This window comes from Poecilia mexicana, unplaced genomic scaffold (genome assembly GCF_051168715.1).
Source record: "Poecilia mexicana isolate PSO_F unplaced genomic scaffold, ASM5116871v1 scaffold_4, whole genome shotgun sequence".
Classification (NCBI taxonomy): domain Eukaryota; kingdom Metazoa; phylum Chordata; class Actinopteri; order Cyprinodontiformes; family Poeciliidae; genus Poecilia; species Poecilia mexicana.
Genome location: NW_028263373.1, coordinates 13,211,246 through 13,355,424, shown reverse-complemented (window position 1 = coordinate 13,355,424; position 144,179 = coordinate 13,211,246). Strand labels below are relative to the sequence as shown.

Below are 144,179 nucleotides of genomic sequence, written 5' to 3'. Positions count from 1 at the left end.
ATTTCTGATCTATATGATATTCAGTCACATATGTCACAAAAATCCTTTCCTTACTGCCATATCCTCACACAACAGTCACTGAGAAAGGAAACAATAGCTGTGGACATGTCCTGTGGCCTGCTATGAACAAATGTCCCTTTGAGGAAAGCATCAGACACTAAGCCTCCCAAAAGAGAAAGTCACAGCTCACATCCAGAGAGAGACTACAAAAATAGAGCCATGATGTTTCTCTGTAACGGTCAGAACAGAAATAAACTCCACTTCCTGCTTGGTTTTCCTGCTGAATCACCACAATGAGCCGCACACCGGCTGCAGGGCTTGTGTCTGTATTTGTGCAGAAGAGTGTCCAGGCAGAGCAGGGGGCCTTTGTAGTAGAAATAAACAAACGAAAACTCCGCTGAGAGGAAACTTGTTGGCCATCCTGATCGACTCCAAGCTTATTCCAACTCTCAGGACTGTAAAATTTGTTTTTAAAGATAAACGACTAAATCATGTGTCATGGCTTCTCTATGGTTTTAGCAAACTAAATATGGCAGTAATAAATAGAAAATATGAGGGGAAGCATGGTTTCTGTAGCCTAAAAATAATAATTACAACCCTCCCAAAAAATATAGAAAACAACAAAGTTGAAAATGATAAAACTGAGAAATTATACAACCAACCCTGACATATTTGTTCTTCTCTTTTGTTATTATTGTCGCGCAGGTGATTCAAAAAGAAAGCACAAAGCTAACAGCAGCTGGAGATGCTTGAAATTGTTTAACATGTTGTTAAGGTACACTAGTGTTTACCTGGTGGGCTCCAGCGGGGGGCAGGCGGGGGGCCAGGGGTCACCAGGATACTCCAGACTGTCTATGATCATGTGGCGGAGTTCTCGAACATCACGGGAAAAACCTGAAATCGACAACCCGTGAAGGTTTTCTGCATGCGCTCCAGCTGGATTATAATTCACAGAGACACAGAGGAGACTAACAAACGACTCTCCTGTTAGGCGATTACGTCATGAATACTGCACACGATATAGAAACATGTAAAGGCTAATCTGTTTTATCTAAATACGGTGCTTGTAGAATATTTAGTCCTGCATCCAGATGGACGATTCAATGTTAAAAGTAGATTCAAACAAATGCTCCTTTATTTGTTTCAGTGTGAGTAGAAGTACCTCTGTAGGGCATCCCTAATGAGTTTGCGGATGAGTTGGCATGGAAGAACTGTAAAGTTGAGGGAAAAAAAAGGTTAGAGCAGATTAGACGACCCTTGCATGTGACCACAAGAGTTCCCAGCTGAAGTTTTACAAAGGAGGAGGGGCTTCTCCCACTGCCCGCCTTGACCCCCAAATCCCTCCTGCTTAAAATGAGTCGCAGATGTTAAAGCTGCACCGTGAGCTCAAACAGAAGGACCTCTTTGTTTCATTGGTTTTCACTGGACAACGCAGAGCAGAGGCTGTAAAACACACAGCTGCAGACAAACTCAAGACGCCGCGAAGGCAGACGCCTGAGGTGGGATTGTTTCTGTTTCAAATCACCACTGGTCTGTAAAACCCTGCATAAACAATCTGATCACAAAACCATCTCTCATTTCTCAAGAACGAATGTAAAGTTACTCAACAGAGCACTGTCTGTCCAAGAGATATGATAATAAATATCTCGCAAAAAAAAATCCTAAAAATACAGAAAAATAAAACTACACACTTCCTGTATTTTGACATAAACATATTTTATAAAATGACGTGGATTGCAGATTATTTGCAGAAAATATCTGGAAAATTCAAGACATGAATGTTTCAAAAGGGTAGCTCACAAGAAAGTTTAAAGTAAATGTGGAAATTAATGATTTTATGACTGCTTTGGAAAAAAAAAAGGCACTGAGGTGTTTTAAATACTTTGGTAGCAAAATAATGCATCTTAATATATCACAGTAAGACACACAAATGTAGAACATGCCAGGAAGCTGGTTTTTCGATTAACTACTTCTCTTGTAGATATGCTTTATTCATTTTAAAATAATATTAAAAATGTTCCTTAAATTTTGAACGTAGCTTTAACTTAATTCTGCAGTTGTTTTTTGTGGGTATTTTTTATTTATTTTTTTTGGAGCTCTGATGAATTTTAAATCTGGTTGGTTGACATTTTTAATTTTCTCTAATCCTTCATGCATCCGACGTTCTGCCCTTGACGCCTTTAGATACAATAGTTTTATGGCGTTTTGTGATTCTTAGATGAATACATAAATAAAACCAAAATTTATTGACTTTTCGAGTGGGCTCTGTATACCTCTGCAACCCAGACATAACTGTAGTTTTACTAAAAAACAAAAAATAAACCAAATAAAGAAACACTTTGTGTGGCTGTTTAAATACCTTTATGGTGGGGTATCCTCTGATTTTGTACTCCGTGCAAATTTTTACATTTTCGTCAGCAGCACAGTCTATAGCAGCCATGTTCACTGCTGGTTTCCACTCTGAACAAGAGACAGAAAATGAGAGAGGAACAGCAAACATTTAGTGCGGAGTCACCGTGTTGACTCTGTACATTTGCACAGGAGCTGATAAGTCATGCTGAGAAATGATACAATCAATGACTGCAATGGCCTTTCCACACTTCCTACATTTAAAAAAAAGTACTGAATGCATAAAAAAAAACACAGCATACACTATAAAACTTCTGATAAAATTTCAGAAGTAAAATAACTCAGAATCGTCAGAAATCCTGGCTTAGCCAGCACGAATTCAAGGCTGTTGTTGCTGCTGCACCTCAAAGTTAAATGGAAAATTTCATCACATTTTATAACCACAAAACATAAGCAGATCACAATCAGGTTTTCTATTCTTTTTCAGGCCAAATTACCATAAAGTGTACTTTTCTTACATAAGAATAGGCACTGGAGCCACATCTCTCTAAAAAGGAAAACCCCATTATCATATATTGGTGATGATGTGTCGTCTGGAACAGCATTTGCAAGTTGTTTTTTTCTTTCCCTGATTAAAAAAAAATGACTTTTCCAGGGGGCAAATAAGTCAAACGTATGCGAGGCTGCTTTTTGGCAATGCAGACAACAGATGGATGAGTGAGCAATCCTATTTTCACCCAGGTTTCTGCATAACACTGGACAGAAAGTAAATCTCTTGGTGTTAGGTAAAGCATCAGCCCAAAGTTGGAGGCATGAGGAGAAAACACAGATGGAGTCAGGACCTAAAGCTGACTGGAGGGCTTTGTCAGCATAAAGCTTTTCCTAAAATGTGTTTAACCATTTCCATTTTAGTTTTAGTCTATCTTCTTTGACTAAAAAATGTCAGATGATGTAGTAACTTGTTTTTTTTGTGTGTGTGTCTGAGCCAAATGAACGAAAGACTGAATCAATAACCACCACATTGGCAAAATTAGCCTGAACATTAGCTTATTAATATTTTTTTCTACTTTCCGCATTGACATAAATGTAACCAAAAAATAAAACAATGTAATAATATTCAGATATTTAATAATACCTACATGTCAATAAATTATTCTCATGTTTTGTATTCATTCCTGTAAACCAAGCTGTCAGTGACAACACACCAACTCCAGCCTCATCAGATTCTTTACCCCTTACTGTTTTTCTATTATTATTTGCTCTCACTCTTCTGTAAATGAGCTACAGAAACAGCCTCAACAGGATGTTATTTAGAGTCACAATAGAGCCCAGAATAAAAAACTATTTAATTAGATCACATGCTCTATTTAACAGACAGACAACAACAGCTTGCTGCACCAGCAGATGCCATGCTGGTAGAACAAAATCCAGTCCAAAGAAAGACTGAAAGAATGAATTATGCCTTTTTAGCGCTAAATATTTCACATAAACTTTCCAATGGCTTGTCTGACTAGAAAATACACTGGAAAGAAGCTTTTCAATAAGAAATCTGAAGCAAAAGAGAAGGTTGTTATCCAAATGGTAAAGTTTGGGAGCTGAAAGAAACATTGTCAACTTTCTGTTTCAACGTCTTGGGAGTCGTTGCTTAGGTACAATATGACCAACAGTAGAGTTGGTACATGAAATAAGAAAACTTTGCTGCTGCTACTTAGGGCAAAGATAAACTACATTCTCCCTGGACTTGCTGACAAAAGTTGTACACATATCTTCACATATGATAGAGACATATGTACACTGCTCAAAAAAATAAAGGGAACACTCAAATAACACATCCTAGATCTGAATGAATGAAATATTCTCATTGAATACTTTGTTCTGTACAAAGTTGAATGTGCTGACAACAAAATCACACAAAAATCATCAATGGAAATCAAATTTATTAACCAATGGAGGCCTCGCTCAACAGCCAACATAACACCATCTTTATATCACCTGTGCTGAATCACTTTTTTTTTAAATCTAAGAATCAAAGCAAGATTGTTGATCTATTTATTGTATTTTTTTTTCAATAGTGTTTTTCTTTTTTGACTTGTGCATGGAGAAGTTAAGAAATGACTGCAAAATAAATCAACACTTAATCTCAAACCCCAGTTCTCAAGAACCAGGGCCTGCATTGTTTTGTTTTTTTCTTTTACATGGGGTTCTATGGTGAAGGTGTGAGCAGTTAATAGCTTACTCCTGGTACATAGACCTAACTTTCTTTCTGCTTCCATTTTGTATGAACCAAGCAGAAGCTAGTGAGTAATCAAAGTTGTGCCAGGAGCAAAATGGACATTTACCATCTTTAAAAAAAAATAAAATAAAATAAAAAGCCTGCCATCTCTAATTTTGTATTGATTTGTCAGAATCCTATTATATAAACCGGCTGCTATCTCTGCACTGCCGCTTTCAAATGTGCAAATTTTTCAACATGCTGTGTGGAAACATTTCTAACTATTTAATATTTCATAGTACGTCTGGTTAAAACTATTTAAGAAAAAGTTACATGAAAGCTCATCAGGCAGCGTATTACACCAGGCAGTCAGAATAATATTACTGTGTAAACAAGAATATTCTGTGCATCCGGGTGAAACAAGCAGCAGGTCCATACCAACCTTTGATGTCTCTGGCCAGCTTTTTATAAAAGGGAGAAAACGAGATGCAGTGTCCGCACCACGAAGCATAAAACTCCACGACCATAGCGGCGGAGGAGTTCACCAGAACCGAGCCCACATTCTGCTCTGACAGCAGCACGATCTGGTCCGAAGCCGTGTACAGTCCGGCCTCGGCGGCAGGAGGAAAGGCGAGACACAAGCAGACGACAAAGGCTGCAGTCGCTGTCATGCCGACAGAAATCTCGTGTTCTTCACTAAACCGAGACGTGGCACGGCCGCAGCGCCGCGCCATCTTCCCCATCCGAGCAACAGCTGCACCGCTAGCCGCGACGCGCTCTGAACCGCTGTCACAAACTTCTCTCAACTTGTTCTGCCCACTGTTTGCTTAAGGTCAGCACCCTGAGTGGGCCCTCCCACTGCCGAGCGGAGTGCCAAATCCCACAGAGCAGCAGAGACAAGCTCTCCCCTTCCACTCGACTCTGATAAAACAGAGATAAACCAGGAGATGAAGGCGCTGAGAAACCGACGTAGAGGGAAACACGGTGCATCTCGCACACAGGAAGCAAGACTGATGTCGCAGTAGATATTTTTTAATGGTTAGAAATCACATGTTTTACCCCAAGGAAGAGGGAACGTGTGTTTTAGATGCTCAGTGACTATTAGTGGGAAACCGATAGCATAAAATCCCTGCATTTATTGTTGAAATAAAAGGTTTGAACACTTTTCTTGACACTGTTACAAACTGACTCCGGCCCCCCACCAGAGAAAGGAAAAGTTATGTGGACATCACAGGAAAAAGTTTGGGGACCCCTGCAATAAATGATCAAAAATACCTGGAAAACATTTGCAATGCATTCAACAAAGCGACAGAAAACCTGTTCAAACACCTAACATATATTTATTCTTTTTTAAAATCTTGGTCTCTTTCCACCCTGTGCCACTTGTGCCAAACCCACGATGAAAACATGGAAAACACGCAATGTAAAGATGAATAACATTGTGGAAAACCGAAATAGTTTGGCGAAATCTCCGTGGATAAAGACCAAGAACTGCTGTTGAACACATGGGACTCTTGGACCCCCCTGGTTGATTTGCATGAGTATCATGTCACAGAGATCAATATCACCACAACTACTCAGTCTACGCAACACAAATGATGCAAAGCATTGCACAAGGAGAAAGTCATAGCACCACAAGTACATCTTAAATAACCAAGTCCCCCTAGGGCTCTCGTTTCAGAAATATAAACATGAAACTACGTACCAGACAAGAAAAGCAACATGCAGTTCAAAATGAGCCAGAACCAGTGAAATCTCAAACCCCTGTGGAGGCAGAGAGGTGTAAGGCGAACCTCAGGCATGTTGATTTACATATTTGGAGAAGTTCAAATTAATGAACAGGCTCGATTATTACTGGTTCTTGCCAGCGTCTCCTTCTATGCCTGAGAAACTGGAAAGAGAGATTAGATGATTTCAATAACTTTTCTCCACAGGTTTTAAAAACCCAAAGAAAGTTTTGAAAAATCCATGGTTCAGACAGAAAAACTCAGCCCGGGTTTGACCTTTGGATATGTTGATGTTTTCATGCTAGCTTCTGCCTGAGGTTGTGTAAGATGCCAAAATGTAGCTTTTGCTGGTTTTCATTTTAAAAAAATGATAGTTTTCATTATTCTAAAGTTCGTTTCAATGTATTTACAGCTGTGCAGTTTGATCAGCTGATTGAGTTCAGTCTGCTTAGACATGTACACAACACAGCAGGGTTCATTTTAAAATCTTATTTTTTCTTTATACAGACCCAATTAACTCAAGCTTAGAGTAAACTCCTGCAGCAAATCTCCTTGAAGTATTCACACTTGACCATAAAAAGACTCTTGATGTTTGTCAGTGAATTGTCTCGCACAAAAAAAAAAAAAAGGGGAAACTTACTTAAAATCCGTTTACAACGCTTAACTAAACTAATTGATGCTCCGTTTCCACATGAGACGATATGCGCCTTTAAAACGACTTGGTACAATGCCACACAATGACAACATGTAATTCTCGGTTTTTACAGAAACCAGCAGACAAACCGCAACATCCGAGCTCAGTTGCGAAAGTAAACATGGGGGGGAAAAGCCCTCCGCTGGCTGTCAGCGCTGGAAGAACTCGAGGTAATTACTTTTGCACACATTGCACCCAGCAGAAAAACATGACGGCACAACTTGTTCATGTAGAAACCAGTGGAAGCTTTATTTACAGTTTCAAATTGCATTTAGTTAACAAATATATACTATGTACATATTTGCAAAGTAAACAGTATTTATTTTACAACACTCGTTCAGGTTACAGTAACAGTGGGTCAAACTGGATCGACAGAGTATTTACACCCATCAGCGTCTCGCAGGACATTATAAATATTCACAAACATTTCCAAAGGTAGGGCGGGGGAGGGGAGGATCTATGCTAAGTTACTGCCATAAATATGTGGAATCCATGTAATTGTTTTTATTTTCACTGTTATGAAGCCAATTTGTTTTTCTAAGGGTTAAAGCTACGCTACATTGTCATGAAGGAAACTGACCTCAGACCAAAACAGACGCTACGACTTCATCAGCTGCTTGGTTTGTACATCAAAACTACTGAAGACGACCAAATACTGCATAGATACAGACGGGAAATTAACTTCATCCCAAACACAATCAATTAAAAGGGGCGACTCCAGAACATCCTGCAGGTGTCAAAACTAAACAGCATATGCCTTTAGAGCAGACATAAAGACTTTTACAGCATGGTGATTCTGGTATCAAATGGTTTTGGTCTTTTTTATACATTAACTATACACCAATTGAACAAAAAAAAAAAAAAAAAAAGAAAAGAAAGAAAAACTCAGTTTAAGGTCACTTTCACTCTAAACAGTCAATGAGAATTAGAGAGCTCTGCCACACAGCCTGTACAGAGTTTTGTTTGATCAAAGCCGGAGAATACAAATAAGCCCTTGGATGTGCTCAGAGGCATCAGCGCAGTGACTCGCGCTGTAGGTTGGAGTCACTCACGAGTGGACTGTCGGCTCGTTTCTGAGTGAGTCGACAAAAAGACGGCGACTTTTGGACTTCCTCAGACAGCGTTTTGGCTCGTGCTGAGGCGCTGGGGAATGACAGGGATGTGAAAAATGTTCTCGATAAGGCAGAAAGTTGAGGACAGGAAGCTAGGAAGAGCAGCCGTTTGTTTGGAGGTTTCTTTTGCAAAAGTGGTGGAATACAGACGAGAAACGGCACATTCAAAGAAAACAGGTCCAGAGCATGTCGAGAGATCGACACACAGAGTACTAAACGCAAAGAGGCACTTGAATGGAAAACGGAGAATTTTCTCTGAGTGAACAAACAGGGTTACTTCGTAAGGCTTGTCTGGAGATGCAGTAACTTTGCAGGAAAACACATGATGCTACAAAATCACACGTCATTTGGGGCGGCAGAGGTTTCTCTGCGTTTGGAGAAAACAAATCGGCTGAAGGAAGGAGAAAGGTTCACATATCCAGCAATTTCAGTACTCCTCCATAATTGATCAATTGTCAAGTCAAGCCTGCTGCCAGTCGTCTGTGTCCCACTTGCATATTTTGCAATTTTATTAGCTTGCACAAAAACCTACTATAGTAAAGCAAAAAAGACTCCATGGAGAGGCATTTTCATTCAAGGTCGAAATCCACACCAAATATTTACATCCAGTATGAAGGTGGGGCACAGTGATTGCACTAAGTAACTGGACAGAAGTCGGTCAGACAGCCTTAGTTAATTAGTAACATTACAGCTTCAAGGATTAAAACAGTTTCTCTCCATTCTTCTTCTGGTTCCTCTTACATAATGTATTGCTATATTCACATTCACATTTTCAATTGTGCTTCAACGACAACTTTAGATTCTCTTTATACAATGTTAAAAATATGTCCTCTCTGCATGTTGACGACCATTTACATTTCAGATTTTGTTTTCTCCACCAGTCAAGCATTTCCTTAAAATAAATAATTAAGAAGGCAAAAAAACAACTTAATAGATCAGATTTTTTTTTTTTTTTTAATGTGCCAATATATTGCAGTCTGATCGGAGACATTTAAGGGTTTTCACGTCCATGGTGTGTTGCACTGTTTTATTTTTTACCGTAACTCTAAAAACATCCCAACCATTTTCTGCTGACTTCAGTGCAACTGAGCGTGTGCTGAATTTGCCCAAGTCCAGGCATGAAGTAATTATCGTCTACAGCGGGAACAGTGCAGGTCAAAACTTCCCACAATATTCAGACAAATACCTTCATATGGACCTGAAAAACCAAAGCTTACCATCAAATAACAGACTGCGCTGTGCAATTTTATTAATTCAATTATTAATCTATTGCTTTTTTTTTTTTTTTAAACATTCCACTTAAGTTCAATTAATACATAGTTCTTCTGCGTGGAGAGTACATTTAGATCCACGGTGGAACAACCAGTTTAGCAGCACTCATGGACTTTCTCATGGCACAGTCCACCCCAATTAGTCTCAACTGGGAGGAATGAAAATGACCAGTCAATGAGGTGAGAACTGAGACTGGGTGGCTCTGTGGTTTGGGAAGGCAGGGGTTGCTGAAGAGGCATTCTGTGTGTGAAACAAATTAAACCGAAAACTACAGTGGAGGAAAATTCAGCAAGTAAAAGCTACAGTCGCAGTCTGCTCAGCTGTTAAGAAAACAGTGGAACTGAAGGCAATCAAGAGAGTTCCTACTGGAAGATGACCAGATGAAGTCTTAGAGTTAGGTTTGAATTTCACAGTGGCGAGGAGACACCAGGACTGAGCAAGAAGTTGTGTTTTGAAATCCAGGCGGTCAGGAGAGAGCTCCTCTTTTGGCTCTCTTGTCAGAAATTAGTGTGAAAGTGTTTACAGTGTCCTTCAGCAAAGCCTCAAAGATGCTGTCTGCCAGCTGAATCTTGACAAACAGTTCGTCCTCGTCGTAGTTAACCCACTGGGCCTCCTCCTCGTGGAGCTCCTGGACCTGACAGACAAAAACAGGCTCAACTTGAAAGACTGAGAGAGAAAACCGGATCATAACCTTCCTGTTTTGGTGTAAAATTTACATATTGCGTCCTGCTGTAGTAACTTAATCGTCATGTCTGGTTTCATGATAAACCACAACGACAGGGTTGTTGTGGTTTGTTGTGAAATTAAAAATTTCATTTTTAATTCAATTGCTGAGCTTACAAAATGCTGTCAATAAATAAAAAAAATTAGCCACTTTTCCCCTTTAGAGCAGAGTATGAACATATTTAAACAAAAGCTTTGGCCTGATGGAAGCATAACTATTTCACTAATTTGCATAACAGCAGCACAACTATTTCAAACAACGAAGAAGAAGTTTGTGACCAAATTATGTTCCACAATTTAATTTAATCAATAAGGTTTAAAGACTCTACTTTTAAATTTAGAAATATTTTGATATCAAAATTAAATTTGTATGAAATAGCAAAAAAAAAAGTAATCCTTTTTAGAGACACTATTAAGAAGTTAATTAACAAAACATGAGAGACAAACTGGTTTCTACCCAGAGCAGAATATTAAAAGGTTTTTTTTTATTTAATCAGGTGTAATATTTTATGTATTTACACCCACAATTTCAAACAACACAGAAATATAAAATATTTAGGTCCTACCAGTATGTGATCCACTCTGTCCCGCTTCTTCCTGCCAAATTTGAGCATCTTCTGCCAGTCGGTCTTTTGATTCTCATCTTGTGTCAGACCGTACAGTTTCAACACTTCTTCTGTGACAAATTCCTGTACAGCATAAAAAAAAAATCATCTTAGGTTATCTCATGTTTTAAAGTCTTAAAATGCAACATAAGCAAAAATATATCAAAATAAGTGCCACTCAAAATATATGAAAACTGAGACTGGGTGGTGCTGTGGTTTGGTGCTGTGCAAAGGGCTGCATAAACAATACAGTAGTATAGCTCACCTCTGACAGAGCACTCATTATTAAAAAAGGAAAAAAAAAAAAAAATTTACAACAGATCAGAGTTAATGCATGATAAAGTGTGTTATTACGCGTAAACACTAATATGCTTTCTAAAGTGGTCTAATTAAACAATCCTGTATGGAAAAGTCACACTGGATATTTGGTATCTGCTGCAGAACTTTACCTGAATTTTGCTGATGTCTCCAGACGTCTTGACTCTGTGAATGGAGGAGGACTTGACTTGCCGTGGTTTGACCCACTGAGGCTGATCAGTGTTTGGGTCTTCAGCAAAAATCTCCTTCAGTATCTCCCATGTCAGGTCATACACAGCCTAAGGAAAAGAAACGACCAGATAAAGACGCTTAAATGTGTCACTAAACCTATTCTTTCTGGTCAAAAGACACATTATTAAATTGGTAAACATCTGCTATGAACAGGAATGATTCTGAGCTGTACGAAGCAGGAGACCTTTTAAAATAAACTCAGTGTTAGGCTGGCACTCGTTATTAGCATCTTAAGCGACTTGGTTTGGTATTGGAGCCAAGAAATAAATACTGCTCATAAAATCCCTGGGTAAGTCAGTGCTCTCAATGTTTCTAGTTAAAAACTGCCAATATATTTTGGACTTATGACACAAACTCTTAATCCTTTTAGTTACTTAAAAAAACAAAAACTCAGACACTCAGACCTTTGGTATTAGGCTGGTTTTGTCAATTTTTTCTTCTTGGTTTGTCCCCTCTTAATTTTACCTTTTTGTAGCTGCTGATGGAGAGGACTTCCTGGTCCTGGCTGCTGGACTCTTTACCTAAATACTCCGGGGAAGGCGTCGGCTTTGGAAGATGTTCAAGGATAAGAGACCCCTTCCTTCCCAGGTCAAAGGTCTCCCAGATCTCCTGTGTGGCAGAATGGACCATTTTCTCCACCTCTGTGGCCGAGTGGGGCACAACCATGGCGGGCTGCTCGGGTAGTTTGGGAGGTAAGGGGAGGGGTAGCTCAGGTCTCGGTGGGGTCTTCACCTGTGATTCCCCACCTAACGATGAAACCATCCCCCCCATGTGCCCTGATGATGAGGCTGACCTCCCGAGTTCGCCGCCCAGCTCTTCTTTCTGTTTGAGTCTCTGCTGCTGTCTCCGTGAGCTGAGCCCAAAGTCCTCATCGAACCAGTCCTGATCATCACCGAGATCCTCCAGCAGCTCACGACTCAGCTCCAGCTCAGCCAGACGCTTAGCAAGCTTCTCTTGACCACTGGGGCCAAACACTGGACTCTCCTGGGGGGAAAGAAAGTACTTTTTTTCAGTCTCAAATTAGAGAATACAAAGGATTTTTTGCAAGTACAAGTAAGAGGTCAGCAGTGGTCCAATCATATCCATGTATTTGATACTTTTACACTTTAATCATTATCGTGCTTTCTGCTGGGAAAGATAAAACAACTTTCAGTTTTGCCAGCACATCAATAGTCCGTCAACACAAGGCTGGACTTTGACTGTACACATTAAAAAACCTCCAGCTCAAATAAACAACTTCTGTTTGCCAGAACTAGAAGTCATATCCCAGCTGGTGTTTTCTCACTGATTAGCCGAAGGTCATTTTCCAAAACTTGCATCATCACAGGTTATTTGAGATTTACTTCAGGTGTTTTAAAATTCCTCTTAAACAAGAATCAGAAACACACTCACTGATCTGTTGCACAGTTCAGGAGAAGACAGCTCCTCCTTCTCAGCCGGCAGAAAGAAGGGCAGGTTATCTTTTTGCTCCACTGAAGAGATCCACTTTTCGTCGTTATTTTCAACAAACGAACATCCATCGGACTGGTTGGCATTTCTGATCTTTTCTTCTTTCGCCCTTTTTATTTCAGCGCATTGCTTAAAGGAATCTTTGATAAAGTTGTTGATGAGCTCCTCTGCGAATGTCTCCACCAGATCCCTGCTCTTCTGTTCTCTCTCATCAGCTTTGATTTCATCCGTAGGAATCAAGTCCTTCTCGATATCAACATCGTTTCTCTCAATAATGGCGGTCGTCTTCTCATTCTTCTCCTCCATTCTATCTTCGTCCGGGATGAGGAATGTGCGGGATTCGTCAGTAAAGTCCAAAATGATGTCCTTCATGTTGCCATTACAAATCTGATGCTCAGGTTCTTTCTGGTGCTGTGAATTGAGGTGGGCTTTGTTCTTGAGTGGAATCTGATCGTTCTCATCCAAAACCATTTCGTCTTTGGATTTAGTTTCCTTTTCAGATGTTTGTTCATTTTGCATTTCTGGATCTTCCCGTTTTTGAGAGCCGTCTTTAACCTTTTTGTGTTTTTTCTGGCCTTTGTCAGATAAGTCATCGCAGAACGAGTCCTCATCTTCTGTGGTGTCTGCATAGAGCTCAAACTTGTCAGGGAGGTGGGAGACTTTGTCTGGAGGAGCAAAGATGCCATGCGACTCCTCACACTCAAAGTAAACAACTCCATCATAAGTGCCATTGTTGCTCCCCTCAGACTTGTCCAACTCCACGCCAGCCCAGAAGCCATTGGCAAAGCTGGTCGGACCTTTAAATCTCAGTGTGCCCGGCTGAACACCTCCGACAAGAACCCGGTCTCCAAGGTGGAACCCTGGCATTTCATCTTCGACGGGAGGGGGAGACGCAGGTGCTTGGCTGGAAAACTCTGTCTTATTGTCTAATTTTATATCTTCTTCCTTCGGCTGGAGTTCCAGTAACTTTTCTGAATGGTGGCTTTGTTCATTGATGCCAGAATGCTGACTCATCTCCTCAGGTATTTCTTCTTCTTCATCATCTTGATGGTCAAATGGAGGGGTTGTCCTGGATGACTCCTTAGTTGAATGCTTAGGTTCTGTGTGGGGAATGGAGGTTTGAGACTCATGTTTAGAAATATGTTCGTCCCTGGGGGACGAATTAGCTGATTCAAAGTCCTCCTGATAACCGTCGGTTCCAGCAGAAGTCTCAACATCCTTTATGAGTGGATCTTTATTGAGCGAGAAGCCCACCGAGTGTGGGGAGAGAGGGTGCTCAGTGGGTGAAGGGCTGCGGCTTGAACGTGGTGAAGCTTCCAGGTTGACAACAGCTGAAAAAGGAGCTCCGGGCGTAATATTATTTGATGTCACAGCTTCCTCCGCCTCGGGTATTTTGTTGCGTTTCTTCGGCTCTTCCTGATCTAAACTGCCAGACAGAGACTGCTCGTGTTCCTCCTTAGTGAAAGGTAGAACGCGTTCAGATGCAGTTAGCTTCTCCTGAGAGTCGAGTCTGAGAAGGTGGTGAGACTGTTCGTCCTCAGACCTGGAGTTCACTTCCACATCCAACTCTTCCTCAATGTCAGATCTGTGATCAGACAAAGCCTTCTCCTCCTCAGACTCTGGCTTGAAAACAGATCTCGAGAGAGGCTCTGACAGATGATCGCTTTCTGGTCTGCTGTACATGACGACGCTGGGAGAATCTTTGGGCAAATCTCTGGATGCGGTTCTGCTGTCGTTCGGCTGAGGAATGGCATCTGCCACAACAGGAGAGCAGCATTAATTGTAGGATATTTTTAAAATGATGCTACTTTTTAAATAGATTTCATGTGGAAGCTTCTCATCGATAATAAACTACTCACTGTGATCTATTGATGCATCAATAAGCGTCCGGTCAGAGGTGGCGCTTTTGATCGCGTCAGACCTGAAAAAGAGTTTGCATTAAAATGATTCCCATGTTTTTAAAAATACGATGCACATAGGGTTCCTTTCAAAGGCATTTGAGTTTCATTCTAATGTGAAGTAGGAAATTAGACATGGTTCTTTACAAATACAAAGCTGAAAATTATGATGTAAGTTTGCTTTCAGTCTGCCTTCATTCAGACATTCCTGAATAAACTTCAGTGCATCTAGTTGTGGTCGGAATTCACCTGATTACATGAAAAACAGCATCAAGACCAAGTATAAATATTTATGCAGGGTTCTGTATGTTGTTGCATTTTATATGAAACTATACTGACGGCAGCTCCTACAGTTTGTTCCTGTACCTGTGTGAAGAGGGTTTAACAGACGACTGCTCCAAAATGTAGCTGGAATCATTTATGTGTGACGTCGTCTCAGGAGTCGAGTCTGGCTCTTTGTTCAGTTCCGCCTTCGTTTTCTCAATAAAGTTGTTGTAGTTCTTAAACAAATAAAATAAAAAATAAAATAAAAGACACAAATAAATTAGGTGTAATTATTAAGAATTTGCCAAAACAATTAAAGGAGTTAGATATTATTTCAAATGCATATATGACTATCCAAACATATTTACCTCCAGTTTCTTCAACAGAGTTGCCTCCTGTGCCTTCAGGCGCTCCTTCTGCCGCTTCTTCTGCTCTTTTTTCAGCTGGTGGGCCATGATCTTACGTTTCTTCAGCTCTTCTCTCAGTGCCTTGATACGACTCTCGATGTCACTCTGGTCTGAAATGTTTTCTACAAGAAAATTCAGATGTGAAAAAAAAAAAAAAATCACAGCTAGGAGGTGAACCCAGTATTAATCCAATGTTTTGTAGAGGATAATCCACATTTCGCCCAGAGAAACTAGAACAGATTTTTGGGGGTATTACTGTACATTTTCTTTACTGAGAGAGAGTAAAGTTCATTTTCATAAACACAATGAACAGAGAGAATTATGCAGCTTAAAGGTTTATGCCTGAGGCCTGACGGTGAATTAAATGAATAAAACATTTAACTGCAAAACTGAGCCAGCAAAACTTCAGTTGTACATTAAGCAAAATGCAGTTTTTGCCTCTCCTATCCCAGAGCGAAGCAGTTAGGCATCAGTAAAGTGCTCGCATAATGTACTTCTGGCAGCATCACGTCGCATTTAACCACATGGTGCCAGCAATAGGCTGCATTATGTCCACTCTGTTGCTTTATCTCTCTCATATTCATCTAAAAACAAGTTTTAAAAAAACAACAAGCCTCTAAAATGTGTGCATTTCTGAAGAGTAACTTACCAGACGGCATAGCTGTGGCGGCTCCAAGGACCTCAGGGAAAACCTCGCTGTGTGTCCGGGAGGTGGAGCGGTGTTGCATCTTGGTCTTACTGCTGCTGTCTAATGGAGAGGCAGCAGGGCTGCGGCTGCCCTCGACTAAAGAGGACTGCAAAGAACAGACAGGAAGAGGAAGAATGGAAAGAGGGACATTTACTACAGATAAACTGACAAGTGGAATATGTGCATCAATTATAGATGTGTGTGCAAACAAAACATCCTCAACATTTTTAAACTTGCAAGTGTGACCACAAAACATTTCTTTTACCTTTGCTGCAGGTAACTGCGACTCGGTGGAAAAGTCCTGTGTGTAGGTAGCATGGCTGCCCTGAATGGAGGCCAGAGGTGTTTCAACGACTGAAGCCGGATGTGCTGAAGACGGGCTGAGTGGGTGCTGAGAAGCCAGCGCCTCTGTGTGTACACTGGACTCGGTCGTAATTGAGGAGTAATTGTCCTCGCTTACAAGCTCTGAAAAGTAAACAAATTAAACAAATTTAAATTTTAAAAGATAATTATATGAATTGTAGAAAAAAAAAATTAATGGGTTCTAAATTCACACCTGAAACTGTTAAGCAAAAAGCTGCAGAATTTATCGTTTCAGAATCAAAGATAAGCTTGTTTTATGGTAATTACTAGGGGAAATAAACTAACTGATTTAGGGTGGAAAAGTTGTGAAAAATGAATTAAATCGTTCGATCTGGTTGAATTTAAGTCCTGAACTCCTCCAATAAGAACCAGGAAGTAAACTGTTTTGAAAGCACAGCCTCACCCTTCTCACTGTCAGATCTGGCCTCTAAGCTCTGGTGGTGAGATGCCTGCGACCCAGTTTCACTGATTTCTTTTCCAACGTTGTCAGGTGTTTTATGGTCCTTGTCCAGAGGTCTTCTCTGGTCCCAGGCGGCCAAGGCCTCTTTCTCCATCCTTCGTACCTCCGCCTCCTCCTTGTCCAGTTGCTGTTTCCACTGGAGCAGCTCCTCTGCATGGTGTCGCCTTTGCATCAGCTGCTGCTCGCGCTTGGTCAGAAACCTGCAGAGGCGCATGGTTGAAACACGAAGCAAAAGAACCGAAGGATGAAGAGGAAGTGGATCAATAGATTTAGAAAGACGGTGGAAATGTAAGGAGAAAAGATAAAATGAAGATGGGAGTAGAGTGAAAGAAGAAAGTGGAAAATGAAGTAAAGAGTAGCAGCATAAAATGAGGGAAGAAGAAGAAACAAGACAAAGAATAAATGTTAAACAGGACCTCTAAAGAATCAAAAACACCCAAATCACCAAGACATCCCAGTTATTACTGCAAACTCACCTCAAACCTTTGTGCAACACACACAGGGAAAAAAACACACACATTCAATACATGCCTGAAATATTACTCCAAATAAAAATAATATACCCAGAAAATAAAAAAGTGATGAAATGTTGCTCAGTTTGAAAGAGGAGTAGAAAAATATGGGTGTAGATTTCAAATTCATGCATCAGACTCAAAGCTAGGGGTTGGTTGCTGATCTCTCACACACATCAGATATATTTAGCAATTACTGAAAGATGAAATGAAAATATAAGGAACTCACTGACAGCTTTGTCTTTTTAAAAAACGCCTATATTCTAGTATTTTTTTATCTGTTCTAAAAACGTTTGCAATGTTTTGCATGTTCTACATGCAAAACATTGTAACTGTAGATTAAAAACAGAAGTCAAGTATAGATGTGTTTGCAGTGTTATCTACCACAGCTGTGGGTGCTATTACAATGCAGTATTATTTAGCCGTGATCTAATTAGGAAGCTTTTCTCTTGACCTAATGCATACTGATGACAACTCGGACACTAAACTCCATTACAGCCAGGCACCATCTGTACTTATTATCCATTCGATGCAACAGTTGGATAGTAAAGGAGCAGGATAAGATTTACAGAGCTCATTACAGAGATGGAGGACACCATCTTGGATCTGTTTTCTACAAGATCTTTCACTTGTGAGCCAAAGTGTTTCATTGCAAAATGTGTCTGTCATCGATAACTGGGCCGCCGGTTGAACAACCCATTGATGTTCGGCAATTAGAAAGGGCCTCAGATTTTTTTTCTAAACATAATTCATATAAAGAGAGGAAAAAAAGGGGGAAAATACTTAAATTGAAGAAAAGAAATAAGTGAAGTTCCCATCCAACAAGGAAGACTCCTATTAAATAAACATAGCCGTAGACCATCAAAAGCAGCAAATAATTTGTACTTTCATGAATATCAGACATATAAAATAAAATTTATGGATTCCCTTCTCAATAAATGCGGAAATACTCAAAATAAAAATAAATAATTTTATATTCAAAGTTGAAACTGTCAGAAGATTAGCTTATTTTATTATATCAGCTTTCCACTGGGGCCTTTGTAGCTTTCATTTCAACTCTTCTCCCAAAGACCCTCCTCAGACCCCACAAAAAAGAAAAACACACACACACACACACACACACACACTCAATCAGGCATTAACCACCAGCCCACCCTCCACAAAGTCCCAGTGGGTCACACAAGCATGTTCCCTGGAGGGGGGGCGGTGGGAGAGGGAGTGGAGCCAAGCAGAGCTAGGTAGAGAAAGAGAGCACTGTACAGTACCTGACCAACTGGTTGTAGATAAAGAGCTGGAATTTAGGGTGGAGGTTGGGAAGACAGACACTGAGGGAGGCCCAGTGGTGGGCCGTGAACACAGAGAAGAAGTAGTGGACAGGGGAACAGTGTCTACAACACACAAGCACGCAACAGACAAAGTCAAAAGAGCCACGTAAGGGCACAGAAACACACACAAACACGCACGCACGCAGATTGTTAAAGACACAAATAGGGAAAGAACATGTAGAGAGAAAAGGAGAGAGTAATATGAGTAAATGTGGTTCTATTGCACAGAAAGTGTTGAGGAAATGGTTATGTGTCATTACAGCTAAGTGTAAAGAGATTAATTAATATTCCTTTGGTAAAAAAAAAATATATATATTCAGCTAGCATCAGTTTCAGTCACTATTGTTTATTATTATTATTGGGAAAAATTTTATTGTGGTAGGAATTGAGAGTTAGTGTTATAACAATCTGATAAAACTCTTAACTGATGTGAGCAAACACCAAAAAAACTACCAGTATGGTTGGAATCGTTACTTTTACCATTTTCTTCTCCGCTGTTGACTCCATGACATCATTTATAAATATACATATATTTGAAAATATAATTAAATGCAGGTATTTTGTTTGAAATGTTAGAAATTGTTTTGCTTTGGCACAAACTGGCAACAAGGTCTTTAGCGTTTATAGCTGAGGTCTAAATGCAAAAACTTAAAAAAATGCTATACTTCAGACTGCAAGATCTTAAATAAGACTAAACCCTAAAGCAGGGCCATAAAACCTTTAGATGTGTCCCTGATCCAAAACGGTTCAATTAAAAACCGTAGCTTCCTCATAAGCAAGCATTTATGTTCGTTAGCGACTTGAACACAAAGTGATTAAGTCACACACCTTCAATTCGTCCCACCTTGAATTCAGAAGTATATGTAAGAGTTTGACCCCTGTGCCCAGAAGAAACTATGGGATCCGTTTTGATCTTTATCTGCTTTTACTGAAAATGAATGTTAATATTAATTGCTCATATTTTAAGACATAATCATAATCTCTCACAAAGTTTTTTTTTATATATATATGAAAAACTGTAAAAGCTAAAGTTAACTGCAGCAGTCTAAGTGCAAGAATAGAGCAATATCAGCACACTGACAGTAAAGCACAAATGAAATGTTATAATAAGATGGAAAAAAATTATATGAAGAACAAAAAGTATAGGTGGTGAACTAATCCATAATATATAAATGAAATCTCGATGAATGGTACCAATAAATGTATAGAAATGAAAACAAAATCTTTACTTCTCATCCATGTGAGATCGCATTTTCTTAAGCTTCTGCATGATGCTGCTGGTCTCACTTCCAGAAATGGAGAGCGAAGGAGAGGGGGTGCGGTTTTCACCAGGAAGTCTCTCAGACCCTGAAGGCTCCGACACCGGCATCTCCTGCAGATGTTACAAGAGACAGACACACAGGGAGTTCCTTTATTGCTTTAGGCTCTACTTCTGTAGAGCAAATAATCCGTCCTTCCTTCCCTCTGCTGAGGGTAAGCGAGTACTTACAGGGGGAGCATCTCCCTCTGCATACTTGAGACGCTCCTTCAGCCTAAGTGTTGAGTTTCTCATCCGTTCAATCTCTTCCTGCTGTTTCAGCAGCAACTGCCTTTCTTTTCTAGCTGCTCTGTTGGCTTCCTGGAGTCTCCTGATCTCAGCCTGAGAAAACATTGTGGTGCATAATAAGATAAAGCACTGTCCCCTTATAAGAGAAAGACAGAATTTTTATCCCAGCATACCTGCTCCTGTTGGAGTTTAAGCAGAAGCCCCCTCTGCTTCTTCCTGATTGGTGGCATTTTGTCATCCTCTCCTTTGTCTCTCAGCTTTTTCTTTTGGTGCTCAAGCCAGGCTACTTCTGTCCTCGTCTTTTCCTTAAGAGCTTTCTGCCGTAGATGGAGCAGAGAGCTCTGGTGCTGCAGTCTTACCTCTTCATCCCTCATGTACTGACGCACCATTTCCATTGTGAACTGAGAAAAGCTGTCCTGCCCACCAGAAAAGGCTATGTGTGCATCGTGAGACTGCAGGAGGGCCAAGAATAGGAAGAAATGTTATTGTTTGTGGTTAAAAAAAAAACATTAAGACATGTTCAAAAACACCATTTAGGTTGGAAAAAAACAGAATGGTAATCATTTGCAGTAATTTTTATTGATAACAGAAGAGCAAGAGTTTATATGGATGTCTGCAGCATCTTCTCACCTTGAAGGAACTGCATGACCCCGTCTCTGGGACCAACGTTTCATTGAGGCAGACTGCGCCCTCCTCCTTCTGATGGTGCGACTTCTTCTCCATAGTTCCCCGACGATGAGCTTCGGACGGCAGCAGAGAACGGAAAGAGCGCTCCTCTATCTCATCCTCCGTCATGGACTCATCGAACTTTAGAGAGTACTCGGTGGCCACAGATGTAGTGTCTCCTGGCGGACCAGACAAGATTTGTATGTTGTACCTTTACATTCAATGCCAGGACAATTAATGGCAAGAGTGCTTTTCCATTGGGGATTTTATGCTGGTGGTAGAGATCCATTAGCTTCTGATTACTAAATGGATGCGTGAACCTGCAGAGTGTGCCTGCTGTTCAGTACCTTTCTCGTCCCCTGCAGAGGCGATACTTTCGCTGTAGAGCGAGTCATTTGCTGCTGTTATAACGTCCTCCTCAACAGAGCTGCTGGCTGCTTCCGCCTTCATCCTCTCCTCAACTCTCTCAGTCTTCTGTTTTCTCTCACCAGACTGTGTGTTCGGCCTTTCTGTTTGGTCTGATGGAGCATGTGATGGGCTGGTTTGGCTGCTTCCATATGGAGACCCGCTGAGGATGGAGAATTAAGCGGGTTCAGTGTCTTTTGTTGCTTTTTGATGGAGAGCTACGGAAGGAAGGTTATTGGTACCTGATGTTTGGTCTTCTGAAAGATGGAGAGTCAGACTGACTGAGGCTGTTTTGTGACGCTGAGGGCTCTCCAGACCTGATCCTGTGGTCTGAAATCTCACTTTTAAATCTAAAATAATACCCAGAAAGGAAAATTTGTTAGACAAAACCCATTTACTGCATCAAAGTTAAGTTGGGGGGAGGTTTGGAACAATTTTGCAAAAAAAATTGTACAACTTTTTGAACAATTCTTAGAATTATTAACTCAATTTAGACTTTAGTTTAACCAAGATGCAAGTATGTAGAAGCCGCATGACTTTAAAGGTGCAGTATTTTGTAGGGGTGCACTGATTTATTAAGCAATACAAATGTGAAAACATGTCAAGATAAATATTTTCAGTTAAGAATGGGTTGTGCATAAACACCAAAGAATGTTGTGGTTTACCTGCTAGAGTCTGCCTTGTCTTGTTGCTTTGTGTAGGGACTATTTAGTTCTTCCTGCTGGACCAACATCGCAGAATCAGTGGCAACAGGAGGGATTATCAAATGCCCCGCAATCTGGGATCGTGCCAGGTCTGTCATCTGACGAGCCAGAAACAAAACGAGAAACCAGTCATTAAGTAAACATTCAACCGTTTACATAGTATTCTTCTGTCTCTCCTCTGACTTTTTTCTCTAACTGAACAATCATCTTTTGATGAAAAACTGGAACATAAGATGTTTTTGGGCAAAGAGGAAGGAAGTTACTGCTAACCTCCTTAATGTGTCGGGCAGCATCTGCTGTGTATCGTGCTGCTTCAGCCTGTTGGCTCATCATCTTAGAAGTTGACTCTTGGAGACCTTCCAAAGTTTGCTTTTGTGATGTTGCCAAGTTTTCCTGTAGCTCTAAATGAGCCTAGACAAAAATCACGCATGAACATTGCACACACATCTACATTTTGGGATTGAAAACATGAAAAACAAGAGTGAGTCTTCAAAGAAAATATGTATAATGGAAAAGGGGAGTATTACTCTGGCAACTCTCTGTCTGTTTTCTTCTAGTTGGAGTTTTGTCTCGAGAGCTTCTCTTTCGGTCTTGATCTTCAGCTCATAGAGTTCCTGCTCATGGCGGTGCTGCTTGGCCTAAAGGTTAAAGTTCAAGGAACGGGTCAATAGAGTAGATTTGTAATGGTATGAAATAGTATGAGACGGGTAAGGTTAATTAGTAAAAAGTTTCCAGTGAAAACGTTAATTTTAGTGCAAGTACAGTGATATTAAAACAAAATGTCTTCAAGGGCCAACAGCTTTTTTGTAGCTTTTGTGAGACTTTGATTATTTTACTAAACAAAATAGCTAAATAAAGAGCCAAAAAATCCATTTGATCAAAAATGTTATATTAATGTGTGCAAAATCAAAATAGCAAAAAATGCTTTGTTGGGATTTTTTTCAGCTATTATACTTAAATCTACATACTAGAACACTGAATACAGCATAGCTGAGTTGAGACAACAAATTGCCACTATTTTTATTGATGAAACTATCGTAACGACTATTATCTATACATTAATGATGCAAGTAATTACACAACAGAGATTCCCCTCCTTATCATCTCCCAACTAGCAAATGTTCTTCGTTACCTTGAGCATTTGGGTCAATGATGTGCTCTCCTGTTGTGCCATGGACACGCCCATCAGCTTCTCCACGTCTCCCAGCTGCTTGATTGACTCTTCAATGGTCTCCAAGTACTGCAGTTCTGCTGCCATGCGCTGCTGCAAGACAGCAGGTGAATATTGTAGCTCACCTAGATGGAGGACAAAGAAACGCAAGGTGAGAAACATCTGGCATATTTATCTGTCATTTGGTTGAACATAAAAATCAATAAAACATTTATGTGCTTTTCATGTACCTGTGGACCATGACTCTGCTCTGCTGGATGTTTTTGGATTATGAGAGCTCCTTCTCACATGCTCACTGAGAGAGTCTGCCGTTAGAGAAGAGCTGAGGTCTGGAGAGCAGGACGAGGAAACCAGTTTGGGTCTGTGAAAACGGCAAATCAAAAATCTATTATGGCTCATCTGAGGAAACCGTATCAGTAACTTACAGGTGTTGCAATTCCTCAACACGAGGTGAATCAATTTTACATTTTTTAATCCACTGAGATCTTCTAAGAAATAATATAGGAAACAAAAAAAAAAAGAGTTATATATTTAAAAAATGGTTTCAGTGGTTACACAGCAGATTAAATCAATCTTTTTTAAATCATAGATTTGGATTAAGTTTAAAGGACTGCTGCATACTTTCTAAATTTGACAGCCAGACTTTGCAGAAATGATCTGTTTGGCTAAGGCAGCTCTGAGGTGAACAGAATGACAGGAATGCCATAAATACATCCAGGCACACAGCAGGGCAAAAGGAGACAAGATAATGTTCCAATGAAAGAATATAACTACAGAAGGATAATTTAATGTTCAAATTGTGATCAAATATAAATAAGTTGAACAGATAATGTTTATTTACGCCCAGAAAAATTTGTTTTTCAATGGCCGAGGCGCCAAACCACCTGGGACTGGCTTTTACCAGGATAGTGTTCTTCAAATTTAGATGTAATTTATCATTAGCAAATGAAGCCATTTGTAAAAGCAAACGTTAGATATTATGTCTGTGAACATACAACTTATATGCAAAACCTTTTAATCGGAGGCAAATTTAACAGCCAATTGTCATGATGTCAGAATCTTGCCAGAATGTAAAGCCTTCACATCACAGGAAACACAGACATGCCCCAGAATTCAAAGAATCTGCCACCTGGGTTTCATGGTACCAGTACAGGTTCAAATGTCTCTACTTCATGAAGAGAGATTAAGAGGGGAAAAAAAACTCCTTCCCTTTGGCATACCGCCCAACCTGCAAAACAAAGTGGCCACTGTTTGCTACACTTGTGTTGAACTGCTGCTTGCTCGTGTTGCTTGGCGCTAGCTGCTAAACAAACAGGACGACAGCAGAACACTCACACATCCCTGGTTAAGTGCATTTTAGTAATTAGCCATGCCTTTGTGAATTTCACTTTGGTGGCAAATAATCTTTACCAAGAAGAGATTGTGGAACAACTTTAAAATCAATTTAACGTTAGTGCACAGAGAAGCCTATTTTAGCTTAAGAAAGTAGAAAAGGAAGTTAGAATTTTATTTACAACAGATTGATTTACATATCAAGTTCAAATCTCTAGCAACAGGAATATAGCAGGTTTCCTGGCTGATCAGCTGTTACATGTTGAAGCAAACAGTCAAATATTTGTTGTACTTTTGGCTCTTCCCAAACACTGTAAATACTTTAGGAAAGTCCAAACATAAGGGAAATTATGACACCAGTCTGTTAACTATCAAAAATAGTTAAGTCTATAGTTGCAGATCTGAATGCAGTTCTTCGATTCTAACCGATTCTAACCCTGAACCCCGATTCGATTCTAACCCTGAACCCTTTTTCTTTGTCACACACACACACAAATACAAGCATAAATTCAAGAACAAATACACATACACACAGCTGCGTTAAATTGGACTCTACCCTCTTTAGCACAAGGGATCAATACACAACCTATGTTATTAGATTACACTGTCGCAACAGATCTGGTAGCGTTCACAAATTTTTAGACTTTTTCCACATAAAATAAATATTTTAATTTACCTGTACATAAAATTAAAATTACAACTTATTGGTGTGCAATCATTAAATTTTATTGTGTAGCAGCTTCTCACTCTACAGAGCAGCAAAGAATTTTGTATACTGTAGCGGGGTATTTTAATAAAAACAGATTTAAGACACAGCACTTGCATCTGGACTACATCAATGGTAAAAAGAAAAATCAAGTCATTTTAAACAACACAGTTCACTCTAATCTATATATATATATATATATATGTGCACGTGTGTGTGTGTGTGTGTACATATGGCAATAAGCGGAACTCTATGAGGAAACTTTATGCGTTTAAACATAGGAATAAAGCAGGAAAGCATTTCAAAATAAATGTTTTCTTTAAACTCAAACTGAACTTTAGATTTGTGTATAGTGGTTGAGTTGCTCTAATTCAGCTGAAAAAGCATAATTGTTTCTTCCGATGAGCAACAGTATCCATTTTTGAGTATACTATTTAGTTATTTGAGTTACAAAGTAAATTTGAGTAATTTCAGGAATGTCGGCTAATTAGATGACTCCTGCTTTTCAGACGCTGCTGCTACTAGAAGCACTGAGGTCTTATTATACTCTATGGTGGCATAGAGTTTTGCTTGTAGCTCAGGTTTCAGGTTTACGGTGAAGTCAAACTGGTTTTTCCAGCAAATGTTTTCTCAAATGAAATACCAGAGAGTCCACTGTTTCCTAAAACGTCTCTTTAAGAACTTTGAATGATTCTCTCTAATAAAAATACGTAAATTTGGCGCAATACTTTTAAAAATTGTTAAAAGCCTAGAAGGCTAAATACAACAAAAGCAAACTCATGTTAACACTCAATTTTCATGAATGGCCCACTCCCAAGCCTCTGTACGACTCACTGATGAGTCACACAATGTGTTTCACAGTCATCCATTTTGAAAGTTAGCTAGTGATTATGTGTTAAGCAAGAGGAAGCTGCGTGTTCATCAGTCTGGATGGAGGTAGCAAGTCTACTACAACACAAGAAGGATGAGTTTTCAAGAACAAAAGGTATTTTCGAAGAAGAATGTGAATGATATAAGGCTTAGGTTGTACAATAACAAATTAAACAAACCAATTTCTTAATTGTAATCTGCGTGGGACTTTACCTTTGTGGAGAATAGGCTGAAGGTTCTCCTAATGTGTCAGAATCTGCACTTTTGGCCTGAGCTTGACTCAAACTTCTGTCTGAAGCTCTCTTTTTGTGGTCAGAGGAGAGAGTTTCTGAAAGCGGTGAACTCCTCTGTTCTTCTACAAGAGTTGCGTCACTCTGGTCTGAAATAGTTGCTGTAGACACATCAAACAGTTTTTTTTATACCATAGAAACTAATACATTTAAAAATGGGCACAGTGATTAAACACAGCAAAATGTAATTTTTATGCTTTGCTATTACTGCTAAGACAATATTCTAAAATATTAATCCACATCACTTGTTGTTTCAACCCAATTTTCCAAACCCATCTTTTGTGAACCCTCGTTATGGATGACTTTGTACCAAACTTTACAACTAAAAAATAAAACTAAGCTTAAAAAAAAATTCAGCTCAGTTTAATGTGCTGTTTAAAAAGATGATTAAACTATCGACTGATTTCCAATTTGCTCAAAGCAGAAAAAAAGCCAAAACACAATTATACCTCTTTTACTGGTGGAGTGCCTGGAAAGAGGTGAGGAGCCAGGTGTTGAGCCTGGGGAAATGCGCTGTGAGCGACTGGATGAATAAAAAGATTAATGTTAGCAATAAATCATTTCTGCACTAATATGACTTCTGATCAGTTTTTTTAAAGTGACCATGCTAACATGACGCAGGTAAAACAAAGGACAATATTTGCCACAACAATTAGGATAGATATCTATATAAATGATCAAATTAAATTATATTTTAAATAAGATGTTTATTAATGAATACAATTTATGTCATTACCCAAACTCAAACCTGTATGTGGCCACATGGACTCATCATTTGCAACATAATAAGCAACCCGCTATAACAACCAGCCAACACTTTGAAACATGTGCAAACACCAAAATACAGAAACAATATGTAATAATAACACTTTTTAGTCTTTTAGCTAAAACTCAAGGAAATATTTATATGTGCAAAGTTTTCATTCTTTCCAGCTGTGTGACATGAATGCCACCCAGTGGTCATGCTACAGACGCCTCGGTTTTTCTGTTACCTTGGTGACCTGGGGCCTCTCTTTAGATGGCTGCTGGTTTTGCTGCTATGTGATGAAACAAAGTCATCCTCATAGACTGCTGCTTCATCTTGGTTGTTTTCAGAGTGTGAAGAATGAGGAAGTGGAGAATTATTCCCTGAAGCTCTCTCACTCACTAAAATATAAAGCAGAGGAAAGAAGATATCGTGTTACTTCCAACTGTGTATGTCTCATAAATAAGACTAGATTTTACAGTAGAATCATCCTACAACAGAAACCACTGATGGATGAATTTACCTTTTATAGGGCCTTGCACATTTTTCGTGAAAATATTGATTACGCTCAGAGGACTTCCTTCGTTCAGCTCTTCCCATGGTGCTTTGCTGCCATTAAGTTGTGTAAAGGGCGGGCTGAGGGCTGCATACTCCGCTGCCTCCCTCTGGAACTCAAGCAGTCGCTTGTTGTGACTTCTTTTACCTGCGCTGCAGTCCGCTGCCTCCAAGTAATCCGAGTTACACCCATGGTTGCTGGTGTAGTGAGGAGGACTTCCGTATTCCTCAGAAAAACTTCCCTCGCTAAGAAGAGGACCCTCACTAATGGAACCAGCACTTGAATCGTAGAGATCAGTCTGATATGGATACACCAGATTCTCCGGTTTTTTAGTTTTTATTCTTTGTACTAGTTTTTCTGTTCTCTCTTCCATGCCCAAGTTACCAATAATCCTCCTGTCTTCTTGGGTGTAAGTGTTTAAAGTTAACCCATTTACACCAGGAGAACCAGCATGTGGATTTGTCAAACCGGTGTGTGTCTTTCCATTTAAGTCGTGCAGATTCCCGGCTCCTGGAAGAACTATGCCAGTATATGAAGTATTAGCTGCATTTGTGAACGCTTTCTGCGCCCTAAAGGAGAAGTCGTTATTTTCTGTAGCATGAGCAACGGCTCCTGTCCAGTGATCAACATCAAGGCTAGAGGTTCTGGGGTGCAAAACGGTGTCAACGTCCATGGAAGTCGCTGCACCGTAGTTGATCCCTTGTCCAGCGAACCTTCGCGCCTCTGTTTCGATACGGTTTGAGAGGGATGTGGCCTTTGCCTTCAGGGCTTCAATACGAGACATTCTGGTCGGGGACTGGAGGTGAGGCGCTGTGACCGGCTGTTCAGTGTACTTTCTGCTACTAGAGGCTAATGCTGCCTCCAGTCTTAAAAGCTGAGAGAGAAGATGTTCATTAGAAGCTACTTGTACGCCGCTGCTGGGTTGAAAAGCTGGATGATCAGGCTGAAGCAGAGAGGTAAACTCAAGATCATTCCTGCGAGAGATTAGAAAAGAAAAATGGCTCACAAATAATCAGAACAAAATTAAGTTAATCAAACATAAAGCAAGAAAACCAGTTGAAACAAATACATTTTACATAAATCAGTCTACTCAATATGAAAATATATGAAAGTGGAACAAAAAATATATACTGTTTTATTAGAGCTTTCTTTTATCAGTGTATCTTTCTCTATATCCATCCATGTGATATTATTATTTAGGGAAAATAAAATGACTAATAATTGTTTTAAAATTAGATGACAGAAAGAAGTCAGTTATTTGTGTTCTTTCATGCACCGATTACAGGAGACTGCACATGTTTTCTGTTTCCTTTGATATTAAAAATAATTGTTTATTAGCCTAAGTCATTAACCGAAAGTTCAAGTCAATGGTTGGTTTTATTGGGTAGAACCAGCATCACCAGATAAGATACAGCAACTTCGACCTTTGAGAGTATCATTTGTGGCTAATTTTCTGTCTGTGGAGTTTCTCACTCTACAAAGAAGCTCATACTCAGATTAGCAAACATTTTGCAGCAAGTCAGTACCTGGATAATGGCAGTGGTGGCTGCTCATTCAAAGACTTGTCACTGCTTGAGGGGCTTTGTGAAACCCCGATTCTTTTGTTTTCTTTGTCCGACTCTCCTGAAGGCTGGTACATGGGTCTCTGGAAAGTAATCATCGTTAGTCACACTTCCACAATGTTTTGTCCTCAATTTAGCTCTTAAATATAAAAAAGAGAAACTTTCTTATCTGAAAGCCTAATACCATCTGAATGAAAGGTGCAGAATGTGGCTCAGGTGTTCCCTCGCTGAGTCGGGCGTCCTCCAGAAGCAGTCTGGTGTAGGTCTCCTGCAGTCGCTTTTGAACAGGGGCCACAACTGCCTCAGAGGAAAGGGTCGCAGTTCTAGCTACTTCTCTTTGTTTCTTGTACAGCTCCTGCAGTCTCTGATTTCTTTTTGCTGCCTCCTCTTTTACTGCTCTCCTCTCTTCTGCCTGTCGCCTCTTTCTCTCCTCTTGTTGTTGTACAATGTATTGGCGAACTGTATCTGCGTCATAGTGCCGCTTCTTGACACTTTTGCTTGTTCTGCCAGAATTGTCAGGCTGACGTGTGGTGGGGCTAGCACTCCGGCAGACCCTGGAGCTGGTGTTTGCCACTCCTGTAGATCCCCAAGCAGAGACTGGCGCCCTCGTCCGAGAACCTGACCCTCCTCTTCCTCTTCTACTACCACTGACACCCCGGGATCTTTTACGAGCACGCTCTTCCATTTCAGCTGATTTGCAATCCAGCTGAAGGTCATTAAGAATCCCCTGGATGTCTACTGACAAAACATCTGTCTTCACTCCCCGTAGCGTCTTGTCCTGAGCTGAGGAAGAGGGACTGTATGAGGCCGTAGGGCGGCTGGCCGTTTGCTCCTGAAAAGCACTGCGAGACCTCTCTGTGCTGCTTGGCCGAGTGTGTCTCCTCTGTTCTGAATGTGGGTCCGAGTGGTGATGGGAAGCTGGTGAAAAATATAAGGAAAAAAATTAAGAGGTGAGATGTGTAAGTGAACAGTGCACAAACTTTAATGTCAGTACATCTCAGAATGATAAACCCACGACAAAAACAGACAGAACACTGTTTAAATCAGTTTAGTTCTGAGTTTGAATTCAGATATGGGATTAAAAAGTTAGAAGAAAACTTTATTTACTGTTTAGAAATTGAAAATGATTGAAATTTAAACAGTGTTTGCTGAAGTCTGCATGGCCTCTAAACCTGAGGTCTGAGTACACATCCTATTAGTTTGGCTCGGTCTCCTTTATAACTCATTCAAAGCAATGATGTTACTTAGTCACACATTTCTGTCCTGCTTTTAAATATGTCAGTAGTTTAGTTCCTAGTAATAATGGTATTTTTGTTCACTTTTTACATATTCATCTTTTGATAACAGAAATTCAATATAAATAATAAGTAAAATGTAGATAATAAGTACATAAAAACAGATCATTTCAAAAGTAGATAATTATTAAATCCTATTGAATGCTCAATGTTCAAATGGCTACATTCTAAAAAAAACAATATCTGAACAGTAGCACAGATCCAGAAAGGATCAACATAATGAATGAGGCATGGCCAGAGGGTTAACAGCGACGACTTTAATCTAGGCCAAATTGAACAATCCCATGGACCATCTAATCCAGATAGATTTTTTTAGAGCATGTCTGTGAAGAGCTTTACTGGACTTCACACACACTAGATGGCGCATGCACTTGGGCAGTCAATAAATACCAATCTGTGTATTATTGTGCATTCAACTTGACAAGCCAGTCAATCTGTATTTGTTCCGGTCAGTGGCACGCACTGCAGACATATTCAAAATAAAATGGAAGGCACAGACTCAGAGTGTGTGAGTGCAACACCAACACTGAGTCAGAGACCTGAAACAGCTCTGGATTTTTTACTCATGTCATTTTGGCTTATTCAGGTGAAAACCAACGCAAAACCTACATAATTTAGTGCAACTTAAATTCAAAATTTATGTTTAACATAATGTTATAAATAATAATATAAAAAGCAAGTTCCCAATTTAATAAACAATCGTCAACAGTTAAAGCCTTCTCAACCTAAATAAGTTGCAACCAAGAAAAAGGAAAAGTAACACTAAAAAACAAGAACAAAAAATATAGAGGAAGTAAATTAACTGGCTGGAATCAGCTCATGTACAGCTTGATCAACCCTGTCTGGGTCTATATAGATTAGTGAAAGCGCTACAGCTGGTGGATATTGTTACAGAGTGAAAAAGATTCTTAATTATCTACTTTCATTATTACTGAGGTGCTCACAGACATAAGAGGTAACAGTAAGGCTAAAGGAAGCACTGCAAAGTTGGTGTGTTTTAACCTGTAGAGATCTGCTATGGAATAAACTGGAATATGAGAAACTTCTGAACTAAGATGAGAAAGCAATACTGTTAATATGAGATATTACTGCAATGACGCCAAAAATGATTAGCTTAATTTACGTATCTTATCTTGCTTTAACATTACATGATGTCCCTATCATATTCGGTGCCATCCTGCATCTCAGCCACTAAAAATAAATATTGGCTGTGTGTATTAAGGGCAGTTAGCCTGTCCAGAGGGTCAAATCAATTGGCAGGGCATGAATGGGTGACACCAAAAATATAGCATCCTTATAAATATGGTATCCAAGTAGTCAGTTGTCATTGCAACGACGACTTCAATTTGATGTATCATGCAGTCCTGGTAGGGAGCAATGCCAAATGCCGACTTCTACGGTTTAAAATGGCAAACCCTGTTTTACAGCATGTCTTCTCCCATATACACTTCTGTTCTTAAAATAGGAAATAATGATTGGAAAAAAATTTATACATTTTTATATTCACAAAAAAAAAACATGAGTCGTTTTTTATAGTAGGCCTCAAAGAGAAATCTAAGCTGACTTAAAGTATTAAGAGGTCAATGCTCTACCAAGAACAGGGAAAGTTCTGCTTTAAAATACTTGAGAGCATCTGTACTAAAAGGAGGAATAAACTGAGGGCTAACCCAGGGCTCAACAGGGAAAAATGTGACAGCATTTATGACATAAGCACTCATGCCCAATGCACTCCAAAGTATCTGCATCTGTACTGCAGTGTTTTAATTATCTCAGCCAGTGTGATGCACAATTTTTGACAAGATTGAACTTAATAAAATTGAATTTTACTGATATCCAGATGCAATATGCATGGGGACAATTTTAAAAACAATTACAGCTAGCTAGTTTATTCACAAGGTTTATGAAATACTTAGGCAATAAACCTTCTACCTTTTAGTATAATTAACACAGACATTATTGCAAAGGCCAACAGGAGTTGGATTGAGAAAGCCATTCTGAATTGTTGAAACCACGTATACTGTCTGATGTTTGCCTGTAACCACTTCAAACAGCATCTCATGACAGAACATTATGTGCTGGTATGTATGGCGGGTCAACAGTTCATGTTCCTGAGCCCCACCTGTTCGGGTCAGTCTGCCACCTGGATGGGAACTGTGCTCTTCACTGGTTAGCTTTGGAGCAGGACCTAGTACCATCTTTACCAGTTTTTGGCCCTCACGCCATGATGCAGGACTAATCACTGCAAAAGGAACAACATACACAGTTCAGATAGGAGTGCTGAAAATGGCATTACGATAAAGCAGAATGACATAGGTAAAGGGAAACATGAGTGTATGGTTCTATGAAGATCTTTAGTGATTAGAGTAAAGTGGCTAGAAAAAAAATTTATAAAATGAAGTTTTCTGTAGAAATTAGATTTGTTAGGTTGCCTTTCTGACAACCTAACACCTTTGTCCTGTCTAAAAGGACTTCCTTTGACACGGTTCACCTGCTCTGACAGATAACTCAATGCACTGCAATGTCTTGTGCACAAAATATTCAGAACAGTTCCAAGTATTCTACATCAAATAGCCAAGCAGCTGTTTGAGCCGAGTTGATGAGCCAAGTGAACCTGGCCGCAGATCGCAGACGTCTATTTATAGAAGCGTTCCAACATGAAGCACAGACCAGTCAGACTTGAGGGACTGCACACATATTTCTGAGCAATCTGTTGGATTTCTTCAAAAGATAACTGTCAGTTTCGTACTAACATATGTTTAAAATTACTAACACAGCGAAGTAACTTTGGTTATAATTTGACTTACTTGAACTTTATGCGGTTAGATTTAACTTGGACCTGATTATTTTTGCTTTAGAACTCTCTTACATGATGTGCTCTGTGTGGCTGCTAAACAAATAGTGAAACTGGGGTGAACAGAAAGACAAGGAATCACCAAACACGGAGAGATTGTTCACAGCAACTTTTTACAAACATGACAGCACACTATGCACCCTAACCGCCTGGTCTAACAACACACGAGAAAAAGAAAAATCAGATTTCTTCCTGTTCAGTGAATCACAAATAATCCACTTTTGTCAAACACACACACTAAACAACAACAGAAGCTGAAATAAGGAGCCAGAATATTGTATGCAATCTATTTCCAACAACTGTCTGTGTTGTTTCCAGCCATGCAGAAGCAGCTGGTGTTTAACCAACAAAGATTTAAAGATTTTCTTTTTTTTAATCCTTTAAGTATGAAGCTGTATTCTGAAATGTCCATGTCAATTTGCAAAATGCTCCAGTCTGACAAAAGCTGCTCAAGGGAAGCACTTTGCTCGTGGATTCCAAAACTTTAAAATTGTTAACACCAGGAGAAACAAAATTAATAAAAGCAGCACAAAGAAGCACAAAAACCGATGAAGATGGTAAATAATCACATGTACCCAGAAAAAAGTAGTACATGGCTGAAGCCTGGTTGTGTCTATGTGTCTCTTGTTGGTTTTAAAGCACATTTAATTTATAGTAGAAAACAAATCTATGGGGATTAGGGTCATAACTCTGGATCAGTAGAGCAGTATCCCTGGTTAAAATAATGTAGTGCTTGGAAAACTGTGCATGTAAGACAAATCTAGGTCAGCAGCGTAGACCTCAGAGCCCATCGTTTAATCTATGAACTCATCTGATGTGAGCACAGACTTTTCACATTCATGTCCTCGGGTTGCTGGTTCAAAAGGGTGAAGTGCAGAGCAGACCGAGGGATAGCTTTTACCCTGACACAACCGGGATAGTTGAAGACTAAAATAAGACATTATCAAGTCGAATCAAAAATACTTTTTTGATCCCAAAGGAAAATTAAATGTTGTAGCTCATTAATTCACAGAGTTGTATTAAAAGATGGATGAGTAACTATAAACAGCTACACTAACCCTGTGAGTGTGGTAGGACTCATTTTATAGACATTAATGGAAGTCTGTTTTGGATTCAGCGACCTAAAGTGTTTCTAACAAGAAATTAATGGCAGAATAGAAGAGAAGCATGAAGCAGAAGTCTGGTGGTTTTTCCATTTTTCATCCTAATTAAATGCAGATTCAATACTGTGTTACCCTACATACAGTATCGTAAAGAGAACTATACCTGGTTTAAAATTCTGCTCTACCGGGGGAACTTTTTGGACCTTCCTGACTGGTTTGGATGGCCTCTTCTCCTTGGATCTTTCTGTTCTCTGATGCTGATGCCTGAATTTGCTGCTCTCTGTACAGAAAAGGACAAATAAAGAAAATACCCAACAGACTGAATAAAACAGAATTTCTTATTTTGGATACCATATGTGTACAAAAAAACAGCACAGCATTTCCAGTTAGACATAATCAGATAACTTGTAGGTATAGTAAGGTTAAAAAAAAAGACAAAGACATTTTCAAAGTCACAAACATTTCTAGTCACACTGATCCTATGATTTAAAGGCCGTTAACTGGATGAGATGTTAGTGAAACCACTAAGGAGGGAAGAGTTTTCTTTTCCTGTATAGTGCACAGAATAACCTGTTGTGCTGTTCTGCATGTAAGCAAGCTAAGAAATACATTTGGCTAGTAAGAATGTGAAAACAAAAGGAGATTGTGTAAACACCAGGATGACACAGTAAAATAATGGTATTTCGACATAAGATTCAGATTCTCATCTCATCCTGTGCCGACACTTATATTTTTTCTTTTATAAAACTCTAACATTCAGAGGTGTTTCAAAATTAAGAAAATCCTATGCAATCATTGATTTAAAAGACGTATTAATCTCAAATACATAAAAAAACAACAACAGAATCTTAATCAAAACACAAGAACAACAAAGTTGCAAACCTGTCCAATTAATCAAGACAAAGTGTTTAGGGTCTTGACCGTTAGAGTAAGGTAAACAAAAACACTGAGTGGCCTTGTAAATATATTTACCAGGAAATTGGTATGATATGTCTCTGTAAACTTTTCTGTTGAAGTTATGGAATTCGTCCTCTTTCCAAACTTTACCATCAGGAATCTGGACCTTTGTCTCTGCACTGTTGAAACCTGTGAATAAAAAAAAAGAAATACATTGCAAAACTTTACTTCTTACTGAAAAGTACGAACATCATTCTAATGTAGGCAGTCAAGACATAAAAGCTTAACGAATGAGAAAAATACATTTATTAAAATACCTTTGTATATAGGCGCTGGCGGTGCTGCTGTGACTTTCCGTATCTTTGCTGCTGGCATGCTGCTTGAACCAACATTGTCACCCTCAACAAATGCAACAATGGGCTTTTCAAGACAACTCTTAGACTTTTCCTTGTCTGCCATCTCCTCCAAATGTTGCCTCTGTCTTCGAATGCGCTCTTTCAGTTTTTCTAATTTATCATCCGGCTGATGTCGCCTCAGGTTTTCCAAGCGTTGGGAAACTGAGCCAGGACTTGAGGAAGGAGTGCTCTCCCCTTGGCGTGAAGAGCTGGGTGTCCGAGCAAAACTCTTTGATTCGTGACTATCCATAACAAGTTGTGCTTTGTGAGTGTTCTGCTCTGTCTTCAGGCCGTCCAAGACAGGCTGGTCATTGAGGTAGCGCACCTCGGCACTCTCCAGTGCAGAGGAGCGTGTGCTGTCCAAGTCCCCGTCAGTCTGCTTGTCCCTGGTGTCTCTCTGGTAGATCAGCTGGCTGGGCAGAGGATCTGAGCTAGGCAGAGAGGATGTGTATGAAGACCCTGGCACAGACTGCAGATTGTAGGCCTCCAGCTGAGAAAAGGGATGTGAAGGCGGGGTGGCCTCTCTGGACGTACACCAGATTACATGGGATCAAGAAGAGAAACAAGATTTAGTTTTAATTTACAGCTCAGTGAACTTACAAATGAAACAGAGTTTGAAATTATTCCATTGTGTAGGAGAGTATCTCGGCACTTAAAATATGCAGGAACAAAATGAAATTTGAAAAAAACATCAAATTTAAGCCGTTAGAGTTTTGTGAAAGAAAATACATTTCCCATTGCACGCTGAAGATTAAGGCCGCGAATGGTTCTTAAGAACTCAACAAAAAAACCTTTACAAGTTATCAGAGTTTTCCTCACCTTATATTTGAAAATAATTAATGACACAAAACTGCTTTTCACACGCGGAATCACCCAATCACATGAATCATTTTCCAAATGTACCCTATTTTTTCACATCCAAATAAAACATCAGCTGATTAATAGGCTTGGCTACATTGCTACAGGCATCTACTTAAGATCTGTTTTACTTTGCACATGTTACGTAACATTTGGTAAGTGAATCATTATCGGTAAGTTCAACTTAGAACGAGCTGTATGCTTTATTGCTGTTACACTTCACTGATACACAGCTTTAGTTTTGTCCATCAGTCAAAACTAATGGGCAAAACTAACAGCAAGTTGTTGCTGTTAGTTCCCTGTTAACTTGCTGTAGTTAACAGGGAAACGATGTTTTCAAACAGCATACTGTGTGTGCTCAAACTTCATGTTTAGCAATAGCCTTTAAAAGTTACGTGGCACAAATGTATATCTCTGTACTTTAGCTCAAGAAACCAAATGTTCTGCAGGTGTGTAGGTTTAAAACATCAATCCTTTGGTACAGGTGCCCCCTGAACCGACAGCAGTGTACTGAAAATGTCTGTTATGAATAAATGCACTGCTGCTTTCCTAGTTTTAAAATATGTCGCATTTACTAAAGCCATTCTCACAACCATTAAACTTAAAGTCAATGTGAAACCAGGGGAAACTATTAAGATATGTAACATTAGTCAACACCAAACTCAAGTACAGCAATGTAACAGTAATTCAGCCAGTAATTGTTGTTAAATTCCTTTAGCTTACCTGTATGAGGCCAGAGGTTCTCTGAACTCCACATTGCTGTTCTTCCGTACATTGCTGTCCTGAGTGGCATTTCTCAAAGGGCTGCGTGAGCTGCTCTTCGCTGGACTCTGCTGATTTCCACCTCTGGGTTTTGAAGTCCCTCTAGATTCATCACCTTGTTGCCCATCTATAAAGAAAAGAGGTTGGAACAAGTAATCACAACTCCAAAAACCACATGTGTCAGAACGGAGCTGATGCATGTTGAAGTAACTCACCCCTGCTGTGAGATGAACTTGATGTTTTCTTCTTGGGGGAGATGGGGATGGAGTCCAGAAGAGCAGCAGTTCCTGGAGTGGCCTCCAAGCGATTTTCTATATGCCGCAGCTACAAAATACAAGCAGGTAGAAAACACTGTAGGCCAAGGAAACTGCGACAATTAATGAAGAAATGACAAACAAATATCACTGTCATGTTTACTTACAGCAGCTTTGGACTGGGCCAAAGTTTTCCATGCAGTTGTCAGCTCTGAAAAACATTTGTTTTTTGTAAATCCCAATCATAAACTGATCAGATATTACTGTAGAACTACTAACACAAATTACATTTAAAATTCCCCAACACACCTGTGCCAATATTGTGATCAGTAAGCAGTTGAGCAGATCTTGTATGGGGTACTTCAGTCCTCCTGCTGCTCCTCATCTCTCCCACTCACCTGCAGTCAATTTTAACACTTTTTAAAAAGTTACAAATTCAATTTATTTAGTAGATTGGATTTAAAAAAAAAAAAAAAAAAACAGAAGAGTAACTGAAATCATGACACAAAAGACAAAATATATATGCTTGGCTTCAAGACAGCCTTATAAACTCCTTACAAAATAAAGTCAAATAAATCAACAAAAAACACATAATTTGTAAAGAAAAAAAAGCACTCCCAGTTGATGAAAGCAAGCATCAGCAAAGCTGTGTTTACTGAAAGCACCTGAACAGCTGAGTCAGATGACCGGTTCAACCCAAGTACTGTTTTTTTTTTATCACATAATAGATACCCATTATTTAGCTCTAATTAGGGAACCTCTTTTACATAAAATAATGACAATACTGTGTTGACGAATTTGTAAATGTAATCCATCCCGGACACAACTCTCTAATAAAGGCACTACTGGTTAGTTTATTGTGAATCCATTAAACTACACATAGTCATGTGATTTTTATAAGTCATGCCTTTTACTCATACCAATCAAGTGACACAGCCAAGAGGTGAAACCAGTGAAATGAAAACAACTACTTGTCTCTTTGCGACAGCTTTTTCTTTTAAGATGTGGGATATGACCAAACAAAAACCAATAGGTAGATTCTCTAGAACTGAAGTACTCATGCTGTTTCTTGAAATATTAAAACTGACCAACACTGGCTCATTTTGGCAAAGACGTGAACTGAAAGTGCATACGTCTGCATTGTCAAACACTTCTTGCTGAGCAACTAAAACGCCATCCTGGTTGCTTCCAAGAATAAATGCAGTACATTTTTTTCTAAGCGTTAGATAACAATTACTATGAAATGGTTCATGTCTTTGACTTCATCAAATGCCTAGAGTTTCTTTTAGGAAAAGTCTTGTATGTGATGCCAACTTGTCCAACCATTTACAGCTTATTAAGTAAATAAAGTGAATAGGACTGAAACTAAAGGAGATGTATCCTTTAAATGCATAATCAACAAGGAAATACAAGTTCTGTTTTTTATTAAAACCTTTTACACATGCTACACATTCTATTGATGTGGTGGAAGTTCAAGGTGTCTTTGTCAAATGTAAACCACTCCTCTGCTGTTACGACTAAGATCAAACGGTATATGTATTACTTTCAGTGTAATGCACGAGGTAACACAAACACTTTATTCCACAAGCATACACAAGAGTGGTGGGCATGCACAATTGCTTTGTATGACTATCTTTAACAATTGGAGTTGTTAAAGATAGTCATATAAAGCAATTGTGCTTTATTTGACACAATTGAATCTGCCTATGTGTTAATGCTGTACTATTTTTTAAATAATATTTCATATGCTAACATACTGTGGCAAAACACTGTTAGAGAAATATGCAACTCAGTCCAAGCAATAGTTAGACGCTCTCACATCTAACTCTGTTCATAGACATGAACATAGAGAAAACTGTTGCAATCTAACTTCAAACCACAAATGGCATAATATGCAAAACACAACTTCACCCAAGCATATGAAGAGGAACTAGAGATTGGGGTTTCCTTTTTACAGGAAGAGTAACCATTGTTTTCATTTTAATGTTAATAACTGAACTATTACTGTGTACCTAACAAATCAACAGAAAATTAATTCACAAGATACATTTATTTTACTTAATTCAAATGTATTTAGCAAAACGCAAACAGCTAGATCATGTGAAGTGCTAGTTACATCAAAAACTAACCATTTAAAAAACAACATTAAAAGCTAAACTTTGTGGGAAAATGCTTCTTGATTTAATCTACAGGTCCTTATCTAAAAATTATAAAGGGCATGATTAAGAACTGACAAAAGAGTCGTGTTTGAATACACTGTCATCTAAACAGATTCACTTTCAACAAATTTTTATTTTAAAAATGCATTCGAGATTTTCTAATAACGTATGAAAAATTAACACAAAACTGTAACCACTGCTCAGTCGCTGCGGACTTCAATTGGCATAAATTCAATCCAGGCAATAGTCTGTGCCGCAAACTCGAAAGAGTTTCGCTAGGTGGCAGGAAAATCATTAACTTAGCCTAGCAACTTATTTGTCAACACTTAAAAAACATACCTTTAAGAGGACGACCCGGTGTGTCTAATTGTCCACATTTACGCTGATGAACTCATAATACGAAACTCCTAAAATATCCACAGTTCGCTTTTGATTTCCTTTAGCGATCTGTTTGCTACCGTTAGCGTTAGCCAGCTAACGTTAGCTAGTAGACTAGCCAAAAGCTACAGCAACTAAACTATCAACTTTTTACAGCGACATATATCCATTATTTAAGCTTTCTTTAGAAAAAGTCATCGTGTCCAAAGCAGCTGTGAAGTTTCCTTAAGGAAATATGTCGTCTTGTCTTTCAGAGGTCGCCTTTCCCGGGTTACTATGTTGATGTTTTTCAACGGTGAAACTAGTATCTAGGACGGGTAGGTAACTGACACCGAAATACCGCGATAGTTGGCCTGCGTCATTTGTGACACTCCCCTTCTGCAAACACGAAATTAACTGCAAAGTTTGGTCAGGGTTTTCAGTTAGTTTAGTTGGTTAGTTATATTTTAAAAATATATATTTTTAATTACTTTAATAATAGTTTTTATTATAAAAAATTTCAGAATTATTTGTCTTTTTCTGTAATTTGCGTAAATAAATTTAGTAAAGCGTGTGATTTACACATGTACGGTTTAGTTGAAATGATACAAGTGTGAAATAAACTATTAGATTAAAATACTAATGTAAAACACATTTACCCCATGCTCATGAGCAACAACATAAGAACGACCTTTTAGGCTTTACTACCCTCTTGTGGTCAAAATGAATATTGCATAGAAAAATACCACAGATGTGTGGACACATACAAGCCTGCACGGCATTAGTTTGTTTGTTTCTTGACAATCATCGCATTAGCTAGAATCTGGTTAATTTATGCAATTTTCAACGCTAACAGTTTTCTTTTTTATCTTCCCATTTATCCTAACGTAGTTATTTATATAGCTTAGATTAGTCTTAATGGCAATAAATGTGCACGCTGAAAAACATGAGTTTTTTTTTGTTGTTTTGTTTTTTTTGGCAGCATGTAAGCTCAGTGTTCACAGGTGAGTCATAAATATATAAACCGCAGTGCAGCAGTCCGTTATGAAGGCAGACCCTCAGGTTTCCAGGTTATGGATCCCTGTTGAACCATGCGGAAGGCAACAAGTAGGTTTTTCGTGTGATGTTTTATTGTGAAACAGCACAAACGCTGTAGCCTGGATTATATCACAACCGTTGGGTTTAAATTTTATGTAATTGTAAGCTATTGTGTTCCTTTAAAAAAAATGGTGCTGTTAAATAGGCAAGTCATAATTTTTCTCCGATTCTAATAACCTGCTATAACCCCGACTCCCCCTGCTCTCCTCCCTCATTCTCTCTCTTTTCCTCTAAGGACTCGAAGAGGAAATACTACAGCGGAGGTGGTCGTTTCTACAGACACATTTTCATTTTTTTTGTGGACAGAGGACAGGAATGGACAGAAGTTGTTGCTTTTTAGGTAAGAAATTCCACCTTTTTAATGAAATTATATAGTTAGTTATAAATATGTGTGCAGTTTTGCAACTGCACACCACTAAAATATTATTATTATTATTATTATTATTATTATTATTATTATTGAAGAGGGAAGGGGCAAGGAAAGAAATTCACTGCTATCAACAGCCTCTAGTTCTTGTTTTGTATTTTTAACACAACAAACCATTCAGACCATTCAGAAATTACGACTTTACTTACATTTTCTTACTGCATTCTTATTGTGCATAACATGTTCAGCCATTGACAGTGCATAAGTCATTCTTCACTGCATCTTTTACATCTTTATAGTCTGAATTATGTTCAAAGTGACAGAGCTGGTCGGCACTGTTTGAGCTCTGCAAAATCAGGCTTCAGACAGGACATTCTGATTGTTGAGTGTGAGCTTCACAGAGAGTTTTTTTTTTTCAGTGTTTGTCTGACTAGTTGTCAATAAAATAACATCCTTTCCAGATTTCATGTTTATCATCATGGTCTGGGTTTAAATAAATTGGGTATTTTCAAAATTATCTTAAAAAAAACAAAAAAACAATCCAAACCAGAAAAACTAATTGCCCATGCATCTATATTTTAAAGTAAAACATTCAACGAAAGACCGGTTTGAGCATTGTCTGTGATTCAGATGTCAAGATAGGGAAGGAAAACAGTGGCTTTCCAGATGATTTCGTCACCTCACATCTCTTTTTCTCATCTCCCCTGTAGGATAATGGACTTTAACTAGAATTAATCAAGTGATCTATTGTTTTGCAAAGAGAAAATGGATCTTGGCTTTGATCGATTCCCTTCTCTGGACTGCCTTGTTAATTATTTAATCATATGAACACTTACCAGTTACCACCCCCGGTGTCTTTATTTCCTGTTTTATTAATCGTTTCTTGTTGAGTGCTCTGATTGGCCAGACTAAATAACACCATTCTCCCTGACAGGGGTGTAAATTGCTTTTCATGGTGTATAAATTAAAGCAGCTGTTCAGCTGAAGAGTGAACGGCAGTGTACTTCTTAAACCCCATCTTAAGAACAGACTCTTATGTTCGTTGACTGTGCTGTGGCCAATGCCAGAAACAGATTGTGATCAATTGCTCTCAAAGATTTTTAATCATTTCACATTGCAAACATATTCCTAGCCCTTGACCTTTGTTGCATATTGTCAAAATCAAACTTCAATGTATTTCTTAATGTGACAAACCACCACAAAGTACTACATACCTGTAAAAAATGGGAACAAGCAACAAAACATGTTTTTTTTTTGTTGTTGCTTTTTTTTACATAGACATGCATTTATCATCCTCCTTCAATGAGTGAATGTTTGTGAAAAGGTTTGTTTGAAAATATTAGTGGACAAGCAGCTTAATGGAGCCCAAAGCCAGACAGGTGAGGGAGAAATCTGTGAATGAGTTTAAATCGGAGTTATGTTGTAAAACAATATTCCAGGCTTTCATCATAGAACTTTGTTAAATCCATCATTAAAAAATGCAAAGCAAACCTACTAAAACATGGCATCTAACAAGCATACAGAGTAAAAAGATCATTACTCTGCTGGTGCTTTTCTTTTCTTTGACTGGTATAGGGACACTGGTCAGACTGGAGGTAGAGGGAACTAATGCATACAAATCTATCTATGGGAACCACCAATCACATGGCAGAGGTTGCCAATGATAGACCAGGAGCAGCTATCAGAGAGATAGAGATAAGTGTTAGATGGAAAGATGGAAATAGTACTTTAAAGAGCTGATGAATAAGAAAAAAAAAAGATAAAGTATGTAGAGTAGAAGAGGTACTTGCTGTAGATTGGGACGTAGTTGGAATTAGTAAGGATGACGTTTTCTAGTTCCATTTTTTTTAAGAACAAGGGGGATGGACAGGATTAGGAAGGAGCACATCAGTGGGACACCTCAAGTTTTATGCTTTGGAGATAAAGTCAGACAGACCTGGCTGAAATGGTTTGGACATGCTCAGAAGAAAAACAGTGATTTAATCAGAATCAGGACAGGAGGCAACGAGGAAGATCAAAAAGTAGATTTATGGATGTAGTGAAGGAGTATATGAAATTAGGGTAGAGGATATATTGGTGTACTGGCATGACTGAGCCTACAAGGTTATAATCTCTTTCTAATTATTTGTTTTTTAAACAGTGTTTCTCATAGGGTTGGATTCATGTAAAACTAATCAAATGTAATACCTTCACTCACCTTAAAAATAATCAAGTTTTTGAACATTTTCGTTCAGCCTTGGTGAAGTTATGAAACTCAGTCTGCTCTTGTTGAAAACAGGAGTTGGTCTCTTTTATGTTGGATGATGACTAATTCCTGCGTATTTATTTCAGTCTTCTCCAGTATGAAGTTATTGTTGAACAGACAACCATCAGTCTTGCAAACACTTGCATTTTGCAAGTGGATAGATTATAACAAAAAATAATTTCTCATTTCTCTGAGTGTGGTTGCCTTGGGCATCAAGTACACAACCTTTAAGGGGATAAAGTAGAGAAAACCAAAAATAAGCAAAAAAACAACAAAAAAAAAACAACTGTTGCAAGCTGCAAAATATGATTTATGTGTGGTGTATTGGCAGCCATGTGACAGATGAAGGGCCCTGTTACTTGCTGCTTAAGTTTACCTTCACTGCTGAGTTTTCTTATAATCCCATACAGACAAAGCCTGATGAGAGACGGGATGTCAAAAAAATTGACACATACAAGGCAGCAAGTAGTGGACAATCCGTCGCTTCAAAATATTTCAGATACATTTTAATATGTGAAATGCAAAAAAAAAAAAAAAATCTAAATAAAAAAATTGGCAAATGAGGGTAATTTCTGTTATACCTCAGTTATGGATATTTGTTATACTCAGAACATGTTTCCACTAAAATTTGAAAAAAGTCAAACAAAATTGTTTCAGTTTTTGAAAAAAAGCGACATCATAAAATCATTATTTTAACAAAGCTGTGCTTGCACAGTTATTGGTACCTGAATGGCCAGCAATAATTTGTCCAACTCCCTCTTGCCAACAGCACAGTTTCTTATAACATACTATAAGGTTGGAGCATGTAAAGAGTAATATTTTCCACTATTTCTCTTGGCACAAACTCTCTACATCATCCAGACCTTGTGTTTTTTTCAGATGCTTTTCCCCTCACCAGCTCACTCCAGGTGATTTTTATAGTTTCTAAATCAAGGTGCTACAATCACATTGGGAAAACGTTGATTTTGCATCATATGAATTTGATGTGGCCATAGATTTAGGACCATTATCCAGTTGAAATGTCCATTGTCAACCCATTTTCGGCTAAATTGCAGAAGCCAGAAGATTTTTATTTAAAATCTCCTCTGGTTTCCATTCTAACAAGGTTCAGTTGGAGAAAAAACAGACCAAAATCATCGCAGATTATCTAACACACACAACAGCTGGATTGAATCAGTCCCTGTTCTGTTTCATACTAGAACCACTTGAAGTATTCGGTTATGTAAAGGTTAATCTTACTCTCATTTGACTAAAGTACACATGTACAGATAAGGATTTAGCAAAGTTTAGCAAACTTGTCATGTTTATTTGTGATGGTAGGACAGAACAGGCTTTTTCATGTCTCCCAAACAACCTTTGGGCAAGCAGTATCTAATGGTTGTTATGGATACGTGGGACCCCTGCCATTTAATTTTCTCTCAGTCTGACCATTTTAAGACTTTTTAAGCATTATTTGTTAAAGCAGGATTAATTGGAGCATGAAAAAGAAACACTGGCTTCTATTCATTTAATTTTTTTAATCAAATGTAACAAACACATAAATCCAGTACATTAAAAACCGTACAGTGTAATCTTCCAGTCTGACTTTGTGCTAAGATGTGCCGTAAAAGAAGAGTCTAAGAACTGAATTTGAAATAAATCCACATAAGCAGTTTCCCAGAATGTTTGCTGTCAAACACTTTGATCTATTCAAACTCATGGTCGCTCACTGTTTACTGCACAATACTTACATAATGATGGTATGAAAATTTAATGAAGCCTGCAGGAATATGGGGTTGTTGCTTCTGCAGAATAATATCGCAGCGCTGGAATAAAGCTATCAAACAAATAAAAATATTATAGCATTAAAAGGATATGGTAAATGAATTATATATTCAATGTTCAGCTCCCCACAAGGGTGTTAAAAACATCTGAATGAAAAGCTGCGTTGGAGCGTTTTTCACAGCATTTGCTAAACATAAAATAGAAAATAACTGTGGCAAAATTGTACAGGTTAGTTAAAGATAAATACAAGACATAAAGAAAATCTACACAGTCTGTGCAATTTACATAAATTATTAAAGATGACACAAATAGGGAAAATTCAGTATGTCTGTCATTAAAACCATCTGATTATTTTAAGATACAAAGGAAGGAAATTAATGATTAAGAGATAACAATAGCAACAGGAATGTGACGGTGGGTGGAACAAACCGAAGTCTCAACCATAACATTTCATCATTTGCATATTTTGCTGCATCTGTCAGTTCATTAAAATGCAAACATAGAGTGTTATTGAAAGCTCTAAATTTATTATACAGATTCTGGCACCGCTTAATGCAGTCCATATAACACAGTTGAGTAATATCAAGTGACTGTATTTTAGAGAGAGTCTGCTCACCGTCCGGGGGCCTTAGCTGAGCAAGGGAAAATTAGACTTCTGCATCTGCTCACTCTTTTTTGATGTAGCCTTGTCAGTCTCTAATCTGCAACAGTCAATTTTTGTTACTATTGACCGAAATGTTCATTCGGTCCCTTTGTTTGGCAAAACAAGGTTGTAAAACGACAAACCCGTATAGAAAATCGCTAAATCTGAGAGAACAAACCACACATCACAGCTGGATTGATGTGGTGTTAAGACTTTGACACCACTGAGGTTTTGGTGTACCTCAATGAATTAAAATGTCATCAAACTCTCTGTTTTTCATTGATTCAAAAAGTAAAACAAACAAATATACAGATAAATTGCTATATCTTAAGTATCTGTGTTAGTTAATTTGATTGATTATGGTTTGCAGCTAAAAATGAAACGCCCAAATTCAGTACGCGATTGGCCAGAAAGTCTGTCTGACGTGAAACCCCACAGAGAATCTGTAGGTTATTATCAAGAGGAAGCTGACAGGCAGCAGAGTCAACAACCCGGATGAGCTGAAGGAAGCTATTGAAGCAATAAGGCCTTCCTTAACATGTAAGCAGCGCCACCGCCTGACCCCTCCATGTCACTCTGCACTGATGCAGTAATTCATGCATGAAAAAGGCCAGACCAAGCACTGATGGCAGATACAGTGTAGTTCATGGAAATTTCAAATTGTTTTATTTGTATTGGTTGGATTTCATAATGTGAGACTGAATTTAGTAATTAACAAAAAGAGACCATTTCGTTTGGACAATGTCTAGAATTAATTTTTTTTAATTGAAGTGCAGAAATGAACTACAGTACTCTAACGAACTGAAAGGTTTATTTTGTTTCGAAGGTTTTTTTTTTTCTGTTTCTCTTTATTGTTGTGTGCAAAACATTAAACTGGCTGACAAATAGAAAAGAAGATATTATTTTTAGCTGATAAGAAATTTTACTCTGCCTTTATTGCCTTTCGCTCCCATTTTAACATTTCCAGACATCATCAGACTGTATTTTTTTAATCACTGCTGGAGATTAACTCGCCATCTTTCATCTTTAGCATGAGAGATATTTCCTTGACTTCCCTCCTAGAATATTAAAGTCGAACCTCAGGGGTTTCCTGAATCTATTTGACTTCTCCAAAAACAACGTTGTTATTTTCAGCAGGCTGAAATTTCACACCTGACTTGTCTTCAAACACATTATCCATTAGCTTCAGGTGACATAACCCCTCCTGACACGTGCTTGGCCACTCACCAGGTTGACATCCAGGCTGGGCGGCGGATGGCTGCAGTGTGATGTGTAATTAGGCAGTCATGCGGTCTGTTAGTAAGGCCCCAGCAGGTGCGAGGTGGCGCTTTCGCCTGCCTCAGCCTCGCTTTCACTCCTCGTTATTAACTTTGCAAACACCTGGCTGTCCAGCGAAGAGCATGAAATAGTGTTTGGCTCCTGCAATCCAGTGATCCAATTTAAATGAAGACCCATATTCTTTGTTTCTTTTCATTTGACCCAAAGTGAGTCAGAGGAGTTGCCACCAGGCTGTGGGTTTGATGTTTATGAGTAATTCCAGGTAATGGCAGAGAAAGCTCGGAAAGCAACCGGGGCTAATCAGCAAACGGCCTCTTAAAAGCTAATGAGGAGAATTAGAACACACCATTGTCGACCTTCTTGACTGTATGATTCTGATAATTGTGAGGAGCAGCCACAGGAGAGTGAGGGGGCCTTGATGTCTGACTCTGAGAAGGATTTTTACGAAGCTTTGAGGTTGTTGTGTATTTTCAGAGCGCTGGCTTCTGTAATAAATGCCCAGAAAGTAGCCACATTAGTCCACAGATGGTTCACATCAATGTCAGACTGTACAAATTACCTTTTATTCTACCTCATTAGTCTATTTTTTTCATTTCAATCTTTATAAACCCGTGGAATGGCAGATTTGGCATTTTATTAAATGAGCTATCAGCAGATTTATACACACTTTAAAATGTTCAAGAAGCAGGAAAGTGAATTCTGTGTAAAAAGGTCACCGGATTCACCCAACCAGTATTTCTGAAGTCAAATAAGATATAAAACGTTAATTAGACTACTCTGGGTAAAAGTTGAGGAGTGTAAATATGAGCAGCACCAGCTTATCCAACTAGATTGTTAGAAAGTATTTTCCCCCTTACAGTTAAGTTGTTTTCTTTTTTTTTGTTCCACTTAAATGTTTTAGATTATCAAGCCTATTTATTATCAGACACATACAAGCTTTATAAATACATTATTATTTTAAATTTTCTAACCCCCCTTAACCTAATAAATGGTTGTGCCATCCTTTGCAGCAACATCCATCATCAAGCATTTGTGATGACTTTGTCAGTCATGAGCTCATTAATGTCACTCTGGAGGAAATTAGAGTGGTTGCCACATTGGAGGGTTTTCAAGCATGAATGGTCTGTATATATTCATTATCTCTGTCACTTTATTATTGTCCACATTAGGATTTTTTTTTTCTGCAGCCAGGTGGAATACATAAAAACCATAAACGTCAGCGGAAAACGGCAGTGAAGAAAACGTCCGAGAAAAAAAACAAACTATCCAAATACCAATTAAAGGTGGTAAGACTGAAATGACAAAGCAATCGCATTTCAAAGTTATCTGAATAAATTAATAAAATGAGGAAAGGTTTAACGACTGAATCATTTTGCAAGGCGCTGAGGTTCCAACTAACAATAACAAGGACTGAGTACAGCAATTCGACCTAATTTATGTGCAGAATTTGATTTGGTATTTCAAAATTGTAATTTATGGATGTTTTTGAGCCATTCAGAGGTGGACTAGCTGGTGTGCTTTGGATGTTGTGCCACATACCAGCTGATGGCCATGGTTTTCTGGTAGAAAGGAGAACTCATAGCTTCATTAGTTATGGCAAGACATCCTGGTCTTGGAAACCATTAGAACCACAGTTCATCACCAGGAATGATCTTCAGTTTATGAAATTCTGTGTAACAGGACAAAAAAATTCAAAGACGTTCCAATTCTTGTCATGAGTCCACTGAAAATTCTCCCTGAAGTCCTGGGAATCGTTCCATCAATGCCATATTTCCCTAGTTTCTTTCTTACTGTTGAATCATGATGGCTGACCTCAACAAAGGCCAGAAAAGCCTGTTGTGCCTTAAAAGCTGCTCTGGGTTCTTTTGAGAATCCTCAATGACGTCTGGGAGTAATTTTAGTAGACCGCCCACATGGAAAGTCTCACCAATCTAGCATGTTTCTACATTTGTGGAGAATGACTCTGACTGTGGTCTATACAGTTTCAAAGCCCCAGAAATAAGATTGTAACGTTTTCCAGGCTGATAGACATTGACGACTTTCCCCTTTTGAAGTTCTTCTGATGGGATATGACATTTTGCTTTTTCCATAATTCTTTGCTTACGTCATTCTGAAGTTTCCTGAATTCTTCAGATCTTGTTGTCAACAGGTCTGGATATAGCTTGTGAAATTTAACCAAATAAGAAGAGGTTAATCATAGAACATGTATTTCCTCAGGCTGCCTTGTTTTGTTATCAGTATGTCTTTGATTATCTGAAACAGCTACGTCAGACAAACAGACAAAAAGCAAATAGCAGATTAAGTTCATCCACTCATCTTTTTTTCCTGCATCATGTTGTTCAAACTCTGTGAAGGTTCACTGAGCAGTCTCTGGCCAGGAAGCAGGATATTCCCCCCAAAAGTTTGTTACTCTGCAGCGGGGTCACTCAGGATAGACAACTGTATATGCAGCACACACGCACACACACGCACACACGCACACACACACACACACACACACACACACACACACACACACACACACACACACACACACACACACACACACACACACAGAGGCAATTCAGATTTAGTCCCAGATCTTATTAAACCAACGGGGGGAAATTGCTTGGCAACAGTGCTCCATGCAGTGTAAAGGTAATAAAATTAAATGAATTTAAAAACACACACATAAGGTGCAGTGCAGTAATGATGATAATAGTGAAATAATACTTAAGAACAATTACATTATTTGGAAAAGATATAAAAAAGTTTAGCTTAAGCAGATGTGATCAGACCCTTTAGTCAGTCTTGCATGTATGGGGAGAAAAAGACGAAGTTGCTCAACTATGACTTAATAATGACTCTAAAAGATCAATTAAATAAGATCCAGATGACATATCAATATAATTTTATGTTATTGGTTAGAAATTCAGTTGTCTCATCTTCTCTTTGGGTCACATCTGAATGCCGCAACTTCAGCATCTAGGCATTTGCCCCCATGTTTTTATATTATCTTTCCTTTTTTGTTCTCAAAAATCATCGATGTTGCATGCTGAGTTTCTGCCATGATAATAACCATTTGATTTTGACATTGCTTTTTCACTTTAACAGCAATATGTTTTGCTTGGCTATGCTAAAAAAGCCAGTTTTCTTTTTCAAATGTCGTTATTTTGGAATCACAGCAAAACAAAAGGATAATTTGTCATCAGAAAACAGGACAGTCAAGCAGGTAATGTGTAAAATGTAAGATTGTAAAAATGTAAGTTTGGCCACAAACTTTTATTCTGTTTTGTTGATAAAAGTTTCTCTGTTTTGTTGTGTGCTTTGTAATCTGGGAGGATCATGCTCAGATCCATTTGTCTGAATTTGGAGATCATCTAATTGTGTTGGCATTTCTGTCCAGCCACTTTGAAAACATAATTTTGCAAATGGATTCGATAAACACCAGATCAATGAGAGTTCCCTGGACATTTTCTTTTCTCCTCCTACCAGGAATCACACAACATATGATTCCCTGTGCAAACTTGCTCTTTGTGTTTTTTTTTATGTTTGCTTGGTTTTGCTTGGCCTTGCTCTCACTGTCTCAGTCTGGACTGTAGTTTTGTTTACAGAAGCGAAAGAATGGAGGGGTTTATGTGAATTGATTAGAGTGGCGTGAAAAATTACTTTTTTTGTTTTTTCCTTTTTGCTGAAATCTTTTCATTAAATATTTGCAATTTAAGCCTGTTTAATTTCACAGTCAGAAAAACATAGCAATTTATCTCAGACAAACAGTAAAAGTTGTGTAAAATTGATTTTGATTGATCTCTTATTAGTTTTTCCAAACAACTTTCAATTTTAGATTCCTTTCATGCATGTGTTGCTGTAATGCTATTTATGTTTTCTGATCAGTTCCCGCCTACATCCTACAACTCTTTTGGTAAAGAAGATGTGTTAATGAAACACTGGTTGTTTAATAATGTTCCGATTGAATAACTTTATAGATAAAGATCCAACTGTGGCTGCTTTAGTGAGTCTAGCAATGATAGGCTTTATCCCTTTGTTAAGCAACTTCAGAGTGAGAAGATGAATGAGAAGATAATTTAATCAGATTAATCTAATGGTCCTGCATCATCTTTACAAGTAGTTCAATTAAATTGCAGGCTCATTTTCAAAAATGTATTTAAATTCACAACATCAAGAGATGCTACACTACTAAACTTGGCAGCAGTCAGAGCAAATTAAGACAATTGAATTATGACAAACAAGGCCAGACAAGAACTTTGGGTTATCTCGCTACCATAAACTATTAGCACAATGGAAAAAGTTGTACCAAAAAATCTCCAAAGTATATTCTCAGCAAACTGCAGGAATGAGTGGCTTCTTGTGGTCACATAGTCAATGTAACAACCATTAAACACTGTTTACATGTCAGCATTTTCTGGGGAGGCATGATAGGAAAAACCCTTTTTGTCCCTTTATCAGAAATTTAAACATATGTTGTTGAGAAAACTTTGTTGGAACTTTAAATGGGAAAAAAAAATGAAAATGTTGAAAATAGTGCTGCCAAATATATTGAATTGTCACCCTTACAAGAGCAGTAAGTGCAACACTGCGACCACAAAGTGCTGTTTGGATGCAGTGTTTGATTGGATACTAAATGATGTGTTTGTGGCATCAAGCACATTGATTATATTTATCAGGAAAATGTAACTCAAGTCAAGTCTTTTTATGCTTCTTACCTGTGGCTGCTTATAGAAAGAGAACTGAGTAATTTTCTGTCTTTACATAATAGAAGAGAATGTCATGTAAAAGCTTTCGCTCTGCCTCTGAGAGAGTAAATAACATTAAGTCAGATACTTTGTCCATGCCTGTTTTATTTGATAAACGTCTTAGTAGGGGTGAGGAACACAATAATGTAAAATTAAAGTTCTCATCTTTAGCATGAGGTGTAGAAAATCCCTAGTCATTAGTGCTCCATTCATAGGCGCACATTCATTTATTAACAACCAAAAATGTAGTGACTTGAAGGCTTCTGATGGACTTTTGGGTATATGCAAGACAACTGAGTGACCTAACTCCAGCTTCCCCACCTTACAGCTTTGTGATCTGCAGCATTTTCACAGCTTGCTATCTTTGCTCTGACATTATTTAGGAGCTTTCCTCTCCGAGGGGCCGTAAAACCAGAAATCCATCATTCAGGTAACTGAAATGGACTTCGGGAGGAGCAGTCGTATGCACCGTTCTGCAGCACATTTGGAAATCAAATCTCTCAGTTCTATCGCTTGCTTAACACATCCCCAAAACCAAATAAGTCGTCACTATTTCTCCGATCCGATAAGGGAGATATAAAGATAATTAAATAAGATGTCAGTGTTAGTTTTTCTTCTTCCTAACTGCATAATTAAGCACAGCTCTGGCAGTGTTATGTGATTATTTGTGTTGAGGGGCTGGGTTACAGCTTATATAATTGGTTTTGATGCTCAGAGGACTTGGGATATTTTGAACAGACTGAGGCCAGTGAGAGAGAACAACACTGGCACGCTGCAAGAATGGGTTTGCAGATCAAATTTCTGGCTGCAGAGCGGGCCTCAGGTCTTCACACTTTGTACTAATCAGCCATTTATGCAGTTCACTCACTGCACACATTCTATGCATATTACACAAAGTTAACGCATGCGTTTGACATTTCATCAAAAAATACATATCTTAAAAAATATCTGTTACCGATATTACCTTATTCTCAGCACAGATGCATTCATGAATGTTGGCTGTCTTTGAATTTCTTTTCAACGACTCGTCACATCATAAATGCAGATGTACTTCGAGTTTGTGCATGGCAGAATGAAATAGAAAACTGTTCTGTGAAGGTCTCAGAGATTATAGAGCAACAGTGGAAAACCAGCGTCATGAAGCTCGAGGAACATTCCAGGCAGGTCAGGGATAAAGTTGTGGGAAAATGGATCAGAATGTATTTGCAAAGCTTTGAACATTTCACAGAACATTGTTCAGTTCAAGAAATCCTCTGAAAACAGAGAGAGGACAGCACAAATGCGAACCTACAAGAATATTTCCGTTCTACCTAAGCTGACAGACTGACTGGGGGAGAGCATTAATTAAAACAAGCTGATAAAACCAAGATCAAGATGTTAGGATGTTCTGTGAATGACTGGAAGGCAGCTATCAAAGCAACCTGGGTTTCCATTACACCTCGATGCCGATCACCTCCGTGCCATGCTGCATTGATGCAGTGATTCATATAGGAATGAACATAGACATCTCTGTCTAGAATATCCTTTTTTCAATGGTCAATTGTAATATGATTTATTGAGAAAAAATATTTCAGCCGTTATCGTAAAAACAACAAATAAAGGCCTGAAATATTTCACTCTACATGTAATGAATTTATATGAGATTCACTTCCTGAAATGAGTGACAATATTTTAATTTTTATTTTACAAAGGAAAACAATCTTTCAGTTGAACTAGTACTTAAATGCCTTGCTAGAACATTAATTTTAAGTTAGTTTTGTACTTTTTCGAGTATAGGGAGATACAATATTTGGTAGGATTTTGTGGGTTTTTTTTTTGGCTGTGATGAGCAGTATTCCCCACCACAGGTCATTATGTCTGCTTATATACAAGATACTAACATTGAAATTACACACATTAGTTAATTGTAAACACATTTTAAGGAAATTAACAAGTAGCATCTACGATTCAAATTAAACAGGGTTTTTTAAGAAAAACAAAGCTTGAACAGATCATGGTATTTTTGTCAGTAGTGGAAGGCTGCTGCGATTTAGGCTCATCAATAACATGATTTGCCAACCATGTTATTGATGATTTGATTGTTGCCCTGTTCAATTACTGCAGTCTCCTTAAGGCAAGATTGTGTGTGTGTGTGTGTGTGTGTGTGTGTGTGTGTGTGTGTGGGGGTGTGTGTGTGTGTGTGTGTGTGTGTGTGGGGGTGTGTGTGCGTGTGTGTGCGCGTGTGTGTTTCATGTGTAAATTTATAACAGCGAGGCGAAGGCTCTTAGAGAGGCTAACAAAGATGAGACAGCATACAGAGCAGTACCATGCAAATATTCTAGGAAAAAAGTATGAGGTGGTGTTTTGTTTTATTTGTGGTGTCAAAATGGAGTGAAAATGTGTTATTAAATTATCTGCGTAACAAATATTAATAATCACATTGTAGTTTCTAGGTTTTATTAAGGCAAATTGTTTTTGACTGAGTCTGAATGCCACTTGGGATTAGAAATGATGCATCACTCTTAGTCTGTCAGTGCTTTATGTGCTGCTTCCTATTTATCATATCGTTCATCATGATAAATTTCTTAACATAATATGAATTTTGTTTTATTGTCCCAGATAATGTTTAAAAATCTCAGAGCTGTCCATATTGTTAGTTTTGCTGTTTTCTTCCACTGTTTGCTCAATGAGAGTATCAATAAATATCAATGAATTTGAAAATTTGTCTTTACTTTCATAGTATGTTACACTTCTTCATATGACTGGTGTCCTAAAGAAACATATGGGAATGATCTTCAAGAGCAGTTAGTGAAGCTATAATTGCTGTTTCATGCATACAATTACCTAGAAAAGGAGTAATAAATAGTTTTTATCGTCACTTTTATTGTTACCCAAGTAGTACCACAAAATATTATGATGAAACTTTAAGTCCGTCTGATCTCTGCTCCTTTTCCTTCCTGCAGCACTATGCTAAGATCCCGGGCAGCCTTACCACCATGCTGGAACTGGGCTCATGTTCTGTCAGCTCTCAGTCTCTGACAGACGACCACAATGCTTTGGGGCGACCTCCCACCTCAGGAGGGCCTGACAGTCCAGCAGCTGGTTTTGGACAGATGTGTGGCAGCAGTAGCCCCAGGCGTCACGTCCTGCACCCGTCACCAACGGATTGCGAGAGCTGGCAGAAGCATCGGGGAGGGCTGGCTGGAGGTTCAAGCCCCTGCTCCGAGCCTCACCCGCTCCTGGAGCCCCAGAGTCTGTCCACCAGCCACGACACCCTCTACCTCCCGCAGATGACTGGGCAGGCTCAAACTCTCCACCCGAACCGCCTCGGCCTTTCTCTGGATGTGGCCTCAACATTTGACGCCGGAGGTGGGATGCTTGGGGTGGATGGAGATTTGGCAGTCAGTCCCAACGTAATCAAGAGACGGCGGGGAGGCCTGATTGAACAGAAGGACATAGTCAAAGCTCACCAGGCCCATAAGATACATAGCACACCGCAGGCTCGACGCAAAGAGTGGGAGTGAGTATGACGTTTCTTACTTAATTGTGATTTCTTAAATTATAACTTCAAATTTGTAATTTAAGCGTTACAGAGTTACATTTTACATACTTTACTATGTAGCTTCACTATGACAAATACAGGTATATCTGATATTTATGTTTCATCAGCTGCTGCTAGAAGTTCATGAGTCAAAGTTTACATCACAGAGTGAATTTTTATACCATAAAAAGCAATTAGGCCCATAATGTTCTGTTTTTTTTTTTGTTTTGTTTTGTTTTTGGAAAACCTAATTTCTGCTGTTGAATTAACAAGATTAGAGCAGTTTTATATTGTTAGTTATGTGCAATTCTCTTGCAAATGAAACTTTGAACATGGTCATTTCAGTTTAAGTATATAAGCAAAGTTAGGCTTGCTCTAAAAATGCAAGGTGAATCACAGATTCTCATGTATGAAAAAAATCGCTCAAGAAAATTCTAACCATCTTCTAAAATTTATAACTAGAAAATCTATAGACCAAAACAAGAGAAACTCACACTTTTCAACTTGCTAAAGTTTATAATGCATTGTTCTGGTCACATACTGTCATCAAGCAAACACTTCCTATTCCAGACTGTCATCAGTTTGACAATATTTCGGATATATAAAACAAAAAACTAATCAGTATGAAATGTTTATATTGTGATACTTCTTTCAGCTATATCATCCAACCCTAGCCTTGATGAGACTCAAATGTTTTGAAATAACCTTTCAGAGGACAACAGATTGAAACCTAAATTTTCAAATTTATATCCATGGAAAATATATTTTATCTCCACCAACATTAAACTGAACAATAAACTACTAAAAACATTCAGCATCTTCTTGTGTCACCTCAACTATTTTACTGTGAAGCATTGATGAGTATGTGTGTGCACTCACTCCCATGTTCTTTCCATGTGCTGAATATTAAATAGCCTGTTTGTGTGTGTGTGTGTGCGTGCGTGCGTGCGTGTGCGTGTGTGTGTGTGTGTGTGTGTGTGTGTGTGTGTGTTTATTAGCTTCCTGTCCTGTGGTGTGGTGGAAGTTTCTAGCTGTTTATTGCAGTGACACCCCCCTATGTCTTTTCCTGCTGAAGCCAGAGCTTCACCTCTAGCTGGCACCCTCTGTGCCCCCCTTCGAACCTTTTTCACCGCAGGTACAGGATGCCGCATCTTATCATAAGCTACGCCTAAAGAGACGGAGGTTCGGGGAGGCTAATTGCAGAGAGAGTGGGACGCGAGACGAGAGAGGAGATGACGTACGCCAAATGCAGGGGAGGCGATGAGGAAACGGAGGATGAATGAGAACTTTTCCTGCTTTAATTTGCATTTCATATTTAGGTTCATGTGACAGTAGATTGAAAGTGGGCGATTTGTGGATCAAGAGGCCTGTAGAGATGCTTGACCATGGACCAGATAGCTGTTCTCCGCCCTGTCCAATATAATTACCGTAATACGTCATGACAGATGTAGACTGAAGCTGCAGAGAGGACAGTGACCACAGTGAGTCAGAAGGCATTACAACCGTGCACATCCACCTCTCACTGCCATTTAACGGCAGACCTCAGCTACCTGGCAGGAGGGTGTGGGGGGAATCAGCGTTTGCCCTTGAGCCAATTGCTGCACCTGTTTTGAGTTTTCAAATAAAATTAGCTTGATTGCAGGGCAGTCTGATGCACTATGACATTAAAACTTGTTTGTGTTTTTCTGCAGGTTTGCTTACTCTCCCTGAATATTTTGCTTGAAAAGAAGCTTGTGCAGTTTGTAGAAATGTCCTGTTATGACACCCAATGGGCTGCTGCTGAAATTGTCTCGACCCCGCTCTGCTGCGTGACAAATGCGTCGTAATCAGTGTGAAAGTGGACAATGATTAAGAAATGTGTCAATAATTGGGTTCAAAAAATAATTGACAGGCTCGTTGTTTGTATTTCCTCTGGGTGTTCATGACTCCCTGAAGGCAATACGTAAAGTCCTAATGATTCCTTGGTCTTTAAGGTTTCATTTTAGGGTCAGAGTTCTAAAAATGTGTCATTGAATGTATTCAATGTTTTCAGGCACCCAAGAGGAAATGTCTTCCTTGTGGGCTTCGAATGACCAGTTCATCAGCACACACTTGGGACAAATTGTTGCTTATTGTCTGCAAATAACACAGCAAAGTGAAATTTGGGTTGGGATACTCTGACATCCCAAGAGAGTTAGTCGTTGTTAGCTGTTTTCCCTGTAGTGTCACAGTGATAGTTGCATGTAAGGTGACCTACATGCCCTTGTTGACCTTTGTTTGCTTAGTATTTGATGCTCCTTGAGAGGAGAATCCATTTGGGATCCTGAGTTTCAACCTCCGCTTCTGGAAACGAAGCGTCCACGCATCCGGTGTTGATTCTTCACCAGCAAAGAATGCAAAGAGATAAGAGACTGATGTATTCTCACATTTGTAGAGGCTTGTGTGCGAATGCATTTGCGGCATTCATCCCAGGAGGATCTAAATCATGACATCCTCTCGGAAGCATTTTATTGAATAGCTGTGTTTAGAGTTGACATTATTGTGCCTCTAATTACAGTAATCAGGCTGAATCAATCTGGCAGTTTGACTATAGGAAGATATTATTCTCAAACAGACAAGAACAACAGAAAACCTCTTGATCTACTTTGACCTTTGTGTTTTGCATGTGCGAAAAAAGTGAAAAAGTAGTGCGATGAAAAAGAAATCCGCACTACTGCTGCAGGTTTTCGATAGAGGTAGTCGTTTTGAAGCCAAGTAAGACAATTGAAAGTTGTCCCTCTTAAAGCATCAGATAATATGTCCCTAAAATTTGTCGGAGCTTTATTTAACTCAGAATATCCAGATCAAAATGAATATTGTTGGTTTATGCATTCAGTGACAGACTACAGTTGGAGTTCTTAGTTTGGTGGTTTTGTGTCTAGGAAAGGAAAAGCATGTTTTTAGGATTGGTGCTGCCAGGTTGGTAGCACTGTTCCTTTGGCGTAAGAAGGTCCTAGGTTCAAATCCCTGTCTAAGGTATTTTTGCGTTTTATGCTAAAGGGATATTTTGCAGCATCAGGAACTGGCAGGTTAGTCAGGATTGAGCGGACAGACGGATGCAGCATCCTTTATGAAAACGTGCTCTTCAACGGTTCATTTTACAGAAGGATACTTGGATAAATGTCACGTCTTGGTTTTCCATTTTTAGTAAATTATCAAAGATTTCAGACTTTTTTCCATGTTGTCATAACGGGGTATTTTTTGTGTAGAAATTTTGTCTAGTAATGCGAGTCTGCTGAGCTTATCATATGAACCATTCTCCTAAGAATGGTTGTAAACAGCATAATGGAGGAACATTGTTGTGACGAAGTGCTGAAGGCGGAGTGTCGGAAACAGCTTAAAGAGACAGAAGAAAATGTGATAGCCTAATAATAATAATATTGCCTCTTTAATACAATTTGAAAATGTGGAAAAAGTTAAGTCCTGTGACTATTTTCTAGATGTGCTGTATTTCTGTTAATCTCTACTAACCCTCTTTTAAAAATAGGAAAGATATAGGAAATATCGCTTGATGTGTCGTCATGAATCAGAAAACTGCATAAACATGGCCATGACTGCAGGCAGAGCAATATCTAAAAAGTTTAAAACATCTGGAACTGTAACAAACATTGCTGGGCAAGGATCTGATTTTATCATGCCACTTTGTAGAGACGAGGATGGTGACAGGGTATGAAAAGCATCCTTATATCTCTGTTGTAGATTATTCCAGAAAACTGCATGATTGTATTTTCCGGTCGCCAATTCTCCATCACACTTTATTTTAAGTTTGTTCTTTTTTCTTTTTTTTTTTTTACACATTTTGATCAGGCTTGTCAACAATCATGCAGGGTCCAGTCGGTAGCAAAGATCAGCAAATTACATCAAACTCTGCATCAGCCCCGTGGCAGGTGCTGCTGGCACAAGTCCGATTCTCCAAATGGTCTCACAAAAACTGGAGAGAAAAACAGTAAAAGAAAGCCACTAGGCGTGTGGGTGTTGTGGTTCATTTAAATGCTGCCAGCCAGAAATTCAAAGCAGTTAGGGCTGTTGAAGCACTAGCAGCATATGTTACATCCATGAGTCATTAAACTGAACTTGGAAATTAAGTCTGAGCAGACTGAGGGAGTAGCAGGGCTTTCCAGCTGTGACACAAGACCCATTTCTAGGTGCCAGTGCCTGTCAGTGTCGGAGACAAATAATATTAATCTCATGTAATGTGGATTGGGTGTGTGTACAATTAAAGCTGGGCTGAGGTTACATACTAAATGCATTATTTGGTTTGTAGTGATTTTCACCCTTCCTGGTTCACAGATGTCATGCCTGTGTTCTTTTCTTTTCTTTTTTTGTCTAGAGGCTTTTATCAAATTATCAGCTCATCTCTAAAGCAAAGAGACACAGGATCAATGAGTCTGCAGCATCTGATTGTGATGATGTTATCACAAAACATTACAAAACAGTCTGAATTAAACCGAATGAATGTGTAGCCATTGTGACATGAGAATGCAGAGAGGCGTAGTGTTTTGTTTTAATGTGTCCCTAAAAGCAAAGCTGCATACACAGAGTTGGACGGTAAATTAATTGTTTGACTTGTCTTGCAGTTTATGATGTGAGCTGGAAGCAACAGGACTTTCATTAAAAAAATGGACTCTTTCCAGAAAAATCATTAGCTTTGCAGGGCGGACACAGCTGAGTCCAGCATGTTGTTCTCCCATAGCACCTCTGATGTTTCTATTTTTGATATGTCTCATGTTTTGTCTTTTATATTTACTACGAGTCAAAGACATGTTTACATCTTTACACGGCCCATAATCGCTGCTGTGTCTTGCAGCGAGTCAAGTGGCCGATACGACACGACACATCCAGCTGCAATTCTTTGCACTATTGATGAAATGCACGGCAAAACAAAAGTCAGCGACACAGTGCAAGTGACAATGGACTGTTGCTATGTTCACCTAGGAGGAGTGAATGCTGCAAGTCAGTGGCTTGATGCAATCTGCATCCTCAAAATATATTCACTTTGCTTCAAAGTTGTCTTTGTTCCTGAAAAGCAACCAATCCTATTGAGTGCCACCTATTCTTCCAAGTAGAGACATTCTGACAGAATTATATCTAAAACCTGCTGGTAGTGACTAAAAGTGTGTGTTTTCTCTGCGATCTGCTGAGCAACATCTGTCCAAATTTGATTTTGTGTTTGCTGAAGTTTGCATAGAGTTTTGACCCAGTGGGGATTAAAGACAATAAAAAAAAAAATCAAAGTTGAGGACCAAATTATTTTAAAATATCATAAAACTTCAAATGCATGCTTATGCATTCAATGTAATACTTCATAGGAGTCAGATTCAGAAAACGCTGCAGTCTTCAGAGGTAAACAGATGGCAGACGAACTGCAGCAGGTCTATGGTGAAGCCATCATCTCTGTTTTTATGTGCAGTGTGTGGGTTGTGCTGTCGTTGACTCTTTGCAGAGCTGTGTTGGAACAGCTTTTGACAGGGGTGTTCAGAGGCTTAGATAAACTCTTTGTGATCCCTGAGTCCTGTGATCTCTGTCTGACACAAACGCTCTAACTGTGTCTCCGACCATCTATAAAGCCTTACATCTCACTTCTCTGCTTGGAGCTGCTATTATAAAAGTGTCTTTTTACAACACGGACCTCATTATTTAGCCATGCGGCGGCCAGCAGAAAAGAGTGATTCAGGGCTTCTTATTTCATCATCTGAGTGGACGCGTACTGTACCCCAGATAAACTATTGTGTATCTGCCTTTCTCAAAAGCATTGGGAGAATTATGACATAAGAAAATACTGTTCCCACAGCACCTTTCCGTCCATTCAACACATGCAAGTACATCTCAGAAAATTAGAAAATTATGAAAAGGTTTCAGAAAGTGAACATCATATATGAATTAGTTACACATAGCAGGAAATATTTGAAGCTTTTTTTGTGATTTTGTAATATAAAAAACATTTGTATATTTTTGAAATTACAAATAACAAAAACCTACAATTCAGTGTCTCAGAAAATTAAACTATCATACAATTTAAAGACCAGAAAGTTATGGTGTCATATTCTGTTCAGTTAACTAACCAAATCTTTCTTGAGCCTCTAAACGGTGTCTCACTCTGGATCAGTAGACTGCACAATCATGGAAGTTCTGGATCCAAGCCTATTCGCAGAAAGTTGAGTGGAAGGAAAAGGTGCAGCAGGAGCATGGATAGCTACAGCTTTGAGAGGATTTTGTAGCAAAATCTATTCAAAGATTTGACGGAGATTTACAAAGAGTGAACTGGATTCAGAACATCTTGAGTCATCTGTTATAGACTCCAGATGCTTGTTCTTTCTATCATTCTTTCATTCCCTTCTTTCATCTCTCATTTTTCCATGCCTCTTTCCTACCTCTTTTGCGCAATGGGCTCCACATATGGCTCTGTACCAATTTAGTCAGGGAACCACTGACATGGCCTCTTACCACAATCTGTTGCATCTCTGCAGAAATCTTCGGCTCCGAGATTTTCTGAACTCTGCCGTCCTCTGAGACTTCCACTCGTCGGTTCGTTCTCGACCCTCTGAACTGCAGGTCTCAAGCTTTTTAAAACCCAAGTCTGTCTGCAGCTCCTTCGCACATTCACTTTCATCCCTCAAAAGTATGTGAAACTGCAAACAAAGTCACTGCAATATAAAACAAACTATAAGAGTCTAAACATCATGAAAACCTGGTTGGTGATTCATTTCCACGCTGCTTTGGCTGACAGGATGTGACCAGTTGTATCTACTGTAAGCAGCTCAATCTCAACTAAAGGACAGTGGATGATTTCTCGAAAGGTCATCGCAGCTTCCACCATTAGTGTTTTACCAATGAAGGTTAAACACTTTTTGAGGCCTAAACCTTTCTAATTGCATCAGCTCACAGCAGCAGCAGAGCCCTTCACTTCATTATTGTTCCTCTGTCAGTGTCAGACAGACACCCCAGCGCAGTGTAAATGTCAGAGCAGTTTGTCACATTTGAATTATTAATGATGACACGCTGAATAGCGGCTTTGGTTGCCACAAAGCTGTGCATCTCTTAAGCAAAACAGAGACTACGGATAGCAGCGTCGTTAAGGGCAATTAGACAAAGTTGTTTAAAACGTGTTTTCTCGCTGTCTACACAGCATTCATTTCACTTCATTCAAGCTGTTAAGCTTGCTTATTGACCAAGTATGTCTCTCTTTCTCTGCTGCATGAGATGAAATCTATTCCTGCATTTGTGCTCTCAATTACCCTCCAATTTCATTTGTTTTTCCTATTTTCGCTCCCTGTCTCTCTGCGTTCGGATGACAATTTGTCGCGAGCTGACACTGCTGATGACTGTCACAGAGACGAAGAGATTTCCAACGATATCTGATCTGTCAGGAGACGATGTCTAAATATTTCTTCAGCATGCTGAGCAGAAACAATGCAGTGGCGGAATAGAGATCATGGCATTAATCATAAGAAACTATATTATTTTGCTATGTCTAGTTACAGCTGAATTGTTTCCAGATTGTTTTGTGGCTTGCAGGATTTTACACTGATTGTTGTAATTATTCTAGTTTGAGAAAATGGTCTCAAACTAAATTTATGATCTGTTTCGTCCTGTCGTGTCAAGACTGTGCATATGTCAATGCCTTTTTTATCACCTATAATCAACTGGACGTAGAACTGTGCTTTAACTGGGCCGTCATGATAAATTCATATACTTTAATCTAAAGTAGCCTCTACTTTGTCAGGCTTCCCTGAACTGACCAACTTTTCCCTGTCCGTTATGAAGAAAAGCACGTTCGCAGCATGATGCTGCCACCACCTTGTTTACCTGTGGTGATGGTGTGTTCAGTTTTCCGTCATGCACATCATTTCCACGAAGCAAAATTTTCCAGTTGTGGTTCACTCTGACCAGAACATCTTCTTCCAGATTTTTTATTTAGGCAGCTGACCACAAACCTACTGAGCCCCTAAGGGGACATGGAGAGAAAAAAAAAGGAAAGAAATCTCGACTTATTATCGCGAGATCCTGACTTATTATCGCGAGATCCCGACTTATTATCTCGAGATCCCGACTTATTATCTCGAGATCCCGACTTATTATCTCGAGATCCCGAGAAACTAAGTCAAGATCTCGAGATCCCGACTTATTATCTCGAGATCTCGAGATCCCGACTTATTTTCTCGGGATCTCGAGATAATAAGTCGGGATCTCGAGATAATAAGTCGGGATCCCGAGATAATAAGTCGGGATCTCGCGATAATAAGTCGGGATCTCGCGATAATAAGTCGGGATCTCGAGATCTCGACTTAGTTTCTCGGGATCTCGCGATAATAAGTCGGGATTTCTTTCCTTTTTTTTTTTTCTCCATGTCCCCTTAGGGGCTCCGTACAAACCTGACGTGGTTAGTGGTAAATTATGGCTTCAACAATGCCTTCATTCTTGCTCTTCTATTTGTGCCAGATTTAGAGAATAGGCAAATAACAGCTGCCCCATCGATAGATTTTTCCACCTGAGCTGCGAATCTCTTCAGCTCCTCCAGAGTTACCATGTGCTGCTATCCTGATTAATGCTATTCTTGCCAGGTCTGTTACTATGACCATGACTTTGCAGGTTTACACTCTGTGAGTTGCTCAAAACTAGGGATATTAATTAATACCTAACTCTGCTTTGAAGTTCTACAGTCCTTATCTGATATAGTAAGTATATCAGATAATTCCATCACTGATCAGTCACTTTAGCTACGTCTGCATATTTCAGGTTGTCTATATCTGCGGCAGGTCAGCCAATTACTTAACCATGTGAAGGAGACACTTCAGCCTTCTAAAGAGGACTTGCAGCGCTAGAAAACAGATGGAATGAACTACTTTAACAATTGTGTTAATTTCTTAAGATAAATCTGGTGTTTTCATTACAAAGAACTGACTAAAGCCTATTTTCTAGTTGGATCTAAAAAATAAGCAGACATCTTACTTTTTAAATAGCCACTTGATAGTGTTCTCCTTCATAGTAGCAAAGTGATAAACCTTTATTCCCTTTCGTAATTACACTATAAAATAAAGCTATTCAAAACGGTAATGGCCTACATTCCTCTTTCCAAAATAATATTTTGCTTGTGTCCCCGTTCTTTAAGCTCTGTTGTTGCAGTGCAGCGTATCTTTATCTGTTATCATCATGCATCTCTGCAGCCACATGCCCTGCTTTGCTGGAAGCAGCTCACTCCCCTGAGAAAACCCTGTGAAATATGACTTCCACCTCCCTCCATTTGCATCACACGACAGCAACATACTCCTTGATTTTCTAGTGCATATCCATGTTCAAAAACAATACGATGCTTAACAATAAAAATTCTGCTCTGTGCTTAAGTTCAGGTACCCCAGGAAGACATTTATGTTCAATTTCATAATGAACACCGGGAAGCAAAGTAACGTCCAACCTGTATTTTTCAGCCTGTTCAATATGCGAGTATATTCTGAGTGTTCCCTTGTAAAATCAAACCAAGAAGTATTTATCAGTAAAATGGACTTCCAATTTCATTAAAACAGGCTTTGTGTTATTTTCAGTGATTATGAAAAAAGTGATTGTAAGTAGCATTTTATAAAATTCACCCCGTTTTTGACTTTAAATCCCTCTCAACAGACAGTTTGATCGTCAAGAAAACAAGCACTGCTTTAAAATCAAAATCATCTCTCGCAAAATACGCCACAGAATAATTAATTATGTTTTGAAACGTATATCCAATTTTAAAACAAAACAAAAAGATGGGAGCCATGTGTTTTTTTTCTTGACAGAAAGTCTTCATAAAGCCCCTTTATTGCTACAATAAATAAAATATGATTTATAAAAAAATATCCAACACATAGCAGTAAATCAGAGCTTTCTCCTCTAAAATATTAAACTGATGCAGCTTCTATCTTTTTATGTCTTATAACAAAAAATACTTTATAAATGTATAAAGTATTTTACAATAGTACATTCTGTCTTGAAGTAAAGGAGATATTCTGGATCCTTTTTATTTGAACTTTATTTAGAGTTGTCTCTATATCATAACCCTGAGGACTTTTTCCGTAATTGTAGGTTTCTAAAGATTTGACTCTTCAATTTGAGCTATTTTTGACAATTGTCTTATTTTACTGCAAGCATTTTTTTTATTGATTACATAGGTACATTTGTCATTCAAAAAGTATAAAAACAATATTTTATTACTTGTGTAACTTTTAAGGAGAAATCGCGAAACAAAGTTAAGAAATAAGTTATAAAATTCCTGATTGGTGCCTCTTTGTATAATAATAATTGATTTAGATTTGTATATTTATAAATCCATCACAGCAGTTGACTATTTAGCATAGAAGTAAGAAAAGCCTGTTAATATATCCACTTGCAGGATTCATGATGTAGAAAAACGCCACTGCAAAGTAATTTGAATGCACAACACATTCCCAGCAATAAAATGTTAAATGTAATTTTCTCTCAAAAAACTCAAAAGGTCTCAAATATATAAATGATCCTCCATAGTTTTTATGTATATTTAACAGAATATACTCTTCTTATTCCTGTATGTGTGTTTACATGTGCATACATGCTGTGACTGTGGTGTTGCGTCCTTCCCCTGGACATTAAAGTCCTCACACACCAGGGTGGGTGGGGGTATGAATGAATGAATGAATGTCCTCCCTGCTGCAGACCTTGAATTTTCTCCCCATTCACTCATTCAAAGCTCTTGATTAAAATATCAAAGATGGCTGTGCTGTGCTTTGAGAGTTCAGTGCTGTTAGCTTACTTTGTTGTGCAGCAGGATTTCTTTCAGACACTGGTCCTTTCAAGCAAAACTGAGCTTTGTGTGGAGCTTCAGCTATTACCAAATTGCCTTTTTGGCCCTTGTTTTACGATTACAATTCAGTGATGGCTGCAGTAATTATGTGGTCAGCATCAATAGCCACACTTTAGAGACTAATGTGCAGGAAAACAAGCCAGAAACACACCTGAAGTGCATGTGAGACATTCATCACTTCCAATTCACTCCACAAACCAGATGGAGTCCAACTTTTGCGGCTTCATGACTTATGTTGTGCCATGAGGGAGCTTTCTGACAAATGGAAAGAATGATGCTGGCTAAGCAAACGGAAACGTCATCAATATCCACAGTGGGAGGACCGGAGTTCACTGTGTGATTACTGCGAACTCTAGTGGAGCCGCTGCGAACTGCCCACACAGGAGCTCATGCGTCATGCATTCATGAGGCAAATGAATTGTGTTCTTCCCTCCGAGGCAAACATTTGTTATAAAATAGGTAAATATCTTGAAAAATGTCCAACAGAATAAATTCACATCACTGCTGACATAACAAAGTGGTTTTTTGTTTGTTTGTTTGTTTTTTTCTCAGAACAAGACATTTCATGTTTTTTTTGTTTTGAAGCTCCTGTTTGGCTTGCTTTACCCGAACCCTGCAACAGGTAACAAGTACATTCACAAAACGTGATAAAACCTCACAAAGAATTGATGATTCACTGTATCAAATTTCTGCCAGCTCATGCTAAACGTTGATTTTGATCCTGCTTGTGTTAAATTAACATTTTGTGACCCAGCAGACGGCGTGATTCAGTGCAGCTTGAGTTGAGCTCATCTGCACGGTACGCTTCCTAGTTCAGAGCAGCTGCCACTTAAGAAGCCATTAGGTAATGATGTGGGGATGTAATGTCCTGTGGAGTGAAAAATCAAGCCTGATTAATCTGCAGCTGCTGGGATAGTGAGTCTAATCAGAGCAAAATCAAGCACACACACACACACACACACACACACGTTCATTATTTAAGTGACTGTCTAGAATCTGAGGATTTTTGATTCAGTTTTAATCATGTTTGGGCTTGTTAGACATCCTTATTTTCTTCACATTTCTATTCCTTCTGCGTTGTAACTGACCACCCTTTGCAAAGCTCTAGTTGTTAATTTACAGACAGCTCTGTTGATTGTATTGATCTGCGACTGCATACGAGATAAGTACCACATTTTTTCTTCACGCAAGTCTTGATCCAACTTGATATTTGAAAAGGCTGGCTAGATTTAAAAAGAAATGAGCTTAAACACCAATAACATGCCTCATTTCTGTGCATTTCTAATTATCTCAAGAAAATGCTTTTGTTAACAGTTTATTTTGCATATATATTAAATGTACAATGTTCCGATTTTTCCTTTTGTGCTTTTATATCATGTGCTGATTGTGAAATAACTTCAAACTGCTGACCTATGAAGCACTAGAAGGAATATTCCTCAAACTGCCTGCAGCTTATTACAAGCTTTTATCCTGTCAGCAAAAAAAAACAACAACAAAAAAAAACACATTCACAAGCAACCTAAAAAAAATTTTCTGGACCTTCATATGAATTTCTGACAAGTTTTCTTTTCGGGTAAAAAAGAAAAGCACTTTCATTGCCAAAAATGATTGAATGAAAGTGATGGTTCCATTACCAACAAAAATTCAGTGAGTTTTCCTTGAACTAACAGGATAAGGACTCATACTCTGGTTTATGTGGGAGAGCAATGACCTCAAAGTTTTGTGTTTTTCTAATTCTATTTATTAAATTCTCAAGATGTCTATAAATGATTGACAATTTTTTTAAATTCTTGTTTTATTCTGAACAAGTTGGAAGGGGAATGTGAGTAATAATAATAATAATGCAACATTGAAGGACATGTCAGTGCGTCATCTCAGGTTATTCCTATGAAACAAGTTACTTGTTTCTACTCCTGAGGAAAAGTGTTTGCTCCCTCCCACACATCAAACAAATTTCAAGATTAGACAAATATAACCAGAGTAAATGCAAAATTCAGTTTTCAAATGATGGTTTCATTTACTATGGAGAAAAGCTATTCCAATCAACCTGGTCCTCTATATAAAAAAGTAATTAAATCCTAAATGAATCAGCTGGTTGTTTAACCCTTGGTGACAACAGTTGCCATCCAGTGTCTGTGATAGTTGTGTTAATCACATTAGAGAGGTTTTAAGCAGGAACGGTTCGATTAAGGTGAGGCTGTCAAACGGATTTAATCCTGGACTTAAAACTTACAACTTTCTGTGCAGACACTGTTCAGAAGAAGACCCAGCAGAGACTTTACATGTATAAGAAAAAGGTGTCGTAGGAGTTGGGGTCATTTTCTACATGGCATTGAACAATAAGGTCCATGAAGACAATCTTGAGGGCTGAGCTTTCCTCCATCCAGAACTTGTACAGGTCTACAGCCAGAAACTGGTCACAAATATGTCTGCAGACTCCACACATCCTGCATGCAAAGTATTCAGACTTTTACCTTCAGGTTGGCGATACAGAGTGCTCTTTGCAAACAGTTGTCACGAGAGAGACAGTTTCTTCCCTCAGGCTGTCTCTCTGACAAGCACTTATCAGGCAAATATATTTTATTGTAGTTGCATAATAAAAAAATTCTGAATTTATGTGATGTTCATTTTCTTTGGGCTGACAGTTACACTTCTGTCAGCTCAAAGAAAAACTTTCTCAACGCCTTGGTGAACATGAAAGGGTTTTGGTCTTAGAATGTTCTAAGATATGCTGTTTTCTCCTTCATTATGTCTGAATTGTGAGTTTTAGACATTGTTCTGGGTTCCTTTTTGAACTTATTGGTGAGTTCTCATTGATGGAGTAATTTTAGTGGCTGGGAATGTTAACGAATGCTCCTTGAAATCTTTGTTTGTGGATGATGGCTCTCTGTGTGGCTCAAAGCTTTGTGTTCCTTTTCAGACTAATTAATGTAAACAACTGTTGTTAAATTTCTTTAGATTGCAGAATGATCTATGATTATTTTAAGGACCTTTTGGCGGCCTTTTAGAACATGCCGCACATGTTCTACTTAAATGTATTTTTTTGTTTTTATTTTATTTTTTTATTTTTGTTATTATTCTTCAGGTAATCAGACCTGGGAGTATCTAGTTAAGTTAAACTCTATTTCCTAAAACATTTTTTGTCCCAAAAAATTCAGTTAAATTATTAAACTTTATTATGCTTTGGAAAATATGTTTTCAGCCTGTCCAAACATAAGAAAACAATAAAACAGTACAGCCCGCTTACTTAACACTAAATCAAACTAATCAAATCTTCAGTTCAGTAAAAATTGCAGTACCTCTTTCCTGCCAGCAGATGGTAGCTACTGCCTTTCAAAAATCATTATTTCAGCTTCTCTGAGGAGCTGCTCTTAATTGAATTCAGTCCAAGCAAAAACTTACACAATGTAGGGCAGAGTTTGGAATTCAGATCGTCAACAGCACAAAGACAAAATTATGAACACCTGAATCTCTGCAGATTTCATTTGATTAACAGAGACGTTATCTTCCGTACCGTGAGGATTTATAGATTTTCGGTTTTCCGTGGTTTAGCAAAATAGTAGGAATAAAAAAACAAAGTGTAAATTGCAGCATGATACATAGTTCGTTCCTTAAACATAAGCTTTTCTGATTACGTGTAGGCATTCAGGATAATGCTGCCAACTAGTAGCTTAGAAAAATAAAATGATAAATAGCACTTAAGTTACAAATCAATTATCTATGCAAATAATGTACCTATACATAACTATATACATGCTGTTTTGGAATATGTGCATCTTTGAAATTGTCTCGGCGACCTTTTGAAACACACTGGTGAGGAATGTGAATTCGGCAGGGATGATTTGGGCAGCGTCAGTGCCAATGACTGCATTGCAGTGTTTTCATGTCAACTATATTTGGCTTCAGGGTCTGTCTGAGACCTCCTGGAATGATTTGCTGTTTGCTTCGGGTTCACATTAAGCGACATCGCAGCACAACGCAGAGCTCCTCGTTTCCCTAAGCAATGGACGAATGAACATTGTTCACTGCCCAACTGTTGCTTCGAAAACTTTAAACTTTTAATCTGAAGGAAACCAGGTCAGCAGCATGCCCACGAATGGAGTCGTATGTCTGCAAACAATGAACATAACTCAACCCCCTGTGGGGAAGCATGATTTATATAGGCTGTGCTATAAAATCCAGAGTCACAACCACAGATTTTGCAGGGCTGCGAATAGGGGGCATGTCAGTTCTGTTGCTAGGAAACAAGTAAGGGCAAGACAACAGTCGAAGACAGAAATCTGGGTTGGGTAAAGAGCGGAGGAGAGATGTTAAGAAGTGGGAGAGAAAGACAACAGAGGAAGGGTAACACAGGCAAAAAGCAAAAATTGTGCAGGTTAAATTTGTTTCATCTTATCATTTCCTTTTGGTCCTGACAATTGCAGAGATGCTCTTATTTCAGTGTATCGCTGCAGACAGATGAGTATTGATTTTAGAAAACCTTCTGGTAATAACTCATGTTTGTGTGATCAAAAACCATTTCCCAGTGCAAAGCCCAGATTTTCAATTGGTAGTGAATTGCATAGAGCATCGTTGCCACACAACCAACCACTCACACTCTGCTCTTCTCATGTTTCTACAATTAACATCTCAATGAAGCTAAATATAGTCCAATCCCATGGCCTCTTCATCCACCGACATCAATGGGTCTAGCTTTGTCCTCTGTCGGTGTCTCTTGTGTTTGCCCCAAACTTTTCTGTGTCATCTTGAAACGTGCACTCTGGACGAAAGCACACTGACCCAACACTGGTTATTTTTAGGCAACTTAATAGGTTTTATTTTGAGGTTTTGGACATGTGACAGGATTCAGAATCCACAAACTGTCTTTTAGAAAACAGAGGACTCTGTTTGGATGTACATGTTCGATACATTACATACAAAAGTGTTTACTTTAAAACTGTGCACTCATTATAGTTTGTGGTCTGATGACCCTAAAAAAAAAAAAAAAAAAAAAAAAGATCCAGGGCATTCAGCTGTTAGCAGAAGTAACTTCTGTTGTAAGTAGAGTTTAATTTAATTTAGAGGCATGTCAGAGAGGAAATAACTTTTTGGGGAAACATTAGGGTCTGTTGACAGCAGCGCCTCTTGCCCAAAACGTTCGCTGGAGATAGGCAGCAGCTCCCGACCCCACCAGGGGCAAGGGTGTTAGAAAATGGATGGATGGATGAATATGAAGTGTTTGGGTTATAGAGAAGGCTTGGTTTTCAGCAAGTTTTTTGTTTATTTCTCAGGTGTCATGCATGCACATTCTGCACACCAGCTTTATACTTGGCCTGTCGTACACTCATTACCCTGCATACCTAAACTTGATGCAGGTGACAGTAGAATGAATACCTATGCTCACCGACAGTGACGACGAGGGGAAAAAAAAGAGGCGTGAGGATTATATATGTTGATGTTATTAATGCAAAATCCAACAATTTGATTGAAATTGCATATTTACCTTTTGTCACTGCCCCCAGTATGAGTTGGAGGGAGATTGTGTGTCACTGGTGGCTTTTATTCGACAGTAGCTACTAGAAAGGAAAGGGGGCGGAAAGGGAGAAAGCATGTAGTAAATAACCCAGATGGGAGTCAAACTGGGGACAGCTGCACCGACGGATGACAGCCTCAGTACACGGTGCAGCTGTTCTACCCACTTGGCCACATGACTCTCTCAGCTGAAGTTTGAATGCTATCGAAACAAAAGTATTTTCACACCAAGGTCTCCTCAGTCTTGAGCAGTCACCTTGTGATAAGTAAACAATTAAATACTGATAATGTTCCAGTGGATCTTGTCAGATTGAACTGAATGCCTGACAGATTTCAAGCTAAACACATTTATTTTCAGCCTTTTTTGACATAACCTATGTGTTTGCATAGAGTAGAAATAATCTTTGTTGTCCCTCAGTGGGGAAATTCAAGTGTAACACCAGCAATTAAAGCATGTAGATTCACACGTGTAGAAATGTAGAATATATCAAAACATAATTAGCAATAATGTACTTTATAAGGACAAAATTAAAAATAACATACTTTGATCCAAAAGAATGTGAAACTGAATATATGTAATTGTGCAATGGTGTGTGTGTGTGTGTGTGTGTGTGTGTGTGTGTGCGTGTGTGTGTGTGTGTGTGTGTGTGTGTGTGTGTGTATTTGAAGATTTAGTATATTGATAAGCAGGATAAATGACAAGATTTAAATGAATTCGACAATAAGGAATGCAAATATTTATAAAATTGAATATTTATAAAAAATGTCTTTGATGGTAAAACAATTATAGGCTTTTCCTGGATATTTAAGATGAAATCTCTTAATTATAATATTTCATGTTTGACCTTAGAGGAGGACTCAAGCACATAGATGATGGCAGAGAATACTTGAATTAAAGAAAACAAATGTCTATCAGGAAGTTGCAACCGTCTGGCACAGGATATGGAACGATGACCAGAGAACAGGAGTAACAATGGAGGAAAGTCATGGAGAATAACAGAGAAACCAAGAATAAAACAATGCAGAGAGGAGATCTTAAATTCTGCTTGAGAGCTGGAAGTGACAAAAGACCCAGAAGAGAAGAAATTAACATTAACCTAAAGAATGCAAAACATAATAATACACCAAGAAGCAAACAAACAGAGGAACAAACTAAGGCAGAAATGAAACTTGGGTTCAGACAGCTTCATATCGTAATGGATTATCTCAGCACCATTACCGTCTAACTTATTTTACTCTCCGAGGTTTTTGCAAGGCGAATAATTACAGCTCATCATTTTAAGATTTACTTACTCACATCTGGACTCAGGTTGTTCAAGATGAGTCAAGGTCATCCATCTGCCTGAAGCTCTCACAACAGAATGACTATGTCCACAGAAGTACACCCATCTGCAAAAGTTATTGTTAAGGTTATCATGCAATTCAACTTGTAGAGGACCTTTGCTTCTCTCTTTTTTTTTTTTTGATAGAGACTTGAACTTACAGTCTCCTGTCTATCTTCATCACAATTAATGTAAACAGAAACACGGTGTGAAACACTGTGGATACATTTCCCCTGTGAAACACGTAACTGCGTGGGAAAATAACATAATCGAAGGGAGAGATTTTTGAAATCAAATCATTCGAGTCATTGAGGAATTGTCGCAGCCTCACTTCACACTGCGTTTCAAAGGCTGATCTTAAATGTTTTCTGAAGCAACAAGAAGCCTGTAAGCATTGAAACGTCAGTATATTTCCTACATCTTTTGTTTTCTCTGTGGTTTTGTCTGTTGATCTCAACATGTGGTATTGTTTCCTTGATTTAATCTTTTTTTTTTTCTATTTCATAAACTTACCTGGGACTAAATCCAGTCCTCTTGCAGCTAAACGTTATATTATTCTGAGTTTTCAATTCTCCTAAACCAAACAACATAAACCTTGTGAAACTCATTAAAAGTGAGCTGATTCAAGCTCCGTGATAATGTGGTAATGAAGGGAATGAACTAATAAGATCACCACTGGAGAAACTATAACGAAACTCTCAAAGGATGTTGGTGTGGTGTGATCCTGCTGCTCCCTGAGTGTGTTTCGGTCTTCTCATTTGTAACTGCACAATTAAAGGCCCTCCCATAGCCGTCATCAGCAGCATTCTCCACTCTGATGAAAATGTGCTGACATGTCGAGCTCAGACACACTCAGATTCCTCACCTCTGTCTGTCTGTCGGTGTTTTATTTGCCTGGCGTTAGCTGATGGGCCCAATTTTTGCTTCTTCTAACAGAAGCAGTCATGTTGGGGAAACTGAAAAATTATTATATAGATAAATTACCGTCTTGAATCTTGTGTTAAATGAGGCGTAATCTAAGACTTTGGCTAACCTTTAAATATATTCCTCAAAATGTAAGATTTTTTGATAGATATCAGTTGTTTGTTATGTTTTTTAAGCAATTTAGTGAACCAGCTGTGTACAGTTATACCAAAATAAGCATAAATGGTCATGATACACTGAAAATGTTTTGTTGCTCTGGTATTGATCACTTCCATCGTTTTAACATGTTTTAAAGTTGGGAGTTTAGAGTTTAAAAATAGGTGACTGTGATTAGTTTATGGTTAGAAAGGAGTTCAGCAGATGGGAACGTTTTATCTGGCAAGAATATAAAATGTTTCCTGGTCACCAAAGAGGAGCAAGTGCTGAATACACTTGAAGGTTTTTATGCTGCGTTTGTGGGAAGAGTTCATTTTGTTAGCACATGTGAGGATAGTCAATCAACTTTATTTATACCAGATTTGGCAGAGCCGGGTCAGTAATGACCAGGTTTCAGGTAAGAGGTATCTCTGGTCAGTCGCTCTATCTTTTGGATCTTGTTTCTCAGTTCTGTGGCAGCAGTAAGTCCTGTTACCAGAACAGGGAACGTCAACCTGCTCTCATGACGGCAGCTAACCTCGGTAGCCCTGCATTCCTGGGCTGGATGTCACAACACCAGATGACAGTTTTACCCAATATTCTATCTCTGTTCTGTCATTGGTGAATAATGGTCCTTCACTCAAATCTACAGTAAAAGTATTCTCAGCACTTTATTTTATTTTATTTTATTTTGCTTCACTCCGACAACAAACTATATGTGTTGATATTTTATGTGACGTAATAACACAAAGTATCTGATAATTAGGATTTGACTTCAAAAAGACACAAGGTTACAATAAAGTATGAAAACTCTGGCATGCATTTCTATTCTGTTTAAATCGATGCTTGGCAGACCCACCAGCCACTACGATGCCAGCTGCAAGCCTTTTGGGGTTTGTCTCTGCCAGCTTTCCACACCAAGAGACTGAAAATGTTCCCATTCTGCTACTCAAACTGAATAGATGTCATCTGTAAGAATTTATTTCCAAGTCTTACAGCAGATTTTATGTGGATTTAGGGCTGGATCTTGGCTTAACAATTCTTGTACAATAATATGGTTTAATCTAAGACTTATAACTCTAACAGTATGTTTTGGGGCATTTTCCTTCTGGAAAGTGAAGCCTTTCAGAAATTTTTCTTTCTTTCTTCAGGTTCGCCCTGTTCTCAGAAATAAAGCTTTCCCACAGCATGATGCTGTTGTTTACATGTGTCACCGTTGGATGGTAGTGCAATGGCTCTCTTCCTGCCACTCTTTCGATTTGGATCTCTGCAGCTCCTCCAGAGTTACCACATTTTTCTTTTGTTAATGCTCTCTCTCCTTTGAGAGCCTGCCAATTTTTGGTGAATTACCACTTCTTGCAGTTATTTCATAATCTTTCAACTTTTGTGCTCTCTGGGATTTTCAAACCTTTGTATATTGTTTTATAGCCTAAAAATGTCTTATATTTCTTCACAACTTTCTTCCCTGTCTGCCTGCGTCTGATCGTTGTCATGATGTTGTTTGCTCGTTAATTTTCTCCAACAAACATTTGAGGCCTTTACAGAACAACGGGATTTATATTGCACATGAAACCATTTCATAGTTTTAGATTTTCATTTGAATGTTTCTCACCTTTCACTTCTCCATATATTCTTCTGTTAGAAGCAGCGTGTAACATGCTCGCTATTAAGCAGAATGAAAGGCAAATTTATTAACCATTGCCTGGTTCAGCAGAAAGCAGTTTCTGACATGAACTAGTTTTTTCTAGAGTTGTGTGGTGTCCTCTCAGCAGAAGATGTCAAATTTGATGCTTTTTCGTCTGTTCTATTTTTATTTCCTGTAATGTGTTCGAGCTCTAATGAGTCGGAGGCCACACGCCATTGATCACTGCCTTCGTCATACTGCCATCAACAAAATCCTCATCAGTGCCGGTGTTTTGGTTCACGCTCTCTCCTGTGGTTCAATTCCCCTTTTTTTCTTTGTCTTCTTACCCATTACCACCAGTTTTCTCTCCTAGTTAAATGAAGTGCTGATAGCTGCTGCATTGTGTTCTGCTTCCACCCTCCTAGTCATCCCATTAAAGGGAAGCCTGTGAGGAAAACTAATGTTGCTTAGTTAGAAATCTGCTCTCATATGATGCACACCATGCAGTGGTTCATTAGAGACTTGTTGTCTCGTTTAAAGAATGAATGTTGTCTTTGTCTCATGGATATGTGATCTAAAAAGACTAAAATCATAACAATCAAGTAACTATGTTACCTTCAGTGGCTATGAAAATGCTGTATGTGTAAAAAAAAACACAACTTAAAAGATATTTGCCTTTGATTTGAAGACGGGAGGATGAATGGGTCTCATGCCACCCCACACAAGATGCCGTCCTGGACGGTTGCCCATGTCATCCATATCAGAAACCGCCTCTGTCTACTGCTGCTGATTGTGTTTGCTGGGGTCACCACAAGGTCACAATATTTGAAAGTGCTTCTTTTTTTTTTAAGGTGAATTTTCCAAGCAAATTTCTGCAGTTGAAATCTGTGGTGCCAAATTTAAAGTAAAAAACAAAATTCATATACATAATTGCAAGATTAAAAAAAGATCAGTGTTGTAAATTGCTTTTCTTAAAAGGTATTATTTCTTAATACAAGATTTTTCATAGTCTAACTAAATCTACTGAAATTAAAACATTGCTTTTTACTAACTTTGTCAAGTTTTGATTTTCTGCTACTGGAATAAAACAGAAATTTACTTGAAAGCTTTTTTTATATATACATATTTGTACTTTCTGTGTAGCTGTCACCAAACTGCAGAGGACATTTATGCTCTTCATGTAACAAGTAAACCAAACTCTCCAAAAAAAAAGAAAAGACTTACATCATTATAAACCATTAAAAGTTGAACAAATTATTCATCCACTCACAATAGATTGTCATCCTGCTCTAAATGCATATTCTGGAAGATGCCTAACCCCAGATCGCTTTCAGTAGATTTGTTAAATAATGATTTCATTCTTCATGGGCTGCAGCTTTTAGTGTTTGTAATGGAAGTTTATGACATACAGGAAGAAGCTTTTTGAAACAGATGCATCTTTAATCCGTTTATGGTTGATTTTGGCCTTTGCATTAGATTTATTTGCAGCAACTTTGCAGATAGAGGACTATAAGGTTACACCAAAATCATCTTTAGCAACCTTTTTGTCTTTTTTAAATAATTCCTTCTGCTGGGGAACCATTCAAAAATGATTCCAGCATAATCATTTGCAGCCAGCACACAGCAGCAGCAGCAGCTCACTGGCGTTGAAGCCTGTAATTAGTTAAAGATGCGTGCTGCTGTCTTTCTTTATAGTGTTTTTTTTTTTTTTTTTTTTTTTTTTGTCGCTCGATGTTCCACAACAGGTGTTTACTCCCTCCACCTTCACACCCAACCGTCAGCTCTGATGCGTGACCAGCATAAAGCTGTCTGCCCCGACGCGTGACCACGCACGCTCAACAAACGAATATTGCGTGACACCAATTTATATGGCAGCTGACCGGTCACCAGTGAGACGCATGAATATTTACTTTCTGAAAACGTGCTTGATGGTCTGCAAAATCATCAAACTTGTACATCTTGTTTGATTCGCGTTACTCTCTGCGCAATGGATAATTAGCTGAAATATGGGGACAAAATCTACCTTTGTTTGTTTTTATCATTTGCAGCTTGCATGGTTATAATTGTTTTCCTTCTTTTTATGTGCTGTCAGGCTGGACAGAGGTTAGGTTAGGTGAGGTATGTTGGTCCTGTCGCAGTTGTGTCCTTTCCTTCTGCTCTCACACACTGCAGGAAAACTGGACCCGCTTCCTTTATTGTCCTCTCGCAGCCCAATAGATTGAGTCTTTCCTTTCTTCTTCTTCTTCTTCTTTGACAGGTTGCTTTTGTTCGTGTTGTTTTCGAGGGAAACAATGTTGTGGAAAATACTTGAGTTCAATTTTTCCGTCGTGCTCAGTGGTAGGACGGTGATCAGGTTGTCAACAGAGCAGAGGAGAGAGGAGAGATGCGCTCTCAGTTAGACGGTGGAGTGTTGCTGCTTCATTTAACGAAATCCACGGATCGAGCTGCCTCTCCTGCAGTTTGGGGATGTGACCTGTTGCAGATGTTGTTTTCCAGACTTTAGACGCCTGATGGATGCAAATGGAGTGAAACGAAGCAGCGCCGACAGGTTCATTTAAAGCGGCGGATCGCTAAATGAGGAGTTGACTGACTTTTTTTTATTACTATTATTTGTGAGACTTAAAATATTTTTTTTCTGGGGTCTGTCTGTTCAACTTTGGTCAGCAATTATGTTTCCGCAAAATACTGAAACCAAACAAGATCTCTTCAACGCGCTACTGGCACTGTGATCGTGGCACCGCGCCCTGCTTTGTGGAGGACTGTAGCCCAATAACCCGCTTTCCTTCTCCTCTCCTCAACCCCGTCTTCCCGACAGAATGGCCCGTTTTGGAGACGACGTCCCGGGCTTGTTGAGCTCTGGGGATGGAGGATCGGAGCGCAACAGGAACCGCGACGGAGCGGCCATGTCCACAGGTGGGATCTCCCCGGCGTTCAAGCAGACCAAAGCGCAGCGCGCCCGCACCATGGCCCTGTACAACCCCATCCCGGTTCGGGAGAACTGCTTCACCGTCAACAGGTCGCTCTTCATCTTCGGAGAGGACAACGTGGTCCGGAAGTACGCTAAGAAAATCACTGAGTGGCCATATCCTTTTTTCCTCCCCGCTCTGCACGGATGATATCACACTAACCTTGTTTGTTCAAAGTGTCTAAATGGAAAATATAAAAAGGTAGGTGAACTATGACCAACGCTCACTGTGCAACAAAGTCTGATTTCAATAGTTTATCCACACCCAACCACAGAAACTGGCACAGCAATCGTTTAATTACTTTCACAATTCTGCGGAGTTTCACCTCTAAGAAAAATAAATGGGATTATTTACCTAATCCCATTCATTTAGACATGGATTAATGTGTAGATAAATGACATTTATCCATGCCATTTATCACTTGGAGCACTTGGTTTTGGATCAAGTGCTCCAAAACCAAACTGGAGCACTTGATCTAAAGATAAATATGGTCCTTTTTCCCTTTGAAGAAGCTTTCACATCTTCCACAACAGTAAGGTATATAATATGTTTGTTTGTTTGTTTGTTTTTTCATTTTGACATTGAAGTTTTGACCCTGGCAAATATATAAAATATATTCCAAAATCCGCCGAACTCTTACTGGTTTCTAAGAAAAGCCTATCTAACAGAAAGTTATGGTTGCTTGAAAATGTTTGCCTCATTTTTTTTTTTTTTTTTTTGGCCTGTAGAATAAACGTAGGAAGTTTCAGCACCACGGATAGCACTTGTGGCACAGAGGTGTTGAAATTTTGCTTAATTATGTAGAATGTGTTTTATTAAAAAGATTGATCACTAAAAAGTACTTAGCTTCTTGTTTTGTAATGAAGTTGAGTTATAGAAGATGGGAAACTGTTCCTGAGTGATGCAGGTGTCATTTGCTTTTGCTGTTTTGATGCTGGAAAACGTGCCAAAGCAAAGCAACACAAGAGCTTTGCTATTCATGGCTTTAAGCCCTTTCTGTCAGCATTACGTCATGAAGAGCTGCCCATTCCACCTATCAGCAGATGAACATAAGTAAACTAGAACTTTGATAATTGTACTAATTAAGCACAGCTGTGCTTTAATGATGAATTAATCAAATCATAATATGTGTTTATGTTTTCAGTTTATTTTGTAAGGTCAGATCAGGGCTTCATAGGTGAAGTGAATAACACTGATCATCCTTTCATCATGGCACCTGTTAGTTGGATATATTTGGCAGCAAGTGAACATTTTGTTCTCATTTGTTGTGGTGCTAGAAGCAGGAACTGAGTGGCAAGGATCAGGATTTCAGTCGGTTTAACAAGGTTTGCAGTAGTAGACAGCCGTGAGAAGTGGAAATGCAGCAGAGGCTTTTCGGTGCATGTGGGGAGCGAAGCCTGACCCATGTGTGCCGGTCCGAAACACAAGTAGTTCAAACAGCTGAAGACGTTTTATTGCTGATGCGATATCAGAATCATATTGCTATGCTAGGGTTACAGATTGCCAATGCTTGGTCCATTACGATCCAAATAATTTTTGTATAGTTTAATTCAGCCCAGTTCATCCAGATTAAATGTACTCACACAATGAAATGATTTATGCGTATTTCTTGTTGTTTTTGTGAGGTTTGAAATTAAACACATCCATTTCGTTCCTGGTGTTGATAGAAACTAACTTGTTGCTTTACTTTCAAAACAGTCTTACTGTTTTGCGCCACCTGTTGCAGGGGATGCGGCACACACAAGTGTCGATTGGTGGCGTGTTTATGCCACTGCTGCTGCCGCTGCTGCTGCTGCTGCACAGCTCACCAGGTGTCCAGGCCAGGTGTGGCCTGTTCACAGACTATTGTTCTGCTCCATTCAGCAGCTTCCTGACTGACTGACTGCTCCCCTGCTGAGCTTATAAACACACCTAATAGAAGGAGACTTCTTTTGTTGATGACTGCTGCTCATCGTGTTTTGTTTTTTTTTGTTGTTGTTTTTGTTGTTTTGTTTTGTTTTGTTTTCTGGCCTTAAATCTTTAGTCTGGGATCTGCATGTGAATCACACCAGAGATCTTCCAATGCACTGCTGGTTTGTCTATTAACCGAGCTGCTCCAGAACTGCACCTGCTGGTACATTTTATTTCCCCATCCAAATCAAAATCAAAGAGCTGTGGGTGCTGTTGTGATCAGAAGGAAAGCAGCCAGGCTGAATAACCTCCAGGTTAATTTGCTCTGTGTGGGGAGTGTCCTGTTACGTAGAATGAGCTCCACTGTATCTGATTAACAAGCATTAAAAGGAATTACATGCAATAATGTCTGATCGGCATGCCATATGCTATTGCGGCTAGTCATAACTCACCGCACCGTATTCTGTTGTTTGATATTAAGATTTTGAGGAGAGTGGTGCTGCGCTCTTATCAAGAATCAGAAGAATAAACAACAGCACATACATACGCGAGCTTATGCAATATATTTAAGCTTAACTAAACATGTAAACAAACTGATATAAACGCAGTCCATATAAGAAGCTTCAGGAGCAAAGCATAAGCTTTGAAAGATGCAAGTGCAAGAGTAATATATTCAGCAGGGATTACAGGGAATACTTGACATTTAGGCAAATATGGTTAGTTGCTCCTTGTAGAGTGTTGGATGCTTACTGGAAACTCCACTATGGTGTCTGTTTATCATGAACTGAAGCCAAGAGGAAAGGAGAGGGAAAGATGCAGCCTAAATCCATGCCAGACTGTCAAGATCCGTGTTTTTGTGTGTTTATTTTTGAGTTTTCTGTGTTCAGTCCTGTTTCCCTGTGAGTCTCTGTCCTGTCCTCCCCGTTGATTGCTCCCCAGGTGTGTCTCATTCCCTTAATTACCCCGTGTGTATTTAAACCCACCGGTTGTCTGTGTTCTTTGTCGGATCCTCGTCGTATGTGTCGTAGTCAGTGTCTAAGTCACGTCTTGTGTTCGCTCCAGTAGAACTGTGAAGTCCTGGAAAGCGTTAGCTCTCGTTTCAGTCCGGTGTTTCAGTTGCTACCGGTATTTGGCTGTGTGCCTGTTTTTCTGCCGTGCTGCCTGTTTTGGACTGTGAGCATCATCATTAAATTCTTCATCTTCACCATAACCTGGGTCTCAGCGTCTCTCCTCACCGCACCACCACAACCTTATTATGACACAGACCAAACGTTTCATTCACGAGCGCACGGATATAGTCACCAGTTTACATGTTTCGTCAAATTTCTTTGCATTAATCCACCCAAATTATAGATTTGCAGTTTTTTTTTGTGTGTTTTTTTTTCTCAGCCTGGTGCAGTGACTTCCTGGTGTGTTGTTGTCATTGTTTTGCCAGGCAAACAGAAGGCTTTTAGATTAACCACACTGATACAGATCCGCTCAGACGCTTACTTGCTTTGCACCACTGTCATGAATTTCACATTAACCTGGGACGTTTAATGACACATTTACAACACTCATCTTCCAGGATTATACAGCTGCAAGGATTTAGTAAAACTAGAATTTTTGATGTACAAATCTGAATTTAATGTGGAGTTTCTGTAAGTCAAACTGGATCAAAATGATACATATAACCAATTATACACTCCTTTGATAATTGGTTAAATATCTCATACAAGTTGTAGCTCAGCCACATGCTTCATGTAGCCATCAACATTATGGCATCATTTTGATTGAATATTTGCATCCCTTCTTCATTTTAATCAGTTTGTTTGTTTTTTTGTTTTTTTTTGTTTTTTTAATCCAAATGTTAATAAATATTGTATATTTTTGTGCATATTTCTAACTAAGTGGAAAAGACAAATTCTAGATGAAGTTTAAACTTGAGCACTCGTTTGCAAAACACACCAACACACCAATTAAATATGTACTTCTACAGCTGGTCATGGCTTTCATGCATACTACTAAGTGATGGACAAATGCAGAGAAATGCTGTAATAAAGACACTGCTGTTTTGTCCCGTTTTTTGTAATTACTGAGTAGCAAAGCCTTCCTGACGGTAACAGATTAAAAGCAGGAGAAAAAAAAAGGATATATTTGATGCACAGGAACATTTTCTGGTTGTCTACTACGTTCCTTCCTGTTGATGTTTATTAAGTTCCTCAAACTGATGCCCAGCAGATGGCTGACCTTATGTTTTTATTGTGTATTTTTGTGCTTGTTACACGATCAAACCAGCACAAAACTTTGAAATGAAACCTTTGCTGTCTCCTTTTCTGAATGACCTCTACTGGTTCCACTTTAATCCTGTTAAATAGAACCAGCCCATGATAAATGGGCTCAGTTGCAAACCCACAACCATCATTCTCTTTTGGTCATTTACACAGCTGACTGACTAACTCAGCAACAGGTGGAGGACGGTGGGCCTCACCGAGGCTTTAACCTTTTAACGGTTTTATTACCTCAAAGCTAGGAATTGGTACAAACATGCTATTTATCAGGGTATCCAATAGACATTTGTCTCAAGCGAGTCGTGCAAATCAAGAACGTACACTAGTAGTGAACAGGCTAGTGGTAGAGTGGGTTATCACACACACTCTCTTATAATCTCTTATCTCTGCAGGACATCTGGTAAAGGTCAGCCTTGTGTTTGCAGCACAACTTGCAGCTGTCGCTTCACAGTAAGAGCCTCTTTTCTTCTCTGAGTGCTCAATTAACAGAGGATGATCAATTCAACGAACATCCAGAGACTCCCGGATTGGCTGAGTGGTGTGGGTGAGCTCATACGATCACATGACACACTTCTAGATTTGTGTTTGAGTGCACCTTGTCACCGACGGCATCAGTGGTGGCTCACCGGAGCAAGGCGTGGTTACATTTGTGCATGCCTGAATCTGACTCAAGCTTGGCTGCCTGAGGGCGTAGCAGCTGATGGAGGCTGACGGAGGCCTGGCAGGAAGAGCCAGGGCTTAATGAAGCACTCAGGCTCAGGTTAGACTTGCAGGCCTGCTGAGGACTGGCAGCTGCTCCTCCTGTCTGATCCCCACTGGGATCCCCTGCAGTGGGAAGTTTCCCATTGAGAAGGTGTACCTCTAAATAATTGATTGTTGGATTTAATAGTTTGTTTCATCATTAGTGCAAGCAGAAATTATGTGAGAGCTGATAAGGAGATATGGAGGTTTAAGCTTAAAGCAGTGCAACAGGGCAGCCACACTGGCCTTCAGTTGTACTTTCAGGACGTTGTTCTCTTTGTTAAGCTTCATTGAGGATTAAAATTACACAGGTTAATGTTGTAATAAAAATTCCATTAAGGTTGTACAGTCCATACATATTCCTCTAGAGTCTGCTTGAAGTTGAGACGGATCATTAATTTTCCTCTAACTAAACTGCATCCTTGCATGAAAAATAAAAAGGGGCAATTAAGATGGAAATGACCCTGATGGACCCAGTGTTCCTTGTATCCTAAACTAATTTCTCTGTGAATTTTTATTTATTTTTGTATTCTTCACTGATTTCCTTATGACCATTCAAAACAGTATAAAAGGTTCAAACTTGAGAAACTAAATAATTTTCCATAATCATCCCATGACTAAGCTCTGAAAGTCAGGCTTAAATCTGGGTTTTTGCTCATGGATTTTATATTTATGTTTTTGCTTTACGGATGATTCGGGTTTGGGTTTTGATTAGATTTTATGTTTGTTTGGATGCTTTTAGTTCCTGCATAGGAATAATTGCCACACACAATATGATTTAAAAAGAACAGTTTAATACTTATTAACTTGATATTAGAAAATCGATTGATGTATACTAGATGGTGCGAGTAACTTATGGCTGCTTACATTCATATTGGTAAGAGATGTAGAGAAGGTTGAAGAGAATGAGGCAGATGTGAGAAACAGGCAATAACAAGACATCTGTTGTTGTTGCAGCAGCAGTAGTTACACCACAGCACTTTGCCAGAAAGTGGCTTACGCTGTTTTATATTTGTTGCAGGTTTTGTTGTTTTGTTTTTTGATTGTGCGAGTGCTGCATTGGCAAACAGCCAGTCTGTTACACTGCTAAGGTTCTTTCATGATAAAACAGTACAATGTGACTCAGCGAGAGTTTAAGTCTTTGGTTTCTGCTCATGTATCTTGTTCCTTATCCATTAATCATCAAAATCTCCCCTTGGTTGTCTTAAGCTCCCTGTTGTTACCGTCGTTCCTATGAGCTGCGGTCTTTAAACCAGCTCACCTAACAAGTGCTTGTTTGACCCTACCTCCGGTGAACATTGCTGAACTATTAACACAAATAAAATGCTTCTGCAACTCTAGTGGATTTATGACCGGTTGTCTGCTGGGGGCAGCAGCAAGTAATTTTCTCTAAATTCTGATGTTTCAAAACATACAGTTTAAGTAAATTGTGTTTTTCTTGTTTGGAGAATAATGATACAGTGTAATCTTCCTTAAAGTTGATGGAGGCCAGAGAGCAACTGCAAAGGGAGAAAAGACAGTCCCACAACCAGCATAAGCAGCCCAAATGCTGATCTGATTGTGTTGTGGAAAGATTTTCAACAAGCTCTTCATTGCAAGAAAACAGACGTTCCTTCCTTTGATAGAAATATTTTTAAACTACTTTAAATAATTAACTGATCTCTCTGTACTTTTGTGACAATCAGGACGCAGACAAAGCTTTAGCACAGCTCTTCTGCCGAGTCTGACATTTTAATGTTATATTTATATTTATTCCACAAGCGTTTAACCATTTCGATTCAAATTTAAGCTTTGCTCTTTTTTTTTTTTAGAACAATTTCCCTAGGAATTCAGATTACAAGGCTTTTCTTCTGTACATATTTATTCAGTGCTGGCTCCAGCTCATACTCCCGACACATGGCTCAGATCATTTACGGATTTCCAATAAACCAGGCTCAGATGCCTTTGCTTCATTTTGATTTTCACCTCGACGTAGCAACAATAATCACCGGGGTTTGGATCCAGTCTGTGTTTGAGCATTTTCACAGATGCACAGGGCATCACACTCCGGTCTCTGCGTCTATTTTTACACGCATGTTTGAGGAGTCGAGGCAGAGCGCCAGCGTCACTGTGACTCAGAAAGCTCACGAGACGCCTCGCTCCTGAAGCTGGTAGACGAATCACGACAAATATTGCACGTCAGCTGACACCCGGAGCAGCAAGGAGGTCTGATGAGATACTTGTTAAGTTTGTAACTGGGAGTAAAGTTTTTTTTTTATTTGTTTTTTTTTAAGGAGTAGTGAGAGTGAAAAAAGTAGAGGAGAAATGAAAGCATCAGCTGTATTTCTATCTGATGTCACAAGTAAGTCACTTCTGTATGTAAAGGAAATTGTAAATGTTTTACTATGATAAAACATTAAGTGGATAATAATTAGGTTAAATGACTTATCTGCTTCCTATGTAAAGAACCGACAAAGTATTTTCAGTAAATATTTAAATGATCCTCAACATTACAGGGCTATTTTAGGAAAGACTTTCCAGATGGACAAGCAGTGAAATTGTTGAGGGTGAAACTGGAAACTTCCCATAGTTACTGAAAATGCAGGGAAGATAGGAAGCAAGTCAGATAGGAGCACTAAGAATAGCCAACCAAAAATAAGTCAGACGTTTCCCCCCAGGAGCTGCAGAAAAGGCAAAGAAAAACCACAAAACCATAACGTGTAGGTTTCAACAAAGGTTGAAAAAAATGTCTGATAAGTTATTAAGTCCAATCTGATAACATAAATGTATTCTCAAGTTAACAATCACTTAGTTTGATGAGAGTTAGAAAAATATATGCAGATTTGATCCAAAATATAAATATATGAACATAAAAAGTAGACCTCTGATATCATTATATTATTACAATAAAACTTTAAATGATTTCCCCCACAAGTAATGAGCAATTTCTGGCATTTTATACATAAAAACAGATGATTACAATGCATTTTATTTCTCATGTCCAGAGCATAATGATAAAGTAAAGTTTCTTGCAAACCGAGTGGAAAGTGGTGCAGCACCCATCACATTTCCTGTAGAGGTGGGCGTTATAACACCATTAGATCATGAATGTTTAGAACAGGCTGACAATTCTTGCTCAGACGCATCAGTTCAGTTTTTCTTTGAACTTCGTGAACTACTTTTTGTGTGTTAATACTGTAGTAGTTACTTGTTTCAATAATTTTCTGTGGAAGTAGAATAGCATTTAACTTGTATTAATGTGCAAAAATTCAACAAAAAGCTGAAGTATCATCCCGTCTTGTGGTATGGAGGTGTAGTGGTATGGAAACGGTCAAAAACAAAAACACAGTATGCTCTTTCTTGTAGATGGACATGTTGCTGATGAGACAAATCCTGTTTTTTAAGTTATAAAAATTAGCAGGAAAGCAGCAGTGTTGGTATTTTTGTGCAGATCTCAGCTGTGCCTTGATAGTGTCTTTACTTCCCAGCCTTAAAAAGTTCAAGCCCCGTCAGCCGACTTCCTCCCTCAAAAATTGGTTATAAATCTTCTCCTCTTTGACAAGTTGTCTACTTATTCTTTATTTCCTTCACAATAATAATAATAAAAAAAACACCTCTGCATTGCTCATTTGGATTTAGCCAAAATAAGCAACAACAAATAAATAAAAAAAAAATAAGGGGTGTCATTGAAATCCTTTAATTGTTCTACCTTGGAAAGAGTAATTTGTTTTTTCAGTAGTGACTGTCATTTATTTCTCACCAATTCTTTGCTGATACTTATGATATTTAGTCCGATGCATGGTGTCAAAGTCAGGCTTCAGTGTGTCAGCACATGAGATACCTCCACAGGCACGCTTCAGCTGCCCAGTAACAGTTTTGTAACGCTGACTTTCAGTGGCTGGAAGAGGATGCTGTTGCTTGGATACCCTCCTCCCCTGTCTTTCCATCTTCATTTCCTCACTTTCCTTTCCCCTTCCTTATGTTGTTGCATTGGAGCGAGTATCAAATTTAAAAAGCTTCTTAAAATGAACATCTGTAGCAAAATAATCAAACTACCTTTCATGTGAGAATTCATACAGCAGCAGGTCACTGGGACTCTTTTCACACTTATTTTCTTGTTTCTGTTGTTTACTGCTGTTGTGTTCTCCCAGCAGCCAATCTGAAGTGCAACCCTGTTTTATCTCACGGCCCCTATAGGCTTGTAGGAGTATTTTGTTTGCTCTTTTTATTTAACTTCTCATCACTCATTTGTTCCTGAGTGACCCTGCTGGATAAAACTGCCAACACAACATCGATCTGTCCAGCTCCACTCGCCTCCTCCTCACCGCGCTGTTTCACAAGCATCTTACTCTCTGTATAACATAATCTTCTCCTTTGGTGATCAGCTTACTTCTCTTGTTTATCACTTCCTCTTGGTGCATTCTTCTCCCTGCTCTGTTCTTCTTTCTTTAAGCTGCCTTCTGCACGTAACCAGGTGAGAGGAAAGTACCCACACAAAGCATTAGATAAAGAACAGCCAGATTTTAACCAACAACCCGCACAGCTCTCACAATAGATGCAATGTGCCGTTTATAGTAGGACTGACCCTGTTTATACAATCATATCTCAGGGCCTCTCTCTCATTCTTGTGTATTTCTGCGTTACAGCTGATCCCATATAAGGTACAGGCTGTTTATTAGTGGCTCCTCTCAGTCCCAAAATGTATAAATCAGCAGGTTGATTATGTTTGATTACTTTATAGTGTGGGTTTTATATTGCAAAATTATCTTTTTGTTAATTGAGTTGAAGAAGGGAGCCGTGTTTGTACTGATAGGCTCTAATTCATTGGTGTCAAACTCCAACTTTTAGATGTGTCTGCAGAACTTTATTGGCGTTAATTCAGCCGATAGATTCGGCTGAGTTAGACCAGGGATAAGTCAGAAGATATCAGCTCTAGGACTGTAGTTTAAAACCCCTCCTCTTTTAGATACAAATTTGTAACTAAAAAAAAATAATAATCACCTCTATTTCTGTTGTTTTTGTCTGTCTGTGTGTTACTTTACTACAAATGAATTTTGTCACCATCCACAACGCTGAGCTCCTTAACTTCAGCCTTTCACTCCTTTCGAGTACATGATCCTCACTACCATCATTGCCAACTGCATCGTCTTGGCCCTGGAGCAGCACCTCCCTGGTGAGGACAAAACCCCCATGTCCAAGAGACTGGTGAGACACTCAGACATGAAAACTAAAACACAGACAGAAATCACAAGTGTGCTGCTTTCGCGTTTGAGTCCTTTATGCGTGTCCGACTTTGTTTCACACCAACAGGAGAAGACGGAGCCCTACTTCATAGGGATGTTCTGTTTTGAGGCTGGGATAAAGATCATCGCTCTGGGCTTTGTGTTTCATAAAGGGTCCTACCTCAGGAACGGCTGGAACGTCATGGATTTTATTGTCGTCCTCAGCGGGTGAGTCCATCATCATCATCATGCTCGTACAAATGTGTGGTCGATGAGATGGGATTAGCATTTTGAACCGAACTGAATAATTGTTCTGAGAGATGTTATGAACGAATAGAACAACTCATTCTTTGACTTTTATTTAATTGCCTGTCGTTGTAAGGTTTAGCATCAACTTACCTACTCCTAGGTTTCTTGCATGTATTTGTTGTTCTGAAACATTTGAATCCACTTCGGTCATAGTTTTAAGCAAACTTTGTGGCATTCATCCAATCTTTCGACGCTCTCACGGAGCTGAATTCATTAAATTTTATTCTGTGAGTAAACTCTGTTGAAGGTTTGTTTAGTTTAAGATCAGGGCCAAAAGCGGTGCAGTGAGTGCTTCACTGTAAGAAGGGTACGAGTACAAAGAAGGTGATTGTGACATAACAAAGTAGACTTTCATAAAAACTTCATCAGTGTGGCAGCGCCATGACATAAAACAATAGATGATTAAAGACAAACAACACAATGAGGATTATTTATTTGTGTGTAGCTGAGAAACAAACTTTGTTTGTCATGATATTTGGGTTTTTGCTTTCTTTTGTCTTGGTCTTTGGATAATTTTTTAGTGTTTATTAATGTTCGCTATGTTTTACTGTACCAGTTCATTTATTTGCGTTTAGTTTCTTAGTCTGTTCTTCTAGTCTGTTCCTTGTACATTTGAACTTCATTCTCTTAGATTATTCTCAGACCTTTTACTTTGTTCTGGATGCCTTGGAGTCTGACTTGAACTCCCTCTGTGTTAATTCATCTCCTCCCTCAGGTTCCCCGCTGTCTCTTTGTCATAGCTGTACCACATTTCCTCTGATTGGTTAGTTTGTCAATTCCCACACCTGCCTCTGTATTTAAGCTCCTGGGTTTTTGTTGTTCTGCCCCGTTGCCTGTTTCTTGTTCCAAGTTAAAAAAGATTTTTATTAAGAATTCCAAAATACCCTTTTAAAGACATTTGTGATCTGTTATGGTTTCATTCTCTCTTAGCAGAGTTCAGCAGTCCAGCTACAAGTGCTTACCTTTAACAGGCTGCTCTCTTGCAGGACATTTTACGTCTCTCACTTTGTTAGCAGCGCTACGTGTGTCACCAGTGGAGCAGAAAGTGGAAATGTGTTTGACTCCGAGAGGACTCGCTCGATGAGAGAACAAATCACATGTCTCTCTTTCTCTCTCTCTGTTTCTCACGTACGCGCTGCCGTACACATGCACAGATGAAATATTAATCAGTTAACGCCTCATAAGTACAACAGAAGGCAGAAGAGGTTCTTAGTGAATTCTACATGATTTTGGCTCTTTAATTATTGAAGAGTCGAGCTAGGCCTTCTTAATGACGCTCCGCTCACTGCTGGGTGGAGAAGGGATATTAGGAGTTTAGAAAAAACGACGAGAGAACGATGGCTCAGGGTTCCTGAAGATCAGCTGATGCTGATGTCACACATGCTGATGAGGACAGTCAACCCCAGACTAAATTAGCAGCTTAATTAAAAAAACAGGTGCATGCTAATGCATTTCTAATATCACCTGCCCGAATGAGAACCAGGAAGAGGAAGAGAAACAACTTTTTTATTCATTCTTTATTTCCATTTGATGACTGGGAATGGGGTTGTATTTTGTGGTTCCTTGAAAGATCATCCAGTGGTCACTTTTCAGTTTCCCCAATTTTTTTTTTATCTGTTAATTGATGTCGCAACGAAAGACATGATCTCAAAAACAATGAGCTCCCGAACTTGTCTGTTCCTCTCTCATCCGTTCATGATCTGAATTTTAACAACCAATTTTGAATTAGGCAGTAGACGTGCTTGATCTGAATAACACAGCCTTCCAGGTTTCTTCTTAATAATATTCAGCATGATGAAGTGAGCTCCTGATTGCTTTCTAAATTATCATTTTGGCCTCAGTAGGGATAGATGAATGCAGACGGTCCATCTCTTTCTATCTCCCACGCTTAGTTCATTCAACATTGACGCACATGGAAACATTACCTCACCTATAGGCCATCATTCAAGGTTTAATTTTATTAGAGAATGTCTTGTTAGATTAGATGAGAAGCATTGATAGTATTAGATACATGAGCAGAGCTGTTGATCACTTAGTAATGGGGAAACCTTGACCAGCCTCCCACACATCAAATGAACTTCTCTCAACGTGGAAGAACTTCACTTTGGCATGTTTATTTGTCTTGATTATAAAACAATGCAATCAAGTTTTAAAAGTCTTGTTCCTAATGCTGAAATCTGATGTTTAAATTTTTTTATTATTATTATTCTAGATTCAGTTTTCCAATATTCAGTTTTACATTTTACAAAATAAATTTCTGATTTAAATTTTTAGAGAAGTTTTTTATTTTTTTAAATATGTGTTTCTTCTGAGATCACCTGGGAATTATTGCAGCTATGAGACATATATAAAAAATAGTTACTGTGAGCTGAATTAGGCCTCATATTGGAAAAAGTTGTTTTTGTTTGTTTTCCACATAGACATGCAGATCCTCCCAATGCCTCTAACCATCCAAAAATATTGATCTTGGATTAATTAGCTGCTGTACATTTCCATAAGTTGTGATTGTTTGAGAAAGCGTGGTTGTTTTTCTCATTTTTCTTTTCTTTTAATGAAAAAAATCCACTTGTCCAGACTGTACCACCTTGACACTAGAAAAAAAGTGCTATGAATGCAGTAATAAAAGTTACAAAATAAAACATTGAGACATGTTCTGTGGATTTTTATAGATAAAAAATGTAACCGGTTAGGTGTCAGTGTTTTTGTGTAGCCCCAATTTGTGAGCAATAACTTAAAACTGGTGGATTCAGGTTGCTCTCCTCACTTGTTTTTGCCCCCCACCTCCCACCCCTTCCTGTTGTGTTGCAAATAATTACAAAACTCACTCAGAAGTTCCACTTTAAAATTCATTGGCCTTTCTGTTTATTAAAATCTAATGCAATACAACAACGCTCCAGGTGCTCATCTGGAAATCCTTTAAAGCTTTTTATTCACACAAGCGGGAAGCCTAATTTAACAGTTGTGTTGAAATCTTTGCCTGTGGAGGCTTTACTCAACTGTTAGCTCAGATTACAAAAGCCTGCAAACCTTTCCTCGGTGAATACCCCTAACTCACCCCACATCATGAGCGAACGTGTGTAATTATGGGAAGCGTTTGGTTACTGTGTCAACGCTGGAGGCCGTGATTACCTCAGCAAGCTTCCTCAGTGTTTCAAGATGGCCTTAGAGAGCGAGTGGGAGGGAGATGTGAAAAACCAGATGGCACTTCCTCAAAGGCTGTTTTCGTGTAGCCGAGCACCGTAGAGGGATGACGGGTTTCCTCAGGTCGCCGGCCCGTTACCCCCGCTAAAGAGTCAAGCTGTGAGGCGGAGTCGGAACAGAGAATCAAGCAGGTGATGAAGCAGAGCAGGAGAGAAACTGGCTCAAGAGCAACGTGTTATGACGGCAATTGTTGTGAAAAAAGAAACAAAAGGAAAGGATGTAGTAGGAGGAAATGAGAAGGACGCCTCAGTGCGTAATCGTGTGTCTTAATTGGCACCCTGGCAGTTTCACTTGCTGGCAAGCCCTCCATTAGACTGGCAACATTAGACGCAGGGCAACGCCCACTGAGGCTTTGTGTCACCATAAAGTGCCAGACACTCGGGCAAAGAGTCGGTGCAAAGGGAGTTGATGAGATCAACGAAGCCAAGACTTGTGTTTCTGCCGCTTGCTGTGGCTGTTGACAACATTTTAATGAGGGAAAACGAGACACCCTTCATAGTAGTTTGCTGCATGTTGGAGACATGATGACTAAATTCATGGCTCGTCTTGTACTAAACATATTTTCTTGTATGTTTTTGTTGGATGATTTAATTATTTGTAACTTTAGTAGCAGAGTGAATGGGTTAGGTTTAGATCAGAGCTTTTATTTTCTGTCTCTGCAGAATAAAAGCCTCTCCACAGCATGATGCTGCCACTGCTGTTATTCACAAAAGGGATCGATTGGACAACATGTGGCGATAGATTTCCAATACATGCAACATTTTGCATAACCTACAAGATCTCATCTAACCAGAGCATGTTCTTCCACATATTTGCTTCTTCTTCAATATGAATTATTTTGACTTTATTTCAGTGCTTTTCTTCTTGACACTCTTCCAGAAACAGAAGATTTCTGGAGTGCAAGACTAATAGATATTCTCACCTCTTAATTGTGTTTATTTCAGATTTATTTGACCAGAGACAAGACACAGAAGAGTGTTACATTTAAAAGGAGATGTTGCCCTGTCAATAGGATCTCTGGCTTTTAGAAATTGATCTTTATAACTTAAAGAAGCTTATTTAAAACTGTAAAATAACACTCCAGTCACATGTTGGGTTTATTCTTTGTTAGTTTGGATTTATGTCCCATTAAGTAACAGAGACAAGAAGGCTTTATCTTTAGACCTTCTAGATGTTTTGTATTAATTAAAACTCATTCTGCGTTGTGATGAGTTCAGTGCTGCTGTCATCAGGCTTTATTCTGTAGTTACAGTTTAACATTGCAGACCGGAAGCCAAAGTCAACACAAGGAGCTTCATATCAATCACAGCATCTGCAGCACTAGTCAGCAGGACATAATAACATTATATCAGAGCCATAATACAGTTTTCTTTCAGAGTTTCTTGCAGTAATCAAATTATTTCTTATAATTGTCCATATATTCCCTGCTTTCTGTGGTTCTTCATTGTCTTTTCATGTTTTCATTAAACCAAAAGATCCACAGCCCACTAATATATTATGATCATAAAGCAAGGAAAAGTCTACAACTGAGAAAATATATTATTGTAAAACTGGGCAAATTACAGAGCATAATACACAATACAGCAGCAAACTGAGGTTTTGCACTATAAACGTAAAGATAAAAGTATATCAATCACATATTTTTAAAGCTGCATATTTTCTTGCGGCCACTTTAAACTCAGTTTAAACTTTTACATCAGGGGTGTCAAACTCATTCCCGTTCTGGCATGTATTGATAAAACCTGTTCACAAACGTGATAAAATCTCATTCAGTTCTTAAAATTAAATAATAATATTGAACATGTTTTCAGTCCCTGCAGGATTTCTTGATCCTTTTGGGGGGGTTTTTTGCAATAAAAATCAAAGTGTTTGTGGCACTAATTTGGAAATATTTGCAGTATTTGCTATTTATGACGGTAACTTCGACTTTTCTGTTACTCACTATGTAGATAATTTACAACAATCTGACATCAGTTAAGGTTGAAGCAGCTCTTTAGTACAAGTAAGAGAGTTTTTGACAAAAATCTGATTTGTTGATTTTGTGTGAATTTCTACTATAATTCTCAACAAACTGGAGGGACTGATTGGTAAAATTTGGCAGTAAACAGATAAAGTTGATAACAAATTATTTATGCACTCTTGGTGTTTAGTCTGGAATCTAGAGGGCCACATAAAAAGCTATGACGAGCCGGATTTGGCCCACGGCCTTGAGTCTGACATGTGATTTACATTATTTTCCATCCTTTCTCTTAAGAGTTATTACAACATCTTCTAATATCTTTTGATGCGTTGGACCTGAGTCCAAAAACTGAACGTGACGCATATATTCTTCTGAGTCATGTGAACAAACCAAATGTGCTACACTCTCTTACAGTCAGCTACACCTTATGTCTGTTTGGCATTCATGCACCTGTTAGTAGTAACCAAATCAGCCTCTCTCACACTCACACACACACCCACACACACGCACACACACACACACACACAGAGACACACAGAGACATTCAGACAGATGCACCCTCTCCAGTCTTTTTTCCCCATCTGCTGTCTGATGGATTGATGAGATCAGACACAGCAGGAGTGGATCTGTCCCTTCGAGCTGCTGCTGTGGTGACTGAGGACCCAGCCTCAGGTCAGGCTGTCACAGGCTCCAGTTCTCCTGCATCTCTGGTTAACGTCTCTGCAATTAGTTTGGATCAGGGAAGATTTGTTTTTTCTGATGATTTGCCAGGGGAAAATGTACCTGCAGCTTGTGTGCTGTGTTTATCTAAATCAAACAAATAGAAGAATAGTTCGAGGGCTGTTGTTTTCTGTCATATCTCTTTATCACAAGTTAAGCAAAGTTGAATGTAGGCTATGCGTTGCAACAGTATGCATTCTGTTCAACATGTCCACATTAATAAAAAAAAAAAAGAAAAGTGAAAATCCGCTCCTCTGCGTCCCTGAACCTCCGCTTCTCCCCTCGTCTGTCTCTCTCCAACTTGTAGTTGTTGTAAAAAGACATCCTGCGATACAAAGAGTGTTTAGAGGGCCTTTTATGCAGGCTGATTAGAAAAGATGAGGTGATATGCTGAGATCAAAGTGGCCCTACTGCTTGCTGGGTCTCTCGTCAATTTAAATTCCTTTTACTAGCAAAAGTAACCAGCTCTGAGGGAAGGTGATGGATATTTCTCAATTATGACTTTTCAATTTGTCTGCAAATTCAGTCTGAGATGAACAGTGCCTTTGTGGGAATTGAATTAATGCCTGAAGTTTATTAGTATTCAGTCTGAATCGACTGAAGTGAAACATGTAATGAGCAAAATTCAGGGGCAGCACAATATTCCCTGGAACCGATTTATTGTTGCTGCGTTTCAGCCGCGACTCAGTGAAATAACAGTTTAGAGACGGAGATGGAGTCGAAGCAGGTTGTCTGTACACTCTTCACACCATAAATGAGTGATGAAGACCTTGTTAAGTTCCTATGGCAACTGTTATATAATGTATGACATTGTAATTTCTGATGCAATATTAGGTACTTAATATAGGCAATAAATTATGTTTACAGCAAATGGCTGATCAAAAGTAAACATTTAAAGATGAATGCATCCATAAATAGGTCAGTTTCATGGCTACATCAATAATTCACAACAGGTTTTTCTCATACAATTTCATGTTTATGTTAGGAGCCTGAATTGTTTTTGAGGTTCTTTTTAGTTGTTGTTTTTTTTTTTTTGTTAGATCAGCCTTGTTTGTGTTTTACTTTAGTTCATCCTTACTTAGTGATTGTAGTTTGTTTATTTCTTGTGCTTAGTTTTTTTTTTTTTTTACTCTAGTTTAATTATGTTTTTTAGGTCTAGAAACTCTTTAGATTTATTTCCTAGTCCCCTGTGTCCACTCCCTCACCCCCTGTGCCACTTTCTCTCTCCTCATCCTGCCTTCTGCTTTCTCGCCTCACACCTGCAACCCGTTTCTAATCAGCCATTTGTTCTTTGTTCAGTAATCAACCTCCCCAGTATATATTCAACTCATTCTCAGTCAGTCCTTGCTGGTTCCTCCCATCTAATCCTGTTAGCTCCCTGTTGATTCCCTGCAGTTTTTGCTACTGGATTTCTGTTTTTGTTCTACTCTGGCTCCTTGTGTTCCCTGTGGTTTTTTTTGTAAAAAAAAAAAAAACATTTTTCATTTTTGTCATCAAACAGTTAACATCATCCACGCTTCCAGCTCCAGTCTCCATTTTGAAACTCATGACAGATTGTTGAAGAAACTGTCATGAATTTCCTCATGACAGGTTTAGAAATGGCAGAATATTGTTTTAAAAATATATGTTCAGATCTTGTTCAATTAAAAATACAGAATATTTTCCTAATACCTTCTTTAAACCTCTCTTAACATGCATGTCTGGACATATTCCACCCTTTCTCTGTAAAATGGCCCCTTCACTATTGATGTGAACTTGCTCATTTCCAGCAGGGAGCTTCTAATTTAATCCAGAATCTTTTTCATATTTCAAATTGAGTGAGCTCGAAGACTAAATGTGCAATTGTGTCAATTAGATTGCAGTTAAGGTCTCCATGTTGGTGTAGCTAACTCTGTTGCCATACAGCCAAAGGAGGTCATTTGTGCATTGTGTTTGCATGTTTTCCACATGCAGGACTGTGCTCCCTCTCTCTCTAAAAACATACATGTCAAGTTCACTGGTCTCTCTAAAGTATCCTGAGCTGTAAATCTTTGCATTGCTTGTGTCTGTTTGCCTCTGTGTGGACCCATGATGGACTGTAACCTCCCTTTATTCCACTGAGTTTTTGTTTTTACATATAGTTGCATCTTTTTGGAAGTGGCAGCAGTTTTATTACTTGAGCTGTTCAGCAAAAGTCACTTTAAAGAAACAAATAATGCTCTTGATTGATAAAATTACCATAACAGCCTAAGTCTGATGTCCCTTTTTGCATTTGCTAAAGGAAAAGACGCTTGAGTGTTTTTGGGAGTGTATATTGTATGAATAAGTAGTTGAGTCAAAGCATTGGGGACAGATGCTCTGAAGGTTGCAGGTAGTTTGAAACAGTTTCAGTGTTCTGCTCTTTAAAGTCAAGGTCGAAAGCAGAAAATGTTGGAAAACCTAAAGCAAACAACAGATTTTATAGTATTATCATGTTTCAAGGTAACTTTTGTAAAACAACTGAGGCTTTCTGCTTTGAATGGTAAGCCTGTTAGGATGAGCCCTTTTCATATCTGTGTTGAATTGAGATTTCTGATTTAATGTTTATTATCAGGTTTTATAAATCCAGTGTTGTTGACCTTCGTGTTTAATCTGGCAAATGATTTTTTTTCCTGATTTCGATGTTTTGTACCTCAGGGCCATTGCAGCTCCGTCTTAGTCAAGACAATATTTTTCAGGATTTTTTGTGAAAATGATAGAGAAGATGATTGAAGAAGTAAAAGACTGCTGCTGGTAACAGATCATAGAAAACCCCATAATGTATCCATTGTGCAAAGCAAGCTCAGTACACCGGTTACATTGCATTGTATATTTGTTCTGCTAAAACACACAATAAGTGCTGTCACCAATAGTTTCACATATTTTGATATTTATTGATTCTAAGTATGGATATTCAAAAAGCATGTTATTTATATATGAAGGTGTCACTGTTTATTGTTTTTGATAAATCACAGCTGTTCTCATAACACAAACAGGTGGCTCTGACACTCGGCTGATAACCAGTTTATGGAAAACATGCTCAAATCTACGCCTGTTGTTTTAATGCACAGCATGATTTGATTGTATGCAACACGCTGAATATCAATGTAGATGTGTGTGCACAAACGGAGAGCGGGAGAGAATAAGAATATGGATCAGGGGGAGTTAAAAAAGGACAGAGTACACTGTGGGAGGCAGGGAAGCTTATATTAACTAAATCGACCAGAGCAGTGCTGTAGGAGGTTCCTCCACACAGTTCCTTATTATGTCAAGACAATCAGCAACACACACGCACGCACGCACACACACACACACACACACACACACACACACACACACACAACATATACTCGGATGCTTGCACTATTATTGCTTGACTCAACAATAAATATGTTCTCTAAAAATATTTAAACCTGCAACAGAACAACAAACATGGAATCTACTGCCTAAATAAGATGTCTCCTTCCTTGGCCTTTACTAAGTGTGAAGAAAAAGAATAACCAGACGGAGCCAGGAGTCATGATGGACAGATGTTCTTAGAACTGGATTAATGTTCTGTTTGGTGTGTTGAGAGCCGAATAGAGTAACGAAACATCAACAGAACAAAACATGAAATCAACTCCAAACTAAGAAGAGAAACTCATAGACAGAAAGACAAATGAAAACTTAACTAGATAACAGAATAAACACAAAGCCCAACAAACCATGACACTAGTTTCTTAACATGTTATGACATTTTATTTACTGGCATACTGGAAAATATACCAGTAAATACCTCATAAAAAACATGGGGCTGGTGAAGCCTTTTGCAGTGGTTTACGTCATCTTTTATTATCAGGTGCAAATAAATAAAATTAATTTATCCTTTTACAGCACAATTTCACTTTCTAAAGATATCATGTCATATATAATACAGCTGACTGACAGCAGCCAATACATAAATGACTAATAACTTTAAGTACACCTGAATTTTTCCAGCAAGGGACAAGATGGGATTTTTTATTTTTTATTTTTTTGCATTCTTTGGTTTGATTCTTTGTTTGGTGGAGGAAACAAAAATTTATGTTGCTAAATATTGCATGAATAATTAACCTCGGCCTTTGATATGAATGTGTGATTTGGGAAACAATATACTTTAAATAAACAATTATACTTTAAAAGTGTCAAATCTCATCACCCTTTGGATTGTTTGTACTAATTAAAGGACTACTGAGCAGTTTTAACAGATGAAGCTGTTTTGTATTTTAAGACTGACACAAGATGTTCAGATATCTTGTGCTTTCTTTTCTTTTAACCTTTCCTTGTGTTTCATTACCGTACTTGGTTTGACATTACCAATTGGTGTGGACTCATAATTCGTGACTTGGCCTAAAAAGATGCACTACATATGACATATTTGACCATTAATGTCCTTTAGTTGCTCTGAAGAAATATATTTAGCAAACGAAAATAGGTTAGCATCAACACAAATTCAGTATGGCAGTGTAATCCAAAATGAATGCCCAGCTTATCCTGTTTGTGTCCAATTTAGTTTTCAGTGTTCTTGTTCCCAATATGCTTTTGTTTAAGAAGCTGATTCTGTTGCATGTATTGTTTAGGTTTTAGTGTACTGGTTTACTAAAATAAAAGTAAACCAGAAGAGAACAGTTGTGCAATATGCATAACATTTAATTTTCCCATCCACTTTTGTTTATTCTTAAAAAAAAATTATAATAATTTTTGGGGTAATTTTCTTACCCAAATCACTTATTTTATTCTGAGAAACAAGTTTGCACAAAGTCATATGACTTCGTTTTGCACCAGTAATTATTATTTGTTTTACATTATTATGTTTTGGGTTAAAGCTGTAGTGCAACATCAGACCTCTTTTTGTGCTCCTTTTGCTCTTCAGTTGTTCCAAGATACTCTTCATCTTTCTGAAGAAATCCTTCTAAATAACATATGATAAAAAAAAATTAGCTGCTCTAAAAGGAACTGAAAGCCAGTTAGATTTTTACTGTTTATTAGTGAGATTATATTTATTTCCAAAACATGCTTTTGTTTATTACCTAGAGATGCAGTGCTAACAATGTAAGATGAGTGGGTAAATTTGTTCCAATGATCAGGTGTGCTCCTATTAATAAATGTTGTGTGGCTGGACGGTGACATGGAGCATAAGTCACAACGTTGTCGGTATCGGGCTCTGACGGCTGTCACGGCAGATTTGTCAGGCGGTGTGAAGCTGTCGCCTCAGCAGGGTTTACCATCAGTACTCACTTATCATAGCTGACACCTCAAAGCAGGGCATCATCTGTTTGACAGCTCCCTCTGAATAAAAGTGACTTTATTAGCTTGTGAAAAACCTGTTGGAGATGTTGAATATGAGATCAATTAAAGTGACCGCTACCTGGTTGGTCGGTCCAACCCTCAGAAGTGGATCCCAACTCTGACTCTTTCACATACTTCTGTACGTACGTTAAGAAAACTCCCAGGTATTTGACACTCATTATTCACCAATTATCCTAAATTATCAGCGCTTTATACTCCTGTCCACATTTTGCTCTTTCAAATGAGGGATAAGAGTTTCTAATCCGATTTTATTTTATTCGTACCAATCATAAATTGTGCGATCTCTGTTTGTTGTAACCCGATAGTGGTTTTTTGTGCACTGCGTCCATAAAGCATATTACACCAAATATATGTAGGCTCAAATGCGTTCAACATTTGAACAACATGCCCTGCAGAGGGAGGAAATTTGTGCAGATTTCTTTGTTTGCTGTTCTCCCTTTCACTCAAACAGCAGATAGAAACATGCAAAGTGTTAAGACTTTTACCGCTTTTGCAAAAACCAGACAGAGATTACTTCTTCCCATAGGTTGCCTCTTTGATTAACACAATAAACATTTCATAGCCAGACTAGTCAGCTACTCGAATGTCAAATAAAAATATGTTGAATTGCACTACTCTGATCTATATCTTTTTCTACTTGATTTTTCCTGTTTCCTGTTTTGTATTTGATTAAAAATAATGTCTGTTCACATTTATACAACATGCCCAATAAAGCTGATTCTGAATATAAAAAAAAGATTTCAGACATTTTTTAGCAGACCTCATCTCAGCATCTGTACTTTATGTAAAAGTATGTATTGGCTGAATATCTGATGATTTCTGAAAGGAGTATCACATTTTACCAGGAAATAAGATAATTAACTCTCTTTTTAACTTTATAGAGATTTGTGATAACATTAAGAAATGAGATTCTACTGTTACCCACCAAAACACTTAAAATAATCGGTTCAGTTTAAGGTGTGAAAAAGTTTAGTGCCGTAAAGAGACTCGAGACAACACTTTACTTGGCAAGACAGAAAATGGATAAGTAGGAGTAAATTATGACATTTTTACCTGACATAAACACATCCTTAAAATAAAAACAACTCTACAAAATGTTTTAAAAGATGACATGCTTGAGTTTACAAAACTTCGGTGTTTAAAAGCAAAAAGCTGTTTGAGCAAAATTATTTCTGAAAGAGGATATTTACTCATAAGAAATCTGTTATGCTGAAATAAACTCAAAATTCATAAAATAGAAACTACAGCAACATCATAGACTAATTTGACTAGTTTATTTGTCTATTGGTTCCTTCATGCTCACCTGAAACAGTGTTCTCATTAGGTTCCTGTTAAGTGACATTATCCCTCCTTGCTGCGTGACATTTTAGATGCCTCCATGGTGTCTTCACTGGCCTTTTCAGCCTGACAGCAAATTCTTTTGTCTGGCCTTCCTTTAGCAGAGCTCAGTAATGCTCTATATTGTTTATATGCACCTTAAGAGGAAAATGTAATTGAATTTTGCTGGCGTGTTGAATTACTAGCTCATGACACTATTATTTATCTGTGGCACCCTTCATGCTTGGACTGTAACGTCAGGATGTTGAATACGAGCAAAATAGCGTTTGATATTATCAGATGTTTCATATTGACTGACCAAACAAAGCTACTGTAAAATAATAAATGAACATCTTTTTACGAGGCAGAGGGAAGACGACAGGGAAGAAATAAATGGTCGTCCAAACTGGTTACTTGTGCCAAATCAGCCATGTGTCGTGCTTCCCCCGGCAGATTAAAATCTGCCAGATTCTGTGGCCAACCTTCACCTTCCCTGTCTCCGACAGAGAGGAGGTGCCAAGGTCCAGACGGGCCGAGTGTCTCATATTTGCCGTAGTAGCGAGTGAGAGAGCAGCCCTTTGCAGAGTGTTTCAGCTTGTGTTTACGTATTCTTGACTCCTCGTGGAGATGATACGTAATTTTTTTCATCAAATCTGTCAAGTTTGTGTTCTGTTTTCTCAGAGGCTCTTTTAAAGTCTTACACAGAAATTCAACGCAGCAACTTAAAGAGGGAAAAATAGAGACCCAGATAGTTTATCTGTCTGTGTTCTGGTGCTTTGATTGGATTGTTTATGCTGCTAAGATATAAAGTTAGGTTAGCTTATATTAGTTTGCTGTTTTATTCTCATTTTAGGCACGAAGCCTAGCTAAGTTTTATTTAAGTTTAACTTTGTGCTTTATTTTGAAATGTTATTCTAATTGTTGTCTACTAATTCCTATCTCAAAACAATGCTGTCATTTTTTTAGAAGTTTAAAAGGAAAAAATATATAGATACATATTTCACTTTTTGACACTTTGCAACCACTTACTTTAATGTATTACATGCTAGAGTAACACAAAGTAAGGTTATTTGTGAAGTGGAAGGAAGTAATTTATGTTTTTATTGTTTCCAAATAAAAAAATCCAAATAGTTTTCCCGGCAGAAATGATTTGATGACCCTTTAAATAATCCACTGAGGTTGTTTTTAGAAGTGGCCTATTATGAGAACAGAGTCAACCTGGGTGTAATTCAGTAGAAATACATAGTGATCAATCAATCAATCAATCAATCAAATTTTATTTGTATAGCACATTTCAGCAGCAAGGCATTTCAAAGTGCTTTACATAATTAAAATAAAAACAGCAGGTGACATTGATTAAACAGTGAGAAAGAGAAAGACATTTTGAAAAAGATTTAAAAAAATGATGTTTGAATGTGTGATGATGTTAAATTAAAACAGTAAAACAAGTGAAAAATTAAATACCAGAATTTTCACGTGGCAGCAGAACAAACTCTTTGAGTAAAACAAAGACAAAAGCTGAACAATTTGATGTGACGAAAAGACGAGGAAGAGAGAGAGACCGCAGGTGTGAAACTCGTGAAGATGTTTCTATTTCTGCGTGTGCATCGACCACGATGAGCTATTTTAATCTTTTTCTCATCTTCTCTCGTTCTTCTCTCCTTCCCCTTTAATTCTTCTAATTAAAACAGATGACGTTCTTAGTCTGCTAGAACTAAAGATGAGACTAATTCTCACTGCCATATCCTAGAAGTGTAATTGGTTTTATGGTGCTTTGTTATATCAATAAATGTGAAATCTCTGTAGGGAAAATTAGTGTGCATAAGGAGGGCACTTAAGCACTGTTGTGTACATAAATCCTGGATAATAATCATTTTGTACAATCTATTGATCAGTTATCTTCAATTACCAGCCTGTTTACAATGTAGCTTGGATACCGTGGTGAATGCAAATAGGACAATTGTACTATTATGACTGTGCATTTACCCAGGTAACATCCGCTCATCTGCATCAGCGGCTTAATGTTGCTCTGCTACAACTATTGAACTAACATTTGACAGAAACAAGCTACTTTCTCAATTTTGAGAATGGCATGTAGTGCCAAGTTCAAACTCTGCAAGTGGAATCTGAAAAAGTTAATTTCCTAAACGAAACTTGGCAAGAAAAGTAAGAAAATGTCTGCTTACTGGATTTTCCTACTTCGTTCCGTTAGTATGCTTGTTTATTTCCCTTTATCCAGTCCCATGTGTAATTAAAATGCATTTCTGGGTCTAGCAGTAAAGCTGAGTTTCTATATTGTTCTCATGAAAAACATGACAAATCTTCTCTGAAAATGCCAAACAGTTTGTGGTGCAGGCATTTTAGCGCTTTCGCTTAGTCGGCAAACTGATTTGTACTAAATGATATTAGGAAAACACACCATAGCCGATACTATTTCTGCATTAATCTTTGTTTATCAGTATGTATGTAAGCTCAAGTGCAAAATGGGGAAAAAAGTCACAGAGAAGGTATAATTGGTAAGGGGTTTGACAAAAAAAAAAAAAAAAGTGAAGAAAGGGAGAAATAACCAGAGGGAGGTTAAGGGATGAAAAGCAACATTGGAGAAATTGGCGAAAACAGAGACAGGAGGGCAGACTAATGAGGGAGCAGGGGCTCAGATCACCAGACAATGTTTTCTTTACCCATCACTCTGAGAGCTAAAGGCCACAGAGGTGCATCTGAAGAGCAGGACAGACGACACAGGATCAACAAAGCAAAAATATAACTTTGGATGGACTTTCGGTTTGCATGGCAGATAAAAAAAAATAAAATCCTATATTTGTGTTTGTCCAGAAACATGGTGCCTCTCCAGCTTAGGGGTATCCTGCCCACCCATGATGGAGCTATTCTTTGTTCTCCTCCTAAACAGCAGTTGTCACAGCCATCCTCCCACACACAAGAACACAGGCAAAAGGCGCCTCCTTCCTTCACTACCCCCCCCCCAAAAAAAAAAACAAAAAAAAAACACTTGTTTTCTGCGGTCTTGGCTTCGCTGCAGAACCTCACATCACCTCCTCCGATATCTAAGCACTGCAGCCGTCCTCCAACAATATGTGTGTTTACGTGCGAGTCTGTAGCTCCACACAGCTTATAAAGCATAAAAATTGTGGCATTCATGTGACAATCCTGTTGTGTGTGTCTGTCTTCTGCTTGTGTGTGTGTGTGTGTGTTTTTAGGATTCTGGCTGCAGCAGGGGCTCATATGAACATCTCAGTGGATCTGAGGACGCTGAGAGCTGTGAGAGTACTGCGACCCCTCAAACTGGTCTCAGGCATACCGAGTGAGTGTCGTGGATTTTTCAGTATTTGGTCAATATTTTTTCCTTTTTAATTTATTGTGTTGAATACATCAACTTTTTTAACAAAAAAGTAATTGTAGACTAAAAAAATATATCCTCATGCATCTATTTTTATCAGGGTTTGAAAGTTGTTTTGTTTCAGTTTTTGTTGTATCAGTTTGCTTTTTGACATATTTGAGTTACATTTTCATACATAAACTAAAAACATAAATTATGGGAAATTTACCATTTAGCTTCCCTACGCCTACCATCACCACAGCATGCCGCTGCCACCACCATGCTTCACTGTGTGGTTGGTGTATTTCAGGTGGTGTCCAGTGTTTTGTGTATTGGCCAGATCTCCCGGCCCGTTATGTCAGGCTAAGTGAAGGAAATGTCTTGGCAGCTTTTCCAGTTTTCTGAAATGATTTCCAGTTTTAGATGATGGATTGAACAGATGTTTAAAACTGCAAATTTTGTTTTATTTCAAACTTTTCCACAACTTTATTCCTGACCTGTTTGATTTGCTCTGTTGTTTCCATAAATCACACACAGATAAAATTTAAGCCAGCTGCTTGCACTTCATCTGATGTAGGGATATCAGAATACAGGTCAAGCAAGTCAACTTAATATTTTTATTGAAGTTAAATATTAAAAAAATGTCAGCTTTTCACATCACCATGATGAACCACATTCTGTTGGTCTACATACGTTGAAGTTTTTGCAACGTGACAACATATTTATGGATACTTTTGCGAGGCATGCTTAAGTAAATGCAATAATGTTTTTTTATATATATATTTGAGCTTTGTTCACTATATTTTGTCTGTTTGTAAAGTGCACTTATCTTCTGTTTCTTGAATTCTTCGCACCAGCAATCCATTTAAACATAGTAAGATGATTGTACTGAAAACTAAATGTTGAAGAGACTTTTATTTTAATATGGTCAAAGAATGAATAAATTGTATGAACGCTAATGATTAGGATTAATAAAATAACTACCCGTCTACAAAAACACTTCATACAATCATAAAATATTAGTTTTTATTTTCAAATCTACATTTCAGATTAACATTCTCCTCAAAGAGCAAACCAAAGATTGTCCATCTAATCTTTAGTTTCTGCATCTGCTCTTAGGTTGCAGCCTTTACTCAGTCTGTTAATGTTCGCTTTTATCTCCAGGTCTGCAGATTGTCCTGAAGTCCATAATGAAGGCCATGGTGCCTCTTCTGCAGATCGGTCTGCTGCTGTTCTTTGCCATCCTCATGTTCGCAATCATCGGCCTGGAGTTTTACAGCGGAAAACTGCACAAGACCTGCACACCACAGCCAGGAATACTGGGTACACTGGACACATGCTGGCTTATTTGATATTGAACAGATATGGTGTGTGGATTCTCCACCGTGCTGCAGAGATGGTAGGAGATAATTGTGTCAATAAGCTGTATCTGGTTTTCTCAGATAGACAAGTGTATGACCCAGCCTTGCTATTAGGATGAAACAAATTAATATATTGAAGGAAATTTAAAGTTTTGCACATAAAGAGATAAAAGTGCTGAACTGTTTCCATCTTCAAGCCTAGTCTCAGATCTTAAAAGAAGACCTGAGCTCCGTCTGTAGCTGCTTTTTGTGTTATTATTCAAGCATCTCTGGCTGTGCAGGTTGGAGCAACTCGATAAGCAGCTTCTCTACTGTGCTGTCACAACCAGAAAAGCAGAAGCACACACAGCGTGTAAGGCTGCACCTGGAGACTCCACCGAGCCAAAACGGCTTTTACAAACAAAACGAACAACGCAGCTCAGCACAATGAGTTATTGTTCAGCTCATAGCTGTTATTAACCTCCAAGCTGCCCCCAATTTCACTTGAGCTGGATGGACAGCTACAAAACAAAACAAAATAAAATAGACTGAAGTGAATATTTTCTGTCACTGAATTGTCAGACATTGGATATCCGTGCTTGTAACGTAAAGCCTCTTTCATATAATGTGTTGTAGTTTAAAGGCGTGAGATGTGAGACGTTTTTATTTTCTTTACAAAAGTTGTCAGTTTACTGCATGGCATCATTTACGGCACGAGAAGATAACCCTTCAGCATCTGACTTTGTCCTTTCTGCTCAGAAAACGAGACAGTGGACTCGTCTGAGTACGACTTCCCGTGTGGCGTGCGTCAGTGTCCGGCCAAGTACGCCTGCTCAGAGACCTGGATTGGACCTAATGACGGCATCACCCAGTTTGACAACATCCTGTTTGCAGTCCTCACTGTCTTCCAGTGCATCACCATGGAGGGATGGACCACTGTGCTCTACAATGTAAGGTCACATGTCTGCCTCTCATGATGCTGTTCTGGTCAGCTTCAAATTCTTTGAGGATTCTTACGAGGTGGATCCACGAAATCCGACTCACAGGGAAGTAAAGGCTTTACCACGTGGATGGACCCTGCATCTTTATCAGTCTCTAATAATCTGATGCTAATAGATTTTATGACTGTTTCAGAATGAACTACTTACAAATTAACTAAATTAAAAAAAAAGAAACCTATTTGTTTTCAGTTTTTGCACTCAGAGGAAAGAAAAATGCCTGCACACATCTCCCTGCCATCACTTAAGATGCCTGTTCAATAGCTACTAGCTACGTACCTTTGGGATTGTTTTGTACTTGATGGAGTTTTGATCTTATTTTGACATTTCAGACCAATGATGCCTTGGGTCCCACCTGGAACTGGCTGTACTTCATCCCCCTCATCATCATCGGCTCCTTCTTCGTCCTGAACCTGGTGCTGGGAGTCCTCTCTGGGTAGGTCCTGCGTCACACCAATAAATCAGAGAAATTAAATGAGTGCCTTCACTTCTATGACTTCTGTTGTGCTTATTCCTTAATCAGTAGCCAGAAGTCAGACCGCAAGACAGAACCACCCAGTTTGGAGAAAACATAACAACTTTTAGATTTTAAAAAGAAAAATTTAAAGAGCAATAGACAACCCTTTTGCTTTTATGGCCTCCTTTAACTTTCTTCCCGTCCTGCATTTGGTTGAGCAGTAAGAGGGGCTTATTGTACAGAACAAAACAACAACAGAGGGTTTATTTGTTTCAAGGCTGCAAAGGTTTCTTTCCATCAACAATCATTGTTTTGTGATTTGGTTTGGTTATTTCAGAGAATTTGCCAAAGAGAGGGAGAGAGTGGAAAATCGCAGGGCTTTCATGAAGCTGAGACGCCAGCAGCAGATTGAAAGAGAGCTGAACGGCTACCGCGCTTGGATTGACCGAGCTGGTGGGTCTAGTCCAAGTTACGGAAATGCTTATTCTCAACAACAATGGGAACATTAATAAATATTTTTTATGATTAATTTTGTCCTCTGTTCACTACTTCGTGCGGCATGTCAACTTTTTGTTTTGCTGCATCCGAGCTAGAGATGTGATTAGAAATGCTGGGAGGCCGTCTCTGTCAGACAAGATTCTCACGTCTGATTCAATATTTTATTTTCTGTCCAGAGGAAGTTATGCTTGCAGAGGAGAACAGGAATCCAGGACCCTCTGCACTTGATGGTGAGTTAGCAGGGATGCACACAATAAATCTTGAGATCCACTTTCAGTTATATCCCCACAAGATTTAATTTAAATGGCTTCTCATGCATCAGTTGTTAAATCATAGGCTGGTTTGCATTCTTGGAAATCAAAGTATAGCTTAAGATTTAGGGGTGGAGGTTAGGCGACTCCTTTCCGTTGTGCAGATTGAAAAATCAAGTGAGATTTGAAGCTGGAGTGAATAATTTGATCATAAATGCTGTCTTGTCATTCCATTTCCATCAACCATCCATACTTTCAGTCATCTCTGAAAACAGCTTGCTGAAACTAAGAGGAGTCACTAAATTTTTTATTTATTTTTTTTTATCTGACAAAGTGAATCAACTAATGACTTTTACAACCTTCAAACGTGTTTTGAGCTGTGCACATGATATTTCTTTTTGTGTCTAAGCACAAAGGCTCGCAGAGCAGGAAGCATCAACAACTATTCCATTTAAAAAGATACGTTATTGAGCAAATTACAGATCTTCCTTGATCCTGTCTCTGTTGTGTTTTTTGCTTCTTTGCGAATGTCTTACAACAAATTGTCACACATGTGCATAATCTGATGTTTGAAATTGCCAATTTGTGACCCTGCACTGCAATACAAGATTGATGCAAATTTAGCCTCCCAGTACAGGCATAGCTGATCCCGATGGAAACTTTATTTTTAATTACTACGGACAAATTGAACTGTTCTAAAAAATAATAACAGTACACGGTACTCGTCTTTAAATAACCACTTTTTCTGCAATCTTTTGCAAAGACAACATCCATCCACTTCCAGAGATAGAGTGACATAAATCCTGTTTTTATTGCTCTGCACTAACAAATTTCTTTTGCTTATTCTTTCATTAGACAAATATTTATTTTAATATGGCAAACCTGCAAACCTTTAAGTTTTAGCTCTACACATGCATAAATCCCTGGTTTAATCTATCAATCAGCAGATGGATAACTCACTCTCTGACCCTCTTAACTCTACAGTAATCTTTTTTATTTATGGGACCTGAAGGGATTTATCACATATTGACCGACTGGCATCTCCCAAAGCCCTTTGGGAGCAGAGTAGAAGTTACTTCAGGCGTCGACAACTAAAATCTTCTGCACTTTGCAGCAAAAACTTCACAGCCAATTTTCCCGCAGGCACACAGAAATCCACTGTAGCTGCTACAAAGACCTCTATCTGTGCAACCCGTTCACTCTGACACTGTAAAGTAAAAAAAGAAAAACCCTGAAGTTTAAATCTGTTGTGCGCATTGAAAGTGTCTTCAGTGGCGACGGAAATAAATGTGGATGCTCTGATAGCTTTGATTATAAAGAAAGGTGGCACTTTGCTGTTGCCTTAGCAACCGCTGGTCTGAAAAGGCAGCAGCCTGGATGTGTGTTTCTGTTGACAGGACTGAATCTTCCTGCCCTTAGCAAACACCGCTATGTGGGGAAACGGCAGCAGGATTTTTGCGTATGTTTGTGTTTGATCAGCGGCCTATTAAAAAGACCTCGAGCAAATATTGACTGCAAGTAGATCCAGAGGTAGCAGGAAGGTGTCAGTCGGGATTTGATAAGATGAGAGGTAATCGTATGCACATTTGTCAGTAAGGAGCTTTAGCGTTTGTGTCCTGCTTGGTTTGCCACTATGTAAACACTGCCTAAACAGAGAAAAGGCATACACAGTTAAGTTATCTGGAACCACTGCTTTCCTCCTGACAGATATTTTAAGATTTCGCTGAAAGGAAGGTGATTAGCCCATTGCTTTAAAATTAGATGATCATCTTTGTCTCATTTAGCAGCAACATTAATGAACTACATATTCCCATTAGCTTGTTGGGCTCTAGGCCATTTTTATTTGCTTTGTTGTTTTGCATTCATTCAGTGATCAGATTTCTTGCCTTGTTCAGACATTGTTGCATGTTTTACACATGGAGGTGGGCAGAGGCGCAAAAAGTGGGTATGCAGCGTATGCAACGCATAGGGGCGCAGCACCAGAGGGGGCGCCAAAACCCCGTCTTGAGGGGGCAACATATGTTTTCCCATACGCTTCAGCGCGCCTCACGCTCCTTCACCTCTCGCACATAACGAGGTAAATGTAGCGATTTTTACACTTCACGTATCGTCGCCACCTGAATAATGTGTAGTTGCGCCACTGGAGGTGGGCTCACAAAAGACAGTTTTGTTGCAATGGATTTAAGAAATAAACTGAACAAATATTCCTCACAACCAGGAGCTCAAAATGATTTAACCTTTAAGCCTGTGTTTCACCTACAATATGTTGGTTTAAACGTTGAACAGCCGGCCACTGGACCCTTTTATGTCTTTAGTGTTGAAGCGAGCAACCACCATAAAGAGGAGAGGCATGGATGTGCGTCAGGGCCAGTCAGGGGAGGAACATTATGGAGATATCTCTTCTGTGGGTGAGTGGATATAATCTGAAATATTTGCACTTCAACTGGAAGTTAAACTCCACTCCACTTGAACTTTGCAGCGGTTTAAAATGGATTTGTCACTGTTGTTAGCGCCATGCTGTGTAAGTGCTGCTAGACCGCAGCTTTTCTCTGCATCTTCCCACTGTCCCTCCTGTAAGGCATGCCCATGGCCAGAGCCAGCGTTCGGAGTGCAAAGCGAGGTCCAACGGCCTATTTTCGACGTAAAGAGCGTCTCCTGCGGATTTCCATTCGCCGCGTGGTGAAGACGCACACTTTCTACTGGACAGTTCTCGGCCTTGTGGCTCTCAACACGCTGTGTGTCGCCATTGTGCACCACAACCAGCCCTTCTGGCTGTCCAATTTTCTTTGTAAGTTCAGCAAGACTACACAATGTGAGGAAAATGTCTACTAGCAACACTGGAAGTAGTTAACATGTGTTTGTGTTTTCAAAGACTATGCAGAGTTCCTGTTCCTCGCTCTGTTCCTGACAGAGATGTTCCTGAAGATGTACAGCTTGGGACCGCGTCTCTACTTTCATTCCTCGTTCAACTGCTTTGACTGCAGCGTTAGTGCCTCGTTTTCCTTTTTCATTTGTAGTTCACACAGTTAAGATGCTGTGGTTTAAATAAGAACATACATTTTTAATAAATCTGTTCACATCTTTTGCATACTGCAGGTAATCATTGGCAGTATCTTTGAGGTGCTGTGGGGATTCTTCAGACCAGGAACGTCATTTGGTATCAGTGTCCTCCGCGCTCTCCGCCTGCTTAGGATCTTCAAAATCACCAAGTTAGTCGTCAGCTCTTTTGGCTTTTTTCCCATTTATAGGCTTCCTTCACACTAGTCAAGGGACATTAAAATCAGTACAAACTTGAGTTGCATTTGCAAGACTTTGAAGAGGTTGTCTGGGGTTTATTAAGAGCTGTTTAAATTTGTATCAAGACTGATTCTACTCCAATCTCATCGTGCACACTCATTGTTCCAACTAACACAATTTATACCAACATTTTTTTTTTATTAATGATGATCAAAGTTATGGAGTGACTTTATATGTTTACCTCTAGAGTGTGTTGCCATGTGTTTTTTTATTTTTGCATAGTTGTGGTATTAAAATTAAAATCGATGCTTCTTGTAAACAACAAAAAAGGCTTTAAGAAGTTTTTCTCCATGTATAGAGTTGTGCAGTGACAATTTTGATTATATTTAGTAAGTACATTTAATTTCAATGTCTTTCTGCTGCACAAAGCTTGAATCAGAAATGCTGTGTTTTTAGATTTTAACAGAAATTTGATATTTGGTTACTGTCAAGGTATTGGGCGTCTCTGAGAAACCTGGTTGTGTCTCTGATGAACTCCATGAAGTCCATCATCTCCCTGATCTTCCTTCTCTTTCTCTTCATTGTTGTCTTCGCACTCCTTGGCATGCAGCTTTTTGGTGGCAGGTAACTTCACAGTCCCCTTCATTGAGCTTAGATCTCCACTTATTTGGAATACTTCTGTGAAATATCAGAAAATATGTTAAATTGCCAAAGAGGTAATTATCCCTGGTTGCGTAGATTCAGAGGAAGGTTAACATATTGAAATTGGAAATTTTGTTTTCACTACACCAACTCACCGAGTGAAGATATGAGACCTCTGTAGCCGACATGTTTTGCTCCTTGTTTTACCCGGAGTTGTTTCTCTCTAGCTGACACGTTCATAAAATTTGCAGAAATAGACCAGCGTGTTCTTGTGATAAACTTTCCTCAGTAGGAAGAAGAGAAAATGCTTTCTAAATGAACTAATTAAGACGTATCCTGACAGCACTGGGCATATCTTGTCTTTTCTACAGGTTCATCTTTGAAGACTACACACCAACAAACTTTGACACCTTTCCTGCAGCCATTATGACTGTGTTTCAGGTCTGAAAGCAAAAGTGACAAATTACTACTGACAGTAAAATCTGCAGCTGAGCTCATAAGAGTTCAGGGTGGTTGTACAGATGTTCTATCATTTTGTGTGGGCATGTTTGTACAGATCCTGACTGGAGAGGACTGGAATGAGGTCATGTATAACGGTATTCGCTCCCAAGGAGGAGTGAAGTCGGGGATGTGGTCCTCCATCTATTTTATAGTTCTTACTCTTTTCGGAAACTGTATCCACTTTTTGCAATTTGCAGTCAATTTTGTTGCCATCTTTACTTGTAATTTTTCACTCACCGTGAGGATTTATTACTCTGCCTCGCTGAAGCGTTTGTATCTCTTCAGCTTCGGCACATTTTGCCACGTTACATCACATTATTTTATCGGGGTTTTATGTGCACAAACTGGTGCATAGTTGTGAAGAAAAAGAATAAAAAATATTTTGTTACACATAAAAAGGTGGAAATTGGGAAAAGTGTAGCTTGAATTTGCATTCAGTTCCCAGTGAGTCAGCTCTCTGACGAACTTTGTTTCTGTGCAATTGCAGCTCCAACCTGAATTTCAAAGTTTTTTTTTTCCAGTTTTGTTTTAATAAACAGTAGCTGATGGGTTGAGCCTCCTTAACATATGTGTGACCAGATACTCTTCTGAATGTCTTCTTGGCCATTGCTGTGGATAACCTGGCCAATGCACAAGAACTTACCAAGGTAATACAACTAAACAGAACATACCTAATCTGATGTGTTTTCTGTCATTCTTCAGCCCCATCTCTTCGATTCTGATCAATTCCTGGAACACTCATGTGGTCGAGTTGCTCAGGTGTCTTTTATTATTTATTTTGATCAGGATGAAGAAGAAGCAGAGGCAGCTTTCAACCAGAAGCATGCTCTGCAGAAAGCAAAGGAGGTCGGACCGCTTTCCTCCTTCATGTCTTCAGAGTAAGTTATGTGTGCAACTTTTTTCTGCTGCTTGACCTCCTCCATATTCCTTTATCTCTCTCTTTCTCTCTCTCTCTCTCTCTCTCTCTCTCTCTCTCTCCTTTCCCTCATTTGGGAATGTGTGCCAAGGACTCAGCTATCTAGTTTTGAGTTTCTGTCGCCATTAAAATATGGTTTGTCAATTGTTTTGTTTTGAATTACTGAAGAAATACGCTTTGCTGAACAGGCAAAACATCCATGAATAAAGATTAAGAGTTTTTGGCTGTTTTTTTCCTCTGGGTTGTTGTGTGAAAACGGCATAATGGACTGACCACTGTGTTTTTATTTAGTACTGCTAATGAGCCAGTTTACAGAGCTGGATGTGGATAATTTGATTGGTCTAGTAACATGACTTTGTCTTTTCTACTTGCAGAATAGATTTTGTTTTTCAGTATCTAATTGCACTTTGCCTTGTCATACATCCTGGAAGTGCATGTGCATGAACAGGAGTGGAAAACTCTGTATGCACGCTGTGAAACAAGGAGCTGGTTTTTTTTTTGTTTTTGTTTTTTTTTTGTTTTTTTGCATGGGCATGTGGAAGAGCTTGCACAGAGTTTATCAACATGACCCACTGAGCTCCAACTAAACTTGATCCCTGGGATAGTTACTGTTTTATTCCCTCTTTACTACAAGAATTTGCTAAAGTGCTCAAACCCTTTCATTTTCTATATTTTGTTATGTTACAATCCAAAACCTCAAGGTTTCCAAAATATTTTGCAAAAAAAAAAAAAAAAAGAATCTGAAAAGCATGGTGTGCACAAATGGAGTTAATCTGTGTTTAAATGAAACATTTGTGAGAAAAAAAATTAGTGAGCAAATAGCATCACAAAGACCAAAACGCAGAGCAGATAAGTCAGGACAAAGTTGTGCAGAACATTAAACTTTTCACAGATCATTCAACACATCATCTGAAAATGAAAAGAATATGGCACAATTTCAAGAGCGTCAGGAAAGTCATGAAGAACACCATAAGGAATTTGCAAGTAGACGCTACAAACACGTGGTGCTCTAATCAGATGAGGCCAACATTTTTACTTTTTGGCTGATATTAAAATGCTGACAGTAAAACATGGTGGTGGCAGCATTATGCTGTGGGGGGTTCTTTTGTTCAGGAGGGGTGGGGGCCTCAGAAGTCACTGATTGTACTAGAATTTATTTAGGAATATCACTGTAAATGAGATTTAAAATCCAAAAAGTCAAACTTTTCAGATTTTCATTTGTAAAAGATTTTGAAAATTATGTTTCCATTTTTTCTAGTTTGTGATTATAATCTAATTTGCTGGTGTATGAAAAAAAAATAAATAGTATTCCCGCTCTTACAATACATTCCTGCTTGTAACGTGACAAAAAATGTAGAACAGTTAAAGAGGCATGAATACTTTAGTATGGCACTGTATTCTTCCTTGCTTTTTGCTTCAAAGCTAGCCAACGGAAGAAAAGCTAGACAGAAAATTACGTCAGGATTAGCTTTTTCTGTCAGAGGCTAAAGGAATGGTGAGATTGTCAAGAGGTCATCAGGGTTGGCATCTAAATTTTAAGATCATTCTCTGAACCATTAGGGTTTTGATCCAAGATGTAAGCAAAAAGTTAAACATGCTTTGCCCTGACGGTGTTGCAGAAACTTGCATGACACCAGCTGCTGAACTCAAAGAGCCCCTGCATGTTGAAGTCAGATAATGGTTTTCATTTAGAGCTGCATGTCATAAGGTCTGCATGATCAAAGAAAGCAAAAAAAAAAAAACGACCTAAAAAAACACACAGAGTAACTTAAAAACGCTTCTCATTCAAAGCAAAGCAGTGTGCATGTGTTATTTTTCTTCCATTATTACGCCTTTAACTCCCCCGACAAATACCGCTCAACCATTTTAATCTGACATGGAGATGCTCTGCACATGAATTTCCTTATTTAAATTTATCCGCATGTCTGAATCGCGTGGTGTTCTGAGCTGCATCCCAGCTTGGTTGGTTTTCCTCAAAAATGAATTATTCTTTCCTGTGTTTTTGCTGACGGAGCCCATATGTGTGTTTTCATACTGTTTGATCCGAGTGTCTCTCTATCAATGTTGATGTTTATAAATGTTTTTTTAAATGTTTTTTTCTGATGCTGTAACCATCATGTTTGTCAATGTGCTTGCTTGGCTCCAGAGGAGACACACACCAGAAAAAAAAAAAAAAATCTTAGTTACAAACAGCACTAAACAGATTAGATAACATCGTGTAATAAGTTTGGATCAATTATTTATGTGTGTTGCTCTAAAGGGTTTTATCCTCAGGCGATGGATAACGACTAAAAGCGACTGGTGTGGAGTTGATTTGTTTGCAGCCACCAGTCTTTGAATAAGATGCCATTTTTTTTGTTGTGTGTCTCCTGGCCTGTTTTGTCTCTGCTCACGAAAGCACTAATGTCTTGTTTTCAACCAATCGCACATTGGTAACACGGACCGCACGAGAGTCCACGCTCCAGTAAGTAACACTGTCTGTTCAGCTCTCTGACTCTCTCACTCACCTGTGCTTGATCTGCTAAACCGAGTCCCTCAGTCAGTCATCTGTCCATGCTCTGTCCTATGCTGTCCTGTCCACCTCTCCGACCTGATTTCAGACCATAAAAATGTCTCGAATCAACTCAGCCAATTTCATTCTGCATCGCTTTGTTTATTTATGTTATTACAGTCACAGAGTCATGGAGGCCAGGAACCGACGACCCCACTATAAATATTTTACATGTTTTCTTTTAATTGTTGTCCTCTGCTAATGAGGAAAAAACATCTCACTGACATGAGAAAAAGAATCATTTTCTTGTCGTAACAAATTATTTGCTCGGAGGAAATTGCATTAATGCACACAAAATGCACAAAAACAACTTGGTTTGGTGCAAAATTTCAGCTCAAATCCATTTATTATTCCAAAGTTAGAATGACAGTTCATCTACACACATAAACAAACAGAAGCGATAACTATTTGCCCCAACAATCTAAATACTTATCAATTAAACGAAGCAGAGGACCAAAGAGACAGAAATTTAAGGATTCAAGGATTTTTTTTTTATTGTCATACCACATTTTCTTGTTTGTGGTACAAAATTCAGACTCAGGTTCAGAAATTTAACCCCTAGAACCCGACGGACCCACCAGTGGGTCCAGCTGCCACGACCTCGACCTCGGCTCGCTCTGTAAACAAAGGCTCCACGTGCCTTTAAATTTTTTTTATTTTTTATTATCCGCTAAAAGAGGCTTTGATCTTTCAAAAACTATTCCGCATAAAGGTTTTGCCCAAAATGTTAAGTTTAAATTTATTTATACCCACTGAGGGTGTAAGAGGTTAATACACAAATAAGATAAATAAACAAAGTAATAAATTAAGTAATATTTTTTTTAAAAAGTGTGTGTTTTTAAGATGCTACATCTATAACATCTAGCTGTGAAGGGGGATATCGTTTTTTATTTGTTTTTTTATAATGAGATGTTGATTTTTGCTTTTTGTGTTAAAGTATTTTATTCTTTTTCCAGAAAACAGCAAAACATGAAAAATAATATAGTGGAGACATAAATCTTCAAGTCCAGGACTTGTACATTTCCCACTGTAAATGACTTTGTGCTGAAGCAAAAATAACTCTTTGGTTCCAACAAACGTACTAACATTCAGCTTACATGTTTAATTTAATATTTATATATCATTTAACAAAAACTACGGTGACACTTCCCTCACATCAACTTATTGGTAAAAACACTGCATGCAAGCCTGTGTCTGACTAGTATCAAGGTGAATCAAATTGTCTGGTATGTCGTGGACGAAATTATAAAGTTGTGGTTCTATTAAACATCTTAAATACCGGTTTGATTCAATTTGTATTGATCATATGTCTTGTCTAATTCTTCCCAGGGGAAGCCGGAGGAGGCGGCCCTACCTGTACAGGAAAAGAGCCATTCACCGCAGCCGGCCGACCTACTCCTACTCCCTGGAGGAGGCCCAGGGCAGTATGAGGGAGGGCCGCCCACCGCCACCACTCAAACCCTCTAACTCTTTCATGTCCAGGAGAGAGAGGAGGAAAAGGATGACCATGTCTGTTTGGGAGCAGAGGACCAGCCAGCTGCGGAGACACCGGCAGATGTCCAGCCGAGAGATCTTGTTCAGCAGTCCCAGTGAGGAAAAAGACGGCCCCCCTGCTTCAGTTCACGGACGTCCCTTGTTGCTGCACAGGAAAGCCGTGCAGCACACGCCATCCGGGAGCGTGAAGCAGCCGACTGATCCTCTGGCCTCACCGGGTCAGAGCCAGCCCCCGGGCTCCTCTGCGCCCCTGGATGCCGCTGTTCCTGGTGACGTTCCTGAGCCTCCTATGGCAGTGCTGGAATCAGAGTGTCTGGATCCTACAAACGCACCGTGCCTGACCTTACCAGAACCTCCCGAATCCGAATCCACCGGGGAAAACAAAAAGCCGGGCCTTGGCCACAAACACGTCTCCGAGCGCCGAAGCCCGAGACTGAATGTGGAACGTCAACACAGGCATGTGAAAAAGTTCAGACCTCCAGATAACGTTGACTCTCTGACCCCTGAGAAAGGAGGTCACATTGAGATCAGGGGCCGAAGGGGCCATCATTGTGACCATCGGAACGGCACCAGAAATCAAGCGTCCTCTCCTGGAAATGAGGGAAAGTTAGACGGCAGCTGTGATGCTGGAGAAAGCAGAACGAGTTCGGAAACAGTCGAGGAGAAGGGAGCAGAGCCTGAGAACGAAGACGGAGAGGTGCACGAGGAGAGCAGGTGAGATGATCAGTGACTGATGCGTTTAAGCTTGTTTGGTGGGAGAAATGTTCAGAGCGATGGCCATCGCTTAGAAAAAAATCCATCATATAATCTCATATTGTTCCTGAAACCATCCACCAACAAGTCAGTTTATTTCTAAATTATATTGTATGAAAATCTAAATGACAGAGGATGCAGATATTTTTATATTCATTTTATGACGGATCGTATGAACCACGATAAGTTATTTTGTTTTTTTAATAAAGTACAAAATTTCATGCATCTAAACAAACCAACTTCATCCCTCTAAAGTAAGAATCTTCAGATGAGAGATGAGCTGAAAAATGTTTATTAAATGTCATATGAGCAATTATTTATTTGCATTAATTAACTCTTAACTACAAACTCTACATTCAGCTTGAAATGAGGGTCTGGCAATAGACAAACCTTTCTTTTCATCTGCTGAATAAAACCAAATTGCTGTAGTTGCCGGTTTTACTTTTCTCTCCTGCTTTGCTGCCATAATGCTCTTCCTCGTGACTTTTATTGAAATGCCAACACCAGAATGTGGGTTGTTGCACATCTGTGCACATACCGTTCCACTCTTGTGTTTGTCTTGTTGTGACTACAGACTGGCTAACCGTAACGAGGGAGACGTCCTCTCTGGTGACCTCTGCCCTCTGAAGCAAGACAACGCTCTGAACCAGTCTGAGCTGCTGGTACCCAACAAACCAGAGGATGGCAATGAAGAAAAGGAGTCGGAGCTGGACCACAATAAGCTCAGCTCCAGTGTCGTCGTCGAGGTGCCTGACTTGCAGTCGTCTCTTGAACTCTCCACCATCACAGGTAGGAGCGCACTGTGTTGCTTTCAGATGATGAAGAGTTCCTTTGTTTTGCTGCTTGGAAATATATATATTTTTTAAAAACGTCTTTTTTCTGATATGTTAAAATAATTAAGTAAAACTGATGGAATGAATGGCAGATTAGTGGTTAGATTCCTTTATTTTATTTCAAGAACCTGGTGATCTGATTTAGCCACATTTTGGCCAAAAGGAAGTTTTATTTCTCCAGGACCCGTGTCAGGTCTTCAATACTGCACATAGTTTTATTCAGCTCAAGAAAACCTCCCAAATGGGAAAAAGTAGTGAGAGGATTAACTTAATTTTCTTATTTTGACCTTCTCTAGTCAACAACAAGGACTCTGAAACCTGCAAGTCAGAGAAGGAAGAGGCAGAAGAGACGAAACCTGTCAACACTGTGATCCCAGACAGCATGTTCATCTTCAAACCTGACAACCCGTGAGCTACAAGTTCGATCATTTTGGTTTTGGATTAGAAATAGTGCTGCTTTAAAAAAAATTTAATTTTTTTTTTTATTTCTTTAAGAAAGACTTATAAATTGTTCAGGAAATAATCAAGCATCAAATAAACATGTCTGACTTTGAAGGGTTAATTGAGAAGGTTGATAAAGCTGGTGATTGGACAGAGGCCACAGAGTGTTAATTGGTTGCTTAGCAACTTGGCAGCGAACATAATTCCTGGTAAATAGGCAGAGCTGAATCAGTGAGTGAATTATTTACCTAAATATCTGATACAAACTAACAAAGTTATCATCATCACTTTCATCTTGTATAATACATGTTGATTCTTTTTAAACTATATATTTGTCTCTTTAATTCTGCTGTACCTGTTGATGAGTTCCCATGCTCCCTATTAGCTAAAGGTGTTGACTCACTCTTAACAGTCTCCTCTTTTTCCCACCAGGATGCGTCGAGCATGTCAATATGTGGTGAACCTCAGGTACTTTGAAATGTGCATCCTGCTGGTGATAGCTGCTAGCAGCATAGCGCTGGCTGCAGAAGACCCCATAGCCACATCATCAGACTGGAATAAGGTTCGAGACACTTCAGTGCAAACATCTGCTTTGTGAGACACTCTGAAGATTTTATATGGATCCAATAGTTCTTTTAGTTGAAATATATTAACACATAATTTGTAATACTTTCAATATTGTTAGGTGTGTTTGTAAGGGAAACATTGGAAAATAGATGGCATGTTAATTAAAAAGAAGTCACCAGAAACTTCTGCTTGTACTAGCATGCCAACAACGATATTTGATTGGCTGTAGTAGTGCCAGAGCTTTGTGAGGTTTGTTTATGGTATCTGAAAAATAGATCTGAAGTTTACTCTGTGTTTAGCTTCAAAGCGAGTTACGACTTTTAAGATGAGCAATGAGATTGTAAAGAGAAACACTGCAGGGAGACATAAACTTGGTGTTTATGCTTTTTGTTCCAAATCTGATTCTAAACATCCATATTTTGAACCAAAGAAATGGCTGAAATTAGGAATTCATATCCTACTGATTATATACAATGATCAGAATATTGTGAGGAAAATTGACATAATTAATGTATTCAAGAAAAAAAAAATATTTTAAAAATGTCCAAACTGAGGTTGTTAGCTGGGCTTATATTATTAACTTGAATTAAAATGTTCCCGATAGTCTTTTCATCTGTTGTCATGTTTGTCTGACTTTTACAGGTTCTACGTTATTTTGACTACGTGTTCACCGGAGTCTTTACCTTTGAAATGATCATAAAGGTGAGCAAGTTAATATTTTAAAATTTTATTTGTCTGGGCAAAATTAGGCTAAATTGTCTTAGTAACTTAAAAAGTGAGTCTAAGAAACAAATCAAATCCCATTCAGCTTTTGGCTAAAACATCACCCAGATCTCATGTGATGTGACTGTGTGTGGTCTTTAGATGATTCACCAGGGTCTGATCCTCCATGACGGCTCCTACTTCAGAGATCTGTGGAACATCTTGGACTTCATCGTTGTGGTGGGAGCACTGGTGGCCTTTGCCCTCACGTAAGTCGCATGATCTAGTCCTGTACTCGTCCTGAGTTAACCGGCTTTGTTTACATGTCTTTGAGGAGGTTGTACTTTGTTATTGCTTTATATGAAGTTAGGCAAGAAAGTCACGAATGCAAAACTCCTTTCTAAAGCTGATGAGCATCAGCTCATCGTCGAATGTGCCTGGAACGCCTTATATGATCGTCCTGCCAATTGGATTTTGATGCATCTCTGAAGACGTTTGAGAAATACTCTTGCCATTTGACAATTTTATCTAGTGAACAGACCAACCCTTGCTCTGACTGTATTTATAAATACATGTATAAATGTGTAAAGAAGAAACGTTTTCATTATCGTATGTAAACCAAGTATTTAAAATTTCCGACTAGCATTCTGAACATACAATACGTACAAATCAGCATAATGTGAAAAATTTTAAACCACATTAAGTTCTGCACAAAGACATTTTTGCTTCTTTCTATTTATTAATTGCTTTGTAACTGTAGCTGTGTAATTAATCCTCTGTTGTTTTTCTCTTTCTTTGACGATGCCCTCTGTGGGACCGACCCATAGCAACGTGATGGGGTAAAAGTAACTTTTAGCAAATAATTTTGTGCAGACACTGGCTTTTACAAGTTGAGACAAGCGTTAGTAGCTGAAATGTTTGCGTAACACAGAGGTTGTGTGATAACACTGCGTTTTTCTGCTCAGAAACAACAAAGGGCGAGACATAAAGACCATCAAATCTCTGAGAGTGCTGCGTGTCCTCAGACCTCTGAAGACCATCAAACGACTTCCTAAGCTCAAGGTTAGATTGGGCCTGTCTTTGTTTGTGCTGTTAGTTAGACCTGTTCGATTTATTCATGTCCAATTAGATTAATTCAACAGGAAAACATTGATAAAAAGTATACAAAATTGCAAACACACACCAGCTCTTATCCTATTCTGCATATTTATCTTTAAAACGTTGAAAGAGAATTTGGCTAAATCATTCAGTATGGATGTATTTCTAACATATAGAAAAATATTTATATATCAATAAACATATTCAGTTAAGCCAAATTAACAAACAAGAATTAAAGCTGCATAAAAAAGAGAAAACTATTTGGCGCACAACATTTATTCTTTATTTACTCAAAATTTTACATTTTCAATCATTGGATGGATTGCTTATTTTTAGCCAATTGTGGGAAAAAAACAAATATGTTAAAATGGTCAGATGGAGTGGAGTATAAAGGCATTGTTAATAACTCCTTTATTTTTTGTTTTTACCAATCACTTTAACGGTGTAGTTATTTTTGCGGTTTTGTGTCTTGTAGCCATTTCTTTACTGTTTAATTTGTGTTTTTTAACGTTATAAAGTGTCCTTGGGTGTTTTGACAGATGCTGACAAATAAAATGCATCATTATTATCATTTATTTATTTATTTTCTGAATTTTAAGCTTATACACTGCTAAAAAAAATAAAGGGAACACTCAAATAACACATCCTAGATCTGAATGAATGAAATATTCTCATTGAATACTTTGTTCTGTACAAAGTTGAATGTGCTGACAACAAAATCACACAAAAATCATCAATGGAAATCAAATTTATTAACCAATGGAGGCCTGGATTTGGAGCCACACACAAAATTAAAGTGAAATGTTCCCTTTATTTTTTTGAGCAGTATATATTTAAAATCAGGTCAGATGTTTGAGTTTTGCTGTCTACTATTGAGGGGGACCTATGAATGAAAAACATTGAAATGATGATTTTAAAAAAAAGGCATTAAGACACAAGTCAAACATGTGAAATACGGTGAAAATAGGTTGTCAGCCTCTGCAACTCTGAACCAAAGTTCATCCTTGATCTGAATGTTTTTTGCATCTCTTTCCCTTTTCTTTCAGGCGGTGTTTGACTGTGTGGTGACGTCTCTGAAAAACGTCTTCAACATTTTGATTGTCTACAAGCTTTTCATGTTCATCTTCGCCGTCATCGCTGTGCAGCTTTTCAAGGGGAAGTTCTTCTATTGCACCGACAGTTCAAAGGACACGGAGAAAGACTGCCAGTAATCATAGTTTAGATTCTTCCTCTTTACATCCAAATTTCCAATTTACTAATTACGATTTCTTTATCGTTATATTTTCTGATTTTCAATAACATTGGATGTTTATGGCTCTGTGCCTACTCTCTCTCTTTTTTTTGTACATTTTAGTACATTTCTACTCAAGTTTCGATGAGAAGCTCAACTATTTTGTTCTCTATCTTTAGGGGTTACTACATCGACTATGGGAAGGATAAAAAAGAGGTGAAAAAGAGAGACTGGAAGAGGCACGAGTTTCATTACGACAATGTCATCTGGGCTCTGCTCACACTCTTCACTGTTTCCACCGGAGAGGGCTGGCCTCAGTGAGTGATCCACTGGATTCTGGCCAATTCATGAGAAAATTCACAAAGAGCAATCCCACACATCACTTTTCTCTACTAAGCAGGCCAATGTGTTTTAACCTTAATAATCTGGGACATGTTTTTATTAACAATTAAACATGGCTTTGATTATGAAAATATGAGCAGTCGTTCTCAAACTTGTTTCTAACTTGCTTCGAGTTAGAAGCAAGTTAGAACAGAAATGTCACAAATAGATAAAAAATATATTGGAAAATCTGGTTACAGTTTACTCAGTGTGAAACTTGTGCCTGTTTAATTCAACATAAAGAGAAAATTTGTGCAGGAGTTGAAGAACATTGCACAAGATCTTCCTCAACAGCTCCGAGTCTCTATTTTCGTCTTTAGCTTGTCATGCTTGAAAAGCCCAGCTCGCTTAGATGGCTTGTGGGGAAAGGGAGCAGAACTGAAATAGCTTTGTTTACCAGAATGGTAAACTCTTTGGCAGCCATCAGACGAAAACAACAACAAAAAAATCCAATCGGCGTTTCAAAGGTTGGGAAACACTAAAATTAGAAGACGCTATTGTGTATTTGTAGTTAATTGGAAAAAACCTAACAATAAAATAAATCCCTCATTCGTGGTAACTAACGGATCTGCTTCCCAGAGAACAGATACTTCTGAATAAAAGTTTCTAAGCCTGAAACTATTTTATTTTTTGCATTATTGTTATTGAAGGTTAATAGTAAGTGGGGTAACACTTTATTTGAAGAGGGTTGAATAAGACTGACATGACACTTTCATAAACATGACATAACACCTGTCATGAACATGAATAAGCCTTCATGAATATTTATGACTGTTGTCATAAAGCGTCATTCGGTAAATTATGACACTTTTAATACAAAGTTGACATTATTCAAAATGTCTTTGTTATGACAACTTGACATTAACCAGGAAATCATTACTGTTTAAACTTTACCTTTAATAACATAAAGATACCTAATTTTTAAAGTGAAATCAGTAATACTTTTATAACAAATTTATATCAATAATGATTTATTGGTTAATGTCAAGTTGTCATAACAAAGACATTTTGAATAATGTCAACTTTGTATTAAAAGTGTCATAATTTACCGAATGACGCTTTATGACAACAGTCATAAATATTCATGAAGACTTATTCATGTTCATGACAGGTGTTATGTCATGTTTATGACAGTGTCATGACAGTCTTATTCACCCCCCTTCAAATAAAGTGTTACCGTAAGCGGTTCTTCTTCTTTCTGCAGGGTTCTGCAGCACTCTGTAGATGTGACAGAAGAAGACAGGGGTCCAAGTCACGGCAACAGGATGGAAATGTCAATCTTCTACGTCATCTACTTTGTTGTCTTCCCCTTCTTCTTCGTCAACATCTTCGTGGCTCTCATCATCATCACCTTCCAAGAGCAGGGCGATAAGATGATGGAGGAGTGCAGCCTCGAGAAAAATGAAGTGAGCTTTCTGACATGCAAATGTTAACTTCAGGTCTGGTACGGGGTTTTTTTCTCTCTCTGTCAACACTTCTCTTTGTCCTGGATTTCAGAGAGCATGCATTGACTTTGCCATCAGCGCGAAGCCCCTGACTCGATACATGCCACAGAACCGGCACACGTTCCAGTACCGTCTGTGGCATTTTGTGGTGTCCCCATCATTTGAGTATACAGTCTTGACCATGATTGCTCTCAACACCATTGTCCTGATGATGAAGGTGAGCATAGAAAATAACAAGCGATTCCTTTCTAAAATGAAGCCTCAGTCGTCAAAGTTACTTGTGGGGATGCTGATATTGATGGGTGTCAGTATAGATTCAGAGAAAAATCCCCAACTGTGCCAAAGATAGAGAAAATAAAGCAGCAACTACGGGTAATCATTTTGCGGTGACAAATTGTTGACTAAAAAGTTATTTAAATATTTGTAATGTTTTAATATTTAATAATTAGTGGTGTTCACAAGGCTCTGTCCTGGGACCCAAGTTGTTTACTATTTAAATTATGTATTTACTACAGAAAATCTGGTTAAACTTTAAGTGTTTTTGGAGAATACATGATTGATCTCATCAGCATTTGGCACAACTTTAGTCAAAACGGTAGTAAAACAATTGTTCAGAGTCATAAAGTGGTTTTAATATCATGTTATGGAATAACAAAGAAGCTTCTACATTTATGGTGCAAGATGGATTTTTGATGTAATCAGTTAAAATCTGTTCATATTGGAAGAGCATCCAACAAATGTATTTTGTTACAACGGCTCACACTTTGTAACTTCACGTTGCATCTTGGAAAAACAGTTAAAACTATTGGATGACACATGTTTATGTTGCTCTTTATGTTGAACAACAATATGTCTTCTTCCTTTTTCAGCCGAATAAAATAGATTACAATGCAAGATGATTACTAAAATTCAATTGATATCAACTGAGAACTAACACGTGAAGCAATTTTTGGTTACACTGCAATTAGATAACAGATTTGGCCTGTAACATTTTTAATCTGGTTAAATTGTGTAATATGAATTAAGGTTTTGGGGTTTTTTGGTAGATTTCCTATACAACTTGTGGATTGAAGCAGGATAAGCGTTAATGAGCTCTGTCTTCATCTCGTTTTGAGCTGTAAAGTGGTCCCTTTGATATTTGTTTATTTCTGTAAATCCTTTCATCATTTAAGCCTTTCTTTGAAAGAAATCAAAGAACAGAGTTATTTTATTCCATTTTTTTAATTAAATCAGAACACAGCTTTGGCAGTACATGAAGGGACGTCTTATTCTTTTCTCTTTCTGTCCCGACTCCTTACAATAAACTTCCCACGGTTGGCACTTAGGTTTCCAGAAAATCGACAAACTTGTATGTTTTGGTGTCAGAGTATCACCTCAGCACATTGCGATAATTGCATTTGGACCGGCTGACTGATGTTTACTCCCACACTTCCCTCATCAGTATTTATTTCCTGCTCTGGCCTTTTCCTGAGCCCCTCAGACACACAGACAGACAAACGCTCCGTGACTCAGCCTCTATTAAATATTGATCTATAATGTCCAGGCGCTGCTATTTAACATGACCTCATTAACTGTGGCTGCCGGCCCCCGGAGGAATGACTCCTTTTATAGCGCCTCAGATGAGAGGTGCAGAGACATAGGCGCTATTTATGGGTCTGGAGGAATCTTCCATCAAACTGTAGATCTGCAGGGTGCATGGCTGGAGTTCACCCAGATATCAGTGGGAACGTTGACCTGCGGTGAATTGGCTTGGGAATACTCCAGCTTTGTCTTCTTTGTTGTTGTAAGACTTGAATTATAGATTAAGACCTCTGTCTTTTCTTGTGTGTTTGCAGTATTACTCTGCCCCGCCTGCATACGACGCCTTCCTGAAGCATCTAAACACAGCTTTTACTGTGCTCTTCTCGATCGAGTGCGTTCTGAAGATCCTGGCTTTTGGTTTTCTGGTGAGAGAAAAGAACGACAGTGTAGCCTGACGTAAAATTCATGAAGCTTTCTGTGCAAAAGCCTCATCACCTTGATTTCTGTTTCGAAAGAACTACTTCCGAGACACTTGGAACATTTTTGACTTCATCACCGTCTTGGGCAGCATAACTGAGATTGTGGTTGACTTGCAGGTGACCTCATTATGCCTTGTAGTTTAAGAGTCAGATACATGTCGTGTTTGTGCTGATAACAGGTTGTCTCCTCTTTCCTTTGCGCCGCTGCCAGAGGATTGACACGTTCAACATGAGTTTCTTGAAGCTGTTTCGAGCCGCTCGTCTGATCAAGCTGCTGAGGCAGGGTTACACCATCCGCATTCTCCTCTGGACTTTTGTTCAGTCCTTCAAGGCGCTGCCTTATGTCTGCCTGCTCATTGCAATGCTCTTCTTCATCTACGCCATCATTGGCATGCAGGTCAGAAGTAAACAGGCTTTATCGAATGTCTGCCAACGAATCACAATTTCATGCTAAAGTAAAATGGGAGAGTTTATATAACATCTCCTGAATTTCAATGATCTCTATGTCTTTTGTGTGTTTATGTTTAAACCAGGTGTTTGGGAACATTAAACTGAATGAAGAGACTCACATTAACCAACACAACAACTTTAAAACCTTCTTAGGTGCCCTGATGCTGCTGTTCAGGTACGAAACTTTTATTTTATAAAAGTTTTTTGGGGGGAAATTAATCTGAATAATCATTATTCTGAGCCCTTATGTTGCATTTGTATTAAAGCAGGGCTCTCATTTGTAAAACATTATGTAGGGTCTATGTCAAAAGTGTGTGTAAACCTGAAATCCAGATTTATGAATTCATGCAAGTAATTCCTTTATAGGTCACAGCAGAGCCTCAATGTTTGCACACAAGGGCCCGCCTCAGGTCCGACCCACATTCAACCATAACTGGTCAATGCAAAGTGCCTTAATTTAAATGATGCTGATCAGCGTTACTTTATAATTAACAACAGCAACCATGGAGAAAAGAGGGGGAAAATGCAATTTCACCAAGGATGTCATAATGGATGTCATAATTTATGACGCTGTTGGATGTCACAATTTCTGACATCCACAGTGATGTAAAATAAGGTTTTCCCACCCACAGTGTAAGGAAATCTGATGTATCGATCATGTTTATAATGCCACCCAACAGGTGTTAGAAAGGCACCCATTATTAGCTATGGTACTGATTTGGCTTAATCATGGCCAGAAAATTTAAGGTATAAAATAAAACAAAATAGAATTACATTAGATTAAAATTAAAATAGATGAATAAAAAATAAAATTGCGATGACATTCTGGTAAAAAAAAAAAAAGGTGAGCAAAAGAAATTCAGTCAGGTGTTTTCTTGTACTTCAAAAACTTTACCTCAAAGTCCATTTTTATCCATTTGTATGATTCATACAAAATAAAATAAAAAAATGTAATGCTCATCAAACATGACAATACAAATGTTATTTGAATAATTGTAGCTCTAAGTTTGTCAATTGTTCTGTGGTCATAAAAATATCCATTAAACTTTTTATTCTTGATAATTCACCCTCTGTGAAATGCAATGCTCCAAGCATCACAGCAGCATTTCCAGTGACGACCAAGGAGAGAAAATGTGTGAACACATCAGATCGATTCACAGCTTTGATGTGAGAATCATATTGACCAGAATAACTCCGAAACATGATGCCGAAGATACCGTTGTGCTCGGCTCCTATGTCATCATTTTATAGGCAAATTTTCACAAAATGTAAAAAAAAAAGAAAAATCTAAACATTAAAGCACCACTTTAAAACCTACTGCAAGCCTGACATTTAGAATCATAGCTATAATGTGGATCGTCCTTGATGTTTGGGTTGAACTTTCCAGATGGCAGACGCAATAACGTTGATCAATCTGTGATTTACACAGTGGGACCTAAACGGCTCCTCGTATTTTGTGATTTTGTGTAACCAGGAGTGCAACGGGGGAGTCGTGGCAGGAGATCATGCTGTCGTGTCTGGGGGGGAAGCAGTGTGAAACGGACCCCTCGCTTCCCCCTGCAGCCCTGACGACGGACCAGAAGGAGGGCTGCGGCTCAGACTTTGCCTACTTCTACTTTGTCTCCTTCATCTTTTTCAGCTCTTTTTTGGTAAGTCGAGATGTTTGTATGTTGTTTTGGGTGGAGGCAGCCAGAAAACTTTTGAGTTTCTAATCTTCTCCTGTTCCATCTAGATGCTGAACTTGTTTGTGGCTGTGATCATGGATAACTTTGAGTATCTCACGAGAGACTCGTCCATCCTGGGTCCACACCACCTGGACGAGTTTGTCCGAATCTGGGGGGAATACGATCGAGCGGCCAGGTCAGTTTGCACTATTTACCTGTTTGATCCCAGTTTGTGCAGACCCTCTAAAAAATGTGAATTAAATATACTTATGGTCTAAAGGAAATTCCTCATCTCCCATCTGATACAAGTAATCAGATTTTAATGTTATTTACATCTAAATTCAGGAGTACAAAACTTCAAGTGGAAAAATTGTTTGTGTGGTAGACCATTTACCATTTTTAGTAGCGATAACTTAGAGTAGACAGTTTATCTATAACTTTTTCAGCCTCTCCAAATGTTAAAAAGGAATTACATTATTGGTGTCAACTTGTAATTTACAGTGCTGTGTATGAAGCATGGATAAATCATATTTACTGCTCACAAGTTGTTCTGAAACAAACACTTGCTTCCCAAAACTCTCTAATCAACAGTGTAAACGATGGCCACAGAAAAACAAACCAATATGGTGGAAAAGCTCTGACCAATCTGCTTTGTGGCAAAGACAGAAAGAGCAAACGAACAACAACCAAATCCCTGGAAGTGGATTTTGGAAACTTCAAGCAAGACAACCAACTATAGCAGTTTCAATTTAATGAGGATGAAACGTTCTTATTCTTTCTAAACTCTCCTCGTTTTTCTAAACGGAAAAAGTGCTAGAAAAAAAAGAAGCTATTTTGAGTTTTTGAAATACATTTTCTAATATTTCTAGAGGTTATTTGAACAAGATGATATAACCGCTAAGAAATTAATCAAATGTCCTAATCAAAAATAAGTAGATTTCACAAAAAGGATTGCACTTAAGAATCCTGGAGTCATTCTCATGTGTTAGAGAAACGCTGAAGTTATTCAAAAACATTTTATTCATTCCTGTAAAACTTAACTCCGTAAGCAGTGCGTTGATAGTCACAGGGGCGTACTACATGACTACTACTTTATTTCCACATTTCCTGAAAGAGCAGAAGTTACAGAAACCTCTCTTCTCCTACAAACTGAGTCTTTCTCAATATCTCCAGTTCTACTCCTAATCAGCTTTGCTCATATTTTATTTGCAAGAAATAATTTAATTGGATACAAAATGCCCCTGAATGAGTCATCAAAATGTTTGAATTGTTCCCACTGAAAGTCAGAAGTATCGATAACAAATATTGGGCTGTGCTCAGCAACATGCTGGAATATGAGCAAAGTCCACAGCGAAAACTCAAAAACTTACAAAGTATTTCTGGTCGAGTTTTCAGTGCAAATATCTCGTTACACTTGAAATAAGACAAAATGAACTTACAAAATACAGCAGCTTGTTTTATGTAAATAATTCCTTAATATCAAAGAAAACGTTTTAGTTCCACTGGCAGATTATTCAAGACATTTTCCCAAATTAAAGGTGAAATAATCTGCCGTAATGGTGCAGTAGAGCAGTGAAGGTTTATACAATCTCTCTTGTTTTCTTTATTTGTTGTCCTGAAGACAGTGTACATCCTCGACAGCAGGATCAGCTGTTTGTCGTCTCAGGATGTGTGAAGCTGTTCTTTCACAACTAAACGCATTAGTGTGCATTACACTGAAGTTCTTTAAATGACTATTTAGCCAAAGATCTTACTTTTAAAAAGGACTGGAGGGAACTGTCAAGACATTATAGTATTGAGTCAGGTTCTCTTATCTTCTGGTCATCACACTGGCTGATCTCCAAAGAGCTGAGATCTGCTCGTAAAGAAAAGTTACACCCCTTCAATGTTCCAAGACGAGAAATATGTCAAAAAGCATTAAAGAAAATAACACCGGGCGTAGCAGCTCAACATGCAAAGAAAAGTTACCAGAATGTGACGATGTTTTATTGTTGCAAACCAAGACAAAGGCAGGAAAAACTTACCTGAGGAGCATTACCTTAGAGACCTAACATACTGGCACCCCGCCCAGGAATTTAAAGCCTTCTCTGACCTAGTCTGCCTTATAATTCACTGTAGTGGTAAATTAATCGCCTGTGACATTACACGTGCACTGTGTCAGTAAGTAAATATTGCTTTGTACTGTATTTCCATGTAAAGTTAGTTTACTCACAATTACACACCAGATGGTCCCTAAAATTCCCTTCAAGTTAATGTTATGTTGTTGGAAGGGAAGTCACAATGCTGCCACACAGTCTGTTGCTCATTTGGCTCAGTCACTGAGAGAAAACAAGTCGCTGCTGCAGCTTAATTTTATGGGTGAGCATAAAGGAGGAACATTTGGGTAGAGTGCTAGTTGGTTTAATTTAACGAAACAGTACATTTTCCGAGCAGAGAAAGTTTATTTTTTCATAAATTGACACCCTCACTGGTCCAGATGGTCTGGCTGCTGACTCCAGTAGAGCAGTCTGTCGGAGCAGTGGCACGATCTGTGTGCCCTTGTTGCTTGGCCGTGGTTTTTCCTCTTCTTAAATTCATAATTTGAATCATTTCATAATCCACATGTTTGCTTTCACAAATCTCACCCATGTTTCCTTGTGTGGAAGAACTTTGGGGGAAGGAAAAGTGCTCTATTCCTCACTTACTGTGTTGTCATATCTCAAGAATATATTCTGACAGTTACACATGGCATCACCTTCCACATAATTTAATGCTCTTTCTGCTATACCAGGCCAATCTCTAAAAGCTCATGTTCTGTCAAAATAGTGTTATTATCATAGCTTAAAATATTTGCTTTGAAAAAAATGGAAAAGCAGTTTGTTCTTTATTTATGTTTTCTATATTTTCTGAGTGTGAAATATGATAATTGCTCTAAATCAAAGTAACTATGCAGCTACCAAAATTCCCTCTTAGTAAAATGATATGAATCAGAAATTAAAGTGAATGTTTTTTTTTTGTTTTGTTTTTGTTATCCAGGTTATGTTTAAACTTAAAGAACAGAGCCTTTTCCATCCTTGTTGTGTTCTCTATAATGACATGTGTGCTCTCTCCAGCGGTAGGATCCATTATAAGGAGATGTACAAAGTTGTACGCACTATCTCACCTCCTCTGGGCTTTGGAAAGAACTGCCCCCACAGGGTGGCTTGCAAGGTTTGGTTCCCCCATGTCAGCAAGCGTCCCTTTGGCCTCTTTTACGTGGAATCCTTCCTCACTTCCTCCTTTTCCTTTCTTCACATCCCTTCACTGATTATCACCCCCCCTGCTCAATCTTCAGGGATGTGTTACTCAGGATAAAGAATGACAGTGCTTCAATGTCAGGGTACTAAGGCACAAAATGTCCCTCATTTGCTTGGAATCACAGTGGGAACAGTCTTAGTTTGACTAGACGCCCAAAGTTGGCTTTTGATCCAAGCTGAGGGAGTTTTGTCTCTCTCTACCTTTTGGATCTGGGGTTTATGTGTCGGCCAAATGCCACATATGCTACAGAAGGTAAGTATGTAATTTTTTTTGGGACCAGATCCAGAGAGGCTGTCATTTCTTTGCTGATCCTGTTGAAGGACTCCTCCTTTCCTATGTTTCTATGCTGTGTGATTGGCATAGAAAAAATGCACTCCGGTTTATTTATCCTACTTTGCTCTCTCTGTGTTTTGTGATGCCTTAAAATAATTTTTCTCTTTTATATCCTCCATTCCTCTTCCTCTCTTGCCACCCTTCACCCTCTCCTGTGCTACTTTCCTCCACCATCCTTTGGGAATGCACTCCTCTGATTGCTCCACCCTTTTATTAAATTTCCCCTCCAACACCATCCCTGTCCCTTCTCCCTCCTCTTCCTCTCCCACCCTCTGTTTTTTTTTTTAACCCTTTCTTCCTCATCTACATCCTCATGGCTACCTGGCGCCCCCAGTGGTCGTATCCATTACACTGACATGTATGAGATGTTGACCAACATGTCGCCACCTCTAGGCCTGGGCAAGAAATGCCCCTCCAAGGTGGCTTATAAGGTAGATCAAACATGAGAGAAAGGGTGCTGCCATGTATTTCAGTCACCAGAAATAAGCGCAGTGAATCTTCATTTTGTGTGTCAGACATCAGAAAAGTAAAGCATCTTTTGTGTGAATTGTAATACAAAGATTCGCTTGTCAAAGTATTTGTCCATCAGCGATAATTTGCCTGTTTGCTTTGCATCTTGGCAGAGAAATAAGACATCATTTCTGTTTGCTGGTATCTGACGAGAGACTATCCATGTTAGCTCTGAGGCAGTTTGAGGTCATGGAAGAGAAAAGTTGTTAAACATCTACATGCCTGATGCCATCGTCAGCTGTCCTCTCGCCTTTCCTGCATACTCCTCAGCCCCCTGCGTTGCCAAGTCTGCATGTGCATGCGGCAACGGACGTGTGTTGCATCGGTTTGTTTGTTGTTCCAATGTGTTCCAGTGTGGATTATATATGTGCACGCTCAATTGCAGATTTATCTCTTTTATGGAATAAAGCTTGCAACAAGCTAGATTTTTGTTTTACGAATTACAAGAGAAAAAAGGAAATTATCTCTAAATTGTCTTGATACTTTTTGTAACATAATGTAGCTTTCTAAGAGCAATGTTTTGTTTGATGTAGCATAAAATCATAAATTATCAGCAACATGTGTTTTATTCAATTAGCTTTTTCTGGCCCTATAAACTAGTAATCACCAAAATTGAATTTTAGCTATTTAATTCAAATTACTCACCATGCTTCTCACAAATTGATCTTAAGAAAATAGACAGTTTTGTTAAATGTTAAATATTTGACCACTTAGACCTTTTACACTGGCTGCCTTAAAATCATAATTTGACTGATGGTTGATTTTCATTCACCAGTTCTGCAAAGCTCCAGTCAGTGATTCTAAGAAAACATTTCTACTTTGAAAGTGTTAATGTTTTATATAGTTTATATCTTAATAAAAATATACAAATACTGAGGTGTTTATGCATCACAGCTTTTGCTTTTTCACAAGACAGATTATAGCTCACTTTTTTATTTATTTATTTATTTATTTATTTTGCACTACAAAATGTGGGAGTGCACAAAAAATTACTTTTTTTTTTATCTAAATCATCTAAAAATAAATAACAGTTGTTTAAAGCTTTATATTTAGACACTTAACTGATACTAGAAATAACTTATATACTCTTCTTATTGCAGTAATTACTTCCACACTGGAAAGTGTTGTTGTTTTAGAGATCAGGGATGTGGAGTCAAGTGATCGCATTTTTATCTTCTACCTAATCAAGACTAGTCAGGGATAAAATCTATCAATCTCTTACCACCAACCAATTTCCTAAGGCATGTATTTATATATGAGAGTGCATGCACACTTAAAACTTTCTTTCCTGTAAAAATTTTTTTGATTTTTTGATTTTTCTCCTACACAGGGAAATAAAAGTCATTGTTCTCTTTGTAAAGAAGTGAACATTTTGTTACATAAAGGAGAGCAAGCTTTAGAAAATACCAATAAATCTGCATTTATCGTACACCGTGCGGTGTGTTGTTCCATATTGACGTACTGAGTAAACTCTCTGTTTCCATCAGAGACTTGTCCTGATGAACATGCCTGTGGACGATGACATGACGGTCCACTTCACATCCACTCTCATGGCTCTTATTCGCACTGCGCTCGAGGTCAAAATAGCAAGAGGTTGGTCATAATCTTACACCTGTGTAATATCACATAAAGCTTAAAATCTTGAGTTTATCTCTAAGCTTTTGTTTCTGCCTTTTCATTGTCAGGAGGAGAAGATCGAAATCAAATGGATTTGGATCTGCAGAAGGAAATTGGAGTTATCTGGCCTCACCTCTCCCAGAAGTCGCTGGACCTGCTGGTTCCAATTCACAAAGGTAAAAATCCTCACAGTAACCTCTACTTAGCTGTATGTCAAGAAGACATCAGCTTATTTTTGTTTCATGGATAAATAAACATGCTTCTAAATACATTTGTCTGAATGGCTAATTGTTATTGTGTGACTGTTTCTGTTTCCTCTTTCACAGCCAGTGACATGACTATAGGAAAGATATATGCTGCCATGATGATCATGGATTATTACAAGCAGAGCAAAGCCAAGAAGCTGCGCCAGCAACTGGAGGAACAAGTATTTGTTTTTTTTTATCTTGTTCTAAGGTTTGGTTTGAACATCTCTGTGAATTTGTGTTTATATTTTCCGATGTTATGATTGATGTCCACTTCCTGCAGATGCTAGGTTCGACAAGCTATACATTTGTAAAAAATATCTTGGGTAAATCTTATATTGTAATGTGGACACAGCTGATGGGGAAAAAAAAAACATTTTAAATGTTAAAGTGAATAATGAGTGCATGGATTCACAAATCAGACCTTGTCATGAGAAAGATGAACAAAAAAAGACCCAAATGCTGGTGAAAAACCCTGTCGTACAGAATTTAGTCAAGATTTCCTGTTAATTTTACTACATCAGGTGCACATGCTTAAAATATCCTAACATTCTGAGGCTGAAACAGGAGGTTTTCTCTCCTACTCAGTTCAGTGGAATTTCACCCTAACAGCACCCTGCAAGAGTCTAAATAATAAATAATAATTAGAGTTAGAATAAAGCCAAATACAGAACACTAAGGGAAAAAACTCATACTCACTGTGAGGCATGGAGGTGGAAGTGTCATGGCTTGGGAATGCCTTACAGAACTTCATCACAGAATATATCAGGGGCTGGTTAAGGAAAATAAAACTGCATAGACAATAAAACTAAAGCTAAACTGGACCTTTACATTAAGAAATGTAGAGTTCTGTAGTGATCCTGATCTCACGAGATGCTGTTTGGTGGCCTGTTATCAGGCTGTACATGCAGGAAACTCTTTAAACATCTCAAAGCTGACGGTGAAGAATCAAAAGGCAAAGAGAATAAGAACAAACAATTAGATTATAGGCTGTCCTGAATTAAGTTAAAATAAAAATGTTTGTAAATATGTTAAGGACAAAACAAATATTTTTTTTTCTTATCAAGAGTAATAGTCGAGATAGAAGCCAGAAAAATGGCAAAAACATCAAAATTCACAGACTAATAAAATGTGATGTTGGTGTAATTTTCTGCACTGATTCATCCATAGCCTCAATTTTTATTGGCCATGTTACATTAAGCACAAGGTTACCAGGGAGGGTGGGGGAGTTTACAGAGAAGCAAACATGAATGAACCAATCAGGTCAAATGAGGAAACTGAAGCTGCAACTCTACACAGTTTACAGCAGAACAGAAAATTAATAATAATTGATGCTCTGTCCAAACCCCTAGTATTACACACAATATACACCGTTTGTTAAATGAGCAATAAAAGGAATCTCTCTGCTGTGGATGTTTTTAATTCCCCCCAGCTTTGAGTGGAAGGTTAGTCGGTAATGAAGAAACACAGTTCAAATCAATGAAGCAAGGACATGAGCTTGCTTATTACATCTTGCCATTGGTGTAGGTATTTTAATTTCCCACTTGTACTTCTGTCTCTTCTTAGAAACACGCCCCCATGTTTCAGCGTATGGATGCTTCCTCTCTTCCTCAAGAAATCCTATGCAATGCCAAGTCCCTGTCATTTCTCCGACACAGTGCCGGATCTGCTCTGTAAATATTCAGCTTTCATTCCTGTAGCATCTTTTATGTGTCCTGTATCGTTCTCTGGTAGCTCCTCTGCTCTGTTATTTTTATTTTTTATTTTTTTTAACCCTCATCAGCACCAGAGGAGGGTTTGTGGCACTCAGCCCCATTTCTCCACAAGAGATGTTCCTGCAGCCGCGGCCTCGCTCCAGAGAGGAGAAGGTGGAGGAAGAGGATGAAGACTATCATTCACCATACCGCCTGTACCCCCATCCACATCACCACCACCACCGCCATCATCATCATCATTTGCATACACTGGTAGGTGTTCAGATGTGCCTCAGCTGAGACAGTCCCTTAAAGTTGAGGTTGAACCTTTACATGTTCACAGTTTTCTAGCCTAACTCGTCTTCATTCTTTGCTAACGTATCCCTGGCTGAAAGTGATTTTATTTAAATGAAGATCAAAGAGGGCAAAATACTAACGCTACATTTTTTTATATTTATTTGTAAAAATGTATCCTCTTCTTTCCACTTCACAATACTGCTTTGTGTTGATCTAACCTGTAATATGCTACTATAACACATGATTGTAATGTGACAAAATACAATATAAAGATTTATGGACACTGCTGTACGGCGGCGTATATTAGGTTAGACTCAAAGAGGCTGGGATTTTTTTTTTTTTTTTTTGCTGCTTCCGCAACTCCTCTGAAGAAATACTCTATTTTGTGTTGTTTGTGTAGGTGCCGGAGGTAGTGGAGTACAGCCATCTGATGCAGCAGGCCAGGCAGGACCAAACGGTTATTAAATCACCGCAGCGCACTGCATCTATCAGAGCATCCTCCATGCCCAGGCTGGCTGTTGATCCACAGGTAATGAAAAGTAATCACCTGCACTCAGTCCTAAATCCACTGCAGACCGAATATGTGCTGTGAAAATCAGTGGCCAAATAAAATCCCCAGCTGCATTTAGTGCCTTCATATTTACTGCCCCGCCGCACTGACGAGAAATAATTGACTGCAAAATCGAAGCGACTTTCGAAACAAGAAAGAAAATATCACTGTTTGGTGTTGCTGTCGGCTACTTGTCTGTCTTTGGGTCGTTTCACATGCATGAAGGCTGCGGTGTCAGAAGACGGGAGGCTGATGAAGCGCTCCTTCTCCACCATCGGAGATCAGTGTGTGAACGGCCTGTGGCAGGAGCAACACTCTCTGGAGAAAATCAGCCCTGATGGCACATTCAGAGCTCGTCAAAGGAGCTACAGAGGTCACTTCAACCTTTTCTCAAAGATAAAATGTTATGTTATGTTATGTTTCTGATGTTTTTGTTCAGAAGAATTACATCAGACAAAAAAGGAAATGACCTTGGCAAAAAACATTCAGTCAATTTTTTCTCTGGTACCATAGTTTTTACGTTTCATAAGCTTTAAGCACAACATTGAAAGTTTATGCATGTTAAGTATTAGATTTAGCTTCCAGATCATTGATTATTTTAAGTTCAGTTTATTATTTTCATTATATTAAAAAAAATCTAATTTGTATTGTTAAAAATGCATAAATAAATAGACATCAGCGCTTTTATGCGTTTGGAAATTTACCTGAAAGGAAGAACGTGTTGTTAATTACTGGAGGCTGAAAGTCACATTGAATTAATGACTGTTCAAAGGTACAAATATTTATTTTGAGTGAAATGTGAACTATCACTTCCAGGTCCCAAAATCAGCCCCAGAGAAACAAGCAGTCACGAGAGAGGGAGATCAAAAGAGCGGCGCCACCTGCTGTCTCCTGATGTGTCCCGCTGTAACTCTGAGGAGCGAAGCAGGGAGCCGTCCTGCGAGAGGAGGCAGTCCCGCTCACCGAGTGAAGGACGCGTGCACAGCGTCCAGAAACAGGTGGGAGTCCAGAGCACATGATGAAGATGCCTCCCAGAAAGGAGATCTTTGCATATCTTAGTTTATTTTGGATTTTTATATATATATATATATATATATTAGAGAGGTAATTTATTGTTAATTTTGCAAGAATTTGGAGGACAATACAGTCCTTTTATAATGCAATGGACATAAGTGGTCATCAGGTTTTTGTATAATAAGTCTTATTTTGCAGTTGTGGTATTGTGAGGTGCAGCAGTTTTATTTGTGACAGTTGTTCAGGACATTTAGAAATATTTTTATCTGTTAACAATTCTCAATATCATATAAAAAAATAATAAATACTTTTTTTGATTGAGGACCAAAATTGCAACATTTGTTACATTTCCTGCTGATATGTTTTATTTTTCTCACTGAACAGAAAACAAACCAAACCTTTGAAAAACTCCCCCCCCCCACTTGACCTGTGGTGGCGCTACACCAAGAAGAAAGCAGCAGAAAAACCTCTGAAGCACAACTTCCTTCTTCTTCACAAAGTGTGAACAAAAATGAAGTGGTGTGAGATTTTAGCGATTGTACGATTTCTCTTTTGTTTTTGGCAAGATACCACAACCCATTTTTCCTAGTATCGCTAGACACAGGTGAATTTCAGTTGTATTTACCCAGAATGCCCTGCGCTATAGGAGCAGTCTCTGGTCCGCTTGACATTCACAAACGCAGAGTTCACTTCAACCAAACTGAATAAAGTACTAGGTTTTTAGAAGGACCAAAGTTGGTTTCTCTGATCCTCATCAGAGTCTAATTTCACATTCACACTAAATCAAACTTTATAGGCAATTAACCTAGAGTTTGATTGAAGCAGACTAAAAAGGGCCGAATGCACTCTCTCTGCCACTTCTCTCGTATGTCTCTTACAGGAAATAGCGACAGGAAGCCCAGCAAACTCGGCCTCAGAGTCCAGTACCCCTCGTAACCGCCGCCAGCTGCCTCAGACGCCTTCTCGTCCGCGGCCTTATATCTCATACTCTCCTCTCGTCTGCAAACCATCAACCTCTCCCACTGCTGCTCCCTTCTCCTCTGAAGGGCAGTACCAGCCTCAGGACGCCGCCGGTGGCTCCACAGAGACCTCATGGCGGGCTGAGAAGGAGAGCAGACCCCTGTCGGCGGGTCACTGTTCATCTGGAGGTCAGATTTCAGGACCAAGCCACCCGTCGCCTCACCGCTACATATCAGAGCCCTATCTCCCGTTCCATGAGGACTTCAGCGGTGATGATTCAGGTGACAGGCAGGAAACACTGACCTTTGAGTTTGCCATGGCCACCAGTCTGGGACGGGCCAACGCCATAAGCTCCGCCCCTCAGCTCAGACACTCCTGGCAGGTTCCCAATGGTCATGTCCGGAAGCACTTGGTCCAGGGGAGCCCGACTGACAACAGCGAGCTGCTAAGTGACACAGATGAGGACGACCGCTGCTAAAACTCAAGAGACAAAGATGTAAACGATGCACAGTGCTTTGGGGCACGCCGGGGCGGCTGCACAGCACCGGAGGGACCGGGTTTATCTCCTCTGTGGCTCAGAGAACCTCACGTTCTCAGCACCGTAGCATTACAGCCAGGACTGAGCAACACCGCTGTTCATCTGGACGCCTGTGTCCGTCTTCACATGTCCGTGCGTGTCTGTAGTAGCCGAAGGGAATCTAGACGTGTGGACCTGAATGTCTGTTTCCATGTGTGTGCTCTTAATAAAGAATGTGACAAAAAAAAAAAGGCGAAAAGCAGAGGGAGACCCAAACACAAGTAGCCCAATGCGCCCAAATCCATGTGTTGCAGCTCCTTCCCAAACAAGCGTTTTGTTAAAGAACAAAAATACGGTGAGAAGTCTGTCCAACATGTCCAAATGTCTCCAAAAAAATCTGATTAAGTGCATTTTGTGGAAGTGAAAAATAGAGGTAGCATATACACATGTAATAAGATGAATGTATTTTAGTTTTATGTTCAGGTTTATTTGGTGGGTTGCTGTTAAGTCTTTACAGTGCATAGTTGTGGGAGGAGAAAATTCAGTGGTCGAGCAGCCAGTCCTATTTTTCCCTGTTTACAGTAAGAGTTTCTACATGACTTGTGGGCATTACGCAGCTCTATCTTTCTGTTAAAATGTGAAAACAATGTATAAGCTTGTAAAACTGATGAGAGATGTTTTGTCTCAGGATCTGGGCACAATCCAACGTGTACTATATGGACCCGGCGTGAAGTCAAGGAAAAGCTGACAACTGAAATGTTTAATTAAGTTTCAACAAGACAGAGTCATCGAGACGGCTGAAAATTTCATTTCATCTGCTTTGCTCGCCGTCTACAACGACCGGCGAAGCCGCCATGTCCCAGTGATGCTGCCACGTGAAGCAAGCCAAATGTTTGTCCAACCTCCGCGCCTCTGTGCTGGACCGCCACTCTTGATGGCGTGGCAGAGAGCTAATTTAAGCCATTTGTTTTGTACACAGAGCTGGAGATGTGTTGCCTTCTTTCCTTTGATGATGAAATTTGTGACAAATTATTGTCATACTGCCATACATGGACGCTTGAGCAGAGTTCACAGCCGCGGTGTTGTTTATTTCTAGCCCACTTATTGTTCCCATCATGTTTCGTCTGTAGAAACATTGTTATTGTATTTTCTGTGCTTGAGAGCTTTAGTATTTTCCACATGCATGATCATGTCTTGAAGCTGCCTGATTATTTTTGGTGTTCAAGAGGTTTTTACAGAAAACAATATTAGAAAACAAATATGTAAAGAAGTACACTATATTGCCTAAGGTATTTAGTCACTTGTCACCTAAAAATATGAACTTGAGAGACATCTCGCTTATGTCACAGCAATTGTTATGATATTGACCCTTTCTCTGTAGCTGGAAGAGCTTGAACTTTTCTGGGAAAGCCTTCCTCAAAGTTTAGGGGTGTGTTTACAGGATTTTTTAAATCAGCATCAGTGAGATCAGACACTGATGTTGGAGGAGAAGGCCTGGCTCATGCTCTTTGCTCTAATTCATACAGCAGGCGTTTTATTTATGAAGTTGGATGTTGGTGGAAGTAACCAATTTTTCCACACCACACTCATTCACCGATGTCACAATTTGTTTTTGGTTTGCGCTGGTTTTGTGGGTTTATTGTGATTCTTTAGCTTTCAGATTCTTCATGCTTTCTGTTCTGCATATTTCGCTTGTTTTTATGTTGTTGGTTTCCCTGATTCTCTGCGTACGGCTGTAGTACTTTGAATTTCTGTCTATTCCTTGGTTTGCCTTCTATTAGCGTTCACTGTCTATTTATCCAGCACCATCCCTCAGTGCCTCGGCTCTCTGCTGTCCATAGCTCGTCTGCTCATTAACTCATCTGTCTTGCTTTCCAGTAACCAAACACCCCACCATAGATAGTTCTTGTTTTTTCTCATTCTGAGTCAGGTCCTCTGTAACTGATACCAGGCTGGTTTGTTTCTTGTTTGTAAATTTCCTAAGAAAGAAGCTATTTATTTTCACCTCCCTCCCTCTTACTTTCTCATCTGCTTTACCATTATGTCACAATTTAAGTATTTCCATACCTTGCTTTGTGAATCCCAACAATCATCTTGCCATTTCCAAACTATTCCTATGAAGTTGGCCGTCTGAAACTGCCCAACGTGTCTCGTTTGGGTGAAGTATTAAAGATTAATTTAAATGGTATTAGGAGGATGACCCAAACTTTGTGCCTGAGTTGCAGTTGTTTGGAGTCACATCACTCTTGTGAATTTCCCAGTTGTTTGCAGAAGCAGTCTCAATGCCTTGATGCTGGGTTTAACACTCCTATGAGCAACGAGTCGACTGAAACATCAGAGCTCACCGACTGGGCTGGGTGACCCAATACTTTCAGCAATAAAGTGTATTTGTTTCTCATTCTCAGCAATCACTCTCCACATACTTTGAGCATCACAAAACTTCAAAAGGTTCGTCGTTCCCTCTGATTAAGGTGAATATTTATATCATGTGCTGTTGTGTTGTTAAAATATAACGAGTTTGAAATGTGAACCCAGGACATATTGAGACCCAGGAGCTCTCTGAAAAAAAAACACAACAACCAACAAAACAGTTTTAGCAGAAAAGTCACTGAAGTGTGTTTTACTGTAAACCGGTTGGGTTACGAACTCTGTAGTATATACATCGCGTAGAAATGTCCTACACATGTACAGCTCAACTTAGGACTTAACTTGAACGTCGGTCTGTACAGACAGCCTAATCTGTGCCTGGGAAAGCTTCCTGTCAAGGCTGGATTATTTAGATAGACAAGCCCTCTGGTAAATATGTACAAAATCCATCTGTCATTTATAGTACCTTTTGATTTCTACTGTAATTATCATGCTTGTTTATGACTGTTTACAAACACATTTAAAAGATGCCCTGTCTTTTCTGTGCCAAGTTAAATTAAATTAGTATGATTTGTTAACACACCGGTCTGCTGACGTGTTTCTGTAATGAAGATCATGGTGACGACTTTTAGGATGCAAATTTAGTAAGATCTTGCATTGACCCTTACAAAATAAAAAAATAAATAAAAAAGTAGAGCAAAATTTGTCTAATTTGTGTCATAAATGTGAGCTAACTTAATTAGAAACATCTTCAACAATTTTTGCATGTTTGCAAAAGTTTTTGTAGTACATATGCAGATATAAAGCAATGAACCTGTGAAACAATTTTACAAACTCAAAGTAAACAAATTATTATTTTATTTGTGGATTCTAGCCTTTGGTCGTATATATATATATAGGCAAACGTTTTTCAGGCTGAAAAACCTTTATGTACTAAAATAGTTCAATACATCCAAAAATAGATTGACGTATACTGAATTTTTTGTGACCTAAGCAATGCTAATTGCTAACACCAGCTGTGTTTTAGTGCTGG

At 38.8% G+C, this 144,179-nt stretch overlaps 3 protein-coding genes across 5 annotated transcripts in view; 1 reads left to right on the top strand and 2 right to left on the bottom strand.

The window, feature by feature from the left end:
• Positions 1–5,545, bottom strand: part of qsox1 (quiescin Q6 sulfhydryl oxidase 1) — a 29,225-nt gene extending 23,680 nt beyond the window's left edge. The window contains exons 1-4 of the mRNA XM_015006075.2: positions 5,004–5,545; positions 2,360–2,460; positions 1,163–1,211; positions 792–894 (exon numbers count right to left, since the gene is read on the bottom strand). Of these exons, the coding sequence (XP_014861561.2) occupies positions 792–894; positions 1,163–1,211; positions 2,360–2,460; positions 5,004–5,304 (554 nt within the window). The 5' untranslated portion in view covers positions 5,305–5,545. The remainder of the gene's footprint in view (positions 1–791; positions 895–1,162; positions 1,212–2,359; positions 2,461–5,003) is intronic.
• Positions 5,546–7,203: 1,658 nt separating this feature from the next.
• Positions 7,204–40,421, bottom strand: cep350 (centrosomal protein 350). Of its 2 annotated transcripts, XM_015006070.2 has the most exons (38): positions 40,076–40,421; positions 37,887–37,975; positions 37,745–37,788; positions 37,539–37,647; positions 37,285–37,450; positions 35,626–36,227; positions 35,384–35,497; positions 34,575–34,691; positions 32,577–32,696; positions 29,347–30,080; positions 29,127–29,245; positions 27,568–28,574; positions 27,292–27,445; positions 26,749–26,822; positions 26,223–26,400; positions 23,332–23,462; positions 23,063–23,226; positions 22,458–22,568; positions 22,201–22,341; positions 21,892–22,028; positions 21,469–21,576; positions 21,169–21,389; positions 20,786–21,000; positions 20,329–20,607; positions 20,099–20,248; positions 19,839–19,981; positions 18,550–18,672; positions 16,716–16,972; positions 16,215–16,414; positions 15,911–16,055; positions 15,223–15,383; positions 14,957–15,090; positions 14,552–14,613; positions 12,636–14,446; positions 11,709–12,227; positions 11,144–11,290; positions 10,656–10,778; positions 7,204–10,000 (listed from the first exon to the last, which is right to left on the bottom strand). In XM_015006070.2, the coding sequence occupies exons 2-38, from the start codon at positions 37,960–37,962 to the stop codon at positions 9,833–9,835; spliced, it is 9,264 nt and encodes a 3,087-aa protein (XP_014861556.2). In that variant the 5' UTR covers positions 37,963–37,975; positions 40,076–40,421; the 3' UTR covers positions 7,204–9,832. The 2 variants fall into 2 exon arrangements, with proteins under 2 accessions (XP_014861556.2, XP_014861557.2); XM_015006071.2 differs by lacking the exon at positions 18,550–18,672.
• Positions 40,422–55,086: 14,665 nt separating this feature from the next.
• cacna1ea (calcium voltage-gated channel subunit alpha1 Ea) lies at positions 55,087–143,848 on the top strand. Of its 2 annotated transcripts, none has more exons than XM_088004984.1 (47): positions 55,087–55,720; positions 78,898–79,164; positions 89,028–89,133; positions 89,239–89,378; positions 105,198–105,301; positions 106,481–106,639; positions 107,416–107,606; positions 107,987–108,090; positions 108,449–108,564; positions 108,786–108,839; positions 111,176–111,268; positions 111,439–111,648; positions 111,733–111,845; positions 111,957–112,069; positions 112,590–112,721; positions 113,111–113,180; positions 113,296–113,413; positions 113,820–113,887; positions 114,027–114,118; positions 118,037–118,915; positions 119,529–119,743; positions 120,084–120,195; positions 120,661–120,790; positions 121,438–121,497; positions 121,660–121,766; positions 122,325–122,336; positions 122,463–122,559; positions 123,642–123,802; positions 124,006–124,143; positions 125,412–125,613; positions 125,705–125,869; positions 127,488–127,598; positions 127,689–127,769; positions 127,864–128,049; positions 128,186–128,277; positions 129,577–129,751; positions 129,835–129,962; positions 133,710–133,806; positions 135,373–135,478; positions 135,571–135,678; positions 135,829–135,929; positions 137,314–137,420; positions 137,531–137,714; positions 138,139–138,267; positions 138,514–138,661; positions 139,105–139,286; positions 140,183–143,848. In XM_088004984.1, the coding sequence occupies exons 1-47, from the start codon at positions 55,197–55,199 to the stop codon at positions 140,738–140,740; spliced, it is 7,545 nt and encodes a 2,514-aa protein (XP_087861110.1). In that variant the 5' UTR covers positions 55,087–55,196; the 3' UTR covers positions 140,741–143,848. The 2 variants fall into 2 exon arrangements, with proteins under 2 accessions (XP_087861110.1, XP_087861111.1); XM_088004985.1 differs by lacking the exon at positions 133,710–133,806 and adding an exon at positions 132,859–132,955.
• Positions 143,849–144,179: the final 331 nt, after the last annotated feature.

Excerpts from the sequence above, each read along its gene's own strand:
- cacna1ea (XM_088004984.1), top strand. The coding sequence starts at position 55,197 with ATGCTGGAACTGGGCTCATGTTCTGTCAGCTCTCAGTCTCTGACAGAC. Across the intron at positions 135,479-135,570 it reads CGAGGTCAAAATAGCAAGAG|GAGGAGAAGATCGAAATCAA; the intron begins GTTGGTCATAAT and ends TTTCATTGTCAG. Across the intron at positions 137,421-137,530 it reads CACAGTGCCGGATCTGCTCT|CACCAGAGGAGGGTTTGTGG; the intron begins GTAAATATTCAG and ends AACCCTCATCAG.
- cep350 (XM_015006070.2), bottom strand. The coding sequence starts at position 37,962 with ATGAGGAGCAGCAGGAGGACTGAAGTACCCCATACAAGATCTGCTCAA. Across the intron at positions 34,692-35,383 it reads CATATCATACCAATTTCCTG|AGAGCAGCAAATTCAGGCAT; the intron begins GTAAATATATTT and ends TTTTCTGTACAG. Across the intron at positions 15,384-15,910 it reads CGCCACAGCTATGCCGTCTG|AAAACATTTCAGACCAGAGT; the intron begins GTAAGTTACTCT and ends ATTTTCTTGTAG.